General features: G+C 35.9%; 3 protein-coding genes and 1 pseudogene across 4 annotated transcripts; 3 read left to right on the top strand and 1 right to left on the bottom strand.

Annotated features, from left to right (window-relative positions):
* Positions 1–31982: 31982 nt before the first annotated feature.
* Positions 31983–83401, top strand: LOC143622609 (AP2-like ethylene-responsive transcription factor AIL5; annotated as a pseudogene). Its single transcript, XR_013151754.1, has 10 exons — positions 31983–31996; positions 32364–32446; positions 50787–50795; positions 51884–51972; positions 52132–52227; positions 52655–52706; positions 60180–60217; positions 60665–60690; positions 76389–76408; positions 82746–83401. The product of XR_013151754.1 is annotated as an AP2-like ethylene-responsive transcription factor AIL5 (transcript).
* Positions 83402–96442: 13041 nt separating this feature from the next.
* On the top strand, positions 96443–96871 carry LOC143622610 (uncharacterized). Its single transcript, XM_077093706.1, has one exon. It carries the CDS (start codon positions 96443–96445, stop codon positions 96869–96871), a length of 429 nt encoding a protein of 142 aa, XP_076949821.1.
* A 21682-nt stretch (positions 96872–118553) lies between these two features.
* On the top strand, positions 118554–123916 carry LOC143622631 (VIN3-like protein 2). Its single transcript, XM_077093721.1, has 4 exons — positions 118554–118717; positions 120325–120991; positions 121804–122099; positions 122894–123916. The coding sequence occupies exons 1-4, from the start codon at positions 118696–118698 to the stop codon at positions 123811–123813; spliced, it is 1905 nt and encodes a 634-aa protein (XP_076949836.1). The 5' UTR covers positions 118554–118695; the 3' UTR covers positions 123814–123916.
* Positions 123917–126031: 2115 nt separating this feature from the next.
* Positions 126032–129438, bottom strand: LOC143622585 (putative 3-hydroxyisobutyryl-CoA hydrolase 3). The gene is made up of 11 exons (XM_077093688.1): positions 129376–129438; positions 128919–128982; positions 128214–128293; positions 127490–127658; positions 127324–127409; positions 127108–127238; positions 126894–126954; positions 126701–126799; positions 126525–126626; positions 126383–126424; positions 126032–126235 (listed from the first exon to the last, which is right to left on the bottom strand). Exons 1-11 carry the CDS (start codon positions 129433–129435, stop codon positions 126098–126100), a joined length of 1032 nt encoding a protein of 343 aa, XP_076949803.1. The 5' UTR covers positions 129436–129438; the 3' UTR covers positions 126032–126097.
* Between the last annotated feature and the right edge of the window lie 14741 nt (positions 129439–144179).

The raw sequence follows: 144179 nt of genomic DNA on the forward strand, positions 1-144179 counted from the left end.
TTTTATACAACACCACGTTGGAGTTTATAATGTGCACGAACCACCACGACTTTTTCATGTTTTCGAATCAAATAACGATAATAACACATAATGAAACGGAAATACAACATCATGTCAAAACACTAGTCCACGAACCACCGTGGTTCTATTGTTTTAACACCGAAAATTAGGATGACGACCAGAACTCTCCCATTCGACTACTTAAAGTATTGACATATATAACACGATTTGTGGCCTAGAAAATGAGCACTATAATTCAACCATCCCATGTAAGTAAATCACCTTCGATTCTTGGAATCTTTTTTTCAAATGGTCGTTTTATAATGTCTTGTTTCCTATGATGGCTACAAACCCGATATAAACGCAACCTTTAAAGTATTTGAACAACGGGATTCAAGTTAATCTTGTAATCCATAAAACACAATAATAATCTAAATTTTGCGTTTTAAGGTAAGAATACCTTGAGTGTACTATGAAAGTGTGTGTATGTGAACATTTATGATATTGGTGAATTTTAAACAAGTTTATAAATAAACATACGAAATGAACAATTAAAGATTAAACACGTATAAGCACACATATAGGACCCTAAAGCATAACAATACTAGGTCATTACATCTAACCACCTATCCTATTGTCAAGGCTTTGATACCAATCTGTCACACCCCGACCAAAAGCGGTGGAACATGCCGGGCTGCGACGTATTGCCCATAAGCGCATGACACTAATTAAAGCGACAATATTTAACAACTCGTTTAATTTCACAAAATCATAACGTCACATAACTTACTTGTTCATACAATGATCATCACAAAATATAGCAAATAAATATATTGTTCATTTTGCTAATATCTTAAAGGTATTTGTAACGTTTTCTTCAAGCTCCCAATATCAACCTAAATGCAAACCTGTAATATGTCATAAAATAAAGTTTATCAACACAAAGGTTGGTGAGTAATTCACAAGTTTGAACATATTAGTATATAATAAGGAAAGCCACAAAACTCGTATATGAAACAATAAATAAAAGCAATAACTTGGATAAATAGATATCGTTAACACATTAGCGACACCTAGCTATAAGGGGATGCCGAATAGTCTAGGATTTTATAGTTATCGTTAGTTGCATTACGTTAACGACACCTTGCTATAAGGGGTTGCCAAATAGACTAGGATTTTATAGTTCCACCAACCAAAAGCGATAAACACAGAGGCATATAATCATAGAACACCAAATCGAGCAATTATTTAAGTAAAGTATACAATAACGTTTGTGGTTTAAGATTCAAGTATAAATCATTTAGTTGAGTAAGTATGAAATGTCACCCCCAAAACAAAAGATGGAAAACGGGGCATGAAGTACTCGCATTCAAGTATAAAACTTAGTCGTTAAAATACGGGAAAATCAGGAGGATGGAGTCTAACGAGCAAGGCCTAAATAAAAATAAAAGCCTTGTATTAGAAGGGTTGTTTTATGAAAACTTTAAAATAAAAGTTAAGACATGTAAACAATTAAAGTTTAAGGTTAAAGTGTAACTATTTAAGAAATTATAATAATAACCCTTTAAAAATGTAAGTTTGCTCGAAACCGGTTTAAAGTATCTAACCTTAATATTTACTCAACCAATGTTAAGTAATAATGTGGGTAAAAATGCAAGAATGCAAGTCCCATTATAATAAAGATACTAAAACGGGTTTTAACGAGTGTTCGGGTTGTTAGTTCAGGTCTTGATAATTGGTCAAACTTAAAGTCAACTTTTCGGAATATTAAATGTTATGAGATAAATCATAAAAATATATTAACACTTAACCAAATATGTAGTTCTATTGTTTTAGAACTAAAACCACACGTTAAGCGAGTGTTCGGTTTTGTCGGTCCAAACTTGTTATAAGATCAAGTTGGATTCAACATTCCAAGTACTTTAATAAAATATTTAAATTAGTTTTTAAAGTATTTTTAAATAAATATACAAGTCTTGATAGCTAAAAACACACTTGTGTGTCTTAAGCGAGTGAAAATCGGTTTAGTTCGGTTTCCATCTCACAATAAGTTCATAGATGGTTTCCACATGCCCAAATATCAAAGAACTTGTATAAATGATTTTAGAAGTTTAAATCTACATAAAACATGTATAAACAATTATTTAACAAAACTAGTAAACAAAGTTCGGTTTACGGTTTGGAGCTATTTACGGTTAAACCGAGGCATAGACTCTTTAAACCCATAACCATGAAACTTGATAAATAAGCAAGATAAGTATAAGTTAGCATGGTTAGTAAGCAATAATAAAGTTATATGGTTAGATGAGGAAAATATATAACAAAGATCATGAAAGTCCTCCATGTAGCCTTGCCTTACGAGGCCTGAAACTAAACCAACCGAGGTCGGATAAGTAACTACCAAAGGTAACAAGAGTTGTATTATATATATGTTGTGCCATATGATTCAAGTGCTAGTTAAGAGTTAGTAAACTAATAAAAAAATGAAGAACTAACTTAGTTTGACCTTGGAAGTCAAACTAGACATAAACATGAAAGACAACCTTGAATGATTCTTGAATTTGACTTAGGAAAGAGTTTATGAGCAATGATTTATGTTGGAAAGGGTTGGGTATTTATAGGACAAGCTTAAGTGGGTTAAACAAGAGGTTTGTTGGTTAAAAATCGGATTTAGTGGTCAATAAAACAACCAAGGGAACACAAGAAACATTTCTGTTTGCAGGTGGTCGCGGGGTGGCCGCTACCCGCGACCTGAAGGGGCTCCCACGTCGCGCGGCGCGGCGGGGTAGAGATGAAATATTTTTTTAACTTTCAAAAATGACAGTTTTGGCCCCGAAGTTCGTTTTAAGTGATTTTTACGCGTTTTAAAGCCCGAAAAGGATGTTTTCAAGACCCAACAAGTGTAAAACAATATTGTAACATAAAAACCATCATTTTGATTATATCATAAGTTTCGGTTTACAAAACGGGTCGGTTTACACGTCAAACCAATACAAAAACAAATACAATCGAGACCCGATTTTGAGGAATGTCACATAGAACAACAGTACTATTCTAACCATAAATGTTCAAACTTAAAATATTTTTGATCAAAACAGATATTTTCCGGACGTCCGTTTTGAAACAACGTAGGATTAGATGTTAGACGGTATGCATATAGCTGGCCGATAAACGAATAATCTTTAATCTAGCTAGCTATTGTAACTTTTACAGATGATGCACTTACCACCGGAACAACCAGCCATCATGGCCTGTCTATTCTCACCAACATCAACCCGAAACTCGAAGACTTTCTCAGCGGCTATGGCTCCGCGGCCTCTACTGTATGGTCCGTATCTTATGATTCCGAGTTAAAGACAATTGCTGCTAGCATGTTCTATGGGTTCTTCATCGCCAAAAACCAGTAGATACCGGAGGTGGGTCCTTCGCCGCCGCAGAAAGATAATGTTCCGGTGTTACAAGGTTAAATCTTTTATCAAATATTATTGTTTCAAATTAGTTGTTCATGGAAATATATTTTACTTTAATTTTTTTATAACTAATTAATTATAGTTAGTGTAACTACTATTTTCGCAATCGGTCATTTTCATCTATGTAAGCTTTAGAAACCTTAAGAGTAGCCGGGTGAAAAAAAGCCCTTAGGATGAAAATGAGGAAAATCATTAAAGCTATAAGGGGTATACACCCCTCATCACTATTCCTCTCATTCCTCACGTTTGCGCAACCTCCCTTCTATCATTCAATGTCACCTTTCAACCAAAGAAATACGCAATTCCCCATCATTCTCCATCGTTCTATTTAATAATAAACATAATTGAAAAATAAAATTAACAAAAAATTATGTTAATAATAAATTATTTTTTGAATGAGCATAAGGATGAGTGAATGAGCATACTGACCACCGTCAGTAGCCGTAAGAGGGGGGGGGGGGTTGCTCCAGTAAGACCCCTCACATTAGGGCTACCATGTGGTTGCTGTTAGGGCATGAATTTTACGCTGAGAATCCTTAATCCTTAATTATCTTAAGAATAGATTATCCTTGAGATATATAACAGGTTATAAAGGATCAATGATCCTCGGTGTTATTTGTTTACTAATGATTGCGTTTAGTATGACGATGTGTTAGACAGGTATAACAATTTTAGGACATGCTGACATCAATTATCCTCATGGAGTATTCTCTAGCTAGAGTATGGATACAGGATCCTTATTCAGTATAACTAGTAATGGGCAATTTCATATGAAGACTGATGTTTGAATATCAACTGTGGTTCCTAGACCTGGTCCACCACTTAATTCGTTACTGAACGGCTATTAGCACGTGGTCAAAGCACACAATGATGAAGAGTGGAAGACTAGCGGATTTATAGGATATAGTTGTTAGTTAGTTACTTATTATTTTCTTTATATAAACGAGTTGTGATCAACATTAGGCATACACACGCTCACATTTACACTCGTATTCTAGCTGCTAGCTCATCAGAAAAACACACACATAGCTTTCATTGTAACTGTTGATCAACAACTCCAACCCTTGTAATCACCTTTTACTATTAATAAACTTGACGGTGATAGTTTTCACCGTCCAGGGGTTTTTTGTGCCGGAGATTACTATAATCACGTACCATCCGACCAAAGATTACCTTGTTAATCCTTGACCGAAGCAATTCGACCAAAGATTACCTTGTTAGTTTTTGACCGAAGTAAAGATTATCGTAATTAAGGGTTTTTTCCCTCGTGATCAAATCCTTGTGTTCATCAAGACCTCATTTATACGATCATTATTATCGTGTTAGCACTATACCTCACTTGACAGATTTGGATACATTATCCTTAGTCGATTTTTATCCAACACAATTTGGCTCCCACCGTGGGGTGTAGGTTCCCAGCCGGATCTACACGGAAGTATCTCGTACTACGTAGGTGTGGAATCCCTATGTAAGACGATACGAGCGTAGGATGCGATATACGTTAAACCCAAGCACAAATACATGTTACAATACTCAAAAGACACGTTGTATTGTAACTCCTTTAACACGTGATATGCAAATCACAATTACACGTACCGACCAACTGTTACAAAATAACCCATAAACCAAACATATATAGTTATCGACAACTTCGCCTAACAGACTAGGCGAAGTTGTCAATAACTTCTCTTGTCCACAAGTTCGCTTATATTAGGCGAACTTGTGAGACAACCTTTACAAACCAAAACCAAAACAAATTAACACGATTACAGACACTAGATACTGAACTACTGACATCATGTACCAACAGACTCCCCCTTGGCAGTAGCTTCATATCTCTAACTTCAATCACGTGTCTTGTAATCCCAAAACTCTTGTCTCTCCCTTCTTCAAGCATAAACTCCCTGTCTTATACAGACAGAGACGACTCTCTGGTATTTCTTGGCTTCTTCTTTCCATGCCGGAATATAGAATATCTTTTTCTCGTTCAGCACTTGCAAGTCAGCTTGAGACAAATTCACCAAGTACATAGGATCATACACTCTCAGCACCTCTTGTTCATCTTCATCCTCCATGACCGCTTCAGCTGTTTCACTGTCGACATACCACCATTTCAGATTCTTTAGGACATCCTTGGGCATTAGTTTCATCGGTACTTCTTTCAGACACCGAATAGGCTTATACTTCATTATCATCCAAGGTTTGCCATCAGCTCTCATTCCTCTGTCTTTATCTTCAACGAGCTTTCCTTTCTGCGGTTTTAACAATTCGAACTTTTTATCTTTTATACTTTCTTTACAAACGATCTTCCCAATAATCCTAGCCATATTATCATCACTCCTGTTTATCAACCCCAACTTGGCTAAATCCTTCACCTCACACTCCGGCAAGGTATTCAACGATCTCAACAACCTCTTGAAATACTGAACTCCGTCAAAACGTTTGATCACAAACAGCCTCAACTGCTCATCATACAACCAGCAAATAATCCCCGTTTTCGATTCAGCATACCCTTTGATGTTGTAACTCTTCTTGAACATAGTGGGAACCGCCCGTTTCTTTGTCTTTACGAACCATTGAGCGTAGCCTTCTTTCCATCTCGGCTGCTCTTCCCATTCAGTCTCATCACTTCCCATATCTTGACCCATATCTGACTTATCAACTTCTGGAATTTCATGCTCAACGTTTTCCTCCACAATCTCTCCCTCTTCAATCTCACTATCAATTACAATGTCAGCTCCTATCTTCTCAATCTCTTCAACCGGTAACACATCGTCGTCACCTACAATATCATCATCCAAACTTTCCACATCATCCACTACCACCACATCATCACCCCCTGATTCACCAGTTGCACTAGTAGACTCCCCCTGAGATGTGGAAGTCCCAAGAATTTGTTCAGTTCTTGACAACTCACCACCTGCACCTTTCGATGCATTGGGATCATCGTCTCGATCATTCCTCTTCTTCGTCCTCAACTCATCGCCCTTGCAGCTCGTCTCCCCCCGAGATGCTAAGAACTGTTTTAAAGCTTCAAAAAGTTTACCGTGCTCAATCAGGAGGGACGACTGAATCTGATTTTCTGCAACAAGGCGCTGGATAGTGTTAGTCTAGATCAAGTTTATTCTCAACTGTTCTACCACGACCCTTTCAAGAGCTGCTATCCTGTCTGAGTCAGATAAGGTTGCATCAAAATCAAAACTCATAAGAGAGGTGTCTTGAGCATACGATGAAGGGATCCCCAAAGTAGCCGGAACATCGGAAACAGGCTGAAAAGTAACCGCAGGTGGTATTGTAACAGATAATTCTGCAGTGGCAACCAGTGTCGACTCAACGAATCTTGCAACAACCTCCGATGGAGTAAGTGTAGGAGGTGTCAAGGAAACAATTTCTGGAGCCGAAAACTGGAAAGTAGTGGGTGGAATGCCAAAGGAGGATGATGTAGATATAACAGGAACGTCCGAGGTGATTGGTCCTGTCACAGTCATGGATGTAGGGACCATAGTCATACCAGATAAAGCGGGTGGAGAGAAACGAACCACCCTCGAGCTTTCACCAGCTCCCGATCCTTCACCCGTTCTTGCCCTTTTAGATCGACGAATCAAACGACCCAACTCCTCCTCAAAATCAGACTCACTGTCATCTGTATCTTTCTTTCTTTTTCCATGAATTCTTTCTTGAGCGACCAGTATCTGTCTTGCTTCAGCAACATCATCAGCCGAGGAGTCAGAATCGGTTCTTTCAGAATCAGCTACAGACGTAGCTACCATCGACACATCAATACTAGAAACCTGTACAACTGAGACCTGAACCTCTTCCTCAGGATCAACTCGTTCCATGTCAAAAAATCCTTGGCCACCAAAAGCAGCTTCAAGGTCTACTTGTTCCTCCGGCGCCACAACAGGAGCAGCAGGTAATGCTTGTTGTACCACAGGTGGTGGTTGGGAACCAACAGCCTGTTGCGGTGTCGGATCCCGAAACTCGTCCCCACGAGGAGCAACATACACCGGGTTGATCAAATAACCAAAAAGCGGAGTATGTCGTGGACGAAGCTCTGGTTTACTTCGAGCACTCGACGCTCTGCACTGTGCGAATATCCTCTTGCTAACGCTCTCTACATATCGAATGGGACGGCGCTGAGGTAGCGTAGGTGCCACATGATTCAAGATCATTTGTAAGAATCTTGGATACATCAAGAATCTTTCAAGAGCTACCGCAAGTCTCTGACGGTCTATCTCATAAAACACCATCTGACTGAAGCTGTAACGCTTCTTGTAAGTCAGTGCTGTCATTGCCGACTGCATCGTTGCACCCATCCCGTCCATACCAGCCTTACGACCCGACATGCATACGATCATCACATGCATGAGAAAACACCATTGATCCAACAAAAATCCCTTACGTCTCTGAGTGTCACCCAATGGACCAGAATAGCCCATTCTTAAAAAGGCACCATCTCTGAATGGAGCAACAAAGTCTGTAGGATCATCCCTCGTTTCATTCCCAAACTGCAAGGCGACCCTTATCTATTCCGATGAGAACTGCACCTCCTGATTGTTGACTGTGGCGCACATGACTGGGGGCTCGACTCTGTAATCATACTCAACCGTCTGCCAGAAGTCTTCTATGTTCGGCAGAGAAATGGGCAGAGTTGTAGTAATTGCATGGAAGATACGCGAGCGAATAAGAAAAGTGATGATCTCGCGATAATCATCAACACCGCTAGCATCCGGGTCCAGTGTGATGTACAAATTGTGCCCCGGAAGGAACTGACGGTTGTTATCACCACTTTCGTCACCACCAGCACCACCGGCTCCTGCTACAGCTGCCATATCTGCACCACAAACGGTCTAAGTTAGGACAATGTCAAAGCGGATCATAACTTCGCCTATTACCAAGAGCGAAGTTATGATAACCTCTGGTGTGCAAGCAAAGTTAGGGAAAGGGCGAAGTTAAGTATAACTTCGCCTGAGAATAACATCGCCTAATCCTAACTTCGCCTGAGACTATCCAGACAACATAATTAATTTAAAATTGATTAGGCGAAGTTATGCCAACTTCGCCTAAACATAAGTTCGCCTGAATCTGAAACGGCGAATGGCCGACGTCCAAACAAGGTTTAACTGGTGAATTGTTGGTTGATCACATAAAAGTATGTTATAATGACGATCTAGACGATCAAATTAGGTACGAACACATTTGAAAGAGTTTGGTCAGCGGGTGTTTAAAGGTTAGCATGAACGAGGTCACAACCCGGACCAAAACGACATCAGATTAACGACATTGACACGAATTATATGTCAACCCGACTCTACACACCTTTAACACTGATAGAAACTGAGATTAATAACAAGGTTTGATTCGAGAGTTAACTTCGCCGAGGTTTATAAAGTTATAAGTTCGCTTAGTTTGAAAGAATATGCATAGTGTTTGACCAAAAATCTCTTTATATACGGTTTAAATTATACAGGCGAAGTTAGGGTTAACCTCGCTTACCCCTTAACTTCGCCTGTTATCAACTTCGCCTTTTATTCAACTTCGCTTAGTTTTAGAATTTACACAACAGTCCTTATAAATTTGAACATTATGCAATTGTCTTTTAATAACTTCCGTTAAAGATTTAAATGTTAAACTCAAAGAACCAAGTAACCAAGCTTTGAACTGTAAAATGAAATATGTAAAGTAAATTTTAGAAATAAAGTATACGGGATCAAATTTCAGTCTTGACAGGGACTAGCATGTTTTAGAAAAGATCCGAACAGGAATCATACTAGTTAAGTGACTGTCACATAGATCCATGTTCAGCGGTATTATGACTTAAAGAAACAGGTTGTAGGTAGGTAAACAACTTAGTATGGTTTTCATCGCTTCTGTGATACGGATTAGGTTCAATTTAGCTCAAAATTTAAATGGACAACACATCAGAGAAGAGATGTCTCCTATCTATTCTCAAAGCGTATTCGGCTTTCCCCAAGTCACCCCAAGTTGACCTCGACCCGTAGTGTCTGATTAAACAGTAAGTACATTTCGATCTTTCGATTCTTCCGTCTTTTTTCTTTCTTGCCTCTTGATTGATAAGTATAACATAATAGGCTTCAGAAGGCTTAACATAAGTATTTTTTTTAATAATAAAGATTTACATATCTTCAAACAGTAGACTACTGCAAGTCCCGAATCTGGATCACTGCAGGTACTTGACAAACTTTCTTCTCGGAAATCAGAACACTCACGGGCTCGTGTGTGACTGGGTAATCGCTTTTCTGCCTATCATTCGGAAAGATGTATATGGAGACATACACAAATCTTAATGAGTCTTCCCTTTAAATCGAGAAGATTTAGTTAGTATCACTTTAACTTTTACGCACCATAAAAAGCTACGATAACAAACAATGACTGTTCTAGAGTCTTTTAGGCCTAATAACTTCACTAGTTAAGCACACAGAAATAGTTTGTGTATCACTTTCCAAGGTTGGATCAATTTTCTTAGAAACATTGTATTGAAACTTCTTACGAAGTTGTAGACTTGAAAAATTATATTATCTCCCAAAAAAATTTAGATTCTATCTCCCCGATCAAGTCCAAGTCTTCAGGTAAACGGCTATCCTGAAGATCCAATGGATCAGCTGGACCGACCACATACAAGTATGTGTCCTTCTGACTAAGTATGAATGACTATTTTTCAGCGAAAGAACAAAACCTATCATAAACCGCCCCGGTCATTTTCAGTCATCTGGTCAATGGCTATCCTCATAATCTACTAGTAGAAGTAAGGACCAAACATATCCGAAGATGTATCCTTCAAACTGAAGCAACCGACATAATTCTAAGCGATAGTGATGTTTTTTTTAATAAATGAAAAGCACGGTTACTCGGGATTGATCATCCCATTTAGCTCAACAAGATTTTGAAAACGAGTTCGGTCAAACGCTTTAGTAAAAAGATCAGCGAAATTATCTAACGAATCAACCTTTTCGAGCACTATTAATTTCTTCTCAGCACAATCCCGTATAAAATGATGACGAATATCAATGTGTTTAGTTTTGCTATGTTTTACGGGATTGTTAGTTACTGAGATTGCAGCAGTGTTATCAATACAAATAGGAGTTTGAGTGAAATTCAGACCGTAATCGCGCAATTGCTGTTGTATCCAAAGAACCTGGGAGCAACAGTTTGATGCTGCCATGTACTCTGCTTCACAGGTAGAAATGGCTACAGAGGTCTGCTTCTTGCACTGCCATGACACCAATATTCCTCCCAGAAACTGACATCCACCGGTTGTCGACTTCCTGTTCTGATTGCAACCCCCATAGTCAGAATCTTTGTAAGCGATCAAATCCAAGTCTCCCCCTTTCGTGTACCACAGACCCAACTTAGGCTTTCCTTTGAGATACCGCAGTATTCTCTTCACTCCCTTCATGTGAGATTCCTTTGGGCTTGCCTGAAATCAAGCACAGAGACAAACTGCAAACATAATATCAGGTCTAGATGCAGTTAAATACATTAAAGAACCTATGATTGCTCGATATTGGGTGGGGTCCACGTCTTCATCACTGTCCGAATCAGCACCCAGTTTGTGATTGACGCAAACCGGAGTATCAAATGGAGTGCTATCCTCCATCTTGAATCGCTTAAGAACGTCTTGGACATACTTAGTTTGATGGATGAACATCCCATCTTTCTTCTGATCAACCTGCAATCCTAAAAAGAAAGTTAATTCACCCATTGCACTCATTTCAAACCTCTTTTTCATGACTTCTTCAAACTCCTGACACATGACGACTTTTGATGTAGCAAATATGATGTCGTCCACGTAGACTTGAACTAGTAGAAAATCTCGCCCTTTTCTCTTGACAAACAGCGTGCTGTCGATCTTTCCTCTTTCGAACCCATTTTCAAGCAAGTAATCAGATAAGGTGGCGTACCAGGCACGAGGGGCCTGATGTAGTCCATAGAGCGCTTTACTCAGCTTGTACACATGATCAGGAAAGTCAGGGTCAGGAAAACCCGGAGGCTGTTCAACGTATACTACCTCATCGACTTTACCATTAAGAAAAGCACTTTTCACATCTAATTGGAACACCTTCATCTCATTGTGTGCAGCAAATGCCAAAAATAGTCGAATTGCTTCCAATCTTGCCACAGGAGCAAACACTTCATTGTAGTCGATTCCTTCCTGCTGATTAAACCCTTTCACTACCAGTCTCGCCTTGTTCCTTATGATTATCACTTTCTCATCTCTCTTACATTTGAAAACCCATTTGGTGCCAATAGCATGCACATTCTTCGGTTTTGCAACTAATTTCCACACTTCCATCTTCTGGAACTGGGCTAGCTCTTCTTGCATGGCGTCGACCCACGAGCTGTCCTTTAGAGCCATTTGATAGTTCTTTGGTTCAATCTGGCTGATGAAGCAGGTGTACAAGCATTCATTAATGATACCCGTTTCTTTAATGCTTGCGTAAACACAAGTGTGCTGATTCAAACTTCTTCTTGTTTGAACACCGTCAGACAGATCACCTATCACGTTCTCCAAATGGTGATTTTTGTGAATAGAAGTAGTCTGAACCGGACTGATTTCCAGATTATTTTCCAAATTCGAAGAGAGCTCTTCAATGGGCGATTAATGTTGAGAGTGAAAAGGGTTGTAAAATTCTGCTTCAGTAGAGGCGGCAGGAGTATTAACGGCACTTGACGTGGAAGGTTGACTTTCATCGTATCGTAGACGTTGCACAATGTTTTCCTCCTCGTCATACATGATTTGTGAAGAAATTTTCTCATCAACTTCTGCAAAATCCAAGTAAGGCATATTAAAGGATTTGAACAGTTTATCATAGTCAAAAGCTTCAGCAGGTCCCGTGCTAGGCATTGGTGGCTTGTAACTCGTGATGTCGGTGTTACAAACCACTTCAACCTTGCTGTTCGATAAATTAAAGACTCTTCTGTTGGGTGTCCCAACAACATATCCGACTAAAATACCTTCGTCGGCTTTCTCACCAAATTTAGAGTTTGTCTTTAATATCATACATGGGGACCCGAATGGTTCGAGACCATTCAAGTTTGGCTTTCGACCATGCATAAGTTCATAACAAGTTTTATTTAGACTTTTAACAGTTAAAACACGATTAAGGATATAACAGGCTGTGGCAACTGCTTCAGTCCAGAACACCACGGGAAGTTTAGCATCAGCCAGCATGGTTTTGGCTCCTTCAATTAGCGTCTTGTTCTTCCTCTCAGCCACCCCATTTTGTTGCGGAGTATACGGGGAACTGTATTGATGGTCTATCCCTTTCTGTAAACAGAACAACTCCATCTGGTAGTTCTTGAACTCTGTCCCATTATCACTCCTTATGTACTTAACCTTTCTCCCCACAATATTTTCAACCTTGGTAATCAGGTTAATTACCAACTGAACCGTCTCATCTTTTGCCTTCAGAAAATATACCCAAGAGTATCGAGAGTAATCATCGGTTACTACCAAGCAGTATGAAGTTCCACCTAGACTCTTTACACTCACGGGCCCGAGGAGATCCATGTGAAGTAGGTCTAGTGTACTGACAATTGAGTTAACCATCTTGGAGTGATGAGGTTTCCTGTGCTGTTTTCCCTTCTTGCACGATAAGCATTAATCTTCAAAGTTGAAATTCTTCAAGGGAACACCAAGCACTAGCCCATTCTTGACAATGTAGTTCATTTTTCTAAGATGGATATGCCCCATTCTTCGATGCCATAACTCGGACTCTGATTCAGTTGCTTTTGACAGAAGACATGATTCTTCTGTTGCCATCTCAGTTGACCTCATATCCATTACATATGTGTTCTTTTCTCTTGGAGCTTTCATCACCACCCATGCCTCTGGTATCTTGAAACCAGGATACAGAACAATTGCTTCATTTTTAGTAAAGTGCACCGAGTACTCTTTGTCACAAATCTGAGACACACTCAATAGATTATGCTTCAACTCCTCAACAAAATTCACCTTTTCCAATTTCATTTTTCCATTTGTCACAGTCCCAATACCAGTAATTCAACCACCACTCTCTCCAGCAAAACTAACTCTTCCTCCTTGAACAGGTTTCCATTCGTGTAACAAATTCTTGTTACCAGTCATGTGCCGGGAACAGCCACTGTCCACAACCCACAAATTGTTTGCAGTCCTGTTCAACTGTTCCTGCACGATTAAAGAAAAGGATTAAAATCTGGGGACCCAAGACCTATTGAGAATGAGTTCTGTAAGTTCTATAAGGATACCTTCTTGAGAATTGACTATGAGGCCATCCAAACCTTAGTGGATTAACTGAATTATAATTGTTGGTTCGGTTGTTAACTGGGAAAAACTGAGATCGATTTCTTTGAAATCTTGGATTAGTCCAATGTCTGAATTTTGGAGAGTTAGCCTTCTTACCATTATAGTAATTACTGTTAGTTTTATTCTCAGTTTCCGGAGGCCTCATACCTCTGAATCTCTGATTTAGAGGACAATCAGCAATCAGGTGTCCTATTTGATTGCATCTGAAACAGCTCCTGTGTTCAACTTTCGTCTCAACAGTTGTTTCAGATGTTGAGGTTGCATTACTATTCGTTTGTCTAACATATGGTGGGACAAACGGGTTTAGGGGAGAGTTCTTTTCAGTTGGCTTATATTCCTTCCCACGTTTTAGCAACACTACCTCTTCTTTTATCTCACTAGATTCGGATGTCTTGTCCGAATTTGATGAGACAGAACTAGGAACAGAAATCGTAACATTTGAAATAGGCTTACATGTTTCGCTTTTACTAACTTCAGGTTCTTTAATCGAAACTTTGACAGGAACTGTCTGACTAATCTCAACATCAACAGATTTCCGATTACTAGGATCATATGTATAGTTATGGTTATATGGTGGTGGAACTTCAGAATATCCAATTCCCCCTTTGTTAACTGGGGAACGTTGAACACTTACGATGTGATCAAGCATTGCTGAGAAATTTCTAAACTGTTCAATTTTTCTGTTTAGTTCCACCACTTTTACCTGGTAATCAGCTATCTGTTTGTTCATTTCAGCAATTAGTTTGGTTTTCTCTTCTAACACTTCATAACTAAGATCAATTACTTGTATTTTTTCAGCTAGACTGGCTTTAAGACTTCTGATATCTTTTTCACTAGATTTTATTTTTTACAGAGTAACTGTTTTCTCTAGTTTTAGTGTAATGATGATCTTCTTTTAACGTTTTAAATTGAGCGTCCAAACTAATAAACTGATCAGTTACGGTTTTCAATTGTTCAGACAGATTTTCATATTGCATACAGGGGGAGTTTAGGATTTACCTCAGAAAGCTGATCGTTCACTTCTGCCATATAGGCTTGATCTTCTCCCGTCTCTCTGTCGCTTCCTCTAGTTTCGATGTTTACCTAGTTGGCCTGTTCGAACACTTCCTCAACTTGCAGATTCCAGTTGTATCCCCCATTCTGTCTAGATATCATCGCCCTATTCTCACTACCTCCCCCATTCTGTTGTGTAGGCCTGTTCTGACTACGTTCGATTCTTTCATTTGTGCATTCCTTAGCAAAGTGACCATTCTGTTGACAGTTATAACATCGAACCTTTGACTTATCAAACCCTGGTCTTTCACCAACGAACTTTCTACCCGTTTTCTTCATGAACCTTTTAACTCTTCTTACTATCATTGCCATCTGCCACTGCAGATCCATCTCTTCCAGATCATCAGCATCGATCTGATCATAGTCTTCATCTAAATTTGCAGGGTCGACAATTTTACCTTTGATGTAGTTTTCATAAGATGCAATGAAGGATGCATAAAGAGCGAACTGCTGTTCAGCTGATTTAACACTCATGGGCATCTGAGAGTAGTTGTTGGTCGGAACATTTGGGGTAAAACTACCAGTTGTGGCTTGAGGTTTTGAAGAATTACTTCCTCCAGCTACAAAACATACATCACCATCCATGTTGAGAGTCACATGACCATCATGAGTTGAGTTTGAGCTTGAGTCTCCCTTTGAGTAGTAAGCAGATGAGTCTGACCTTGAACTTGAACTTGAACTAACTTTTGCACCGTACATTCCCGGATCCTAAACCTGATCAGTTGGTGTCTCTTTCCGAACCATGTTTAGTTCAAAAGTTCGTAATTTATTGACTGCTGTTTCCAAATCAATATCGGTAAACTCTTTATCTTCTCTCATCAAAACCGTGTACATTTCCCATTTCGGTGGAAGAGCATCAAGAAGTTTCTCTACTATCTCCTCTTCTTTGTATACAATGTAGTAATTGCTGAGTTCGGTCATCAGGTGATAATATCTTGTGATGATATCATCAAGTGATTCATTTTTCAAATATTTGAACACCGAGAATTGGGTTTTTAGTAGCTTAATCTTGGATGCACGTATCCCCACATTACCTTCATATCGGTTTTCTAGAGCTTCTCAAAGCTCTCTAGCAGTTTTGTATTTCTTGAAGGTGTGTAGAATTTCTTGTGGAAGAGCCAAGGTGATTGCTGCATGCGCTTTACTCTCTGCCTCATACATCTTCTTTTCTTCCTCTTCCATCTTATTGTACTTCTTAATCTGATCACGACCCTCAAACAAGGCCGTTGGTGGAATGTATCCATCTTGAATGCACACCCACATCTTAGCATCTTGATATTTAACATACTGCTCAAACCGATCTTTCCAAGCCACGAAGTCGGTACCCTTTAGCATTTTGGGGCCTTAGTTGTTGAAACGGCCTCAACTTCCATTTTCACCAGTTCCGTAATGTTTATCGAAGTCATCGCTGAAAGAAACACAACTCAAAACACGAGGAAAGTATAAAATAATTTTTTATTATTTTGAACAGTGCCCAGTAGGCGAAGTTATGCTAAACTTCGCTTAAGCTTAACTTCGCTGATTTTCCACAACTTCGCTTACTCAGATGGCGAAGTTATACTCAACTTCGCTTGAGATTAACTTCGCTTCCTAACTTCGCTTCTTTCTTAACTTCGCCTGATGTTAACTTTGCTTAATTTAAGCGAACTTGTGAGACAAGCGAAGTTAATGATAACTTCGCTTAAACTAATATCTTCGCCTAAACCCTACGAACAGTGACGGCAACTTCGCCTGATGAACACAAGGTTTTTGCAGGTTTTAATTTGACGTATTGCGAGGTATGTGGATATGTAATGGGTTGTATTTGATAGTCGGAGATGGTTAGGACACAAAAAATCGGTATTTCAACGCAAACTCGTTCTGCGAATAGTCGAACGGAACGATTTCTACACTCGTGTGATAATCCTGAACCACACAATCACGAGCAAACGCTCTGATACCAATTGTAGGTTCCCAGCCGGATCTACACGGAAGTATCTCGTACTACGTAGGTGCGGTATCCCTACGTAAGACGATACGAGCGTTGGATGCGATATACGTTAAACCCAAGCACAAATACACGTTACAATACTCAAAAGACACGTTGTGTTGCAACTCCTTTAACCCGTGATATGCAAATCAAAATTACACGTATTGACCAACTGTTACAAAATAACCCGTAAACCAAACATATATAGTTATCGACAACTTCGCCTAACAGACTAGGCGAAGTTGTCAATAACTTCGCTTGTCCACAAGTTCGCTTATATTAGGCGAACTTGTGAGACAACCTTTACAAACCAAAACCAAAACAAACTAACACCATTACAGACACTAGATACTGAACTACTAACATCATGTACCAACATGGGGCAATTAGTGCCATAATCCATATTATTCCTATCATTTTCAACCTTTTCATACCCATATCACTATCAATGGCCTCTCAACCAACCTCTGCTTCATCAACTATGCCAGCTACGGTTCCTCTCTCATCAAGGACCTTGCCACCACTGCCTCCGCCAATTACGGGAACACAACGGCCTGCTGCTACTGGAAGCAAGACGCAACTACCAGTCTTCCAGAGCTTGAAGACCGCTGCTGCTGCGCCGGTGGTTAATACTAACAGTGATGTTTCATCTATGTTTTCGCAGGTTTAAGCATATATGGAGCAACAGAACAAGACCAACCAGAGGATCCTTCGTGAGATAGAAGATCTCAAGAAGACTAAGAGGCCAGCGGAGGATCACACCCCCCTGATAGCCAGGATGCTGGATTTCACCAGCCCAGGATCCATGGCTCGGTCTACTCAAGGATCATCTCTCCTTCAACAAGGATCCATGGGTCAACAGACTCAAGGATCCTCGCTGTTTCAGCCAGGATCATCTATCCTTCAACAAGGGTCCATGGGTCAGCACACTCAAGGATCCTCATACTTCCAGCAAGGATCATATATCCTTCAACCGGGATCCATGGGTCAACTAGCTCAAGGATCCTCAACTTTCCCACAAGGATCATCCATCCTTCAACCAGGATCGTTCGGATTGTATCACCAAGGATCCTATAGTCCCCAACCTCAAGGATCCTTCTTTCAGAATCAATGATCCTCAGGATTCCAACATCAACGGTCCTCTAAAGTCCATGAAGGAGATATAATCCCCATGCAGATCATAGCATCTGGAGGACCAACTCCTATCACAGATTCTTCTTATCACAACTATTCATCCGGGATGTCGACCTTCACCCAGCAAAGAGGTAACTTGTATGATCCTATATCCTTAGATACTAAACGTGGTCCCATGCAGGATACATGTATCAACCAGGCCATGGCCAAAGAACTACAGAAGCTTAAGGATATGATATCCAGTGTTCCCGGGGTGATACGACCAATCCCCGAGATACCTGAGGGAAGCCACAAGTTATCAAGATTTGCTCCACCTATATGTGATGCTGAGATTCCGAAGCGGTTCCAAACCCCCAACATGAAGACCTATGATGGGACCATGGATCCTGAGGAGCACGTCGCACAATATAGGGAAAGGATGGAAATCAACCCCATTCTAGTGAGACTCAAAGAAGCTTGCTTATGCAAAGGATTTGGATCCACACTCACAGGATCTGCATTAAAATGGCTGCTAAGTCTTCCTCCCTTTTCAGTTACTTCTTTTTCACATTTAGTTAACTTGTTCAACAGCCAATTTTCCTGTAGTAGGAAATTCGAGAAGTTAACTAGTGATTTATACCGAGTTATCCAACCTAGTGATGAATCCCTTAGGGATTTTGTTACGAGGTTTGGTAGGGAAGCTATAGAAATCCCTAATCTTGACATGGCTACTGCTGTTGAGGCCTTCAAGATGGGAGTTCAGAGGAGCTTCCCCTTTTATGATGATCTTGTGATGACTCCTTGCAGGTCTTTAGATGAAGTAAGGAACAGGGCGCTCAGATTCATACGGTTGGAGGATGACAAGAGGATCCATGATCGTCTGGGGAATCAAACGAAACAAGAATCCTCCGACAAGAAACAAGGATTCTCGTTCAAGAACAACAACACAAATCCATATAACAAGTTCAACAACCAAAACGTACGAGCAGTTGAAGAAGGAGAGGATGATGAAGATTATCCATGCATCTCTGAGTATTGTTTCTTCGTAGATGCCCATGGCTTGATTTGTGCCATGAAGAATCTAGGAGAGAAAGCAAGGTGGCCCCGAAAGAACGAGAAGACGACTGCCTTCAAAGACAAGTCTAAGTGGTGTGCCTTTCACGAAGACTTTGGCCACACAACAGACGAATGCATCGGCTTGAGGAGGGAAATTGGATACCTCCTGAGCAAGGGTAACTTTTTAAAGAACTCTTGGGAAGGAAAAAAATCCATGATCCAGGATCCTGAATATCTTCCACAAAAAGCGACGCCGCCACCACCGACGCTCATGTGATCAACCTTGTCTCCAGAGACTACGAAATGTTTCAAGATTCGCGTGCCATAGAAGAAAAGCCCACAAAATAATTCGAGTTGGACGATGAAAGAAGACCGCTTATCCCCATTACTCGAGTGACTGATCAAAGGGTCTTCTTCGACCCAAAGATCCAGGATCCTCAAAAGGATGATCTGGATGTCCGAATGGTGATTTTCATCTCTGGAGGATCAGACATTTGTGGAACTTCCTTCTCTGCAGCAAAAAGACTTGCCAAAAAAGTCAAGATGGATAACGGAGACCAACCGATAGTATCCACTACTTTAACTACAGACAAAAGGATCTTCTTCGACGAGGAAGACAAACTAAACATCCAAGATCCTCATCATGACAGTTTGATCATTACTTTATTTATCGCTAACCATTATGTACGCAGGATCCTAGTGGATGGAGGGAGCTCAGTCAACATTATCCAGCATGATGTCCTCAAAAAGACGAACATACCGGACTCCGAGATCATTCCTAGAACATCAGTGCTAGTCGGTTTCAGTGGTGAAACCAAGACGACATTGGGGGACATCAACCTCCCAATTTATATCGAAGGGTTAAATTCAAATCAGAAATTTTGTGTTATTTATAACCTTTCTTGTTGCAATGTTATTTTAGGTAGGCCCTGGTTGCATGGAATGAAGGCAGTAGCCTCAACGTATCACCAATGCATCAAACTGCCTACCCCTTGGGGAGTTGTGCAAATAGTTGGTGACCAAGTGGAGGCCAAGAACTATTATTCTTTATCAATGAAGCCAACAACCAAACAAACTATAGCATAGAAACTACATCAGCATCCTAGGGACGTACTGGAAGCTCGGGAGAAAGACCTTAAAGAAGTATCATTGGACCCTGAGGATCCAGAGATAAAGGTGTTCCTAGGATCCAGTATCCCCAGCAAAATCGAGGAGGATTTGGTATCCTTCTTGGGACAAAGAAAATCTAATTTCGCCTTCAAAAACTCAGACATGATAGGTATTTCAAAAGAGGTAATCACTCACAAACTAGGCCTTGATTTATCTGTTAAACCCGTCCATCAGAAGCGAAGAAAATTTGCTCCTGAGAGGAACAAGATCATACAAGAAGAGGTTGAAAAACTTCTTAAGGCCGGTATGATCAGAGAGGTTCAGTATCCTCGATGGTTGGCTAATGTGGTTGTAGTTTCAAAAAAGAATGGAAAGTGGAGGGTATGCGTTGATTTTACGGATTTAAACAAGGCATGTCCCAATGATCCTTTCCCGTTACCACATATAGACTCCATGGTGGATGCTGATATGTAGTGAAACACACTTACTTTCCGTATCATTTTTATCATGTTTTAATTGCTTTTTAGTGTAATTATTAAGTTTTATGGTTTGTTTATGCTTGATTTTACAAATATAATTGTTTACTTGTAGGTTGTGAAGTTTGGTGGAAAAAAGAGTTAAATTGAAGAGTTTAGGGGCCTAATTGTGCAACTTTAAAACTTATAAGTCAAGGCCTGACCCAAACCACTTCTTTAAAGCCTTTTATAATATTATATTTAATTAATAACAAGGATAATCAGCCATTATTAGCTAACAAACCCGAAATTAAAAACCCTAACCCCCTTTACCCTAAGTTCCGATCGGAACTTCTGCCGCCGGCAAGAAAGAAAGAAAAAAAGGAAGAAGCAAGGCGGCTGAGGCTGTTGGCGGCTGGAAATCAAAGAGGGACATCGGGGCAGCTGCTAGGAGCTTCAAACAAGCAAAGATCTCAGCCATAATACTTAGTAAAACATTCATAAACTTTATTTACTTTTCAAGAACCCTAACTCTATTGATTTGGTCTTTTGTTTTGAATTGTTTTGCAATTGATTGATTGTTTGTCTTGTGATTGATATTGTTTGGATCTTGAATGAGTTTTATAATGTTTATGATGATGTTTATGGTGTTTTTCTTGAGTATGCATGGCTGTCCAAAATTAATGAGTAGCTAAACTTGTTTGTTCTACCTAGGATAGATGATTGTTGAGTGGTTTTAACTTGTATAATGGATTGTTAATGTTCAAGACTTGAATTATTGATGTAAAGTTTAACTAAACCATAAATTAGATTGTGTGTGATGGCTGTGTTTTATGTGTTATTACTTATAATCCTCTTGCATTAGTTAATTGAATTGGTTTTGATTACTTGATTGTTTGTTAAACTCTTGACTTGGTGTTTCGGGTTTATTTGCGGGAAGTACAACCGTAGGGATAAGTGGGTAATATAATCATCTAAAATCAGTTAAAATACATTTTCTTTGAGACCGAGAGGTGATAAGAAGTAATATTGTCTCGTTGCTTTTACTTGTTAGAATTAAGACCGCGCGAGAGCGGGTTTTTGTCTTGTCAAGTTTGAGTGTTTATGTGCAATTAGTTGGTTTAATTTGGGTTAAGTTAAATTGTTCCTCTATCCTTGGTTGCGTAGTATTCGTTTCTATTAGGATAGTGTGTCGGTGAGACCGAGAGGTGAGTCGGTATTTGAACACGTTAATAATTGTTTTTCCGGTTTATTCTTTAAAATCAACTAAAATAAGTTAGAGTTTGTTAAAGAGACTGAGAGGTAATTTGACTTTCTTAAACAAGTTTTAGTTGTGTCATATTTTATAACCGGTGTCATGAATGTTTTCAATCCATTGTTTTGTTTTTGGTAGACTTTGATGCTTAAGCTTAGGTGGATAAACAATACCCTTGATCGTCTTAACTATTCATAAATATTGAGCAACAATGGATTGAAAACATTCACGACACCGGTTATAAAAGATGACACAACTAAAACTTGTTTAAGAAAGTCAAATTACCTCTCAGTCTCTCTAACAAACTCTAACTTATTTTAGTTGTGTCATCTTTTATAACCGGTGTCGTGAATGTTTTCAATCCATTGTTTTGTTATTTCTATCAACATGATTCATTCCTAGGTAGACGTTTTTATCACTGCAGTCAAAGTTTTCAAAGAGTTTTGTTAAAAGTTTTCGTTCAATTAAGTTAAGTAGTTTAATCAATTTTAAATATTAAAAATCATTTAAATATTATTTTGGTGAGTCTTAGTCAGAGTTTAGTAATTAAAAACGTTTTCAAGTGTCTTCGAGTTCGATATCCGGACTTTCCTTATCTGTGCTACACGCGATCGGTACACTTGCCGTTTGTGTGAACTAGGATAGATTGTTTGGTTTTTAAAGCTTAGTTGCGACTTGTGTTTAATATTTATATATATATTTTCGCACATCAGATGCAACGGCAGGACATGAAATGCTTACCTTTATGGTTGCTTCCTCTGGATTCCAACAAATTCAGATGGAACCATCTGATTAAGAGGATACAACATTTATGACTCCTACCGGCATATACTGTTATACTGCTATGCCGTTTGGACTAAGAAATGCAGGGGCAACATACCAAAGACTAGTCAACATGATGTTCAAGAATCAGTTAGGTAAGACTATGGAGGTCTACATAGATGATATGGTGGTGAAGTCAAAGAGAGCTAAGGATCACCTCAGAGACCTTGAAGAAGCATTCAATATCCTCGACCAATATAACATGAAATTGAATCCGGCAAAATGCCACTTTGGTGTTAAGGCTGGAAAATTTCTGGGATATATGGTGACTAAAAGAGGAATTGAAGCAAGCCCCGAGCAGATTGAAGCCATCCTCAATTTAAAGTCTCCCGCAAACGCAAAAGATGTCCAAAGGCTCACAGGAAGAATATCCGCTCTCAATAGGTTCATCTCAAGATCCTCCGAAAAGTTCAAGGACTTCTATGATATCCTTAGGAAGAATAAGAAGTTTGAGTGGACGAAAAAGCATGAGGCTGTGCTTAAGGCCTTTAAGGATTACTTATCCTCAGCTCCAGCTCTAATGAAGCCTGTGGATGGAGAATCCTTATATCTGTATTTAGCTGTCTCGGGAAATGCAGTGAGTGCTGTTCTCGTCAAGGACCATGAAGGTGAACAACACCCTTTATTATGTAAGTAAGAGTCTGTTAGATGCAGAAGCCAGGTACTCTCACATTGAAAAATTAATTCTTGCTTTAATCATGGCTTCTACTAAATTAAGACATTATTTTGAGACCCATACTATTATTTTGAAAACTAATTATCCTGTTAAGAATGTTCTTAGAAAGCCAGAATTGTCAGGTAGAATGGCTAAGTGGGCTGTGAAGCTGAGTGCATATGACATTCAGTATGAGCCTAGAACGGCTTTTAAATCGCAGGCACTCGCAGACTTTGTGGCTGATTTCAGCAGTGACATGCAGAAAGAAGCCGACCTAGAGGTTCAGCAACTAGATGTAACCAAGGATCCTTGGATCCTCTTCACAGATGGAGCGTCCAACGTAAGAGGAAAGGGATTGGGCATACTACTGAAATCGCCACAGGGGGACATAATACCCCAGTCCATTGCATGTGCATTTCAAGCTACCAACAATGAGGCAGAATACGAAGCACTCATAGCAGGTTTACTTTTAGCCAAAAGTATGAGGATCAGGTATCTTCAAGTTTATATGGATTCTTTACTCATTACTAACCACTTTAACGGTTCTTATACCGTAAAAGGTGAAAATATGATCAAATATTTAGAAATTGTGAAGGAATTAGCAAAATCATTCGAAGTGTTTATTATAGTACATGTACCAAGAGAGGAAAATGCTGGGGCAGACGCCTTAGCAAATTTAGCATCATCCTTGAAAATTCCAGAAGATACGAAGATCCCAATTATCCACATACTCTCGCTAGAAATAGGAGAGCAAGAAGTTGGGGAAATAACAAGTGATAAGCAGATTGTACTTTGGGATCCATTATCCTTAGCCAGTCAAGGATCCTGGACCCTCCCAATCAAAAAGTACATTCAAACTGGAGAAATCCCAGATACGGAGAATCTGAAATCCTTCAAACTCAAGGTATCACAATATATTTTATTAGATGATATGCTATACAGAAAATCTCTTGCAGGTCCATACTTGAGGTGCATCGAGAATCCTGAAATCCAAGAAGTACTTAAAGACTTTCACGAAGGAGATTGCAGCAACCACACAGGAGGAAGGACATTATTCTCCAGGATACTTAGAACGGGGTACTTCTAGCCAACAATGAAGAAGGATGCAGTAGAGTATTCGAAGAAGTGTGATGCCTGTCAAAGGCATGCAAATATCCTTCATCAACCAACAGAACCAATGTATCCTATATCCTCTTCATGGCCTTTCATGAAGTGGGGAATGGACATTGTTGGTAAACTACCAAAGGCACCAGGTAGAATGGTATTTATGCTTGACATGACGGACTACTTCTCTAAATGGATAGAAGCAGAGGCATTCGTACAAGTCTGAGAAAGGGAAGTTATATCCTTTATTAAACGAAATATTATAACTAGATTTGGCATTCACTCTGAGATTATTTGTGATAATGGTTCCCAATTTATTGGAAAAAGAACAACTAACTTTTGTGATAGCTGGGGTATAAAGATGATTACTTCAACACCAGTGCATCCTCAAGCTAATGGTCAAGCGGAGTCTAGCAACAAAATCATCATCAACAATTTAAAGAAGAAGCTAGGATCCAAGAAGGGAAAATGGGCCGAGGAACTACCATATGTTCTTTGGGCCGACATGACAACACCCAAGAATACAGCAGGCCAAACACCCTTTTCATTGGTATTTGGATCAGAAGCAGTAATTCCAACAGAGATGGTGGTTCCTACAGTAAGAACGAGCATCCGCGATCCTGAAGCCAATGAAGAAATCCTTCTTGAAGACTTGGATACTGTTGAAGAACTCAGAGACCTGGCCAAGATCAGAATGACAGCTTATCAACAAAGGGTAGCTGGAGCATACAACAAGAATATAAGAATCAAAAGATTTCAAAAAGGAGATCTAGTCTTGAGGAAAGCCTTCCAAAATACTACCAATCCGGCTGACGGAAAGTTAGCACCTAAATGGGAAGGACCTTATCAGATCGAGTCGGAAGCAGGAAAGGGGGCATACCATTTGCTCACAATGGAAGACAATAGATTACCAATAGCATGGAATGCTATCCACCTCAAGAAGTATTTTTCTAATAAGGGTCCAGTATCCTGAGAGAATATATCATCCTTACAGGATCAAGGATCCTCGTAATTGGTAATATCTGTCCGATCACTTATCCTTTTCATTTTATTATTTTTAATTTAAGGATAATATATTCTTAACATTTCATATTTTCCAAGTTTTAAATATCAATGCAGGGTATTATTGAGATGTGTAATACTCAAGAGGTTGGCCACCTCTCCTTTACATTCAAGGTACTATCTTGTTTCCCTTGGCTTAGCCCACGTTTGGGTATGACCCCCGATGGTCATATCATCTAAGGTTTAAAGGTTTTCACCTTTCTTATAAATAGAGTTTCTACACTCTCGCTTGGAGCGCACGCTATCCGACGTATAGTCCGGGGCAGCGGGACCAGTACACGCTTAGTGGCTGACAATTTCGTTGCTTTCGGCTATATGGAGGATGCTACGAATTATGGTAGACGTACCATACCACCGGTTTATAACGTTTTAACGTTATCTAAAGACAAAGGTTTCTAACATTTTCATGTTAGCTAAGGTTTATAACCTTTTCACGTTATCTTCATTTGGGCTAAATCCCGGGTTGGGCGAGTCCCCAGTTAACATCCGTGTTTGGGCGAGTCCCCAGTTTTGGGTTTGTCCCCAGTCACGGGCTTGTCCCTAGATTACACGGGCTTGTCCCCAGTTGCACCGGCTTGTCCCCAGTTTATTATTTGGGCTTGTTCCCAGCTTATTGGGCTTAATCCCAGTTACCACTATGAATTATTTGCAACAGATTTTCTAAGTTCTTTGTGAGGATAAAAATTCTAAGGATCCAGAATCCTAAAGTTATTCCTTCAAGGGTCACTGTGAGTTCAGTACTTATGGTAATGTAGGTCTACCTATACCTTCTGGTATGGTCCCTGTTAGTGAATTTATGTATTATCTTAGTTGCAATAATTTTGGATATTTCAAGTTAGAAAGTTACTTATTTGAAGATATTTTATTACTAAAATCTTTTACCTGTTTTTAAGGATACCTTATCCTACTGTTTGTTCTTTAAGGATATTCTATCTTAAGTTATTTTCATAAGGATCTTTTATCCTGAAATCTTTTACTTAAGATTATTTTTCAAAACTATCAATAATGCTAAAGTTATATCTAACAAACTTTTACAAATAAATGACAGGCAAATAATTAAAAGATTTATATTAATTAAAATAAGCCGCTAAGACTTATTCAAAATTCTTAACCCGGACTTCACCATGCAAAAGATGGACCATCCATCCGGGTTAAGTGAGTACTACTAACAGTTCATAAGTGGAGGATAATTAAAAGACAGGGGCAACAACGGCTTCATCCCACAAACAGAGGATCCCTCCACCTTTGTCACCCCCGGAAATTGTCTTAAGGATCATGGATCCTTTATCCTAGTTGCTACTATTTATTACAGACCATAGTAATTGTTCATAAAAACATCATAAAAGCAAAATAAAACGGGCTTGGGCCTTATCTTCTATATCCTCCATCGCCCGTTCATGCGTTTGCTTCCACCTCCACCGTTGCCTCATTTCCTCCTTTAGCTTCATCCTGACCCTTCACGCCGCTCGTCCCTGCTTCACCTGCATCAACCATCATACCTTCAGCCTCATCCTCTCTTCCACCTAATTTGATCAAGGCTTGCTTCCATTCTTTGATTTCCCATGAAGATTTGTCTAAGGATGGATCATTGGCTTCAGTCACCAGTTTGATCCTAGCCTCGAGGACCGACTTGGCTGCCCAGACCTTTGCCTCTTCGGTAGCCCGGTTGATTTCGTCTTGAATTTGGACTGCCAGTGCGGCAGCATGCTCCTCTATCTGTCTCTTCTCTTTGGTCATCGTTGAGAGGGCCTTATCCTTAGCAGCAACCATAGATCTCATCGCAGCAAGGGTCTCTTCATGCTCTGCAACAGTCTTCTCATAATAGCTTTGGGCAGAATTGATAAGCTTGGGAAGATACTTGGATAATAAAGATTGACAAGAATAAAGGATCCTTACAGTAGAAAGCATTTCCAGAATCTGCTTTTCGGCATCAAAGGGGTTCTCTGGATCTAAACTCTTCTTCCTCTTAGCTCCTGACTTGGCTCGGTGTCACACCTTCAATTTGGGGACTAGGCGTGTGACCACAAGTTGGTACCTGTTTTGTAAATAAATCAGAGTTGCGGGTTTTATTTCAGCGGAAGTCTTTAATAAAATATTATTACTTTGAAAACTTATTAAAAAGTCGGGTTTAAATACCCGTTTATTATTTACAATACATTTCTTTAGAAAACATAACTCTTTGGAATATTTTGGAATAAAATATCCGAGCCATCAGATAGCATCTAATGACTATAACTCCAATCTTCTATTCCTTCTTTGCTTGTATGTTCTAACCTTTCTTGTTTCCCTGTAACATGGGTGGGAAAATACGTCAGCACAAAGCTGGTGAATAACGTTGACTCTAAAATCTCTTTTCAATACCTTTGTGAAACCAACAATAATACCTTTGTGACTACTCATTAGGCACCCAACTAAATTGGGATCAAATTACCCTAAGTACCTTGTACAATTAATTATATACACAATATCATTTCTCTGAAACAGTCCCGCAGACCTTCAGAGGCATGTTGATGATATGCATGGCCTCGGGGAAATGCCGAGTCACCATGTATGTTTGGATCCAGACACATGTATACTCTTAATCAGAGTGTTCGTTTCTTATTATTGTACACAAAGTTTTTTTTTTTTAACATTCAGACTCATTATAAAAGGTTTGGGGCGTATTCACCTTTTCTGTTTACTGATTCCTGTTTTCTGTTCTCTTCTTCTTGTTTCGTTACCTCGGACCTATAGTACGAGAATAACATTTGTATAAATAACTAGATCATCGATCTAGCTTTAGACCTTTAGTCTATTTTGGTAAAACTTCACTTTGATAAAATCAGTTGTTTATATAAAACATTTGGACCTTTAGTCCTCTTCTTTATCAATTATTTGTTACATTTGGACTTTTAGTCCTCTTCTTTATCAATAAAACTAACCTTTGTATAAATAACTAGATAAACGATCTAGCTTTAGACCTTTAGTCTATTTCGTATAGCTTTTAACCTTGATAAAACCATTTGTTTCTTTAAAACATTTGGACCTTTAGTCCTTTGCTTCATTTACCAATTATATGCTACGTTTCTTCTTCAAGAAGAAACGTCTATACTGAGTTTCTTCTTCAAGAAGAAACATTAATTTCATAACTATAATATCTTGTATTATATTTCTTAGTCATAAAGAAATATCATTTTGACTATAAACTTTGCTCAAGAAAAGTTATATTATTCTTAATCGAAATCAAGGTTTTGCTATAACTTCGACTAGGGTCTAAGCCGTTTATAATAAAATAATAACTTAGGCAGAACCCCTTACCTCACACGGGTATTCGGAGTTAGATATTCCTAAGTTTATGCGGGCAACACTTCTACTCTATGCAAATCGACGCAACGTTCGGTAGCTGGGTCGTGCACGTACTTCGAGACGGAATGTCGGGTTTCTTGAGTGGCACGCACTTCGAGGAAAACACCGAGTATTTGGCACGGATTACGAGGTTATGATTGTCGGGGCGGTGGCACGCAAAACGATGTTCGGCACGCAAACCGAGGTAGAGAGAGAAAGTTGTTTTAGAGAGAGAGTGGGAGGTGTGCATGAGAAATGCCGTGACCTGCCCTATTTATAGCCCATTTTGGATCCTATCGCGATACGCGATGGGTTCCATTTTCAACGCTGTCGCGTATCGTGACGGGTACCTTTCTGCATGCCCGCCATGTGTTGACACGTGGCCTGACACGTGTCACGCCCTGCTGCCACGTGTCACCAGAGTGTGACACGTGTTGATGCGTCATCACGGCCCATCGCGATACGCGATGGCCGTCTCCTTGGACTCATCGCGTAGCGCGATGGGTTCCTGGATATTATTTTTCGCTTTTGGTCCTTCATCTTTTACAGCTTGCCACTTCAGGTCTAATTCTCGTTGTCCAAACGTGCGAAGTGCAAAGTGCGCCATCAAAGCGCCACATTGCACCCAAAGCCCTTCGTCGTCGCCCGCGTCCTCGCCCGAGCCCGAGCGCGTGCGCGTCAGGTGCTACGCACCCTCCGCTAGGACCACTTGGTGCATGATATTCATAAAGAATATAACTATGGAAATTCTATCTCTTATAAAGAGCTTCCATTTCTTTACCACTTCCAATGTGAGATGGATTCCATTTTCCTTATTTATACTTTAGTGGAATGCTTCCACTTTCTTACATCTTCCAATGTGGGATGGAGTTTCTTTCATGTAAGAATACTTAGCTTTAGGAAATATTTTTGTTTTCTTTATTTTTCTTATATTTCCTTATTTTAATATTTTCTCATTACTTATCTTGAGATTATTTTTGATCCTTCAACTTTCTTAAGTTGTCAAATTTGGATCAAAATTTTGGGGATGTTACACTCGGGTTGTGATCGGACGAGGTTCGGACGTAGGAGTTGATTTCGGGGTCTCTTTCTTGGTAAACATGCAGTCAATATCCTTAAGGGAGAACTTGGAAGCAGACTAGCCTGATTTTGGAGCACCTGTAAACAGCAAATGACAGATAAGTTTTCAACTCTAACACATTTTAATACTAAAAATTACTACTCTTACTTGACATGATTGACTCTGAGTTTGATCCTTGAAAAGCTTCAATAAACTTGGCTTGAAAGGTTCTGATTGCAGGATCCAGTGATAAGAACTTCTTGACTCTATCTTTGACTCCAGGAAGATCAGATAGCAAATCGAAATTTTCAACTACACAAGCAATGAAAATTATTAGCAGAAGAATAAAGTATCCTGCCTTGGTTACCTAAGGATCCTAGATCCTACCCTTTGGTATCCACTTTTTGGTAAGGTTAGTTCCACCTGGAATGGAATCCCTTCTTACGAAGAAAAATTGGTTTTTCTAGAGGGTACCATTAAGGGTGACTTTGAAAATAGGAATTTCTTGGTGAGGTTTCGATTTGAAGATGAAGCGTTTGGAACCATGGGTAACAAGATTGTACAGGTATGCTAACTCTGCTAAGCCGAACTCGACTCCTTCTTCTTCGGTAACCCTCTCTATGGTATGAAGGGTTCTCCACAACATCGGCATGGCCTGTATGTAACTGATTCCCGTTAAGGTGAAGAACCTTTGGGTGAAATTGGTAAAAGGATACTTGTAGCCTATCAAAAATGGTTGGGCCGGAAAGCAAACCCAGTTTTTCGAAATACTATCGCTACGGGTCGAAGGGTCGGAAAACTGTATCTGCTGGAAAGTGTGATCGGATTTCATTGATTTCTGGATCTGTGAACTTACAGGTCTCGGAAGAGGGGGCTTGGAAGATGCCTTGTGGATAAAGATCATCGGGGTTGGTATGATTGAAATATGAAGACGAAGAGGGTACAGAAGTAGTCGACATGTTGATAGAAAATAAACAAGAGGAAAGAAGGATACCTGAGAGACGCCTGGATCTGTGGTTATAAAAGAGTTATAATCATCGCATATATAGGCGGCGTATAATTATGGTTTGTAGATATTAAACCGCCTGACACACATCTAATCACCTTCTTTTTTGAAGGGATTTGAAATTCAAAATGACAGCTGTTTTACACAATCACCCGCCATTTTGGGGGCAATTGTTAGGGCATGAATTTTACACTGAGGATCCTTAATCCTTAATTATCTTATGGATAGATTATCCTTGAGATATATAACAGGTTATAAAGGATTAATGATCCTCGGTGTTATTTGTTTACTAATGATTGTGTTTAGTATGGTGATGTGTTAGACAGGTATAACAATATTAGGACATGCTGACATCAATTATCCTCATGGAGTATTCTCTAGCTGGAGTATGGATACAAGATTCTTATTCAGTATAGCTAAAATGGACAATTTCGTATGAAGACTGATGTTTGAATATCAACTATGGTTCCTAGACCTGGTCCACCACTTAATTCGTTACTGAACTGCTATTAGCACGTGGTCAAAGCACACAATGATAAAGAGTGGAAGACTAGCGGATTTATAGGATATAGTTGTTAGTTAGTTACTTATTATTTTCTTTATATAAACGAGTTGTGATCAACATTAGACATACACACGCTCACATTTACACTCGTATTCTAGCTGCTAGCTCATCAGAAAAACACACACATAGCTTTCATTGTAACTGTTGATCAACAACTCCAACCCTTGTAATCACCTTTTACTATTAATAAACTTGACGGTGATAGTTTTCACCGTCCGGGGTTTTTTTGTGCCGGAGATTACTATAATCACGTACCATCCGACCAAAGATTACCTTGTTAATCCTTGACCGAAGCAATTCGACCAAAGATTACCTTGTTAGTTTTTGACCGAAGTAAAGATTATCGTAATTAAGGGTTTTTTCCTTTGTGATCAAATCCTTGTGTTCATCAAGACCTCATTTATACAATCATTATTATCATGTTGGCACTATACCTCACTTGACAGATTTGGATACATTATCCTTAGTCGATTTTTATCCAAAATACACGTCAGACCAGTGAGGGATTGCCCACTGGTGTAGACCCGTTAGCCTAAATGAACATGCACGAAAATAACAGTTTAATTTATTGTTTACTAGTCATAGCAACAACGATATATGCACTGGCGAAGGTTAGTTACGGTAGAAAGTCAACCACCCCCACCCCAAAATTTTTTTTCTCACTAGCGTAAATTTTTGTGTTTTTGTCTGAAAAATTTTATACGCGGTGTAAATTTACCGGTTTCGTCATAAAATACGACTGTTATTCGTTTCTCCTGATATCTCAAAAGAAATATTAACAAATTCAATTATTTATGACCTAAATTAGTTAATGGTTTTTTATGTGTATATATTTTTTTACCGTAAAAATATATAAAAAAAATGTAACTATTGATAGATGATTTTGGTTTGTTATTTCTCATCACAATAATTTATTGTTGTGTAGTTCATCCTGTTATTATTATAATTTTTAATATGTTTTTCTTATAAATTTTGAAGACATAGATGGACAGGGAGATACGAAGCCCATTTGTGGGATAACAATTGTAGGAGAGAAGGTCAAAGTAGGAAAGGAAGACAAGGTAAATTTACACGTTTATGGTGCACCGCTTAACGTGCGCCATTACTATAGATTCGTGTCAAACGTGATCAAATTTATTTTATTTTAGACCGAATTACATATATTGTCTTTTATGTTTACATCAAATTTCAGTGGTTATTTATTTTCAAAAGTAACATAATATGTACTTTATGTTTTAAAATGTTACACCATTTGTCCTTTAACACTATCTCAGTTAGTTTTTATCGTTAAGTATGATCATGTGCCTTGCACATGAGGACAAATTAGTCATTTAATAATTTACTTAAAAAAACATTTTAAAACAATTAGAAACTATTAATTAAAATATTTATACATATATAATTATTAATTACCCCAACCCCCCTCCCGTCTCCTCTTCTTACTCCATTGCCACAGAGCTCCATCTCCGTCAAGCCACAACCACCGTCGTCTTCTTCGACGACAAAAGCCCTTTCCGTTCCCACCGGAAACCACCACCACCGCATCCGTCTCACACCCATATCTCCAACCTCCCGTATGTCACACCCCAACCTAAGGCGGAAATGCCGGGGCGTGAGCTGATTGCCACAGCTCTTAAGGTACTATCATGAAATTATAAAGCGACAATATCTAATTAATTTATTGATTATCGAGCAACATTTAAATACAACAAAAATGAAGAAAAATACAAATACAAAACCAACTATTCTTGTATATGTTTATTGTCCTAAAGTCATCTCTACGTGAGCAACAGTTCGATAAGCAATCCAAATCCATAACCTGCAAATGCGTACAAAATATATATTTGTCAACAACACATGTTGAGTGAGTAGATCACCAGTTTTGACACAAACAAAAGTGGTAATAATATATAATGATATAAGTGAATAAAAATAGGCAAAACTGTTATCTGTGAGTATAAACAATTAAACCATAGCACGTACATAAACAATCAACCATAAAGAAAGGGCTAAACCGTTGCCATGCGAATGGGCATTGGTTACCAAAAATGAGGTGTCGGTGAAACCATTGCCAATGCGATCGGGCTCCGGCCACTACGACGGTCGTATGATCATACTATAATGAGATTATGTTGGACCTCTCCGAATGCGATTCAAGTAAGCAAGTAAGCAAATAGCAAGTAACAGACAATCATTCAATTGATACACAGCACAAAGATCACAGTTTGCGTTTGAGAAATAATAAGATAAATAATCTGATAAATGGTACGCAAGTGTTCCCAAAACATTTGAAAACAAGTAAAATAGGGGAGTGATTACTCACCTGATGGGATGAACGAAATATAAGTGATGATGTGAGAGAGGTGAACCATTCAGGATATACCGTCAAGGATTCCTAGTTTAATAATGGTAATAAGATTAATTATGAGGATGTAACATGATTTTAATAAATTAATATTTGATGGGAATTGATTATGTTTGGGATTCGAAAGTTTATTAATTCTCGATGCCTTTCTAATATGACTGATATTGCGATAACATTATTATATTAGCTTAAATATAAATAAGTACGAGTTAGAATAATTATATGATTATTTAAATAATATTTAAATTAAATATAATACAATTATAATTGCGTACATATATAAATATAACTTGTAATATATTAATTAATTAAGACAACCGCTTAAAATATATATTTATCATTCTATTTAATGAAAATCTAATTTTTATAAATATGATTAATACGTTTAAAATACGATTGTTACAAATTTTTGTTTAAAGAATGGTGCATATATATTATGTATAATTTATATATATATATACGAAAACTAGTACGCGAGATTAATTGCTAAGACACGCTACCATAATGAGGTCGGTTTAGTAAAATAACGTTTATTTTATATTAAATATTATTTATAACAATTTATAATATCATTAACACATTTAAAACAAAAGAAACAAAAATAAAAGACCAAACCGCGTCCAGGGGCGCGAACCCGCGCCCCTGGCCGGTTCAAAGAGTTGAACTCACACACCCTAGCCATCCGCGCTAGGGTGTCAGTTGTTTATTATACCAGATATATAGTTTAAAAAGAACAGTAGACCAGATTAACCCCAAATATACATAAAACCTAGATTTTGCAATTCGATTAAACCAGTTGTTGTTTATCCAATTAGTGTTAGGGTTATTGAAACAAGGTTATAATCGATTAAAAAAAAGCAAACAATTACCAGAAACGCGAGTTAGACGATGGTGAACGGCGAACTAATCTGACGGCTCAATACTGCGTCTGTATAGTTCATAACAGACTGCATAAATGAAATTAGTGTTAGGTTTATGATTTGCGACGGTGGTGATGTGGTGTAAGAAAGATTAATTGCATTATATCGATTACTAGGCCCCAAAACCCAAATTGTTCTTACGCGGTTTAATTAAACGATCATTGCATACAATAAACGATATTGTTTCTTAATTCGCGCTGTCGGTTAGGCCGCGTATGGTATGTAGATCAAGAATCTTAAATAATTTCCAAGTTTGACGCGAGAATTGTGGTCCAAGAATGATATACGAGTCTCGGGTTTGGAAGATGGAAACGGGTTACGGGTTAAGGATCCGAGTTTAATGGATATTATCATATAGTTATAACATATTTACAAAGAGGTCCTTTAACTATGGAGTTGGATACGAAATGTGATTAAAGTATTGTTAAAGGTGAAATTTGTATATAATTGATAGTTGTATTTTGATAATAAAAAAAAATATAATAAACAAATAATAATAAAATAGTGATTACTCGATAAACGTGATAATTTATTGTTTTAAAAAAAAGAATTTACCCGAATACTAAAGCGGGTCGGGTTACAAATATAGTATACGGAAAAACCAAGTTGTTACAGTCTCCCCTACTTTAGGGAATTTCGTCCCGAAATTAAAGAATACTATAACAACACCACTAAATTTTTAAAAAAGGAAAATTTTAAATATAACTTTTAAAATTTATCATAACATAGAACTTTGAATAGTCAAAACAACACTCCAAATGAAAATCCGATAAGGACAGTTATATATAGGATGTACCAGCGGCGTATCCACCATGTCCTTATCATCTCTACATTCGTACCGTTATCCCAACTACTTTCGATTCTATATTATAACACACAATTGCACGTTTTATGATTTCCATGCAAGGACTTCGATAATTATGTAGGCCTCCATAATTACTTAGGTCGTCGGATGGTCCACATAACTCGTCACATCGTGTGGTTTATAAAATACTTGAAAGGCATGATTTGTGAGAAAAGTTATTAATTTATTATAAATATGATGAAAGTGTTAACATATTATAAGACCATTAGGAGTTGATTTATTGTAAGTGTAAAATCTCAAGATTTTATAAAATAATTCTATTAAAGCAATATAGGTGAACTTTCAAATTTGATTAATGAACTTAGTGAAAATTTTAAAGTAACTTAAAAGTTAAGAGAAACAGAAACATTGAAGTTGGGATATATGACGCGTCGACAAGATCGATTATGAAGAAAGATAGTGGGGATACGAGCCAACTAACAAATTTACGTGAACATACCAAAAATTCTATGATTGCAAGGATAACATCAACAAAAGTTTATGAAGGAATTAATTGATAATTGTAGGCGAATAATAACCTGTGAAATTTTTAAATATTGCAACATTCGAGGTAGAATTCATAAGAGCGTGAGTACAAATTTGAACAAGATTAAACGAAGACTTTGAGGGATTTAGTTTAGTTAAATGAGAAACTCATGAAATTTAAAGAGAACTTTATACAACATTGAAATATCGCAATTGTGTATTTAAGGTGAGGTAAATTATAATATTAAAATACTGGTAGTAGTAATTGAGAATGAAAAAATATTAATGCAAATATTTATGTATACAAACAAACTGTAAATAGATGAAATTGAGAAGCGGATATTCACGAATCACCGAGATAGTCCAATTCCAATTAAATCTTTAAAATAGGATATAGAATAAAGTGGGTCATTAGAATATCCCCAAATTACAAGGGATTTTCCTATCTCTATAACATCGTTAAAATTAAAATATATTCATAGTTTATCATGAAAGATTAAATAAATAATGAATATTAAAGTAATAATGGAAAACAGAGACTAGTTGAGAAATAATTTATTTAAATAGAAGAAAACTCGGAGTTGGAAATGCATGAACCATCATGACTATTCCAACAACTAAAGAAATCATCGAAATATTTTAAATTCCCAAGATGTATTAAAAATTGAAGGAGCTGAAATATCTACGAACCAACGCGTGATTCCAACTAAATAACGAAATCTAACAAGAATGAAAATGGATTGTTGAGGTACCCACGAACCACCGCAGGTTTTCGACAACAATCACGCAATGCCATTAGATAATAGTGAAAATAAAATTCCAATTAAATCACCATGGGAATTCAATAAAATTCATTTTTTTTATAGTGAAAATTAACTTAAAGAATGGAAAATAAAAATCTATAGTGGAAATAATTTTGTTTAAATAATGGCAAGTTCAATTAATAATATGACTATAACAATTCAATTTCAACGATAAAAATTTATAAGATGAAATGTAAATTGTAATGCATGAGATCAATAAATACATGACGTACAAAAATGTTAAAAATCAAAGTTGAGAGTAAAAATTGACACGTTGTCAATAATTTACTAAGAAAACAAGGTAAATGAGAAAATACAAATTGAATAGTATGGTCAACTAATAACTGACTGTCGAAATTGTGTCTTTTATAATTGAGAAAAAAAAAATTGTTTCGATTTATGAGGATCTAAATATTTTAATAGTTGACGAAATGTTAAGAACCAAATACTATAATTTTGATTAAGTAAAACTAAACGTATAGATAAGTACGGCAACCAACGATATTGATCTTTGGAAAGATAAGAAAAATTTTATTGTATGCGAAAAAGATACTTAAAATGATGAATTTTCCAAGTTGGGTTTGTTCCAAAATAACTAATTTAGATAAATAATCGTTTAAGGTATAATTGAATACAAAATACGTTTAGACGAAAATGATGAAGACGATAAAAATCTTCTTTGTGAAAACATAACTACGATTGGTTTAATTCAAAACACCTTTGTTAATTGAGCTTATAAAAACTTAAATAATTGAGATCGAATGATTTGGGGTATCTCGAATGGGTTTGTGAAAACGAGGTTTGACTAAGGTACGCTTGATGAAATTAAGTCTTGCGGGTCTAGAATCGAATAAGCGAAAACGGCCTTGTTACATGAAGAAAGCCTGAAAGGCATAAGGTTGATAGGTTTAAGCTAAATGAGCATGGGTAGTACGGTACGGTGCCAGTATAATTTGAACTCGGCGTGAATTAGTAAAGAACAATGCGTCGTTACGAGGGTGAGTAAGGGTAAATGAATAGAAATTTCTCTGAAAGAAATTAGTGACCAAGATTAAATTGACTGCATTAGCGTTTTGAGTTAGAATTTATACCCTAGAGATTTTAGGAGCTATCTCTTTGACAGTACTTGTGGTCATAAAGCGGGTGTAGAGAATATATGATCTATATTGTTTGATGTAAAAATCCTTCTATAATTATGTAAATTGAGATTACATGAGTATAAATAATAAGTTGTGTAAATTTCTTATTAAATATTAAGGAAATAGTGATATTTGGCATAAATTGTGCTAGCGTTAATCATGACTTAAGGATAAGTCAGAATTTAAATGTGATCATCTATACGACAATTTGTTAAGCAGATGATATAATCAACGAGATGATTTGATATGAGATGTTTGTTTGATGTTGAGAAAACAATATATGATTAATAAAGATGTGATTTAATGGAAAGATTGGATAGTAGTGTAGATTTCAGATGAGTTATTGCGTAAAACGAAACTTAAATGTGTTATGCTGATGTTTATTCATAACTTAAGGATAAGTTAGAATACAATTTGAAAATCAATGAGTTAATTGATGAGTGAATAAGTTTTATCAAAGTTTAATATGTTTTTAACAAATTAGAATTTGAGGTTGAATGTTTGAAATATGTTTAATAAGTTATACATGTGATACCATGAGTATAAGAAAGCCATTTGATTCTTAAATTGTGCGATAATATTTAAATTAATTGAGGTATTGATATTATAATAATGTGATAAGATGAATAGGTGAAACCGATTTCAATGAGTGTAAATTGTTTTGTTTGGCTCGTGATAACCGAATCCAGATAAACAAAGAATTTGTATCCGATCAGGGAATAAAAATGTGTTGAGTGTATGGGTAGATCGAATCAATAAAAATGATTTAGTAAATAAGGAATTGAATAATTTAATAATAGAATAATAGGATAATTGAATAGTTAAATCAAATCATAAATTGTTTCGTATAAAATTGAACAAATAAAACAATTAACGAATGTTCTTCGGGGTTTCCCATTAGCTTTCCATGGCATTTTATTTCCCCAACTTATTAGCATACCAAAACCAAAACAAATGAGTGAGTTGGCCTCCCATAAGCGTTACATGGCAATTTGAAAGAGCCAACTCAATTAACGCATTAACGAATCAATTAAGTTTGTCGGCCCATGAGCGTTACATGGCGATTTGACCGACCAAACTAAATAAAGAATAAACGAACTCAAGCATAAGTAGTTGAAACATCTAGTGTATCACCATGATAATGTTCCAACAAAATATCGCAAATAAAACAAATTGTGCAAATGTACAGTCGGCGTGTCCATGGCGTCCGATGGGTTTTACACCCTACTAGACATTTTAAAAATAATAAAACACAATAAAAGGGTGTAACCGTTTAGCCGGTTAGGTTAAACGCTTAAAGTGTCGGTCGCCTGACAATTCCCACAATGGCGGGGATTCTTGTCACACTCCCTAGTTCTAAACAAAGTAAAAAGAGCAAATACAAAGCTAAGAAATTCTCAAGAAAGTTTCCAACAATAAAAGTCAATTTAATAAATTTAAATAGAAAAATTCTGAGGTTGAGGAAGCCTAGAGTTATAAAATATATTTTGAGAATAAGACATAGTCTCGGAGCAATAAAATATTTTGAGAGTGAAGCATAGCTTCGGAGTTGTGTGTGCATGACAATAAAGTAAACAATTAACTAAGCAGTTAAATAAGTATTTAATCTAACAAGTAATTATGTAAGTTGTAAACAATCAAATAGAACACATCAGGTAAACAAACAAGCACGTATGGGGTTCCTAAGCATGTTAGTAAGGCACCACTAAAGACCTATCTTAAACCTTCGGCTCTGATACCAATCTGTCACACCCCAACCTAAGGCGGAAATGCCGGGGCGTGAGCTGATTGCCACAGCTCTTAAGGTACTATCATGAAATTATAAAGCGACAATATCTAATTAATTTATTGATTATCGAGCAACATTTAAATACAACAAAAATGAAGAAAAATACAAATACAAAACCAACTATTCTTGTATATGTTTATTGTCCTAAAGTCATCTTTACGTGAGCAACAGTTCGATAAGCAATCCAAATCCATAACCTGCAAATGCGTACAAAATATATATTTGTCAACAACACATGTTGAGTGAGTAGATCACCAGTTTTGACACAAACAAAAGTGGTAATAATATATAATGATATAAGTGAATAAAAATAGGCAAAACTGTTATCTGTGAGTATAAACAATTAAACCATAGCACATACATAAACAATCAACCATAAAGAAAGGGCTAAACCGTTGCCATGCGAATGGGCATTGGTTACCAAAAATGAGGTGTCGGTGAAACCATTGCCAATGCGATCGGGCTCCGGCCACTACGACGGTCGTATGATCATACTATAATGAGATTATGTTGGACCTCTCCGAATGCGATTCAAGTAAGCAAGTAAGCAAATAGCAAGTAACAGACAATCATTCAATTGATACACAGCACAAAGATCACAGTTTGCGTTTGAGAAATAATAAGATAAATAATCTGATAAATGGTACGCAAGTGTTCCCAAAACATTTGAAAACAAGTAAAATAGGGGAGTGATTACTCACCTGATCGGATGAACGAAATATAAGTGATGATGTGAGAGAGGTGAACCATTCAGGATATACCGTCAAGGATTCCTAGTTTAATAATGGTAATAAGATTAATTATGAGGATGTAACATGATTTTAATAAATTAATATTTGATGGGAATTGATTATGTTTGGGATTCGAAAGTTTATTAATTCTCTATGCCTTTCTAATATGACTGATATTGCGACAACATTATTATATTAGCTTAAATATAAATAAGTACGAGTTAGAATAATTATATGATTATTTAAATAATATTTAAATTAAATATAATACAATTATAATTGCGTACATATATAAATATAACTTGTAATATATTAATTAATTAAGACAACCGCTTAAAATATATATTTATCATTCTATTTAATGAAAATCTAATTTTTATAAATATGATTAATACGTTTAAAATACGATTGTTACAAATTTTTGTTTAAAGAATGGTGCATATATATTATGTATAATTTATATATATATATATACGAAAACTAGTACGCGAGATTAATTGCTAAGACACGCTACCATAATGAGGTCGGTTTAGTAAAATAACGTTTATTTTATATTAAATATTATTTATAACAATTTATAATATCATTAACACATTTAAAACAAAAGAAACAAAAATAAAAGACCAAACCGCGTCCAGGGGCGCGAACCCGCGCCCCTGGCCGGTTCAAAGAGTTGAACTCACACACCCTAGCCATCCGCGCTAGGGTGTCAGTTGTTTATTATACCAGATATATAGTTTAAAAAGAACAGTAGACCAGATTAACCCCAAATATACATAAAACCTAGATTTTGCAATTCGATTAAACCAGTTGTTGTTTATCCAATTAGTGTTAGGGTTATTGAAACAAGGTTATAATCGATTAAAAAAAAAGCAAACAATTACCAGAAACGCGAGTTAGACGATGGTGAACGGCGAACTAATCTGACGGCTCAATACTGCGTCTGTATAGTTCATAACAGACTGCATAAATGAAATTAGTGTTAGGTTTATGATTTGCGACGGTGGTGATGTGGTGTAAGAAAGATTAATTGCATTATATCGATTACTAGGCCCCAAAACCCAAATTGTTCTTACGCGGTTTAATTAAACGATCATTGCATACAATAAACGTATTGTTTCTTAATTCGCGCTGTCGGTTAGGCCGCGTATGGTATGTAGATCAAGAATCTTAAATAATTTCCAAGTTTGACGCGAGAATTGTGGTCCAAGAATGATATACGAGTCTCGGGTTTGGAAGATGGAAACGGGTTACGGGTTAAGGATCCGAGTTTAATGGATATTATCATATAGTTATAACATATTTACAAAGAGGTCCTTTAACTATGGAGTTGGATACGAAATGTGATTAAAGTATTGTTAAAGGTGAAATTTGTATATAATTGATAGTTGTATTTTGATAATAAAAAAAATATAATAAACAAATAATAATAAAATAGTGATTACTCGATAAACGTGATAATTTATTGTTTTAAAAAAAAGAATTTACCCGAATACTAAAGCGGGTCGGGTTACAAATATAGTATACGGAAAAACCAAGTTGTTACAGTCTCCCCTACTTTAGGGAATTTCGTCCCGAAATTAAAGAATACTATAACAACACCACTAAATTTTTAAAAAAGGAAAATTTTAAATATAACTTTTAAAATTTATCATAACATAGAACTTTGAATAGTCAAAACAACACTCCAAATGAAAATCCGATAAGGACAGTTATATATAGGATGTACCAGCGGCGTATCCACCATGTCCTTATCATCTCTACATTCGTACCGTTATCCCAACTACTTTCAATTCTATATTATAACACACAATTGCACGTTTTATGATTTCCATGCAAGGACTTCGATAATTATGTAGGCCTCCATAATTACTTAGGTCGTCGGATGGTCCACATAACTCGTCACATCGTGTGGTTTATAAAATACTTGAAAGGCATGATTTGTGAGAAAAGTTATTAATTTATTATAAATATGATGAAAGTGTTAACATATTATAAGACCATTAGGAGTTGATTTATTGTAAGTGTAAAATCTCAAGATTTTATAAAATAATTCTATTAAAGCAATATAGGTGAACTTTCAAATTTGATTAATGAACTTAGTGAAAATTTTAAAGTAACTTAAAAGTTAAGAGAAACAGAAACATTGAAGTTGGGATATATGACGCGTCGACAAGATCGATTATGAAGAAAGATAGTGGGGATACGAGCCAACTAACAAATTTACGTGAACATATCAAAAATTCTATGATTGCAAGGATAACATCAACAAAAGTTTATGAAGGAATTAATTGATAATTGTAGGCGAATAATAACCTGTGAAATTTTTAAATATTGCAACATTCGAGGTAGAATTCATAAGAGCGTGAGTACAAATTTGAACAAGATTAAACGAAGAATTTGAGGGATTTAGTTTAGTTAAATGAGAAACTCATGAAATTTAAAGAGAACTTTATACAACATTGAAATATCGCAATTGTGTATTTAAGGTGAGGTAAATTATAATATTAAAATACTGGTAGTAGTAATTGAGAATGAAAAAATATTAATGCAAATATTTATGTATACAAACAAACTGTAAATAGATGAAATTGAGAAGCGGATATTCACGAATCACCGAGATAGTCCTATTCCAATTAAATCTTTAAAATAGGATATAGAATAAAGTGGGTCATTAGAATATCCCCAAATTACAAGGGATTTTCCTATCTCTATAACATCGTTAAAATTAAAATAAAGAAGCTGTAGTATTCATAGTTTATCATGAAAGATTAAATAAATAATGAATATTAAAGTAATAATGGAAAACAGAGACTAGTTGAGAAATAATTTATTTAAATAGAAGAAAACTTGGAGTTGGAAATGCATGAACCATCATGACTATTCCCACAACAACTAAAGAAATCATCGAAATATTTTAAATTCCCAAGATGTATTAAAAATTGAAGGAGCTGAAATATCTACGAACCAACGCGTGATTCCAACTAAATAACGAAATCTAACAAGAATGAAAATGGATTGTTGAGGTACCCACGAACCACCGCAGGTTTTCGACAACAATCACGCAATGCCATTAGATAATAGTGAAAATAAAATTCCAATTAAATCACCATGGGAATTCAATAAAATTCATTTTTTTTATAGTGAAAATTAACTTAAAGAATGGAAAATAAAAATCTATAGTGGAAATAATTTTGTTTAAATAATGGCAAGTTCAATTAATAATATGACTATAACAATTCAATTTCAACGATAAAAATTTATAAGATGAAATGTAAATTGTAATGCATGAGATCAATAAATACACGACGTACAAAAATGTTAAAAATCAAAGTTGAGAGTAAAAATTGACACGTTGTCAATAATTTACTAAGAAAACAAGGTAAATGAGAAAATACAAATTGAATAGTATGGTCAACTAATAACTGACTGTCGAAATTGTGTCTTTTATAATTGAGAAAAAAAAATTGTTTCGATTTATGAGGATCTAAATATTTTGATAGTTGACGAAATGTTAAAGAACCAAATCCTATAATTTTGATTAAGTAAAACTAAACGTATAGATAAGTACGGCAACCAACGATATTGATCTTTGGAAAGATAAGAAAAATTTTATTGTATGCGAAAAATATACTTAAAATGATGAATTTTCCAAGTTGGGTTTGTTCCAAAATAACTAATTTAGATAAATAATCGTTTAAGGTATAATTGAATACAAAATACGTTTAGACGAAAATGATGAAGACGATAAAAATCTTCTTTGTGAAAACATAACTACGATTGGTTTAATTCAAAACACCTTTGTTAATTGAGCTTATAAAAACTTAAATAATTGAGATCGAATGATTTGGGGTATCTCAAATGGGTTTGTGAAAACGAGGTTTGACTAAGGTACGCTTGATGAAATTATGTCTTGCGGGTCTAGAATCGAATAAGCGAAAACGACCTTGTTACATGAAGAAAGCCTGAAAGGCATAAGGTTGATAGGTTTAAGCTAAATGAGCATGGGTAGTACGGTACGGTGCCAGTATAATTTGAACTCGGCGTGAATTAGTAAAGAACAATGCGTCGTTACGAGGGTGAGTAAGGGTAAATGAATAGAAATTTCTCTGAAAGAAATTAGTGACCAAGATTAAATTGACTGCATTAGCGTTTTGAGTTAGAATTTATACCCTAGAGATTTTAGGAGCTATCTCTTTGACAGTACTTGTGGTCATAAAGCGGGTGTAGAGAATATATGATCTATATTGTTTGATGTAAAAATCCTTCTATAATTATGTAAATTGAGATTACATGAGTATAAATAATAAGTTGTGTAAATTTCTTATTAAATATTAAGGAAATAGTGATATTTGGCATAAATTGTGCTAGCGTTAATCATGACTTAAGGATAAGTCAGAATTTAAATGTGATCATCTATATTACAATTTGTTAAGCAGATGATATAATCAACGAGATGATTTGATATGAGATGTTTGTTTGATGTTGAGAAAACAATATATGATTAATAAAGATGTGATTTAATGGAAAGATTGGATAGTAGTGTAGATTTCAGATGAGTTATTGCGTAAAACGAAACTTAAATGTGTTATGCTGATGTTTATTCATAACTTAAGGATAAGTTAGAATACAATTTGAAAATCAATGAGTTAATTGATGAGTGAATAAGTTTTATCAAAGTTTAATATGTTTTTAACAAATTAGAATTTGAGGTTGAATGTTTGAAATATGTTTAATAAGTTATACATGTGATACCATGAGTATAAGAAAGCCATTTGATTCTTAAATTGTGCGATAATATTTAAATTAATTGAAGTATTGATATTATAATAATGTGATAAGATGAATAGGTGAAACCGATTTCAATGAGTGTAAATTGTTTTGTTTGGCTCGTGATAACCGAATCCAGATAAACAAAGAATTTGTATCCGATCAGGGAATAAAAATGTGTTGAGTGTATGGGTAGATCGAATCAATAAAAATGATTTAGTAAATAAGGAATTGAATAATTTAATAATAGAATAATTGGATAATTGAATAGTTAAATCAAATCATAAATTGTTTCGTATAAAATTGAACAAATAAAACAATTAACGAATGTTCTTCGGGGTTTCCCATGAGCTTTCCATGGCATTTTATTTCCCCAACTTATTAGCATACAAAAAACAAAACAAATGAGTGAGTTGGCCTCCCATGAGCGTTACATGGCAATTTGAAAGACCCAACTCAATTAACGCATTAACGAATCAATTAAGTTTGTCGGCCCATGAGCGTTACATGGCGATTTGACCGACCAAACTAAATAACGAATAAACGAACTCAAGCATAAGTAGTTGAAACATCTAGTGTATCACCATGATAATGTTCCAACAAAATATCGCAAATAAAACAAATTGTGCAAATGTACAGTCGGCGTGTCCATGGCGTCCGATGGGTTTTACACCCTACTAGACATTTTAAAAATAATAAAACACAATAAAAGGGTGTAACCGTTTAGCCGGTTACGTTAAACACTTAAAGTGTCGGTCGCCTGACAATTCCCACAATGGCGGGGATTTTTGTCACACTCCCTAGTTCTAAACAAAAAAAAAGAGCAAATACAAATCTAAGAAATTCTCAAGAAAGTTTCCAACAATAAAAGTCAATTTAATAAATTTAAATAGAAAAATTCTGAGGTTGAGGCAGCCTAGAGTTATAAAATATATTTTGAGAATAAGACATAGTCTCGGAGCAATAAAATATTTTGAGAGTGAAGCATAGCTTCGGAGTTGTGTGTGCATGACAATAAAGTAAACAATTAACTAAGCAATTAAATAAGTATTTAATCTAACAAGTAATTATGTAAGTTGTAAACAATCAAATAGAACACATCAGGTAAACAAATAAGCACGTATGGGGTTCCTAAGCATGTTACTAAGGCACCACTAACGACCTATCTTAAACCTTCGGCTCTGATACCAATCTGTAACACCCCAACCTAAGGCGGAAATGCCGGGGCGTGAGCTGATTGCCACAGCTCTCAAGGTACTATCATGAAATTATAAAGCGACAATATCTAATTAATTTATTGATTATCGAGCAACATTTAAATACAACAAAAATGAAGAAAAATACAAATACAAAACCAACTATTCTTGTATATGTTTATTGTCCTAAAGTCATCTCTACGTGAGCAACAGTTCGATAAGCAATCCAAATCCATAACCTGCAAATGCGTACAAAATATATATTTGTCAACAACACATGTTGAGTGAGTAGATCACCAGTTTTGACACAAACAAAAGTGGTAATAATATATAATGATATAAGTGAATAAAAATAGGCAAAACTGTTATCTGTGAGTATAAACAATTAAACCATAGCACATACATAAACAATCAACCATAAAGAAAGGGCTAAACCGTTGCCATGCGAATGGGCATTGGTTACCAAAAATGAGGTGTCGGTGAAACCATTGCCAATGCGATCGGGCTCCGGCCACTACGACGGTCGTATGATCATACTATAATGAGATTATGTTGGACCTCTCCGAATGCGATTCAAGTAAGCAAGTAAGCAAATAGCAAGTAACAGACAATCATTCAATTGATACACAACACAAAGATCACAGTTTGCGTTTGAGAAATAATAAGATAAATAATCTGATAAATGGTACGCAAGTGTTCCCAAAACATTTGAAAACAAGTAAAATAGGGGAGTGATTACTCACCTGATCGGATGAACGAAATATAAGTGATGATGTGAGAGAGGTGAACCATTCAGGATATACCGTCAAGGATTCCTAGTTTAATAATGGTAATAAGATTAATTATGAGGATGTAACATGATTTTAATAAATTAATATTTGATGGGAATTGATTATGTTTGGGATTCGAAAGTTTATTAATTCTCGATGCCTTTCTAATATGACTGATATTGCGACAACATTATTATATTAGCTTAAATATAAATAAGTACGAGTTAGAATAATTATATGATTATTTAAATAATATTTAAATTAAATATAATACAATTATAATTGCGTACATATATAAATATAACTTGTAATATATTAATTAATTAAGACAACCGCTTAAAATATATATTTATCATTCTATTTAATGAAAATCTAATTTTTATAAATATGATTAATACGTTTAAAATACGATTGTTACAAATTTTTGTTTAAAGAATGGTGCATATATATTATGTATAATTTATATATATATATACGAAAACTAGTACGCGAGATTAATTGCTAAGACACGCTACCATAATGAGGTCGGTTTAGTAAAATAACGTTTATTTTATATTAAATATTATTTATAACAATTTATAATATCATTAACACATTTAAAACAAAAGAAACAAAATTAAAAGACCAAACCGCGTCCAGGGGCGCGAACCCGCGCCCCTGGCCGGTTCAAAGAGTTGAACTCACACACCCTAGCCATCCGCGCTAGGGTGTCAGTTGTTTATTATACCAGATATATAGTTTAAAAAGAACAGTAGACCAGATTAACCCCAAATATACATAAAACCTAGATTTTGCAATTCGATTAAACCAGTTGTTGTTTATCCAATTAGTGTTAGGGTTATTGAAACAAGGTTATAATCGATTAAAAAAAAAGCAAACAATTACCAGAAACGCGAGTTAAACGATGGTGAACGGCGAACTAATCTGACGGCTCAATACTGCGTCTGTATAGTTCATAACAGACTGCATAAATGAAATTAGTGTTAGGTTTATGAGTTGCGACGGTGGTGATGTGGTGTAAGAAAGATTAATTGCATTATATCGATTACTAGGCCCCAAAACCCAAATTGTTCTTACGCGGTTTAATTAAACGATCATTGCATACAATAAACGATATTGTTTCTTAATTCGCGCTGTCGGTTAGGCCGCGTATGGTATGTAGATCAAGAATCTTAAATAATTTCCAAGTTTGACGCGAGAATTGTGGTCCAAGAATGATATACGAGTCTCGGGTTTGGAAGATGGAAACGGGTTACGGGTTAAGGATCCGAGTTTAATGGATATTATCATATAGTTATAACATATTTACAAAGAGGTCCTTTAACTATGGAGTTGGATGCGAAATGTGATTAAAGTATTGTTAAAGGTGAAATTTGTATATAATTGATAGTTGTATTTTGATAATAAAAAAAATATAATAAACAAATAATAATAAAATAGTGATTACTCGATAAACGTGATAATTTATTGTTTTAAAAAAAGAATTTATCCGAATACTAAAGCTGGTCGGGTTACAAATATAGTATACGGAAAAACCAAGTTGTTACACCGTAGACACCGTCTTCCCTTTCCACCGATGACACTGTCTCCCACCTCCACAACAATCAAAAACTCTTCTCTCTCACTCATAAACCCTTTACAACCACTGCAACATCCGTATCCGCTGCCAGAAACCCACCGGCGCCGCTAGGGCCATAATTGAACCCTAAAAATCGTTGCCAAAAACCTAATCAGAGTGTATTTCTTTTATAACAGCAGCCCCGCCGTAACTTGCAGTTATATAATGGAGGACCAATTCGGGCTTACAATCAACGCCCCTTGCTGATAGCAACCGTAATTTTGGTTTCGAAGACAGATCTTATGAAGGACAAGATGTGGTGGTGGTTTCCGGTAATGGAGATGGGTGGAGGTGGAAGACGGTGGCGGAAATGCAGGGAGGATACGTGGATATGGAGGGTAAGACGGTGGCTACGAGTGAGAAACTGTTGTTTAGGCAAACATATAATTGGAAATGGCCATCAAAAGGTTGCAGGCGGTGGTAGTTAGGGTCTGTGTGTGTTAGATTGACGGCGGAGTGGTTAATGGTGGTGCAAGGGAAGAAGAGGGTAGTGTGGGCTGGTGGTGGCTGGAGGAATTGATGGTGGTGATTGAGTAGTGGTTAACGATGGTGAATGAGGAAAGAAGAAGGTGGGTTGGTGTCTGGTGGGTGAGGTAAAGAGAGACTTTTTTTTATCATTATTATTTTTTGTTTTATATCTATTAAAATTTTTTTGAGTGGATTTGTTAAAATATGTTTTATTTATTTTTTTCAAGTTAAAATACATTTGTAATTAGATAGGTAAAATTACGAATGTATCCTCATGTGCCTTGCACATGACATGACTTAACAGAAAAAACTAACTGAGTTAGGGTTAAAGGACAAACGGTGTAACATTTAGAAACGTAAAGGACAAATCATATCAATTTTGAAGATAAAGGATAACAAATGAAATTTGGTACAAACATAAAGGACAATATTTGTAATTCTGTCTTTTATTTTATTTTATTTTTTTGTAAAAGATTCTAATCCCTAGGAAAACAACGAACCCATCAACGGGTCAGATTTTCTGGTTTCATTAAACAACCGGCGTTCGCGGCCTACTTTAGATATACCGAGACATGTATACCGGTTTATGCTAACATGCGCATTTTCGTGGCAGATTTTCTAAGAACTATATATATATATATAAAGCAAATCCAAGAGATCTTTTAAAATTTAATTTAAAAGGTACAACTTTAATTGCTTTGGTACAATCTACATTACATAAAATATATTGATCTTAAGGGTAATGTGGTCATTTGGTTACACTATTTACGGTTAACATTAGTTGGTTAAAAGTATTTACATATATGGCCATTCACCTTAAATCAAGTTTTTGTTAATTTGATAAATAGTTACATATTAGGCCTTTATTTTAAATCAACTACCCCCACGATATTTAAACGACATAACTTTTTCATATGTTAATATTTTTTTAAAAACATTTTACCATAAAAACGAGTATTTTATTCTTTTTAATTTGAGTATGGTATTGCTATATTTCTTTAAATTTTGAAAAATAACATGTTTTATGATAGCTGGTTATGACCGAAAACGGGTCGGATCATGCAGGTTCGGGTCATGGTCATAACGGGTTATGGTCGAAATGGGTCGATAAAAAAAGGTTAATTTGATTCTATTCAGGTCCGGATGGTTCATATTGAAAGAGGTCAGGTTAGAATAGGTTTCGGGTAAGAATGGTGTCGAGTTGATTTCCAATATCTTCCACTCTGGACTTCTTAATCCATATCCTCAAAAACCTCCCCACACTCGTTATGGGGCGTACCGTTACCAAATTGCGCACGTACACGCATTATGTGACACGCTTACCAACACCGGTTAAGAGTCCAATGTTGTGTTACAAGCATACCATTGCAAGGAGGCTACGCGTTCGATGCAGTTTTTACGTGCATATCCCGCCACATTGCGTGGGCATTTTGCTAGTCTTGATAATCTTCTTTCTTTGTTTATTTTTGCATGTACCGCTTGAATGCTTGAATAATCTTCAGTATACTTGGGTGAGTTTTCTATCTTCTACTTTTATCTCTTTTAGTGCATGAATATGACAGATCATTTTATATTATTTAATCAATCAAGTTGTTTAATTATTAAATATTGATACTGAATTTATCTTGGTGTATTGTTCAAGGGTAAGGCTAAACGTACCCCCCTCCCTTGCTATCCATACACTCCCCCTGAACTTTCATTTCCCCTTAACAATTGTAATTGACATGTTTGTCCATCTTATTTTATTTTATAATTCTCTTAAAATTACAAATAAAAAACTATCAAATTTTTATTTTTGTTTTACAGTTTTTATATATTTTTGTTATTGATTTTATTATTTTATTTCTTTAAGATCTTATCAAAAGTTTGTTTCTTTTTTTTACATGTATTAAAAAGTATTGCATGTTTTCTCTAGCTAGTTTTTTATTTATTTTTTATTTTTTTAATTTTTTTTAAAATGTATTCAAAACAATTTGATTTTATTTTTTAGGTTTGGATACATGAAATTAATGTTACCTGAGAAAAGAGTTAACTTTTTTTTACCAAGTTGTATGTTATTTAACCTTTTTATTTATAAAATATAATATTATTTTTTATAAAAAAATGCAATCTATCTCTTAAATTAAAAAAAACGCCCTTCAAAAATATTAAAACAGGTATAGAAAAAAATATTTTTTAAAAAAGAAAAACAACGTTTTTCATATAAGAAAAAAAACATTTTTCTAAGTAAGAAAAAATATATTTTTATTAAAGGCTTTAAATACACATAAAATGGTAAATAGAAAAAAATTGTTAAATAAAAATAGAAAACAAATGCTTTTATAAAAATAATAATGATAATAAAAGATAACAAAATGACAAAAAAACAACAAAAAGGTATAAATTGTATTAATGTAAATTTGAAGGAGGGAGTATGTTTAGTAAAAATGGATGGGAGGGGTACGTTTAGCAACATCCATTGTTCAAATGGTCAAAAAGTGTCTCAAGATAACGTGCACCTAGATCTTCTGATTCCTTTTTCGAGTATTTTTTTCGCATTAAAATTAAATTTAATGTTTTTGTTGTTAGACATTAATTATTTAGGATGTTAAATTACCAGGTGGATATGATAAGGAAGACAAAGCAGCTCGAGCTTATGATCTTGCAGCTCTTAAGTACTGGGGTCCGATCACCACAACAAACTTTCCGGTAGGAGCGTTTGTGCTAATTATGTTTAGGGTGTAAATTAACAAGTTGAGTCTCTTATCAGTTACTCGAAATTGGCTCGCTAAAATTTCAAACCATCCTTGAGCACAGTCTTCATATACATAGTCGGATTAGATATTATATATATTTTGGTTAATTTAGGTTTGCAACTATGAGAAAGAGCTTCAAGTCATGAAGAATATGACTAGGCAAGAGTTTGTTGCTTCACTTAGAAGGTATAATTATGGGTTGTTTTGGGTTTTGACTTAGAGAAGTTAGTGGGATCACACACTAACGTTGTGTTCCCGAGTCTTATTTAAAGAGAAGAAGGGAAGGAAATGAGAAGAAAAGGTGAAGGAATCATGTTCCAGAGATTTTTTAAGGATGGGAGGGGAGGGGAAGGGAGAGAAAAGACTAGAAAATTTAAATGTATAATCATCTTTCCAAATTGAAGAGATTAAGAGAGAAAATGTGTTTGTATCATTAATTGTCTATTAACTCCTACATTTTCTTTCCCTTTCCTTCCATTTTCATTAAACTCGAGAACACGAAATAAAGTGACACATTTTCCTCCTCCTCTCTTTCTTTTCTCTTTTAATTATCCTCCTTTTCTGTTCTCTCCTTAAATGAAACTCGGGAGATCGAAGGCATCTATCTATCGCCATTAAATTCGTAGGAAAAGCAGTGGTTTTCTAGAGGAGCCTCGATTTATAGAGGTGTCACAAGGTAACATGTTGGTTATTGGTTATTATTATTAGGGATGTGTTGGTGCATTTTGTGACCGTCGCTATGCAATTCAGACCAGCGGAACGCCACAGGCGAAGTTAGCACAACTTCGCCTTAGGCGAAGTTAGAACAACTTCGCCAACGGCGAAGTTGTAACAACTTCTGCCTTAGGCGAAGTTATCACAACTTCGCCATAGGCGAAGTTATGTACAACTTCGCCTACTGAAGCCCAGGCCCGTGAATGTTTTGTCTATATATAGTTGTGTCTTGTTTAGTTTTAGATTAATCTAGAAATCAGTGTGTGTTTGAGCAGCTTGTTTATTGAGAGAGAGTAAGAGACTAGAGTCGTGTGAGACGACCCGAGGTAGAGCTCACCTCGGGTCAGTCGTGTTTTCTGTTTTTGTTACGGTATGTAACGTGATTATTTTATATATGAATCTGCAGATTTGTTTATCCCGTTATAGTATTTGTTTGTGTATTTGATCGTGTACGTGTTTGTGTTATTCGTCTGTACACCATAAACGAGTCTAGGAGGATTCCGCACTCCTAGACCTCGTGCGGATCTCGTATCGATCGGGGACGCCCCGGGGGGACTTACAAGTGGTATCAGAGCCTTAGGCTCTTACGCTATGGTTCGAGATCTGCGTTTTGGTGTTTTTGGCACGTTTCTGTGCGTTTCTGGCCGAACAGTTCTTCAGGCGAAGTTATTGTTCATCAGGCGAAGTTGCCGTCACTGTTCGTAGGGTTTCAGCGAAGATATAAGGTCAGGCGAAGTTATGAACAGGCGAAGTTGACTTCTCGGCGAAGTTATGGCCAGGCGAAGTTAGCAGCCAGGTGAAGTTAAAAAAAAAAAAAAAAAAAAAAATTGGAGTTTTCGTCTGTATGGCCGGGTGTACACGATTATTGTGAGACCGAAGATGTTGTTCCGTCAACGAGTTATCTTGTTATCTTTTGGTTTTACGTGTGAACAAATACGTGTCAACTCTGATTTGGAGTTGAGGTTGTGAATGGGATATTGTTTGAAACTGGATATTGACACATATTCGGGTGTTTGTGGGAAAGGAAATTGTTGTTGTTCGTGGTGACCAACCGAAGAAAGTCAAATTGAACTGAAGGTTTTTCGTCATTACTGGATTGCGGTCAGAGCATATTATTTATGTTATTTTCAAGGCGTTCGAGAATTGGATCCTGAAACGTGATGCATATTTATTAGAGTGAAGATTCTGGAACAAGTTGGATTTAACCGGGAATTAAAGTGTTTATGTTCCTGATCGTTATCCCTGGTGATTGAAGATGCTTCAGATTAATTAATGGTCATGTGTTAGATTCTGTCAAGGTGGTTTTGTGATGAAACTGATCACTTGATGTTGAGTAGTTGAAGATTAAACCTTATCGTATGCCGACGAGTTGGTGAAGTTGTGGAGGAAGCCCAACTTCATGTGTTGGTGAAGTCAGATGGACTCACGTGATTGGTTGAGATGATCTATTGGCACGAGGATGCATGCATTTCAAAGACCTCAATCGTTATAGTCGGAGATGCTTACACTGAAGGGGAGATCTGATATGGAAGACGCTGGGTGATTGGTAGATTTGTGAAGCTACAGGACAGTTTCAGACACGGCTGGTTGATGAGCAAACAGAAGATCATCAGTTAAGAGGGAGTCTGTTGGTGCATGTTTTGTAACAGATGATCTTTTGTGTTTGTTAGAATTGAGAGCAACGGTCAAAGGGGAGACTGTTGGTGCATTTTGTGACCGTCGCTATGCAATTCAGACCAGCGGAACGCCACAGGCGAAGTTAGCACAACTTCGCCTTAGGCGAAGTTAGAACAACTTCGCCAACGGCGAAGTTGTAACAACTTCTGCCTTAGGCGAAGTTATCACAACTTCGCCATAGGCGAAGTTATGTACAACTTCGCCTACTGAAGCCCAGGCCCGTGAATGTTTTGTCTATATATAGTTGTGTCTTGTTTAGTTTTAGATTAATCTAGAAATCAGTGTGTGTTTGAGCAGCTTGTTTATTGAGAGAGAGTAAGAGACTAGAGTCGTGTGAGACGACCCGAGGTAGAGCTCACCTCGGGTCAGTCGTGTTTTCTGTTTTTGTTACGGTATGTAACGTGATTATTTTATATATGAATCTGCAGATTTGTTTATCCCGTTCTAGTATTTGTTTGTGTATTTGATCGTGTACGTGTTTGTGTTATTCGTCTGTACACCATAAACGAGTCTAGGAGGATTCCGCACTCCTAGACCTCGTGCGGATCTCGTATCGATCGCCGACGCCCCGGGGGGACTTACAGGATGTCCATAATCTGATTCGATCGGCCATATTTTGAAAAACACTTTGGGCTGCATAGTTCACTATGTACGGTGCGGGTTGGTTGAATTGGCCAGATATGCTGCTCTTAACTATTGATTATTTGAAGATTTTCCGGAACGACGAGGTTAACGTATGAAGCCTAAATAAAAGAAAGTCTTGGATTTAGAAAGGTTGTCTTGAAGATCTTTAAATAAAATAATTGTTGCAAAAAGTAAACAATTAAAGTTCATGGTTTAAAATGTAACTATTTAAAAATTTATAATAATAACCCTTTAAAAATGTTAGTTTGCTCGAAACCGGGTTAAAGTATCTAACCTCAATATTTACCTAACCCAAGTTAGGTAATAAGGTGAGAAAAATGCTAAATGCAAGTTTCTTTGGGACAAAGATACTAAAAACGGGTCTTTAACGAGTGTTCGGGTTGTTGGTTCGGGTCTTGACGAATGGTCAAACCCAAAGTCAACTTTCCAAAATATTAATTATTATGAGATAACTCATTAAAACATGATAACACTTAACCAAGTATGTAGATCTATTGTTTTAGAACTAACAACGTACGTTAAGCGAGTGTTCGGTTTTGTCGGTCCAACTATGTTATGAGACCAGGTTGGATCCAACATTTCCGAGTACTTAAGAAAATGATTAAAATCAGTTTGTAAACTATTTTTAAAGAAATATACAAGTCTTGATAGCTAAAAACACACTTTTGTGTCTTAAGCGAGTAAAAATCGTATTGGTTCGGTTTCCATCTCACAACAAGTACATAGATGGATTCTACATACCCATATATCATAGATCTTGTATAAAAATGTACAAATGAAAATATTTAAGTTCTACAACTACAAAGTCAACATCAAGTCTTTTTAACATAAGTTCGGTTTGGTTCGGTTTCCATCTCACAATGAGTTCATAGATGGTCTCCACATACCCAAGACTTGTAAATGTGACTAACAAACTAAAATGAGCAGAAGTTAGGCATAAATAATATGTATAAATAAGTTATGTGTGTGTATATATATATATCAAGAACTCGAAGTCCTCCATTAAGCCTTGCCTTATGACATTTGAAACTTAACCAACCGGAGTCGGTGAAGTAACTAACATAGGTAACAAGGGGTGTGTATTATATATATGTTGTACCGCCATATTCAAGAGTTAGTAATGTAAGATGAACAAGTTAGAATTAAAGATAAAACTCAGTTTGACTTTTAGAAGTCAAACCTTCAAGAACACAATGAAAATAACCTTAAGATCTTTGAATTTGAGAGAGAAATTTGGAGTTGTAGCAGAGATTAATGGATGGAAAGGGTGGTGTATATATAGGGTAAGTTGAAATGGTCAAGCATAAAGGGTCTTGAATGAAAATGGGGTGTTTTAGTCACATGTATGCATAAAAATAACCAAAAAACCTGCAGCTGCAGACCTGCCTTCGCGCCCCGTGACCAGAATAGGGGTCCCCCTTCGCGCCCTGTGAAGGGGTTATTTCCTGATTTTTCAAAAATGGCAGTTTTGGTCCCCGTAGTTCGTTTTAAGTGATTTTTAAGCGTTTTAAAGACCAAATTGAATGTTTTCAAGATCCAACAAGTGTAAAACAATATCGTAACATAAAATTCATCATTTTGATTATTTCCAGAGTGTCGTTTTATGAAACGGGTCGGTTTACATAATAAAAGTTTACAAAACGAATACTATTCGGACCCGAAATTGAAGAATGTCACAGTATCTACTAATTTAGGAAATTTCGTCCCGAAATTAAGATGAAGACGACGATGCAAACAAATGTGGATACTTCTCTTTCATTGCATCTTCTCGTTCCCAAGTAAACTCTGCGCCACGCCGTGATTCCCATCGTACTTTTACTAACCAAATTCGACTACGCTTGGTTTGCTTCTCGTTGCGATCCATAATCTCGACGGGTCGTTCAACCATAATCATAGACTCATCCACATGAACTTCATCGAGAGTTATATGGAGATTACCCTCGGCCAAACACTTTTTGAGATTCGAAACATGAAATGTCGGATGAACACCGGCAAGTTCTTGCGGTAGTTCGAGTCGATACGCTACTTTCCCAACACGTTCAAGAATTTTAAAAGGACCAACGAAACGAGGAACTAGTTTACCCTTCTTTCCAAAACGGACTACCCCCTTTCAAGGAGATACTTTTAGAAGGACAAGATCGTCAACATTAAATTTGATCGGTTTTCGTCGTTTGTCGGCGTAACTCTTTTGACGATTTCTAGCGGCTAGGAGATTTTTACGGATTTGATTAATGACATCGGTGGCTTCTTGGACCATTTCGGGTCCCGTGATTTGAGCTTCACCAATTTTGTTCCAACAAATCAGGGAACGACATTTTCTACCGTAAAGAGCTTGAAAAGGAGCCACATCAACGCTAGAGTGGTAGCTATTGTTGTAGGAGAACTCGATGAACGGGAGATGAGAATCCCAATTTCCACCGAAATCAAGAACACATGCTCGTAGCATATCCTTGAGTGTTTGGATTGTACATTCGGACTGACCGTCCGTTTGAGGATGATAAGCGGTGCTAAGATCGAGACGTGTTCCCAAAGCTTCTTGAAGAGATGGCCAAAAATGAGAGGTAAAACGGACATCGCGATCGGAAATGATAGACAATGGCAAACCGTGTCGGCACACGATTTCCCAAACATAGATTTGAGCAAGCTGCTCGACAGAATACTTCTCGCGGATCGGAATGAAATGAGCAGATTTGGTCAAACGATCGATGATCACCCAAATGCTATCGTTGCCTTTTTGAGTGTTGGGTAATTTGGTGATAAAGTCCATAGCAATGTCTTCCCATTTCCAAACGGGAATCGGTGGTAGCTCGAGTAGACCAAAAGGTCTTTGATGTTCGGCTTTGACTTTTGAGCAAGTAAGACACTTAGATACAAACAATGCTACGTCCTTTTTCATACCCGGACACCATAATGTAGCACGAAGATTGAAGTACATCTTATCCGCACTGGGATGAACAGAATAATGCGAATTATGAGCTTCGTCGAGAATACAAGTACGAAGGTCATCGCGATCGGGAACCCACAAACGATTGAGAAAGTACAAAAGACCATCGGGTTTGGTTTCGAGTTAAAGTTCGGCTCCAAATGACATTTCGTCGTACATGTTACATTCTTCAACGGAGGTACGTTGAGCTTGAAAGATACGAATTTGAAGATCGGTTTGAACAACAACGCTTAGAAGCAAAACGGATTTAACATTAACCTTTCGGCTTAGGGCGTCGGCGACAACATTCGCTTTACCGGGGTGGTAGCGAATCTCGCAATCGTAATCACTAAGTAATTCGGCCCATCGTCGTTGTCTCATGTTGAGATCTTTTTGGTCAAAAATGTGTTGAATGCTTTTATGATCGGTAAAAACCACACATTTTGTTCCATAAAGGTAATGTCTCCATATTTTTAGAGCGAAAACGACGGCACCAAGTTCGAGATCGTGAGTCGTATAGTTCTTCTCGTTGACCTTAAGTTTCCTTGATGCGTATGCGATGACTTGACCTCGTTGCATGAGAACACAACCAAGGCCTTGATGGGAGGCATCGCAAAATACCACGAAATCGTCGTTTCCATCAGGAAGGGTTAGAACGGGAGCATTGCAAAGCATGTCCTTAAGAGTACAAAAGGCTTCCTCCTGCTTCGAACCCCATTCGAAGGGTTGTCCCTTATGGGTGAGAGAGGTAAGAGGCAAAGAGATCTTGGAAAAATTTCGAATGAAACGCCGATAATATCCGGCCAAACCGAGGAAAGATCGAATTTCCGTGGGAGTCGTTGGAGTTTTCCAATCTTTAACAGCCTCAATTTTAGCGGGATCAACATGAATACCTTGTCGTTTACAATATGTCCCAAAAATTGAACTTCCTCGAGCCAAAATTCACATTTGGAGAATTTGGCATAGAGTTGTTCGTTTTTAAGGAGCTCGAGAATGGAACGCAAATGATGTTCATGTTCGGATTTGGATTTAGAGAAGATAAGGATGTCATCAATAAAGACAATAACGAATTTATCAAGGAATGGTTTGCAAACGCGGTTCATGAGGTCCATAAATACCGCGGGTGCATTTGTTAACCCGAAGGGCATAACCAAAAATTTGAAATGCCATATCAAGTACGGAAAGCGGTTTTAGGAATGTATTCTTCGCGAACACGCAATTGATGATAACCCGATCGAAGATCAATTTTGGAGAAACAAGTTGCGCCTTGAAGTTGGTCGAATAAGTCGTCGATACGTGGCAATGGATAGCGATTTTTAATAGTAAGTTTGTTAAGTTCACGATAATCAATGCACATACGAAACGAACCATCCTTCTTTTTCACGAAGAGAACGGGAGCGCCCCAAGGAGAAGAGCTTGGACGAATGAAACCTTTGTCGGAAAGTTCTTCGAGTTGATTTGATAGTTCTTGCATTTCCGACGGGGCTAGACGATAAGGAGCCTTGGCCACGGGCATCGCGCCGGGCACAAGATCAATTTGGAATTCAATCGGACGAACGGGAGGAAGACCAGTAACATCATCGGGAAAGACATCAAGGAAATCACGAACAATAGGAATATCTTGGATCTTCCTTTCCTTTTTGTCTTTTGTCACCGAGAGAGCTAAAAACGGAACGTACTTTTGGCGTAAGTACTTTTGCGATTGGAAGCACGACATAAGATTTAGCCTTCGAGAAGTAGCGTTTCCAAAGACCTTGAGAATTTTACCATTGACGAGCGGAATGCGAATGAATTTATCTAAACAAACAACTTCGGCACGGTGCAAAGATAACCAATCCATGCCTACTTGACATCGAATCTTCCCATTTGCATCAGGATGAGATCGATGGAGAATTTATGGTTAGCAAGGGTAAGAGTACAATCGCGGACGACGGAGTTCATGGTAATAGAATTTCCATTGGCGACTTCAACAGAGAACGGTCGGGAAAGCTTAGTTCGAGGCATCGCAAGTTTCAACTCAAATTTCAAAGAAATAAAACTTCTATCAGCACCGGTATCAAATAAAATAGAAGCCAAATGATAGTTCACCAAAAACATACCGTTCACGCCATCGTTTGCCACTTGAGCTTGATTCGCGTTCATCATGAATGCTCGCCCTTGATTACCATGGTTGACTTGAGGTGCATGTTGTGGAGGTGGAGGTGGTGCTTGGATTGCTTGGATGGGTTGGATGAGTGGTGCATTGAGTTGGGGAATTTGGGGTTGGTAGGTTTGAACTTGGTAGGCTTGGTTTTGGTAGTAAGGTATGGTCACGGTTCGGGCTTGGTTAGCAAAGGTTAAACGTGGGCAATTGTTGCGGAAATGGTTTGGATCTCCACAATTGTAACAAGCTCGGGGTGGTTGGGGTTGGTTTGGTGGGTAGGGTGCATATCGGTTTTGGGAATTTTTGGGAAAAGTTCTTGGTTGATTTGGTTGGTTAGGTTGGTTGGGTTGTGTTCGTAGCGGGGATCGGCATGTGTTGGGGAAGTGACCAAATCGGTGACAAATTGTACAATGGCGACACGGCGAGTTTGTTGGGTGGTGAAGTTGGCAAGTGTTACATAGTGGGGAGTTACCAACATAAGGTTTTCGGTTTTGGGGAAGAGTTTGGGCTTGTTGTTGTGGTTGAGGTTGGGTGACGGCATAGTTTCGGTAATTATTCTTGGGTTTCTTGTTGTTGTTGTTGTTGTGTCGGGAAGAGTTGGAGTAGTTTATAGCTTGTGGTGCGGGTTCAACCTTGGCTTGGGGAGCGGGCTCGGATTTGGCTTTCTCGGTAGTTTTCTTAATGGTGAGGGTACCCGCTTTCACGTGATTTTCCGACAGCGCGCCGGCCAAAGTGATGGCATCCTCAAGTGTCACGAGTTTTCTACTCATGACAGAGTCCCGGATTTGCATTGGTAAACCCCCAATGTATTTATCAATTTCACGTTCGGTTGGGGTGACCTAATGAGGAACAAGGATGCTCAACTCATGGAAGCGAAGTGAGTAAGCGGCGTTATCACCACTTTCTTGCTTGAGGTTCCAAAATTCCTCCTCGAGCTTTTGAAGTTCATGCTTGGGGCAGAACTTCTTCATCATGAGTGCTTTGAGATCGGACCATGGGAGAGCCATAGCCGTTTCCGAATCTTGGAGGTGCATAACACTACTCCACCATGTTAGAGCGGTTTCTCTAAACATGCTTGACGCGAAATTTGTCTTTTTTTCGTCAAGGCATTCGCTGTGTCGGAACACACTCTCGGTCGATTCGAACCATTGCAATAAGGTAGTCGCACAATTGGTTCCAAGGAATTTGGACGGGTTGGTACTAGTAAATTGCTTGAGTAGGTAACATGCGGGTTTGGGTTCAACGGGTGCAACAACGGGTGTGGGTAGTGTGGCTTGGATTTGGGTTATAAGTTCGGGAGTCACAGCAGCCATTTGTTTGGCGATGAGAGCGGCCATGCGTCGGGTGGAGTTCTTGCGCGGTTGGCGTCTTAGCGGAGGCATGCTAAAAGATTATAAAGAAAAATGGGATAAGTTTTGGGTAAAAAGAAATGTATATGAAGGTGTAAAAAAAATAAAATAAAATAAGATGAAGTTTGGTTTATTGATTGTGAATCCTAAAGTTAGTAAGGATGAGATGTTAGTGTTAGATGAAAATATAAATCTTTGTACATAAACAACAAAACCGAAAACAATAGTAAATGGTTTTTGAGAAGTTAAAGTTTAAAATTTTGAGATTTTGAGATTTATAGAGTTGGAAAAATCGTGCATGAACCACCATAACTTGATATTCCAACACTAAAAAGTTTTATAAAACAACATATTGGAGTCTAAACATGTGTACGAACCACCGAAACTTTTTCATGCTTTCGACTCAAATAACGATAATAACACAATAAATCGAGATACAACGTCATGTCAAAACACTAGCCCACGAAATCACCATAGTTCTATTGTTTTAACACCGAAAATTTGGATGGGGACCGGAACGCTCGCATTCGACTACTTAAAGAATTGACATATATAACATGATTTGTGGCCTAGAAAACGAGCACTATAACTCAACCATCCCAGGTAAGAAATCACCTTCGTTTCTTGGAATCTTTTTGTCAAATGGTCATTTTATAATGTCTCGTTTCCTATGATGGCTACAAACCCGAAATAAACGCAACCTTTAAGGGATTTGAAATAACGAGATCCAAGTTAATCTTGTAATCCATAAACACAATGAAAATCTACTTTTTGCGTTTTAAGGTAAGGATACCTTGGAAATACTATGAAAGTGTGTGTATGTGAACATTTAGGATATTGGTGAATTTTAAACAAGTTTATAAATAAATAACATGCGATATGAAAAATCAATTATAGAGTAAACACGTATAAGCACACGTATAGGACCCTAAGCTTAACAATTCTAGGTCGTTACGTCTAACCACCTATCCTAATTGTCATGGCTCTGATACCAATCTGTCACACCCCGACCAAAGGCGGCGGAACATGCTGAGGTGTAACGATTGCCCATAAGCACATGACACTATTAAAGTGACAATATTTAATAAACTCATTTCATTTCACAACATCGAAAGTGTCACATAACAATATTCATAACAAGTCTCAACAAAATGTAGCAAATCAAATATTGTTCATTTTTGCTAATATCCTAATGGTATTCATGACATTTTCTTCAAGCATCCAAGATTAACCAAGATGTAAACCTGTAACATTTCATAAAATAAAGTTTGTCAACACAAAGGTTGGTGAGCAATTCATAAATTTGAGCAACAAAGTATATAGTAAGAAAAGCCACAAAACTAGTATACGAAACATTAAATAAGAGCTATAAACTTGGATAAAATAGTTATCGCTAACAAGTTAGCGACACCCAACTATAAGGGGATGCCAAATAGTTTAGGATTTTATAGTTATCGTTAATTGCATTACGTTAACGACACCTTGCCATGAGGGGTTGCCAAATGGTCTAGGATTTATAGTTCCACCATCCAAAAGCGATAAACACATAGGCGAATAAGCATAGAACACCAAATCGAGCAATTATTCAAGTAAAGTATACAACAACGTTTGTGGTTTAAGATCCAAGTATGAAATATTTAGTTTAGATAAGATGAAATGTCACCCTCAAAACAAAAGATAGAAAACGGGGTATGAAGTTACTCACGTTCAAGTAATAAACTTGAAAGATTTGATTATTTGGAGATTTTCCGGAACGACGAGGTTAACGTATGAAGCCTAAATAAAAGAAAGTCTTTGTTGGGTCAAGAGTTGGACCCAAATGAGGAGATTTGGCCTAAATGAAGAATATTGAAGATTGGAATCTTCTCAACCTCCTCAGAAACTGCTAAGTATTGAATCCGGGTACACCTTGGACCTTCGAGTAAGCTTTTACTTAGCCGAGTACGAGATTTTGTCTTCCGGGCATGGTTTACTTCAAATAATCTTCTTAAGTGGATATCCGAGCAAGGTATTCTTTTTAGTGATTTCCGAGTAAGGTTCATCTATTTGGCATATCCGAGTAAGGTTCACTTTGTCAAGCAGGATTGTTCTTTAAGACCAAGTATTTTACTCTTCCGAGTAAGGTTTGGTCAACCAAGTCCAAGAAGCCAAGTAATTGGAAGACCGGGCAAGGTATTCTTTAATAATTATGGTCCGAGTATACTTGATGAGTTGATGGAATATCTCTAAGTTATATCGAGTAAGGTTCTGCTCGAGTAAGGTATGTACTCCTGAGTACGCCTTATCAATAAGTTGTTTAACTAACAATGAGCCGAACAGGATCATAGAAGAACAAGGTTGCTCGTAAGGATTTGTCGAGCAAAGTTTGATAAGTCCAAGAAGATTGAAGTCTACTCGGTGAATATTTTACTTGGTAAAATATTCTTTAAGTAAAGTCTACCCGGAAACTGATTCCGAGCACACTTCTATGTTTACCAAGTCTGAAGGAAGGCCGAGTACACTGCGTACTCGGAGACTGAAGTTTAATGAAAAGCTTACCTGGAAGACTTGTTTTACACTTAGTATATTTTTGAATATGTAAATTGAATATGTACTATCGGATAGGGTTTCTAGAAGGAATGACAGCCTGTCCTAGGTTGGCAGGCCTATAAATAGAATAATTAGGACACGCCGCCAAAGAGACGGAAAACAGGCAATACGAGTGACAGAGTGGATAAGACCGACACATTAATTAAGAGAATATTTTGTGTGTGACGGCTGTCCTAGGATTCCTCCTAAACCCTAATCGATTATCCTTTTGTATGATTAACGTTATATAAATGGAAATCTTTTGAGTGAATCCTTCGTGTGTCCTCGTATTTTGAATATTCGTTGCAACCGTATGTTTGTTATTGATTCCGCATTTAACAAACGGTCATCTTTCTAAACATAGTAACCCGTCATTAACTCTCTTGTCAACACGATTAATTTTGTGTGAGTTATGACATGATTGATTAAGATCCGATCCGAAATGGTCCAGACAAGTGGTATCAAAGCTTGTTGCTGCTATTTTTTGAAAGATTGTTGCTGATTAAGTTTTGAAGAAGAATGACGTAAGCAGAGCACTGTTCAATTGATTTGTGACGTCAGAAGCTCTGTTCTTCATTTTTCTTCCAGATCCACAAGTTTTAGGTGTTTTCTTTTCCTTATTTCACTTAAAGCTTTGATTTTTATTGTTGAATCTTGTTCTATTCATATCAGACACCTCAGATCTAAGAATTTATTCTCAGATCTGATTATTTTACTCTATTTTCGATAAAAGCTTAACTTTTGTTTTAAGAAAATGTCTGGATATGAGGAACAAGAGGTGTCTACCAATAAGATACCTAGATTGTATGGTCAGGAGAATTTTACGAAGTGGAAAGTGCTTTTTGAGGCTGCTGTTTGTTATAATGATGTGGATATGTGGAATTCTATCAAGAATGGACCACAAGCTGCTGTTGAAGAAGGTGCTAATGCAAATGCTATTGCTGCTGTTAGAGAGAGAATGAGAAAGGTTGATGACAGGGCTTTGGCTATGCTCAAACTTGGTCTGTCTTGAGAAATCCTCACAAAGGTTGCACATCATCAAAGTGCTAAGGCAATGTATGATGCAATCCTTGAGATGTATGAAGGGAATACTGAATTGAAGAACATTAAGAAGCAAAGACTGAAGCAACAGTTAGAAAGATTCAAGTATAGAGATGGTGAAAGGTTGAAGTCAATACTAGAACGTTTTCTGAGTATTGTGAATGAGTTGAGAACAACTGACTATGTAATGACTGACTTTGATTTTAATACAAAGTTGCTCAACTCAATGCCAAAAGAATGGTATACTGCTTGCAAATTCATCCTTCAAAAGCAAAATTTCAATGAATTGAAATTGGATGATGTAGTATGTTTTCTTCAAGCTGCTGAACTTGAAATGATTGAGAATGTAATGATCAAGGAAGATAAACCAAGTTTCAATGTGTCAAATGCTTTAATTGCTCCAATGGGGAATCTTACAACAAAGAATCAACAACAAATTCCCATCATTAAAGAACCAAGTGATCACAACAATGAGACTGCTAGGTCTTTCATTGGAGGTGGTTCAAGCAATCAAAGTGTTCAACAGAGATTTAATGTTCAATTGATTGATGATGATTCAGTTTCTGTGGGAAATGGAAATGCTCAAAGTGCTGGTACAGGGCATGTTCAAGGGAATGATACACAAGTCCTAATGTCTGTGTTCACTGAGTCCTACAATGCATTTGTGGCCAAAAACATAATTCACACAAGTGTAGTGCAGGATGATTTGGAACAAATAGATGCTGATGACCTTGAAGACATGGATCTCAAATGGCAAGCTGCTATGTTGGCATTAAGAAGCAAGAGACTGTTCAACAGAACTGGTAGATCACTAGTTTCTGGACCAAATGAGAGAATAGGATTTGATAAATCCAAGGCTATCTGCTACAACTGTCAACAGCCTGGACACTTTGCAAGAGAGTGCAATTTGCCAAGGAACTTTCAAATCAATCAGTTCCAACAGCCTAGAAACCAACAACAATACCAGCAGAATGTACATAGAAACAACAACCAGCAGAACTTCAACAATAACCAAGGATTCAATCCCAACAACAACAACTTCCATCCAAACAACAATTTTAATAACCACTATCAACCTCAGATGAACAACCAGCAGGGTATGAATCAGAATCAAGTATATCAAATGAACAACAATCAGAATCAAGCTGTTCAAATCCCTGCAACTCAAAACATTCCAGCAAACCAAAATCAACCAAGAAATCAAGGCAATGTGGCAGTAACTACTCAGCATGAGGGAAGCTTTGACTGGAGTAACCATGAGGAAGATATAGCAGATGATATCAGAAGAGCTAATGTGGCATTCATGGCCATAGACTCTGCATCTTCATCTAAGGTACATTCTGATCCTAATGCTGATTTATCTAAACTTGTCAATGAATTAAAAGAAAAGATTGGTAAGTTGGAAAGTGAGTGTTTTAATAAGCAAAGCATTATCAATGCATATGAGGCTAGTGAGATTGTTAGTGAGGAAAGAATGAGAAGTTTGGAAGAGGATTGTATGAATAGCTATAGAGCTCAGACAAGATTCACAACAGAAATTAGTGGGTTGAAGAAAATGGTGATTGATGAAAAGGTGCTGAATACAAAACTGCAAACTGAAAATGAATTCCTAAAGAACTTAGTTTCAACTGGAAACATTTGTGGAATTTTGAACAAAGTAAATGAAGATGAAAAATACAAGGCTGTTCCACCACCATTCAACAACAACTTTATGCCTAAAGTTGACAAAGAGAAGAGAAGTGCTTATCTACAACAATTCAAAGATGTGTTTCAAGACAAAGAAGATATTGCAGATTTGTACAAGAATGTTGAGGTGAGTGAAGATGGTGAATTTGTTATGAAGAAAGAAATGAAAGAAGAAAAGTCAATTGGAGTTCAAGTCTCTGAAGATGACTTTGATTCAGATGAATTAGATCAAGATGATCTGAGTGATTTGAGTGATCAAATTACTGAAAAAGAAATTCAAGCTGCTGAAAAAGGAAGAAAATATAGAAAGCTTGAATCTGTTGATCAACTTCCAAAGTATCCTCCAATTACACATAAAATGAAAAGAATGAATGAGCAAATTAAGAGAGAACATGTTTCTTTTGACATTGGTGAAAAGAAGAATGTGAGTTACAATGCTGTCAGACCTCCAAGCAAAAAGTTTTTGGAGAAGTTAGAAAAGAACAAGAAAAAGAAGGTAAATAAGAAAGAAATGGATATAGAATATTTTACTCCTATTTATCCTATCTTTTCAAGTATTGAAGACTTTGATGTGGGAGAGGTAGAAACTGTTGAGGAATATGAAAGAAGGAAGTCAAGATATAGAGAAAATGAAGATGATCAACCACTGAACTTGAAAAAGGTTGTCTTTGTTAAAGGGAATGTGGAAAGAAGTGACATCAGAATGGCTGAGTTTGTACCTTTCTCAATTGATTTTGACAATCTGAAAAACAAAAAGACAATTGGTGTAAGAGAGCCCAAACCAAGTGAAAGATTCAGGAAACCACAAGAACATGAGATGTTCAAAAGAAAGGTGTGGTGTAGAAAGTGTGATGAATATGGACACCATACTGATTCATGTAATGAGAGACTCAAGTTTCAGCCATTTCATGTCCCAAATGGAACAAAGTTTGGTCAAGACTTTGTTTTGTACAAAGAGAAGTATGCAATGTATTTGGGAAAGGGAAATGTGAATAGAATAGAGACAAGAGTTGAAGTGAGGGCTGAGACAAAGAAGAAGATGCATATGACTGAAAATGTGAGAAGAAGCAAATCACCTCAGAAGCAAAAGCAGGTGATAAGGGAAAACCAGTCATTGAAATTTACCAAAAATACTCATTCAGTCAAGTCTGATGAGTCACAAGAATCATCAGGCAGTGAGAAATCAAAAAGAAAAACCGTATATCAAAGAAAGAAACAAGCTGTACTCACTGGTGATGAAAAGTTCTTGTTAAAACATGGGTATGAACCACAAGGTTTCACATGGAAACCTAGAACTGAAGCTAAAGTTGAAGCTGTGACTGATGTAAGAGACTTCTCAGAATCAAAGGACTATGTCTTACAAGAAAAAAGAACTGCCTCAGTTGAGCTTGACAATTCAGCTTCACTTGTCAAGACACAAAGAGAATGTGGGTATGAAACTGACCATTCAGACAACTTGGAGATCACTCATGAAGATCCTGAACCTACTACACTCACTTCCCAAGCTGCCACTAAAATTGACACTGATAAGTTGCAAGTTGAAGAAGCTTGCATCTCATCACTGAACTGATCAAATTTCTCTTTGTGCAGGAACAGGCCACTCCATTGAATGATATATGGTATATGGATAGTGGTTGTTCTAGGCACATGACTTGTGACAAGAGGTCACTTGTGAATTATGTAGAGAAGTAGGAGGGTCCAGTTGCCTTTGGGAGTGATGAAAATGGAGGAAAGATTGTGGGTAAAGGGATATTGACAAATGGGAAGGTGTCTTTTGACAATGTCTTTCATGTTGAGGGACTACAATACAATTTGTTGAGTATATCTCAAATGTGTGATAAGGGTTACAAAGTCAGTTTTGATGACTCTCATTGTTTCATCTTAAAACCTGAGTTTGTGATCCCACCTGAAATGATTATGATGATGGCACCAAGAAATGGCAACTTGTATGAGTTGAATATGAAAGATGCTATTTCAAGAGGTGGTGCATGTTTTGTTTCCAAAGCCACTGAAAATGAATCTAAATTGTGGCATAGGAAGTTGTGTCATGTGAACTTAAAGAATATGAATAGACTGGTCAAGGGTGAACATGTGATTGGTTTACCTACAAGAGAATTTAAGTCAGATGATCACTGTGACTCATGTCAGAAGGGAAAACAACACAAGTCTACCCATAAGACAAAGCTCATCAACTCAATTGATCAACCACTTGAGTTACTTCACATGGATCTTTTTGGTCCTGTGAGTGTACCAAGTATTGGAAAGAAAAGATACTGTTTGGTGATCATTGATGACTATTCAAGATATACTTGGGTTTATTTCCTAAGTACCAAAGATGAGACTGCTGAATTAATTAAAGGTTGTGTCACAATGATTGAAAACAAGCTGAATAAGAAAGTGAAGATGCTGAGAAGTGACAATGGTACTGAGTTCAAGAATGGAGTTATGGAAGAATTTTGTGCTATGAAAGGAATACTTCAACAATTTTCAGCTCCAAGAACTCCTGAACAAAATGGTGTTGCAGAAAGGAGAAACAGAACACTAATAGAAGCTGCAAGAACCATGTTGGCTGATGCTAACTTACCTGTCACATTCTGGGCTGAAGCAATCAACACTGCTTGTTATGTTCAGAACAGAGTGCTTGTGAACAAAAGGCATGATAAAACTCCATATGAGATTTTCAACAATAGAAAGCCTTACATCAAGTTCTTCAAGCCCTTTGGCTGCAAATGTTTCTTATTAAACACTAGAGACTATTTGAACAAGTTTCAAACTAAGTCACTAGACTGTTTCTTTGTTGGATATTCTACTCACTCAAAGGCTTACAGAGTTTATGTGAAAGATCACATGAGTGTAATAGAGTCATCTGACATTATTTTTAATGAGAATCAATTCAACACAGTCAGTGGTGCAACATGGCTATTTGATCATGAAAAATTGATAAAGTCATTCAAGATTTATTCTGAAGACTTTGATGAAACATTCTACAAGACCAGTGTACTTGAAGAAAATAAGAAGAAAGAACTGGACTTGGAAGAATTGCGGAAGAAAGTTACTAGAACAGAAAAAGAATACACTTTTGTGAATAGCTCCTCAAAGAATGACATTGAACAAGATCAGGAAATGACAAGTCAAGATAGTACTGGTGTACAAAATGATCATGTTCATAGTGGGAGTGACACAGGCAACAAAACAAATGATGAAGAAGCTGCAACAACAGCAAGATTTCAAGACTTATTTCAAAGTTTGAATCTGGGAAACAATAGTGCATCTACTTCAAGACAAACCAATGATGAAGCACCAGAGTTTCATGATGCAGAAGCTGATTTGATCATTGAAGAACCTGAAATCAATGAAACAAATCTTGACACAAATCTGTCTACAAATATGATAATACAAACTCCTACTGTTGAAAAGAATCATCCTGCTAGAAATATCATTGGTGACCTGCATGAAAGAGTAACAAGGAGTCATTCTGAGATAGCTAACATCTGTCTGTACTCTTGCTTTCTATCCAAATTAGAACCAAAGAACATTGCTCAAGCTTTAAAAGACAATAGTTGGGTAGAGGCAATGCAAGAGGAATTGGCCCAGTTTAGAGATTTACATGTATGGGATCTTGTAGACAAGCCACATGACAGATATGCAATAGGAACCAAATGGGTGTTCAGAAACAAAAGGGATGAAAGGGGTTTGGTGATTAAGAACAAAGCTAGACTTGTAGCACTGGGATGTCTTCAAAAGGAAGGGATAGACTTTGAGGAAGTGTTTGCACCAGTTGCAAGACTGTAAGCCATAAGGATTTTTCTTGCATATGCTGCCTCTAAGAACATTAAAGTATTCCAGCTTGATGTCAAATCTGTATTCCTTAATGGAAAGATTGATGAAGATGTGTATGTGACTCAACCACCAGGTTTTGAGGATCCCATGTATCCAAACAGGGTGTATAAGCTAAACAAAGCCCTTTATGGTTTACATCAGGCTCCTAGAGCATGGTATGATGAGTTATCAACTCATTTACTTGAAAATGGCTTCACAAGGGGAGCCATTGACAAGACACTCTTCTACAAAAGACAAGGGTCAGATTTGCTGCTTGTACAAGTCTATGTTGATGATATCATCTTTGGATCTACAAATGAAAATATGTGTTTGGAGTTTGAAGAGGTGATGAAGTCCAAGTACAGCATGAGTTCCATGGGTGAAATGAATTTCTTTTGGGACTACAAGTTCAACAAAAGGATGAAGGAATCTTCATTCACCAAGCTAAGTATGTGCAGGACATTCTTCATAAGTTCAACTGTCATGATTACAAGGCTGCCTCAACTCCAATAGACACCAAAGAAAAGATGATAGCTGATGAAAAGGGGGAGTCAGTTGATGAACATGAATACAGAGCCAAGATTGGATCACTGATGTATCTGACTGCAACAAGACCAGATATCATGTTTGCTGTGTGTGTATGTGCTAGGTTCCAATCAAATCCAAAAGTCTCCCACATGAATGTTGTGAAAAGAATATTCAGATATTTGAAGGGAAGACCAGACTTAGGGATTTGGTATCCAAAGAACCAATCCTTTGATCTGATTGCATATACAGACAGTGATTATGATGGATGTAATATGAGTAGAAAGTCAACATCAGGAGGATGCCAGTTTTTGGGTGAAAGGCTAGTGTCATGGCAATGCAAGAAACAGACCACAGTGTCAATCTCCACTGCAGAAGCTGAATATGTTGCTGCATCTGCCTGCTGTGCACAAGTCCTCTGGATTCAGAATCAGATGCTGGACTATGGTTTGAACTTTCTAAACACCCCTATTCTGATTGATAATACTGCTGCATATTTTACTGTTAAGAATCCTGTGCAACATTCTAAAACTAAGCATATTGAAATCAGACATCACTTCATCAAAGATTTTAGTGAAAAGGGCTTGATTGAAATGCAAAGAGTTGATACAAGTGATAATCTGGCTGACCTATTCACCAAACCACTTGATAGATCCAGGTTCAACTTTCTTTTGAAAGCCCTGGGGATGATCAACTCTGATGAAATCTGATTAAGGATGTGTGCTTAGTTGTGTACCTCTATGTGCTACTTGAATATTTTAGAAGAGGTTACACAAGTTGAATATGTTGCTGAATATGCTGCTAAATATGTTGTTTAATATGTTTTGATTATGTCACTGTTTTGATGTTAACTGATAGGTGCTTGAGTAACTATTTATGCAATTTGGTTGAATTTGATGATAATACTTGACTATCTTGTTAACTGATCTGATGTTATGATGAGTAATTTGATCTGTTTAGGTGAGATTAATTGCTTATATAATGTCATGAGTAATCACATGTTTATGGTTACTTGAATATGTTCTTAATCTGATCTTCTGAAGTTGTTAAGGTAGAATAGACATTGAATAATTACAGTCTGTTTTTCTTGATGATGATAGAAGATTAAGATTTGAGTATGTGATGCAACTGTTTGTGTCAAAATGTGTTTTATGTCAAAATTATGTGATTCAATGAAATTTATAATGAATTTTGCATAAATACTATATTTTGGTCAAAACATGAGCAAGTTGATTAATGGTGTAAGAGATATGATAAGATTATTCAGTTCAAGCTTTTAAGAAGCTTAAAAGAAGGATTTTAAAGGGAAAGATCTCAAACAGTTGTTTTTGCTGAAAATTATGTCATTTGCCCAGTTGGAAGGACATGCACTTGTGTATGTTTGGTCCTTAAATCTCTATAGATTCAAAGGATAGCCATTGACCTGAAAACTGAATGCATTTGGGGAAATTATGACTTGTTTCTTATTCCTTCACTTAAAACTATGTCAATAACTCTGACTTCGACAGGACATATATTCACATGTATGTTTGGTCCTGTTGACCACTTTTGGTCAAAACAGGATAGCCATTAACCTGATAAGAAAGAGATATTGGGGTGATTGAATATTAAACTGTATTTATGGGAAATGATAGTACATTGACTACTTAGCTGATCATATGGAATTAATAGGCTAAAAAGGCCTTAGTATAGTCATTAACATATATGGTTACTTTCCCATGATGATGTAAAATCTAAGGTGATATAAACATAATGAAAATGCTAATCTTTATGTGGAGATGCATAGTTGTTTTGCATGTCTCAAGATAGATCTCTCCAAATGATATGGCAGAAAAGTGATTACCCAGTCATACACAAGCCTGTTGTTATTTGGTCAACCAAAATGAAACATTTTTTTTATATGACAAAGAACATGCTTTAAGAAAATTTGAGAAAATATCAAAAACAATGGGAAGAATGAATAAATCAACCAAAAGTTGATAAATGTTTTAGATATTTTATCAAACAAGAGGGTTACAACAAGAACTACAAAGATGTTGATAAAAACTGTCTCATCTTGAATAAAAGGCATGTTGCTAACTGTAAGTCCAACGTTCAACCTCTATACATGTTTGAATATCAAAATTGCAAAAATACAATAAGTTCTGTCATACAAAAACTATTTTTGACCAAATACAGGAGGTTGGAGTCAAATTGGGGTGATCTGGGGAAAGCCAAATAAGCTTTGAGAAGAGATATGAGACATCCTAGCACAGTGTTGACCATTATTGCATTATGCTTAAATTGAATCTTAATCATATCACCAAAGAGATGAAAATCATTCTAAGTTTATACCTGCTGTTAACCTATCTAAGTTGTCATAATAATGCTGAGAGTGAAGTAATGAGATAGCTACCTAGTCAATATGATCCCATTCCTGAGATCTTTTCAGTTTATAAAAGAAATTATTTTGAAGTGAAGTATAACTGAAATTTGATCTCTTAATGCACCATTTGCTCCTAAACCATGTTCTGAAATGATACATAACTAAGAAATGTCTTTGAAAAGTGGTTTAAGTCAAAAAGTGTTGCATTTTGCCTAAAATAGGCTGAATATGTAAGTTCGAGTAAGGTTTGATGATTTCTAACCTTCTCGAGCACAAACTGTTTGAATATGTATTTTCGGGTAAGGTTATTGAACTATAACCTTTCCGAGTACAGAACAGTTGATTATGTGTGAATATGTTGTTTCGGGTAAGGTTTGACAACTTTCAACCTTTCCGAGTAAGCTTAGTCATTTTTGACTAACATTATGATTTTCGGGCATGCTTTGAAGTGTTTACACTGTTGCACTCACTTTTCGAGCAAGCTTGAAGTCTTGAGATGATTATGTGTTGAAATAGCTAACTGTTAACTAGAAAATCTTGTTTCGAGTAAGCTATGCATATTTTATGTTAGCTTCGAATAAGCTATGCATGTAATATGCTGATTGTGTTTTCAAGCAAACTTTGTGCACTTAAGTGAGTGTACCGAGTAAGCTTTGAGTGAATATGTTGTTAGGAAAGACTTGTTAATCTTTCCGGGCACGCTTAGATGTTACTGTTTAAGTTTGTCACTTTTCGGGTATGGTTTGATATGATAAGTTCCCTCGAACAAGGGCATACCTGATGATTAAATGTGTTTATCCTAGCAAGCTTTGTGATAACTTAGGATTTTCGAGCAAGCTTCATAAAATTTTCGACTATAGCACACTTAAATGTTTATGTATTTAATTTCACTCCGAGCATGCTCTGTGATATATGTGTTTATGATTTCTATGAAATTACTAGTGTTTTCGAGCAAACTTTGTTTTCCGAGCACACTTTATATTTCGGGTACACTTGTGTTCCTTTAATATACATGGTAATTTTCAAAACCCAACTTTCCGAGTACACTGTCTGCTAGAATTTGGTTTCGAGCACACTTTGTATTATATGAAAGTTATTCGAGTATACTTGGCACAAGATTGTTGTCCGAGCACACTTTACATTTGAAAGAGTGCTCGAGCACAATCTTCATACAAGCATACTTGAATGAATGCGTTGATTGATTATGTAAGTTGGTATGATGAAATTGTTTAAGTGATTCATACTTGAATGAACACGTTGTTTGAATATGTTAGTGATTATGATTTTTAGGGTTCATGCTAGATAAGTTTTAATTTGAATTTGAGAAATTTTTGGAGGATCTTAATTGATTCTTAGTAAGAATGTTTATTTGATAACTATATTTGATTATTTGTCTTGCGATTTATTTCTCAAGAAATCAAGTATTTCGGATAAACTTTCTTCATTATATCTTAACTTTAAATTAATTTACTTGATCGAGCAAGGTTTAGAAGAATTCGGGCAAACTTCACATTCAAAATGAAAAGTTTTCGAGTAAAGTTTGACCGAGTAAGGTTGTTAGTGGAAGAAGATCGAGTAGACTTTGGTTAAATTAAATTTTCGAGTAAGGTCTTATGATTTTAAATGAGATTAAATGTTTTTAATATATCAAGTGGATAACTTTACTGGTTGACCTAGTAATTCACAAGAAGACAAAAAGCATTTAAAACCCACTTTCAAAATATATAAAAGAGGGACTTAGGCAAATTTCTTCTACATTATTTCCCTCTATCTCTCTCCTTCCACTGCAACTCTCTCTTACTAAGAAAAATAACCGACTTATCGAATTCAAGATTAATCCAAACCCTAATTTTTATCAACCACTAATTTCCGACTCGGTAAGCATGAAATTTTATGTTTTCCGATCACGATTAGATTGTTATTGTGACTTGATTATGTATTCGTGTACTAACACTCTGTTTATGTGTTTAGGTTATTAATTTGTCGAAGAACAGGTTCTTGAAGATTTCTATCTTTCTTCTTCATTTTTATAACTTGAAATTGTCTAAAGTTTTAAACTTTATGTCTAATTTCACTTTGAATATGTTTGTTTATGTTTTACAGATATGGCAGATATCGAGCCGAAGTATGTGTTTGAGCCAAAGCACAATATGTGCGCACTACTACAAGTAACACCAGAGAATGAACCGATGGCTCGAATGATCTTATGGATGGCACGGTCAAACATTAGCTTTTTTCTCACTGAAAGCCCGATTATCTACAGAAATCACTCTTTGGATTTCTGGAGATCAGCAGAGCTTGTTGAAGAAGGTAATGAAAGACGAATCGAGGCAACCGTGGCCAGACAGGAAATACAGATCACTGAAAGATTAATCAGAAGATGTTTAAGACTGAATGACGATGATCACAATCACATCAGCTTCGATACAAAGCATTTGTTGAAGATTTTCAGAGAAACTATGGGGTATCAAGGAAATGTCCATGAGGGACAGTTTCAGAAGGGATTATTTCCAATGTTGTACAGATTTCTGATTCATCACATCATACATGGATTTGCTCCGAGAAAGGGATCGTGGACTCTGATGAGTCTGGATCTAGCAAATGCCACCGTTGGAACAATCTATGATCTGCCATTTAATTTTTCCAAGATGATCTTTGATGGGCTGGTGGGGAATCTAAAGAAACCGGAAAGAAAAAGATTTTTACAGTACCCGAGATTCCTGCAGATCATATTCAATAGCACACTACAAGATTTACCAACAATTGGAACCACCCACAAACAGCAAGATCCCGATGCCTACAAGAGAATAAAGAATCCTGGTGTTTCTAACAATTTTGACGCAAGTATCCCATTGGAAATTCTGCCATGGTTATTAAACCATGATTTGGCTGTTATGCCTGTGCCTGAGCTGAGCTCAGAGGAGGAGGAAGGGAGTGATGATGAGAGTGCTGGAGGAGACTCTGATGATGATGTTGATGGAAATGATGGGGGAGATGGTCTGGAGATGGAGATTATGGCACCAGTACAGGGAGAGCAACATGAAGAACTTGAACAACCTATCCCTACACTACCACAATCACCACCACCTACCTCACCACATCAAACACCACCTCAATCTTTCAACTTAGACCAACCAGAAACCTCCACACAACACACACAATCCCCATCCATCATTGAACAACCCACTTATGAACCATTCCCTACAACCCCACCCTCAAGCCAACAAGAAAACACACTTCAAAGAAATATTGAACTAATGTTGGAGAATGATGAGTTGAAGAGGAGAGTTGAGGAGGTTAGGGATGAAAATGTTGAGTTGAGTAGAAAGAATGAAGAGTTAACAAATGAAAATGAAATGTTGTTAAAAAGGTTAGCTGAAGCTGAACTGATGATTCAAACCCTGATGCAGGAGGTTGAGAAGACCTCAGCTGCCCCAAAACAGGGGGAGAATATAAATGATGACGTTGTGGGTATGACTAATGCAGAGAGTATTGATGATATTGATGGTTTGAAAATGATTATGAATGATTATGATGTTAGTGATGAGAATGAAGAAGAGGTGTGTGAAGAGGAAACAAATGATGATGAGAATGTGATTACAGAAGAGTTGACTGATATTGTGGATGAGGAGATGACTGTAGAGAATGTGAATGAGAATGCTACTACTGAGGAACTGATAAACACTGAACCTGAAGATGATCAAGAAGTTAGTTCCAAGAGGGCAGAGCATGATTCGGAATTAGATCAACTGTTCAAAGAAATTGATGAATATGAAACTAGTGATGAGCAAGAGAATGAAGAGCAGTTGAGAAAAAGAAAAGAAAAAGGCAAAGGGATAGCAACAGAGGATGAGCCTGCTGTATATGTTGAGAAAGATGTATCCTTTGTAGATACTGCTGCTGCTCTTGCTGAGAAAGAAAGACTTATTAAAGAATCAATGGAAAGGGAAGCAATTACCCATTCCTTGACTGAAGAAGAGTTGGCACAGCAGGACCTATTGATCAATGAAGCCAATGTAGCAAAAGAAATATTTCAAGATGTGGCATATCAAGAGGTTATTGAAATTCTGGTGAATATGAACAAAACTCAAGAGTTTGATGACTCTTTGAGAATGGTGGTTAATAAGTTTCAGGAGCAACAAGAGCAGACTGTTGAACCATCAACCAATCTTAACACTGACATGATTATACCTGAAGAGATTGGGGAGTCAATTGCATCTGCAGCTGCCAAGAAATGGGCAGAACAGGTTAAGGAGGATATGAAAAAGAACCCTGCTAGTAAATGGGGAGAAAGAAGATATGAAAAGACATATCAAAGAAGAAAGAAATCTGCTGAACAGACTGATGATGAACCAATCAGGGCAATCCCCTTAAAAACACTGAAACCAGGAGAAAAATTACCAGGGGTCCCTGATGTTGATGTCCCTGAGGTTGAGGTTCATGATGTTGATGTTACTGAACCAGAGCATCCTGCCTCTGATGAACCAAGGATAGATGCCATGAATGATCTACCAGATGATGGGGAGGATGACTCTGAGGAGTCTGATGGAAAGGGTGATGATCACCCTGATCAAGGAGGTAAGAAAGTTGACACAAGCTCTAATGCTGAGACCCCTCAAGCTGAAATGACTTATATTCAAAGGGGCATAATTGAAATAAATGCAGAGGAAGTCCTAAAGAAGGTTGAGAAAAGAAAGAAAAATACTGAGCACTATAAAACTTTTTTGAAGGTTAGAGGCTATCCTGAAGCTGCTTTAGAAAAATACACTGCTGAACAAATTCAATATCTTTATAACAGTGAGAAAGAGATAGTTGCAGAAAAGTTTGTGAAACAAGATGATAAGATTGAATTGGAAGAATTAAAGAAAAAGTATGATGGAATGTGTGGTTATCTGATTGAGAAAGGGATAAAGCCTGAGGTTGTGAGAAACTTGAGCAAAGAGGCAGTATTTGACCAATATTCCAAAATGAAAAAGAAAGAGATGAAAAGGGTCCAAACTGAGAGCTCAATTATGAAAGAAACTGATGGTGAGCCACCTGTGAAGAGAAGAAAGATCAAGACTGTGAGGGAGATAGAGAAGGAACTAGAGAAAATTGATAAAGCTCCTATCCCTCAGCCAGAACAGCCTGAGCCTGAGCCTGAGTCTGATGAAGAGAAGTTCTTGCCATGGGAGAATGAGGAAATGATAAACATCCTCAGGAACATAATGATACATCAAAGAGGCATGACTGAAGCTGATTTCAATGCCCTGGAAAAGGTTGATCTGAAAGACTTATTTTATATCCAAAAGGCAGAATGGGAAAAGGCCTTAAGGGAGGGTGAAAACCCTAGGTATTATGCAGATGGAAGGTTTGTACCAGCCAGATCAGCAAATACAGTGGGAATGGCAAAGATGTTGAATGAGCTTCACAAGCATGGGGTGAATGTGAGAGAGCTTGAAAATTTACCAACTGAAATGGTGGAGGCCACATACAGAAAATTCTTTAATTTGGGTCCTGAAAAGCCAAGAAAGTCCATTCCTATTAGACCTCCATTTCATCAGATATTCCCTAGAGGAAGAGGTCATGGTGGAAGAGGTGAATCAAGCAGCTCAGTGCAACAAAGAACAAGACCACAGTCTGATGTGGATCTACCCAGAGAGCTGTACTATGATTCAGTTACTGATTCTATGAAAGTGATTATGGAGAGCAGAATGCAAAGGGAGATTGTGGTCAGAAGTGACTTCCGTGAGTATAATGAAGATCAATTAAGAAGGATGGCCACACTTCACTTATATGATTACAGGAACAGGGACAGATCAGCAAGAAGACAGATGAATGACTTATCTAAGTATCTGCAAGAACAGGCTGCTGATGGGTTCAAATTTTTGAAAGAAAAGAGAAGTTGGAGACTGATCCAACTTCACAAGTCAAAGAGGTCAGAAAAACTGAAGAAAATGGACAGGGCTGAACTGAACTACCAGATAAGAGTCCGAGATCAGAATCCTCTGTCCAACATGGAGACTTGTATAAGCTTGGGAAGAAGGATGAGAAGGCCAAATTACACAATGCAGAAGAACGGTGTCATTACAGAAGTTGAATACAAAGAAGACACTGGCCACTATGTGCTGAGGAATTCAGATGGGAAGGCCTTGGCAACAATCAAGAAGGATGCAGATCTGACATGCCTACATAATGATGATCTTGCTGATATAAGAGACTTGGTGATACAAGAAGGACACAATCACTACCAAGTGCTCAATATATTCAGAGAAAGGGCAGCATCTGTGATCCAGCTGAGAAGACAAGCATCCTATAATGAGAGGAAAAGACAAATGAGATAGAATAGGCTTTGCTTTGTAATGTCTTCGGAAAAACCTTTGATTATGTAATTTTTACTTATGTAATTCAATTATGAAATTTGATGTGTATTTTGCTAAGTGTAAGTAACCATAGAGTGTTTTGGGTCAGCTGAGGTGTTCCAATCTAGGGGGAGATTGTTGGGTCAAGAGTTTGACCCAAATGAGGAGATTTGGCCTAAATGAAGAATATTGAAGATTGGAATCTTCTCAACCTCCTCAGAAACTGTTAAGTATTGAATCCGGGTACACCTTGGACCTTCGAGTAAGCTTTTACTTAGCCGAGTACGAGATTTTGCCTTCCGGGCACGGTTTACTTCAAATAATCTTCTTAAGTGGATATCCGAGCAAGGTATGCTTTTTAGTGATTTCTGAGTAAGGTTCATCTATTTGGCATATCAGAGTAAGGTTCACTTTGTCAAGCAGGATTGTTCTTCAAGACCAAGTATTTTACTCTTCCAAGTAAGGTTTGGTTAACCAAGTCCAAGAAGCCAAGTAATTGGAAGACCGGGCAAGGTATTCTTTAATAATTATGGTCCGAGTATACTTGATGAGTTGATGGAATATCTCTAAGTTATATCGAGTAAGGTTCTGCTCGAGTAAGGTATGTACTCCCGAGTACGCCTTATCAATAAGTTGTTTAACTAACAATGAGCCGAACATGATCATAGAAGAACAAGGTTGCTCGTAAGGATTTGTCGAGCAAAGTTTGATAAGTCCAAGAAGATTAAAGTCTACTCGGTGAATATTTTACTTGGTAAAATATTCTTTAAGTAAAGTCTACCCGGAAACTGATTCCGAGCACACTTCTATGTTTACCAAGTCTGAAGGAAGGCCGAGTACACTGCGTACTCGGAGACTGAAGTTTAATGAAAAGCTTACCTGGAAGACTTGTTTTACACTTAGTATATTTTTGAATATGTAAATTGAATATGTACTATCGGATAGGGTTTCTAGAAGGAATGACAGCCTGTCCTAGGTTGGCAGGCCTATAAATAGAATAATTAGGGCACGCCGCCAAAGAGACGGAAAAAACGCAATACGAGTGACAGAGTGGATAAGACCGACACATTAATTAAGAGAATATTTTGTGTGTGACGGCTGTCCTAGGATTCCTTCTAAACCCTAATCGATTATCCTTTTGTATGATTAACGTTATATAAATGGAAATCTTTTGAGTGAATCCTTCGTGTGTCCTCGTATTTTGAATATTCATTGCAACCGTATGTTTGTTATTGATTCCGCCTTTAACAAACGTTCATCTTTCTAAACATAGTAACCCGTCATTAACTCTCTTGTCAACACGATTAATTTTGTGTGAGTTATGACATGATTGATTAAGATCCGATCCGAAACGGTCCAGACAGTCTTGGATTTAGAAAGGTTGTCTTGAAGATCTTTAAATAAAATAATTGTTGCAAAAAGTAAACAATTAAAGTTCAAGGTTTAAAATGTAACTATTTAAAAATTTATAATAATAACCCTTTAAAAATGTTAGTTTGCTCGAAACCGGGTTAAAGTATCTAACCTCAATATTTACCTAACCCAAGTTAGGTAATAAGGTGAGAAAAATGCTAAATGCAAGTTCCTTTGGGACAAAGATACTAAAAACGGGTCTTTAACGAGTGTTCGGGTTGTTGGTTCGGGTCTTGACGAATGGTCAAACCCAAAGTCAACTTTCCAAAATATTAATTATTATGAGATAACTCATTAAAACATGATAACACTTAACCAAGTATGTAGATCTGTTGTTTTAGACTAACAACGTACGTTAAGCGAGTGTTCGGTTTTGTCGGTCCAACTATGTTATGAGACCAGGTTGGATCCAACATTTCCGAGTACTTAAGAAAATTATTAAAATCAGTTTGTAAACTATTTTTAAAGAAATATACAAGTCTTGATAGCTAAAAACACACTTATGTGTCTTAAGCGAGTAAAAATCGTATCGGTTCGGTTTCCATCCCACAACAAGTACATAGATGGATTCTACATACCCATATATCATAGATCTTGTATAAAAATGTATAAATGAAAATATTTAAGTTCTACAACTACAAAGTCAACAAGTCTTTTTAACATAAGTTCGGTTTGGTTCGGTTTCCATCTCACAATGAGTTCATAGATGGTCTCCACATATCCAAGACTTGTAAATGTGACTAACAAACTAAAATGAGCAGAAGTTAGGCATAAATAATATGTATAAATAAGTTATGTGTGTGTGTATATATATATATATATCAAGAACTCGAAGTCCTCCATGAAGTCTTGCCTTATGACATTCGAAACTTAACCAAACGGATTCGGTGAAGTAACTAACAAAGGTAACAAGGGGTGTGTATTGTATATATGTTTTACCACCATATTCAAGAGTTAGTAATGTTAGATGAACAAGTTAGAATTAAAGATAAAACTCAGTTTGACTTTTAGAAGTCAAACCTTCAAGAACACAATGAAAATAACCTTAAGATCTTTGAATTTGAGAGAGAAATTTGGAGTTGTAGCAGAGATTAATGGATGGAAAGGGTGGTGTATATATAGGGTAAGTTGAAATGGTCAAGCATAAAGGGTCTTGCATGAAATGGGGTGTTTTGGTCACATGTACGCATAAAAATAACCAAAAAACGTGCAGCTGCAAACCTGCCTTCGCGCCCCGCGACCAGAGTAGGGGTCCCCCTTCGCGCCCCGCGAAGGGGTCATTTCCTGATTTTTCAAAATGGCAGTTTTGGTCCCCGTAGTTCGTTTTAAGTGATTTTTAAGCGTTTTAAAGACCAAATTGAATGTTTTCAAGACCCAACAAGTGTAAAACAATATCGTAACATAAAATTCATCATTTTGATTATTTCCAAAGTGTCGGTTTACAAAACGGGTCGGTTTACATAATAAAATTTTACAAAACAAATACTATTCGGACCCGAAATTGACGAATGTCACAGCCGAGGCATATGACATTGCAGCTATCAAATTTCGAGGGCTATGCACAGTGACCAATTTCGACATGAGTCGATATGACATGAACATCATTGCCAACAAAAACCTCCCGCTTGGCGGCATGTTTAGCAAATCCAAGATCTCAACCGACCCATCGCCTCCAAACGGTCAACATCTCACCTCAACTTCCAAACAACTAACACCACCGACACACACAAACAACGTACTTAGCTTCGGGTTGTCGAAGAAACATAAACCGTCAACTGATTACTGGGATTCGGTCTCAGGGTACAACCAAAACTACCAATGTACAACTCCATACAACATGGAATTCCCTTCAAGTATTACAAACAACAATGGGTACAATATTGGAGGGTTAACTCAATAGGAGAACAGTAATGGTGGTACTATTGCTTTAAGTACTGATTTAACAATTCCTATGGGTACCCCTATAGCTTTGAATGAATCTAGTTATGGGAACTGGGTAGAACAGTCTTTTTATTCATATCAACCTGCCAAACAAAATCTATTAGTTATTCAGACACCCATTTTTGGAATGGAATGATTTGAGTATAGGGGGTAAAAGTTGGGGTGAGACTAGTAGGCAGAAGAAGGTACAAAACCACAAGTGCTTTGTGTCATTTATTTAGGGCTATGTTATTATGCTGCCTTTATCTGTAAGTAATATTTTCTTTTGACAAAATGGCAAAACTCGTCCTTTATGTATGCACGTTTTTTCAATTGTTGTCATTTAGCAAACTTAATGACAAAGAATATCCTTTAAGTTTCAAATCTCTATCACATTACGTCCTTTGTCACTAACGAAGTTAATTTTTTTCGTTAAATCTCATCATTTGCAAGACACATGAGGGTAGTTTAGTAATTTTATAATTTATTTAATCATTAAAACTAAAATAACATAAATATATGTTGGTACATAGATGTCAGTAGTTCATATGTATAAAGTCTGTAATCGAGTCTGTAATATTGTTTATGTAATTGTTTGTGTAACAGCGAAGTTGTTGACAAGTTCGCTTAGGCGAACTTGTTAACCGAGCGAAGTTGTTGACAAGTTCGCTTAGGCGAACTTGTTCAACGAGCGAAGTTATTGACAACTTCGCCTGAGGCGAAGTTGTCGTGTATATAAGTAACCTACGGGTTACTGTTTATGGTCGGTTTTTCTGTTGGTCAATTTAGGTTTTGGTTGATCGAGTTCAGTTAAGTGTGAGTCTATTGACGTGAGTCTGTAAGCATCTCGGTTTGAGTTATCAATATAACGTGTGGTTGTTCGTATTATGTGTACGTGTGTTCGTGAGCTAACATTCTACGTCCGTAACGATCTACACAGGGATTCCGCACCTGTGTATATCGGGATATCTCGTGTACGATCCGTCCTGGAACCTACAATTGGTATCAGAGCTTTTGCTCGATTGTGTGGTTCGGGATATTCACGCGGGGGTAGAATTCGTTTCATTTCGGGTGTTACCGGGACGAGTTTGTGGTGTTTTTGCTCATTCTAGCTTCCTACCAGTGTGTTTAAGCCTTCAAATCGTCAAAATCGTCGTTAAAATCCGTTTTTCAGATCTGCAGAAAGTTCAAGTTCGTCAGGCGAAGTTGCTGTTCATCAGGCGAAGTTGCCGTCAGGATTCGTAGGGTTTCAGCGAAGATATAAGGAGAAGCGAAGTTATTCATAACTTCGCCTACCTCCTCAACTTCGCCTAACTCAGCGAAGTTCTTCTCAAGTTCGCCTCGTTCAGCGAAGTTCTCTTCAAGTTCGCTTACTTTCTAAGTTCGCTCATCCTAAGCGAAGTTATTCTCAACTTCGCCCATTTACGCGAATTTACAAAGGATCCAGCGAAGTTTTTACTTAAGCGAAGTTATACTTAACTTCGCCTACAGTACTGTTTCGAAGAAATTTTTCTAACTTCGCCCATTTCAGAATTTTTCGGGTTTCTTAGTCTTCAAGAAGGATGTCGTCAATCAACATTTCAGAGCTTGTCAAGATGGAGGTTGAAGCGGGGTCAGCCACAAAGGCACCAAGATTGCTAAAAGGAACCGACTTTGTTGCGTGGAAGGATCGGTTCATACAGTATGTTAAGTACCACGATGCAAAAATGTGGGTATGCATCCAAGATGGATATATTCCACCAATCATGCAGTATGAGGGTCGAGACCAAATAAAGAAATACAGTAAAATGGAAGAGGATGAGAAGAAAATGTACGAAGCCGAAAGCAAGGCTCATGCGGCAATCACAATGGCTCTTCCGCAGGAGATCCTCCATACTTTCAGAAAGTATACATCGGCTAGAGAGCTTTGGGAAGCTCTTGAGAGCAGATTCGAAGGAAATGTAGGCATTCGGGCCTCAAAGATAAAGCTGCTTAAAACTCAATTTTCAGTCTTTAAGTACTTAAAGAACGAATCTCTTGATGATATTATCACTCGATATTATCATCTCATGACTGAATTGAGTAACTACTCCATTTCCTACAGAGAAGAAGAGATTGTAGAAAAACTTCTCGATGCTCTCCCACCAAAATGGGAGATGTATACTGTATTAATGAGGGAAGACAAGGACTTCTCTACTTATGATCTTGAAACCGCTGTCAACAAGCTCAGAACTTTTGAGCTTAATATGGTAAGGAAAGAAACATCTATGGATCAGGTTCAAGATCCAAGCATGTATGGTGCAAAAGTGAACTCCAATACAAGTTCAAAAACTGACTCTGCCGCCTACTACTCGAAAGGTGAGTCGGGTGCCAATTCTTCTCAGGAGGGGCATGTGTCAGTAAATTCAAATGGGGATGTTTGCTTTGTTGCGAGTGGATCAAGTGGTACTCAACAGACAGCGAGCCAGAGTGGTGGATCTTCAAGTTCCTCAAGCAATAATTACTCAAAGATGCCAATGAGCGTCAAATCTGCTGAAGAGCAGTTTGGCCTCTATGCTTCATTTATTGCTTCATACGAAAACTATATTCAAGGAAAGGTAGTTGATCCGGCAATGCTAGATGAAGACTATGACCAGATCGATGCTGATGATCTGGAGGAGATGGATTTGCAATGGCAGATGGCCATGATAGTGAGGCGAGTGAAGAAGTTCATGAGGAAGACGGGGAGAAAGTTTGTTGGTGGCAGACCAGGGTTCGACAAGTCCAAGGTAAGGTGCTATAACTGTCAACAAAACGGGCACTTTGCCAAAGATTGCAGAAACGAGAGAGTTGAGCGTGGTCAGGGCCGGTCCCCACAGCACACTGGAAGTACTAAAGAAGTCAATGCCATGCTGTCCAGAGAAGCAGGTGAATACAACTGGAACCTGCATTTGAATGAAAATAATGAACAGGCAAATATGGCTAAGGTTGAGAATGAAGAACGTGAGAAGACTACCGGAGAAGAAGCTACTGGTAAGGAAAAAGCTTTCATGGCAGATAACAATGATCAAATCTCCGAGGTAAGTTCTAAATCTTGTTGTACTAATTGTGAGAATTTGTCTGAGCAACTTGCTACCATGACTGATCAGTATGTACGTTTAGATGCTGAATTTAAAACTCTTAAAGAAGATCATCACTACACAAAAGCAAGAGAAAACAATTACAAAGTTAAAATTAAAGCATGTGAAAAAGATATTCAAAGCTTAAAAACTAAACTTGCTGAGAAAATTGAAGTTATTGATCTTAGTTATGAGGTTTTAGAAGAAAAGACTAAACTGATTGCTGAACGTGAAAAGCAGATTGCTGACCACCAGGTGAAAGTGGTGGAACTGAACCGAAAACTGGAGCAGTTCCGAAATTCCTCAGCTATTCTTGATCACCTTGTTAGTGATCAAGGTACCTCTACAAAGAGAGGAGGAATTGGTTATCACGAGGTTCCACCACCGTATAACCATAATTACACTTTTAACCCTAGTGTACAGAAATCTGCTGATTTTGAAGTTCCTCAGACAGTTCCTATCAAGGTTACAAGTAAAGGTTCAAGTGTTAGCAGTGGCGAAACGAGTTCGCCTGTCTCAAGTGTAAATATTTCTGTTACGAGTCCAGTCTCATCGGATTCGGATAAGTTGTCCGAATCGGGTAAGACAAAAGAGAAGGTAGGGTTACCCACTGGTGGAGATAAAGATAAAACTTCTAAAAAGAGTACTCCACTCAACCCGTACGTCCCACCTTATGTGAGACGAACGGCTGGTAACACTGCCTCTACATCCAAAACAACATTTGAAAAGAAAATGGAATATAGGTGTTGTTTTCGGTGTAATAAGGTAGGACATCTTGTTGCAGATTGTCCTCTGACGCCGAAATTCAGAGGTGGGAGGCCTATTAAAACTGAGCATAAGTCTACTGGTAATTCTAATACTGTTAAAAATGAAAACCCTTTAAATTTTCAAAATATAACTAACTCAGGTTTTCACAGAAACAAACCTCAGTTTTACAATGCTAATCACCAAACCGTAAGATATAATACGTTCAATTCACATAGGTTTGGAAGGCCTCACATTCAATCTCCAATGAGATTTCCTACTAGGACTGACAGGAATTATTCAAACGCTAACCTCGGAAAGCAGAAGTACGGGATGTATAGATCCAAGACCAATTGGTCTTGGGTCCCTAGATTCTAATCATTTGCTTTATTGTGCAGGAACAGTTGAACAGGGCTGCCCACAGTCTTTGGATTGTAGATAGCGGCTGTTCCCGGCACATGACGGGCAACAAATATTTGTTGCACGACTTAAAACCTGTTCAGGGAGCCAGAGTTAGTTTTGCTGGTGAAAGTGGAGGAAGAATTACTGGGAAAGGAACAGTGTCCAATGGGAAGATGACACTTGAGAATGTAAATTTTGTGGAAGAGCTGAAGCACAATCTGCTGAGTGTGTCGCAGATTTGTGATAAGGAGTATACTGTTCACTTCACGAAGAATGAGGCGATCGTGTTGAAGCCTGGTTTTCAGATACCAGAAGAGTGGATAGTGATGACAGCTCCACGTGATACAAATACGTATGTGATGGATATGAGGTCTACTGAAATGGCCTTGGGAGAATCATGTTTGTTGACAAAAGCAAGCGAATCAGAATCCGAACTATGGCACAGGAGAATGGGGCACATTCATCTTCGGAAGATGAACCACATTGTCAAAAATGGGCTTGTGATGGGCGTTCCCCTGAAAAGTTTTAACTTTGAAGACAAATGTATTGCATGCAAGAAGGGAAAGCAACACAAGAAATCCCATTTCACCAAGAAGGTCAACTCAATTGCCAGTACTCTAGAACTGCTTCACATGGATCTCTTCGGTCCAGTGAATGTAAAAAGTCTAGGAGGTACTTCTTACTGCTTGGTGATCACTGATGACTACTCGCGATACTCGTGGGTATATTTTCTGAAATCGAAAGATGAGACGGCTCAAATGGTGAAGAGTTTGATTACTAAAGTTGAGAACGTCATGAGTAAAACAGTTAAGTTCATCAGAAGTGACAATGGGACAGAGTTCAAGAATTTTGAAATGGAGATCTTCTGTCTTCAGAAAGGAATTGAACATCAATACAGCGCTCCGTATACTCCGCAACAGAATGGAGTGGCTGAAAGGAAGAACCGAACTTTAATTGAAGGAGCCAGGACTATGCTGGCAGATTCGAAGCTTCCTGTGATGTTCTGGGCTGAAGCAGTCGCTACAGCCTGCTATGTTCTGAATAGAGTGTTAACCGTTAAGAGACTTGGTAAAACTTGCTACGAGCTTATGCATGGAAGGAAGCCCAACTTGAGTGGACTTGAACCATTCGGGTCTCCTTGTTCGATCTTGAAGACAAATTCGAAATTTGGAGAAGTAGCCGATGAAGGAATCTTAGTCGGTTATGTTGTTGGGACTCCCAACAGGCGTGTCTTCAATACTTCGACTTGCAAGGTGGAGGTGGTATGTAACACTGACATCACAAGTTACCAACCGCCAAAACCAAGCAATGGACCTGCTGAGCTTTTCGACTATGTTAAGCTTTTTAAGTCGTTTAACGTACCGGATTTGGAGATTTCTGAAGAAGAAGAAAGAGCTGCGACGAAGATGATGCTCGATGAGGAAGAAAATCTATTGCAAAGACAGCTGATTGAAAAATGTCAACCTTCCTCATCAAACACTATTGATATCCCTGCTGCCTCAACTGAAGAAGAATTTATCAATCCTTTTCACTCTCAGCATGAAACAACCATTGATGAGATCTCTTCTAATTTGGAAGATAATTTGCATGTCGGTTCTGTTCCGACCACGAGAATTCATAAAAATCACCCTTTGGATAATGTGATTGGTGATGTGTCCTCAGGTGTGCAAACGAGAAGCAGCTTGAATGAACACACCTGTGTTTATACAAGCATTAAGGAGACATAAATAATCGATGAATGCCTGTATACCTGCTTTATAAGCCAGATTGAACCGAAAAATTATCAAATGGCTTTAAAGGACAGCTCGTGGGTCGAGGCCATGCAAGAAGAGTTGGCTCGATTCGAGAAGATGGAAGTTTGGACTTTGGTTGAAAAACCAAGGAATGTGCATGCAATTGGCACAAAATGGGTGTTCAAGTGCAAGAGAGATGAAAAGGGGATCATTATAAGAAACAAGGCGAGGCTGGTCGTTAAAGGTTTTAATCAGCAAGAGGGGATAGACTATAATGAGGTGTTCGCTCCGGTGGCCAGGTTGGAAGCGATACGATTGTTTTTGGCGTTTGCTGCATTCAAGAAAATGAAAGTGTTTCAGTTGGACGTGAAAAGTGCGTTCCTCAATGGGAAAGTGGATGAGGTTGTGTATGTTGAGCAACCTCCGGGTTTTCCTGACCCAGACTTTCCTGATCACGTATACAAGTTGAGCAAGGCGCTGTATGGATTACATCAGGCACCTCGTGCCTGGTATTCAACGTTATCGGACTACTTGCTAGAGAATGGTTTTGAAAGGGGTTTGATCGACAGTACTTTGTTTGTGAAGAGAGATGGAAGTGACTTCCTGCTAGTTCAAGTCTACGTGGATGACATCATATTTGCTGCATCAAGAGTCTCCATGTGTCAGGAATTTGAGGCCGTTATGAAGAAAAGATTCGAGATGAGTGCTATGGGTGAACTAACGTTCTTTTTAGGATTGCAGGTTGATCAAAGGAAGGACGGGATGTTCATTCATCAAACGAAGTATGTTCATGATGTCCTCAAGCGTTTCAAGATGGAGGACTCTTCTCCATTTGACACTCCAATTTGCGTCAACCACAAGTTGGGAGCTGAAGTAGACGGTGACGCAGATGTGGACCCAACTCTGTATCGGGCTATAATAGGTTCTTTGATGTATTTAACTGCTTCTAGGCCTGATATAATGTTTTCTGTTTGTCTTTGTGCTCGTTTTCAGGCAAACCCAAAGGAATCTCACATGAAGGGTGTGAAGAGGATTTTGAGGTATCTCAAAGGCAAGCCGAAGCTAGGGTTGTGGTACCCGAAGGATTCTGATTATGGAGGATGCAATTAGAGTCGGAAGTCGACTACAGGAGGATGTCAGTTTCTCGGTGGAAGATTAGTTTCATGGCAGTGCAAGAAACAGACGTCAGTCGCAATCTCAACGTGCGAAGCTGAATATATGGCAGCATCCAACTGCTGCTCTCAGGTTTTGTGGATTCAGCAACAATTGCGCGACTATGGTCTGAATTTCTTACTCACTCCTATTTTAATTGATAACACTGCTGCCATCTCAATAATTAACAATCCCGTGAAGCATAGTAAAACTAAACATATTGACATTCGTCATCACTTCATACGGGATTGTGCTGAGAAGAAACTGATCAAGGTCGAAAAGGTCGATACGCTGGAAAATTTCGCTGATTTATTTACAAAAGCGTTTGATAAATCCAGATTTCAAAACCTAATTGAGCTGAACGGGATGATCAATCCCGAGTAACCATGTTTTTATTGCGTTCGAAAAAAAAAAAAAAAAAACGTCACTATTGCTTAAAATTAGTCGGTTACCTCAGTTTGATGGACATATCCTAGGATATGTTTTGGTCCTCGTTTCCACTTGTAGAGAATGAGGGTCGCCATTAACCAGACGACTGAAAGTGACCGGGGCAGTTATGATGTGTTTTCTTTCTGTCGCTGAAAATTAGTCGGTCATGCATAGTTAGAAGGACACATACTTGTATGTGGTCGGTCCAGTTGATCCATTGGATCATCAGGATTGCCGTTTACCTAAAGACTTTGACGTGATCGGGGTGACTGAAGTCAAAATTTTTTTTAAGGGAAATGAAATTACTTTTCAAGTCTGTTACTTCGTAAGAAGTTCTTTGCTATGTTTAACAGAAAATTGATCCAACCTTGGAAAATGATATATATGCTAACTTTGTGTGCTTAACTGGTGAAGTTATTAGGTTTAAAAGGCTTTAGGACAATCATTGTATGTCATGGTAACTTTTTATGGTGCGTAAAAGTAGATGTGATACAAACTAATTTTACTTGATTTTACGTGGAAACTCCTTAAGAGTTTTGCATGTCTCCATATATATCTTTTCGAATGATAGGCAGAAAAGCGATTACCCAGTCACACACGAGCCCATGTGTGTTCTGATTCCCGTGAAGAAAGCGTTTCAAGACACTGCAGTGATCCAGATTCGGGACTTGCAGTTAATTTCTACTTTGAAGTCTATGTTGTTTAAAAAAAAAATTATTATGAAGTTACTGTAACATATTAGTGATCATAAAATCAAGACTTCTCTATCTTAGAGCAAGAAGAAGAACGGGAAACAGAAGAAGAATACATACAAGTTAATCAGACACTATGGGTCAAAGTCAATTCGGGGTGACTTGGGGAAAGCCAAATACGCTTTGAGGATAGATAGGAGGCATCAATATTTCTGAGTTGTTGCCCACTTAAATTTTAAGGATTAATTGAACCTAACTCGTATCACAGAAACGATGAAAACCATCTTAAGTATATTACCTGCTTACAACCTGTCTCTATATGTCATAATACAGCTAAACACGGATCTATGTGACAGTCACGTAGTTAGTATGATTCCTGCTAGGATCTTTTCTAAAACGTGGTGTCCCTGACTAGACTGAAATTTGATCCCTTATTCGTTAAATTTTTATAAGTTTTTCCTATTTTTGTAGTTGTATTATTTTATAACTGGTTACTTAGACATGATCATTTTTGTTTATCTCTTTTTGGAAGTTTAAAATGTTTATTGCAAAATGTTCAAACATAAAGGGTTTGATTTTGAAATTATAGGCGAAGTAGTTGAATCAGGCGAACTTGTGCTTAACTTCGCCTACGCGAAGTTATCCGTAACTTCGCCTGAACTACACTGACCCTATATAAGGATTTTTCAAACAGTAAAAATCATTATTTTCAAAGAATCAGCGAACTTAAGCTCCGTATTTTCCGGCGAACTTAAGAATACGATTTGACGAAAAGTTCCCCAGGCTGTATCAGCTGCGCCTGCTGTATCTACTGCTGCATCTGCTGCTGTGCCAGCTTCTGAGATTGATCTTGACGCTATGTTCGGCGGGCAAGGGTTGTTTGATATGGACCGATTTGATCCACATGAGAATATTCCAGTCTCGGGTCCACAAGCAGATTTTGATGATGTGATGGAAGAGGCCAGACAAATGATGGTGAGACATGAGAGAACAGTGGGTAAGCAGAAGAGAATTGTCGATGACGACGATGAGGAAGAAGATGAAGAGGAAGTTGTGAGGCTGGTGCGAAAGCGCTCAAGAAGGGAAACGACAGGTATGGGTGTTGGAGCCGGAGAGACTTCAAGGTTTGCACGTTTTGCTCCACCTGCCTTGTCTGGTATGTCCCTTGTTCCTACCTCTGTGCAGGTATCGACTACAAGCGCTACGGTTGTTCCCGTAGTGGCTACATCGTCGGCTGACACTCCATCGGTCACGGCAATCCAGACGTCGGCTCCGGAAATTGTGTCACTACCACCTCAATCGCGTACTCCACTGGTGGTAGTAGCACGATTTGTTGAGTCTACGGTCACCACTTCTGCAGGAGTATCGGGTACGGTACCACCTGCGGACACGCCCAGTTCTGACTCGGAACGGATAGCTTCACTAGAGCGGATTGTAGCTGAGCAGTCAAAGACCATTCAAAGCCTAGTGGAAGCAAATCAACTGCAGGCATCCCTCCTGGCTGAGCACGAGAAAGTCATAGATGCCTTGAAAGCGTTCTTGGCATCTCAGGGGGAGATGAGCTGTAGAGGAGATGAGTTGAGGACCAAGCGAAGAGAAGACCGAGACGATGATCCCAATGCACCGGAAGGTGCAGGTGGTGAGCTGCCAAGAACCTCTCAAGTTCTTGGGGCTTCCACAGCTGAGGGGGAGTCTACCGAAGCGGCTGGTGGTGATGATGACGTGATCGATGCGCTGAAGGAACTTGATGATGACATGTTCAGCGACGACGTATTATTTGATGAAGATGTTCTGCCAATCAGTGAGATTGAAAAGATTGGTGCAGAAATTATTGTTGAGGATGTGATAGAGGAAGGAGAGATTGTGGAAGAGAATGTCGAGCACGAGATCCCTGAGGTTGAGAAAGCCGATGTGAGGGCTGAGATGGATGAGACTACTGAGTGGGAGGAGCAGCCTAGGTGGAAGGAAGGCTGTGCTCATTGGTTTGTCTAGACCAAGAAGCCTTCTGTTCCAGCCATGTTCAAGAAGAGCTATAACATTAAAGGCTATGCTGAGGCGAAGAAGGGGATAATCTGTTGGATTTATGATGAACAGATCAAGTTATTTGTGGTAAAACGTTATGATGGCATTCAATACTTCAGGAGAATGTTGAGATCTCTCAACACGTTGCCAGAATGCGAGGTGAAAGATTTGGGCAGATTAGGCCTGATAAACAGAAGTGACAATAATATGGCGAGAATGATTGAGAAGATTGTGTGGAAAGAAGGCGTAAAAGATAAAAAGTTTGAGCTTCTGAAGCCTCAAAAAGGGAAGTTAGTGGAAGATAAAGAGAGGGGATTGAGAGCAGATGGCAAGCCATGGATGGTGATGAAGTACAAGCCGATCCGATGCATCAAGGAGGTTCCAATGAAGAACATGCCTCAAGATGTGTTGACGAATCTAAAATGGTGGTACGTTGATTGCCAGACTGCTGAAGCCGTGATGGAAGACGAAGATGAACAAGAAGTGCTGAGGGTGTACGACCCGATGCATCTTGTAAACTTATCGAAAGCTGATCTGAAGATGCTCAACGAGAAGAAGATATTCTATATTCCTGCTTGGAAGGATGAAGCAAGGAAATATCAGCGAGTAGTCACGGTGTGTGTTAGAGAAGGAGTGCACGCATGAAGATACAGGATTACAAGACAAGAGCTGAAAGATCAAGATATGAAGCTACTGCCAAGGGGGAGTCTGTTGGTACATAGATGTCAGTAGTTCATATGTATAAAGTCTGTAATCGAGTCTGTAATATTGTTTATGTAATTGTTTGTGTAACAGCGAAGTTGTTGACAAGTTCGCTTAGGCGAACTTGTTAACCGAGCGAAGTTGTTGACAAGTTCGCTTAGGCAAACTTGTTCAACGAGCGAAGTTATTGACAACTTCGCCTGAGGCGAAGTTGTCGTGTATATAAGTAACCTACGGGTTACTGTTTATGGTCGGTTTTTCTGTTGGTCAATTTAGGTTTTGGTTGATCAAGTTCAGTTAAGTGTGAGTCTATTGACGTGAGTCTGTAAGCATCTCGGTTTGAGTTATCAATATAACGTGTGGTTGTTCGTATTGTGTGTACGTGTGTTCGTGAGCTAACATTCTACGTCCGTAACGATCTACACAGGGATTCCGCACCTGTGTATATCGGGATATCTCGTGTACGATCCGTCCTGGAACCTACAATATATAAAGTTCTACCTTTCTCTCTCTTTCTCTTCTTTCGATATGCTACTTTCTACCTACAATTACATCTTCGAAATGAGCAAATCCCCAAAATCAAACCACACAATTCATGTATTAATCCAAAATCCCCCCCCCCCCCAAATCAAAAAAACCTTAAACCAAAATCAACTCATTCGTTCTCTTACTCTATGTCTTTATAGAGTCAAGAAACCATCACCGGCCATCGCCACATACCACCACCGGCCACCAACAAGTCTGCGTAGGTAAGGGTTTGGGGATCATCTTCAACCCCTTTTGTTTTCCCTATTTCATGTCTTCTTCCAAAATTATCAATTTTCAGAAACCCTATAACCCAAAACTCGATTGAGACTTGCACAAGCATTCCCCTCTGACCAAGTACCATTTCGAGAATTCTCCTTAAACCGTTACCTGCCACCGCCACCGTCACCGTCACCGACATCGTCGCTGCATTGAAGAAGTCCGGCGACGTCAATGTAAGTGTGTGGAGCTGTAATCATTCCGGTTCTTGGTCTGGTATGGTGTGGTGACGGAGGTTTTGGAGGTGGCGTCGGTTGTTTAGTTGATGATCGGATGGTGGTGGTTTTGTGGAGTAGAGAGAGAAAGAAGAGAGGGGTGGGCGGTGGTGGTTTGGAGAGGGAGGAAAGAGATGTCTTTTTATTTTTATATTTCTAGTTATTAAATAAAAATGTAAAATTACTAAACTACCCTCATGTCCTTGCACATGATCAGATCTAACAATAAAAATTAACTATGTTAGTGACAAAGGATGTAACATGATACGGATTTGAAACTTAAAGGATGTTCTTTGTCATTAAGTTTACTAAAGGACAACCATTGAAAAAACGTGCAAACATAAAGGACGGGTTTTGCTATTTTGTCTTTTCTTTTTTATTAGCTTTGGCTGGTTTTGCCTTTTTCTACTTACTGACTACCCTTGTAAGTATATGAAAATGTTTTCATATGTATGTGTGCTCATTATTTTCTTTTTGCAGTTCTTTAAAACCCAACTATATTTTCTTAAAAAATTTAGGCTAGGTGGTTTTGTTAAAACCTTTGGATTGACATTTCTGTAAGTCATGTTGTATTCATCTTAAGGATGCACTCAAGTATAAATTATAAGAATGATCAAATATTAATATTGATAACTTTATATGAAGTTATAAGTATGATCAAATATTAATATTGATAACTTTATATGAAGTTAAATGTTTAATTAACACTATTACCTAGTGAAATTATCAAGTTTACAGATGTTTTAAAATACTTGAAGTAAGTCGGTTGTTTATTTGTTTTCAAGAGAAGTTCTAAATTTGTTCCTAAGATGACTTCAAAAATTTAAACTTCCATTCGTGTCATGTTTTTAAACCATTTTTTACAAAAATTGGGACATCTTTTTTTACTAGAAATTATATTAAAAAGTGATCCAATCTCAAAGTGCATGTGCATAATAATAAAAGAAGAAGTCTACTACACGTTGGAGTCTTTCATATTTATCGCTTTGTTATTTTAAATAATTCAGTTTGTTTATCTAATTCCTATTCTTCAGTTATAGACGTTAGGGTTTATCTATTTAAGAAGTCGATTACTTCTCTATTATGTAATTGAATTCCAATTAATAAAATTTCTTCTTCAAGAGTATTTTATCCTCTTTGTTCCTCATTAATTCAAAAGTGCTAATTCTCTAATACCCATTAGTGGTATTAGAGACCTGTAAACGATTATTCAAAACTATCCCTCAAAGTATTCCTATGGTCGATCAAACTAGCACCTTCCCACAGCACCTACCCCAATTCCAGTCTTCAAAGGGGAAGGTTATGATTTTTGGAGCATCAGAATGAAGACTATTTTGAGGTCCCGTGATCTATGGGAACTCGTTGAAGAAGGTGTTAATGAGAAAGAGACAGATCAGGGAAAACTCAATGCTGCTATAAAGAGGGATGCTCATGCCACGGCCTTCATTCAACGGGCTGTGTATGATCAACTTTTTTCTAGAATTGCTGCTACAAACTCTGCAAAAGAAAGCTGGGAAATCCTGAAGATGGAATTTCAAGGTGACAATCAAGTGAAGGCTGTGAAACTGCAAGGATTACGAAGGGATTTTGAGAATATCTCTATGCGTGAAGGTGAACTCATAGGTGCATATTTCTCACGTGTGATGGCAATTGTGAGTCAAAAGCGCTCCTATGGTGAAGAAGGTTTAGACCAGAATTCAAGTGGAGTTTTGTTTTCAGTAACAGAATTTGGTGAACAATTGATGATATAGACGAAAGTTGCAACTGCTTCAGCCCCACAAAAAATTAGGGAGTTCTTTATCTTTCAACATGCTCCTTGCCATCCCCATAATGGTCCTATTTTTTCATTCCACAACACCGTTGTGTTCTGGTGTGTATGGAAGGGTCAAGTCTATCTAATACCACTTTGTTCACAGAAGGCGTTGAATTCATTTTATAAGAATTCTCCACCCATGTCAGTAGGCAACACTTTTATAGAATGTTCACTTTGCTTTTCAACCATACTCTTGAACACTTTGAGTGACATTCGCCAATTTCGGGTCTTACTTGTATTCATTTTGTATTCGTTTATTATGTAAACCGACCCGTTTTGTAAACCAAAACCTTCGATATAATCAAAATGATGGATTTTATGTTACATTATTGTTTTATACTTGTCGGATCTCAAAAACACCTTTTTCGGTCCCTAAAATGGCCTTAAAACGCTTAAAAACAACTCCGCGGGCCAAAACTGCCAATTTTGAAAGTTCAATTTTTTCCCTTTGTGACCTTAGCGTCACGCTAAGATCAAGGGGCAGAGACCTTAGTGACGCGCTAAGGGAGGTCTGCACAGAAATCGTTTTTTTGTTTTTATGCAAACATGTGACCAAAACACCCCATTTTCATGCAAAACACTTTATACTTGACCCTTTCAACTTATCCTATATATACACCACCATTTTCATCCATTATTCCCTGCTACAACTCTCAATTCTCTCTCAAATTCAAAGATCTTAAGGTTATTTTCTTAGTGTTCTTGAATGTTTGACTTCTAAAAGTCAAACTGGGTTTAATCTTTCATCCTAACTTGTTTATATAGTCTTATTAATACTTGAATATGGTGGAACAACATATATATAATATACACCCCTTGTTACCTTTGGTAGTTACTTCTCCAATTCCGGTCGGTGAGGTTTCGGACCTCGCAAGGCAAGGCTTCATGGAGGACTTCGTGTCCTTGATATATATATATATATATATATACTTATATAACTTGTTTATACATATTAATATTGCTTAACTTCTGCTCATTTAAGTTTGTTTGTCACATTTACAATTCTTGGGTTTGTGGAGACCATTTATGAACTCGTTGTGAGATGGAAACCGAACCAAACCGAACTTTTATTAAAAAGACTTGTTGTTAACTTTTTAGTTGTAGAACTTAAATATTTTCATTTGTACATTATTATATAAGATCTATAATATATGGGTATGTGGAAACAATTTATAAACTTATTGTGAGATGGAAATCGAACCAATCCGATTTTTACTCGCTTAAAACACACAAGTGTGTTTCTAGCTATCAAGACTTGTATATCTCTTTAAAAATAGTTTACAAACTGATTTTAATTATTTTCTTAAGTACTTGGAAATGTTGGATCCAACTTGATCTCATAACAAGGTTTGGACCGACAAAACCGAACACTCGCTTAACGTGCGTTGTTAGTTCTAAAACAATGGATCTACATACTTGGTTAAGTATTAGTGGATTTTGTGAGTTATCTAATAACATTTAATATTTTGGAAAGTTGACTTTGGGTTTGACCAATTATCAAGACCCGAACCAACAACCCAAACACTCGTAAAAGACCCGTTTTAGTATCTTTATCCCAAAGGAACTTGTATTCTTACATTTTTCCCACCTTTTTACTTAACATAGGTTGAGTAAATATTAAGGTTAGATACTTTAACCCGGTTTCGAGCAAACTTACATTTTAAAAGGGTTATTATTATAAATTCTTAAATAGTTACATTTTTAAACCTTGAACTTTAAATGTTTACATTTCTCAACATTTATTTTACTTAAAGACCTTCAAGACAACCCTTTAAATTCAAGACTCCCTTTCACCTATACTTTGCCCGTTAAACCTCATCCTTCCGGTTACGGTTACTCGCCATTTTTACCAAATCAAGTTTATAGCTTGAAGGTGAGTACTTTCATACCCCGTTTTCCATCTTTCGTTTTGGGGTGACATTTCATACTTATTCAAACTAAATGCTTTATACTTGAATCTTAAACCACAAACGTTATTGTATACTTTACTTAAATAAATGCTCGATTTAGTGTTCTATGATTATATGCCTATGTGTTTATCGTTTTTGGTTGGTTGATCTATAAAATCCTAGACTATTTGGCATCCCCTTATAGCAAGGTGTCGTTAATGTAATGCAATTAACGATAACTATAAAATCCTAGACTATTTGGCATTCCCTTATAGCTAGGTGTCGCTAACGTAAATCTATTAGCGATATCTATTTATCCAAGTTATTGCTTTTATTTATTATTTCGTATACAAGTTTGTGGCTTTTTATTACTATATACTTATATACTCAAACTTATGAATTGCTCACCAACCTTTGTGTTGACAAACTTTATTTTATGAAATGTTACAAGTTTGACTTTTGTTGACTTGAGGACTTGACGAAAAACGTTACCAAGACTATTAGGATATTAGTAAAACGAACAATATAATTGTTTACTTGTATTCAATTTGTTTGTATGAACAAGATGTGTTGTTTATTGATTTATGAAATAAAATGAGTTGATTAAATATTGTCACTTTAAATAGTGTCTTGTGTATTTGTCCAATCACGTTGCACCTCGGTATGTTTCGCCGCCTTTGGTCAAGGTTTGACACTTTGGATTTTTCAAATGCATTTGACTTATTTGGAATGAAATAAACCCAACATACACGGCTATAATCATCTATAAGCAAGAAATAATAAAGACTTTGCCCCAAGACTTGGTACTTGCATGGGACCACATAGATCTACATTTACCAATTTAAGACTCTTTGTGACTCTCCAAGAGCTGGATACAAATGGACGACATGTCTATTTACCCATAACACAACCCTCACACACATCTGTACCCATACTTTTATCATAAAGAAATCTTAAACTTCCAAAGTTTAAATGAGCATACCGTTTGTGCCATAACTGCGAGATAGTGTTTGAAGTGTGGGAGTAGGCTTCAGCCTTGGTGGCATCTAATAAGAACATTTTGTAGTTGGATACTAGGATCTCATGAGGTCTACACCATTACTCCTTATAACACACTTTTCATCTTAAAAAATTGAGGAGTAACCTTTCTTTATAAGTTGACCCACACTTTGAAGATTGTACTCTAACATGGGTGCATAATACACATCATCCAAAAGCTTGTAACTGTTGTGAGCGGTGCTGATTTTAACAGTTCCTTTTCCTTCCACTGTTAATTTCTTTTTATTGCCCAATTAACTTCAAGTTTGAAAGTATCATCAAGTTGGGTAAATATGTTTTTGGAACGGGTCATGTGATTTGAACATCCAGAGTCTAGAAACCAAAGATTGTTTCTACCTTTCTCTGAAGTGGCGTTGGCCATAAGCATGAATGCCTCATCATTATGGCTGATGTAGGTCATGAATAGTCGTTATTTTTTTTTGGATGTTGATCAGCCTCTTCTTCAGCAACATATACTTGAGGATCATCATTATACCAACAATCTTTTATCACATGCCCATATTTTTTTACAGAGGGTAAATTGAGGAATGCGGCTACGATCCATTCCTATTCCTCTTCCTTGGCCTCTAAAGGAACCACGACCACACCCTATAAAATTACTTGAACCAGAAGACCAATTGTTTTCTTGAACAACTTGTAGAGCGTGTTCATCTGTCTTCTCTATCTTTTCTGGCTTTTCATTGAATCTGCTCATCATTCTTTCTTCTTGTGATTGGAGAGAACCCATTAGCATCACTGGTGTGAGTTTTGATAGGTCAAAGGACACTTTAATTGATGAGACCACATAATCAAGCTTGGGTGTAAGGCTTCGTAGTATCTTTTCTACGATAGCCTGATCTAAAACTTCTTCATAAGATAGAGATAAAGAACTCCCTAATTTTATGTGGGTTGAAGCAGTTGCAACTTCCACTATATCATCAATTTTTCACAAACTTCTGCCATTGAAAACAAAACTCCACTTGAATTCTGGTCTCACCGAAAATCAAATATCTCTCACTTAAGAGTATTTGGGTGCATTGCTTATGGGTTGGTTCCTGCACATGGTAGAAGAAAACTTGATAACAAGTCTTAAAAGTTGGTGTTTATTAGATACTCAACTCAAAGTAAAGGATATCGCCTATACAATCCAGAGGACAAGAAATTCCATACTAGAAGGGATGTGGTGTTCATTGAAGAAGCAAAATGGAATTTGAAAAAGAGCTACTGTAACATCCTAAAATTTATAATGTTGAATAAAGAAAGTTACGTTTAGTGATTTCGCGTTATTAATTAATTAATATCGAGAAAAGAACGGATCATGGACTTAGATTAATTGAGATGGGTTAAATGAGAATGGGCCTTAGGTCCATGGGCTTTAAGGGATATAAATATCCCCTAAACCAAGCTAAAACCCTAAACCCTCATTTCATTTCCATCATAATCTCTACACACTCCAAACACACACACACACACACACCATAAACGAGCAAGACCCGAGAGAGAGTAAATTTTAGTTGGTATTAGATCTTATTACACGAGATCTAGAGTGCATAAACAAGCTAACCAAGATCGAACGAGCGCTAAAGGTATGTTCTTGACCTTTAAAGTTTACGTAGTATTGAACGTTTTTACTTAAAGGTCCAAGCTTTATAGTATATACGGGATATATATACGACCGAAAACGATTAGGGAACGTAGTGGGTGATGTCGAACCATAACAAGGGTATTAAAACCGCCAAAATGCTTGATAAAAACTAAACCCGTAGCTGAACTGGGCAATTTCGCCTGCAAAACCATAACTTCGCCTGCAAAGCCACAACTTCGCCTGCAAAAGCTTAACTTCGCCTTCAAAGCTTAACTTCGCCTACGGCCAAGTTCGCCTAACTGGTAACTTCGCCTAAGGCCAAGTTCGCCTAACTGATAACTTCGCCTAAAGCTAAGTTCGCTTAAGGTTTAACTTCGCCTAAAGTTAAGTTCGCTTAGAAAATAAATTAAAAACCTAATGGAAAATGTGTTAAGACAGTTAATGTAAATAAAATTTTTCCAAGCTGACCTGGCAGCTCGACCCCAGCCAGGGGCTCTGCCCCTTGGACCCTGCTAGGGGCTGCCGCCCCTAGACCCCGCTGCCAGGGGCGCTGCCCCCGGACCCCCGTTCGTTGTGGGTCATATAAAGATAGAAATACAACATGAGTAGTAGTAGTTAATTGATACGTGTAAATATTATACAGTTAGCCGTGCACAGCTCAAGAAGGGGATAACTATTAACGGAGAGCGTAACAGGATTCAGGTGAGTTTCTAGCCCCATTTATGTGTTATGTTTTCGGGGCTGTGTGCATACTCAATATGTTTGTTAATACGCTTATCCTAAGAGATAAGTGTATGCCTTATGTGGATAATGTGAAATGTATGAATGATTGCTTGATGGTACGTGAACGATCTTCGGATATTGCACGTACTGTCAAGTTGTAACGCTATGTATAAGGTAAGTATGATATGTATGCTTATGTGTATGAACGTGATAAAGTTAATAAAAGAAGGAAATGATGGTTGTATGGTTGTATGGTTACGAAAAGGGTACCGAGCCCTAATAATACTCGAGGTATGATGTATGGTTGTATGGTAACGAAGAGGGAATCGAACCCTACTAATATTCGAGAACTAGGGAACCGAACCCTACTAATATTAGAGGAAAGAGGGTACCGAGCCCTAATAATACTCGAGGAAAGAGGGTACCGAGCCCTAATAATACTCGAGGAAGGAGGGTACCGAGCCCTAATAATACTCGAGGAATGTAGGGCGTAATGCTCTTTATAACGTAAGATATGAAAGCAAGTTAATACAAAAAAAGAAAGTAAGAAAGTATGAAATTATGAATGAAACAATATAAGTTTATGTGTATTGTATAATGTATGATTAACTAGAACTCACTCAGCGTAGCTGACTTTTAGTATGCACGCAGGTGAGTAGGATGAGGCAGCTCGCTTGAGGAGACACGTGGCACTGAATAAGAGGCTGGCATCCGAAGACTCAAGACGTTTAAGTCTAATGTTTGTTTATTTTGAAAGACAAAATGATGTTTTAAGACAAGATGTGTTTTGTTATGAAATGTTTTATGAAAGCTTTTATATTCCGCGAATGTTTTAATTAACTCTGATATTTAGAACTGCGTTTATGAGTAAATCCAACACGAAAGTAGGGCTACCGGTAACGGGGCCTTACAGCTACAAGGCTGACCAGCAAGCATATGAAAGGCTATATGTGGACCCGTTTCCTATTAAAACTGGTGAGTCCTCTTCAATGGTTAATGATTTGTTGAACATCGGTACTCACCTGACCACTTCTTCCACAAATGGTGGTCAGCCAAGTGCTAATGCTGAATCACATACTCATATGTCCACTGAGTCATGTGTTCAGTCACCTGCTCCCTCCAGTTCAAGTATGCAATATGATAAAGGGACTTTCTCAAGATCCACCAATACTCTAAGACTTAAAACATTGGAAGATTTGTATGATAACACTGAGGAAATCAGAGATCTGCCTGAAGAGTATGAAACTTTTCAGTTTGCTCTAAGTGTGACTGATTCATGCACATATCAAGAGGCAGCCAAGAAAATTGAATAGAAACAAGCCATGGCATATGAACTAACAGCCACTGAGAAGAATAATACATGGAAACTTATTACTTTACCACATGGAAAGAACCTTATTGGGCTCAAATGGTTTTTCAAAACTAAGTTGGGTCCAATGGTGAATTCATACGCTACAAGGCTAGGCTTGTAGCCAAAGGTTACTCTCAACAAAAGGGAATTGATTTTGAAGAGACGTTTGCACCAGTTGCACAGTTTGAAACTATAAGAATGATCTTGGCAGTGGCAACTCAAAAGGGTTGGTTAATACATCAACTAGATGTAAAATCAACCTTCTTGAATGGAGAACTAACAAATGAAATCTATGTGGAGCAGCCAAAGGGTTATGTGATTCAAGAACACCATGACAAAGTGTATAAACTGGATAAGGCCCTATATGGACTCAAGCAGGCTCCTCGAGCCTAGTATGCTAAGATTAATGGCTACTTTACGAGTCACGGGTATGTTTGAAGTCAAAACGAGCCTACTTTGTATGTGAAGAAATTTGGAACTAATGATATAATCTACATATGCCCATATGTAGATGGTATCATATGTGTCAGCTCATGTAGTAAGCTGATAGCTGAATTCAAACAAGGCATGGAAAGTGTTTTTGAGATGACTGATATGGGTTTGCTAAAATTCTTTTTGGGATTAGAGGTCAAGCAAACTACAAAAGGAATGTTTGTGTTTTAAGAGAAATATACCCTCAATCTTCTTAAAAATTCGGTATGGAAGACTGCAAACTTGAAGAAGTTCCTATAAGTCCTTATGAGAAACTACAAAGTGAAGATGGTGAGCCTAAAACTGATGAAACAGCATATAGAAGCCTAGTTGGAGGTTTAATCTACTTGACTCATACCAGGCCAGACTTGTGGGATTCACGGATAGTTGAACTTATGGTATAAAAAGACAAAAATAGTTGAACATATGGGATTCACAGATAGTGACTGGGCTGCAAGTGAATATGATCATAAAAGCATTTCAGCAAATGTTTTCTTCGTACGAAATGGCGCAATAACATGGTGCTCAAAGAAACAAAAATCCGCCGCGTTATCTAGCACAGAGGCTGAGTATATATCAGCCACTGGTGTTACTTGCCAGGCCATTTGGTTAAGAAGGATGATGGAAGGTCTTGGTATAACTCAGAATAAAGCTACAACTATCTTTTGTGATAGCAAGTCTGCAATCAATTTGTCAAAGAATCCAATCATGCATAGCAGGTCGAAGCACATTGAGCTCAAATATCACTTCATTAGAGAGATGGTTGGAGAGCAACAGGTAAACTTGGAGTGTTGTCACACAAGTGATCAACTTGCTGATGTCCTAACTAAAGCTCTTGCTAAAGAAAAATTTGTTTATTTCCGCTACAAACTTAGAGTGCAGGAACTTGAATGAAGGGGTGGTAATTAAAAGTGATCAAATCTCAAAGTGCACGATAATGATAAAAGAAGAAGAAGTCTACTGCATGCTGGAGTCTTTCATATGTATCGCTTTATTATTTTGAATAATTCAATTTGTTTATCTAATTACTATTCTTCAGTTATAGATGTTAGGTTTATATATTTAAGAAGTCGATTGCTTCTCTATTATGTACTTGAATTCCAATTAATAAAATTTCTTCTTCAAGTCATTTATCCTCTTTGTTCCTCATTTATTTAAAAGTGTTAATTCTCTAATACTCATCAGATTTAGGGGCATTTTATTATAAGTTAGGGCCCAGTTTGCAGATATTCACTATAAAAGCGAGGCGAAGTTTTACTTTGTAGATATTCATGGTAATAATCACCACGGTTGTCTGTTAATGAATTGTTTGCTGAAAAACTCTAAGTGCGTTTAGTAAGGTTGGACGGGTCGAGTACTAGGCCCAAACGAGTACCACCACTGAGCATTCAGGTAGATGGGGGACACCACCCTGGCATAATTGAGTATATGACCGAGTAGTTGAGAGCTGTTCTAGTACTCGGGCTGATAGTGGGATTGTATTTGGGATGGTTTTGGTTGGTTTGAGATGACATTATCATATTAGTTAATTGTTGAGTGAGTACTTGGGTAAACCAACCTTTACACGAAAGTTTGAATTAAAACTATCTAGTATTTCCATTAGGCTGCCCGTTGTGGAGCCTTTTATCAAGCGCCATAGGCCAAGTCAACAACCAAAAAAAGAATCCAAGCCACACTATCGCTTAGTTATTTCCAGCTCCATCCATTTTTAACCTTCATGCACCATTCCTATGGCAGCACCATCCCTTCTTAGCAGGGCTGTTCAAACGGTAAGACCCGACCCTTTTACCTAAGACCCCATCCAGACCCTTTACCCTTTTAGAAAGAAACATGAACCCGAGATCCTACCTTCTAAAAAAATAAAAGGGTCGGGTATGAATAAGCGTTTGAATGGTCCAGCCATTTACCCTTTAAGGCAATAATCACATTTTCTTTTCAGCATACTAATTGCATATCTTATATGTGACTTTAATATATGAATCATAAAACAACTATACTTTCATTTAATAACATAGTAAAGTCTAACTTTGAAAGTTTATAAATCATTTAAACTTATGCAAATAATTATTATTCACATTCATAAATTACATGTAGAGAAAAATTAGGTGTTTCCTATGCCGTCAATAGTATCAGTTGTGTGGACCTTTATTTTTATTTTTCTTAGTAGGTGGGAAAGTTCTGATGAATCATATATGAAATACAAATGTCTCATAAATTTTAGATGAATCACGAATTTGATATATATATCTAGAAACTAGTAAACGGGTCAGGGTTTTGAATAAGTGTCAGACCCTTACCTTTTTACCCTTTAAGGTGAAATTTAAAACCCCTTACCCGACCCATATTATATACTCGGGTCTAATTAAAGGTTTTGTGAGTCGGGTAATCAGGTTTTGAGGGTCCCACCCTTATCTTACTCACCCTTACTTCTTGGTGAGTGGGTTCCACTTCAAACTCACCAATCATGTGGAAACAAATACACATTTATTTACTTTTTTATTACCTTCTCTTTTATTTTAAATATTAGATAACCAAGTTAACCCACAACACTTAAATTAACGTGTGACAAGTTATTGCCCCGGTGTCTATATGGCAGTGAATTGGCGCGGCCACTACTAGAAAATTAGACATTTTTCTACGACAGATTTCGTAGGAAATCTGTTGGAAAACCTACTTTTCAACAATTTTCCAACAAAATGTGGTGTTAGAAAAACATATGTTTGAAAATATTTTTCAACCATTTTCCAACAACTTTTCTTATAAAATTGCTACAAATATACACCGTTGCAAACTTCTTACAATTTTCCTATAAAAGTTATTTTTTGTTTTATATTTCATTTAGGGTTAGTTTATACAAGCATAAAAAAAGAAAGAAATAGTTGATAAAAAAATTTTGTTGGAAAGTTAGCAACAATTTTCCAACGAAAGTCTTATTGTTACTATTTTGTTGCAAAATTGTAGGAAAATTAGAGCTTATTATTATTACTAGTTTTAGAGCCCGTGTAACACACGGGATGATATAAATAATTAAGTTACAAATAAAGCAACACATAATCTATATAAAATAATGTATTACATCTATGCTTGTATCATTATACATAAATTGATTTTATTCATATCACAAAATAATTTTTTCAAAAGAAAATGAACTTAATAAAAAAATAATGCATGTACGAAAACATACCCAAGAACACTCTATCTATTGTAAAAATATTCTCATATTATATATTTATAATTCAAAGAAATTTGGTTTGAACCAATTTCAAAGAATACTTCTCATATAATAATAGTTTTGAGCTACACATAAAAAAGATTTTGATAAGTATGTGGGGCTTCTCGACTTTTCCAATTGACAAAAAAATAGCAGGTTAACCCATTCAATTTTGTGAATATTTTGTTTCACTTGAGCATAATTTGTACGACATGCTTCACATACAACATTTTTATATTATTCAAGGAAAAGTCAATCCTGACACAAATGTTTCTAATTTGATTAAAGTTAGAAGCATTGATAGCCCTGAAACTCTGGAGGTGGCATGCCGAAAGTGTTTATCATTTTTTCTTAAATTTTAATAGTCATGGAAAAAATACTCGATGTGCAAAATCCCGAATCTTTTAACTATTTCCAAAATGTCCTTAAAATAAATTTGAAACCAATCACATTAAAAATTCTAACTTTCATTTTTTTTTACATTTTCAAATTAAAACTTTGAACCCGTAACAGGTTTGACGATAAATCTATTTTCATTCTCAGCTTTTTTAAAATATTCAGATTACCCTTTTTTTACCCATAACAAATTTGAGCCAAATGTATTTAATATGTACCAAACGATCTATTTAACAACTTTTAACCCGTAACAATAAAATTTAAGTTTACAGTATTCAATAATATACATAGTATAATATGTTAATCATAACATTAAAATTATTTTATTTTCAATATTTAACAAACACGGTTTGTTGTTGATTTTTGGATTTCACCAAGTTTGTTGTGAAATATACTTTAACAATGTATAGTAGTACAATATGTAAATATTGATTTTTTATAAAAGTGCATAGTTATAATATAAATAGAATTTAAAAAAGTGAATAATTTAATCATATTATAGATATAATATAATTAGAGTGTAAAAGGAAAGTGAATATTTATTGATCTATGACATATATTAGTTTTGGAGGGAAAAAGTTGTAAGAATTAACCACAAACTGACACGTGTCTACAATTATTTTACTTTATTAGAATATGTAGATTATTATTATTTTGAAAATTTTTTGAAATTTATTAGAATTATTTGCCATAGGAAAAGGACATGTTTTCTAGTAGTGAATAACTAACCCTTGATAGTTATTTCACACCGCCTTAGAAAATGGATAATGGGTTCGTAGAAATTGAATTCAAAATAAAACATATGCATATGAATTTCAATCTCAAATAAGACCCAACAAAATCATTTTTAAAAATTCAAAAATCAAGAACTTATAGTTAGAGGTGGACAAATCGGGTTTTTTAAATACCTGGGTTTAGGTATAGAACCGGGTTCGGGTATGATAGGGCATTGGAAAATCGGGTATTGGCAATACCCGGGTAGGGTTTGGGTACGGGTATTACCTCTAAAAACCATACACTATGTATTGGGTTTAGGTCTGGGTATTATCTCAAAAAACCATATCTTATGTACTGGGTTTCGGTCGGGTATAGATGCGGGTATTTTAAAACCTGGGTATTTTAATACCCTACTCCGGGTATTGAAAAAACCCTATTTTGGGGGTTTTCGGGTTTTTTCCAGGTTTTTTATGGTATAAATCGGATTTTTTTTAAAGGATTGCACCTTTTAGAGGTATTTTTTCGGGTATATTTTAGGTATTTTTTTTGGTAATTTCGGGTGTAGATCGGGTATTTAAAATACCCGGTTTCGGGTATTGGAAAAAACCGATTCCGGGTATGGGACCGGTTCCGGTTTTTGGGTATTACCGGGTATAAATCAGCCCGGTTCGGGTACGGGTTTTGGTACTGAAATGCATACCATATCCGTACCCTATGGGTAGGGTTGGGTACAAGTTCAGGTATTAAAAACCCGGGTATAAAAACCGGTTCCGGTGATACGGGTATTTTGTGCACCTCTACTTATAGTAATTAACGGGCGATACTTAAGAAAATTGCAAAATGTTGGGCCTAACATGGTGAGCTTGTTTAAAATTGCACAATGTTTGTCCTTCCTTGTCTTGGGGTGTCAAAAGCTTTGCTGACCAAAGAGACCGTGTAAAATATATATTGGCCCAACGGGGAACATTATGGGCCATGTTAGACGTGCACAAAAAAACCGGTTCCGGAACCTAACTGGTGGAACCGAACCGGAACCGGTTCCAGTTCCAACCCGGTTGGTACAATACCCGGTTTGGGTATTTTTGTACCCGAAAATCGTTCCCGGTTCTCCTATTTGTATGTCAGTATCAGTTCCAACCCGGTTCCTACCCGGTTCTTAATTGGAACCGGTTCGGTTCGTACCTGGAAAAACCGGTTCCGACGGGTTTTTTTTGAAGGGTCAAACAAAAGTCAAACTACCGGTTCCAACGGTAATATAGCCGTTGGAACCGGTTTTTTAGACACCAATTAGCCGTTGGAACCGGTTCCAACGGTAATATAGCCGTTGGAACCGGTTTTTGAGACAATAGATCCGTTGGAACTGGTTCCAACGGTAATATAGCCGTTGGAACCGGTTTTTGATGCCCAAACCTATATATAACTTGTTTCCACCACTTGTTTCACCACCAAACTCAAAAACAAACTAAAATACTACTCCTTTAGCAAACCCGTTCCTTTACCCGACCATCAAACTAAATATTATTATGGCACCCATCAAAAAAACTAACAAGAAGGCTAAGAAGAGTGTTTTTGTTGCCCCCGTTCATGTTACGGAGGACCCAAGGGTTGTTACGGTAGTCAACCATAACCGCAACCAAGACATATGGAAGAATTGGGATTTGATTGTGGATGACGAAGGTTATCAAAAGGCTCGTTGCAAACTATGTGGTTCAATATTAAAGCCGGATTCCAACTCTACTTTGAGAAAGCACATCGAGAAGCCATATTGCAAGGCGTTGAAAGGGATTGGCGCGACCGATCAAATGGACTTGGGTAAAGATGGTACACTATTTCGTTACAACACGACTCAAGTTCAAGATAGAATGGCAAAGTTCGTTATTCAACGAGGTTTGCCGTTTAACCACTTTGATAACCCGGAGTTGACGTCGTTGATTCGCGAAACTCTACAACCGAGATACACACATGTAAGTCGTACTACCTTAAGACGTCATTGTATCAGGTTGTGGGAGTGTGCTAAAAAAGAGTTAATCGAGTCTTTTCATTCTTTAGAAGAGGGTACAATGCAGGTGTGCTATACCTCAACAAGCACCCTAATAAGAATAAAATAAATTCGACGTCTTTTCTTTTTTCGTCCTTTTGGGCCCAAAAATAACAACCATAAGTTAGTGTGCGTGTGCACTTTATCTTCCCAAATTATTTGTACTATATATTTTCAGGGTCACTATCAATAGGTATTAAAATTGGGACAACATATCATAAAGGCATTTAATTTTAAAAGTTTTAAAACCATAAACTTTAAAAACTATTTAAATTTTAGGTGTAGTTTTTACTGGTAGTGTAAACTACTTGAATTTCTAGTAAGTTACTTAAGTTGGTTTACTGAAATTCTAGGACATAGTTCTTAAACAAGAGAATTTCATTAAAATGTAAGTACGGAAAAATACATAAGTCATAAAACATTTAAAACATAACGTTGTCTTTCAAAACATAACAAATCAAACATAAGTCCTAAAATGATGCCAGCCTTATTCTGGATAGTCGCCATGCTCCCATGTCACTCAATAACTATAAACATGTACCTGCAATCAACCTGATGTGCATATTAAAGGTCAACCACGCTAAGTGAGTTCTCGTTTTAAATGTTATAACAAACATAACTTATAATAATCATATCCTAATGCATCACTGCATCAGGTTGTAACACAATAACATTAGTTAATTCACATCATCATATAGCATACACGTTCATCATATCATGCACCATACATATCTAAATAAGGTAAACACATACAATGCTCTTAGGCATTCTCTATGTTTACTACCAATAGTGGCACGTGTAAGGCTCACAAACCTTTCCTATGTTCACACATCCATTCCATCTGTCTCTTAAGACCATACATCCCTGTTGCGCGATGATCATCGTCCATCGCCACCATCAACCCACATGTCCCATAGAGCCAATTATAGATAATGTTAACATGTACAAAAATCACAAACTTTCCCTATGTTTACAATATTATAACCTACATAACAATTTACAATATAAACACGTACAAGGGTCGCAGGCCTTCTTGACGCTTAAATTGTACACCATACTTACTCATCCCGTAACCATTAAAAATTTTGCATACAAATAGTTAATTTATTGCGTTCATTTCATAAAACCATACCATCCGTTAACATCATACTTAATCATTCTTTATAACATAGCTTATAAGCCAAAACATTTATCTCAAATTATTAATATCGTGAGTATTCACCTTATCTTAATAAATTGCTTACCTATAGGCAACGCTTCCTAATCAAACTTTTCAACAATTTGTAACTATCTGTTAGGAACAAAGCGACGCAGCGGAACAATACACGATTATACACGCAATAAACTGAAAAATAATAACGATAAAAGATAAACATGACACATGAATTTTACGTGGTTCGGTCCCAGTAGGGGGCCTACATCCACGGGTTGCAACTAGGTTATTTCATTATTGAGGTGCAAAGATTACAATTACATAGTCGGGTTATTTATAAGATATGAATTAGGATTTAAGGCTTTAACAAGAAACAATAACAGCCAAGTCATTGTTCTCCTTGTCCCCAATTTGAGCCCAAGCCCAAAACTAGATCAAAGTCTTCACAAATCCTAACACTATCAACTTACATACTTGGGAGAACTTGGGAGAACTTAAAATAGTTGCTTACAAAAGTTGTCGCGCACTATAGATATCACTAAATTTAAAGTACTTGCCTACTCGAGTGTTCACATAACTAAGTTATCGTATACTTGAGCATATGCATTCCATAGTATTCACATGGCCAAGTTGTCGTACCAATCAATGTAATCGCATAACTAATGCGAGTACTTTTTCTTAGGCGAGAACTAAGTTATGCGTGAACTAAGTAGTGCGAAAACTAACTTTATGTGAGAATTAATATCATGTGAGTACTATACTATGTTATAACTTATAATTTAAGCAATGAATAATGCATGCGACGACTTAGAGCTTATGCGATAACTAATATATGCGGCAACTATCATATGATGCGAGAACTTACTCAACTGTGAAGAACCCTAGATTCAAGCGCATATGGCTTTCCCAAGCTTAGTGTTTGCCATACATTTGCTAGGTGTGATTACATGAATACTACTTTTATAAAGATAGTTCTATAAATGATGGTATAACCATGAACTGTAAAGCTAAAACTAACTATTTATGACTTGAGATTGAATTGCTATGTTAACATGCGTCTTACTAGCATTAGCGATGCATGTGTTTCACCGATAAATACTAAATATAGGATAAATTATGTCATTCTTACATTCATTTAGGTTGCCCGTTGTGGAGCCTTTTATCAAGCGCCATAGGCGAAGTCACCAACAAAAATGGCACCAAGCCACACCACCACCAGTAATTGCCAGCGCCATTCCTATGGCGGTGTCATCCTTCTTGGTGAGCGAGGTCTACTTCAAACTCGCCAATCATGTGGAAATACACACATATTTATTTACTATTTATTACCTTTTCTTTTATTTTAAATATAAGTTAACCCATAATGCTTATATTAACGACCTAAAGAGTGACAAGTTATTACCCCGGTAACATGACACGATAACTAGCTATTACTAGTTATTCCACAACAATGAAATTGATGCTTAATCAATATGCTTTTGGCTATATATAGTTGGTCAAACAGCCCCATTTTTCAAAGTGTCTTCGCTCCAATAACCATTCATCCAAAATCCATATCTAGAATTGAAATAGGAAATTCAAATCTTCTTTGTTCATTTTATTCAAATTCAGGCTATTCGAATTAGATTCTTATCGAAACAATTTTTTTTATTTAAATTCAGTTTTAAAAATTTAAAATTCAAACAAGCCTATTCAACCTAAAACAGGGGCATAACTTAAAATTATCTTTTAAGTTTCGCCACTGAAAAAAAAATCAATATGATGAATATCTCTAGATTTTAAAAGATTGAAAAAGAAAGGTAAAACTTGCACGACCAAGCAACCAGAAATTAAAAAACTTGGGGTGCAACATAATAATTATTTTGTAGACATTGGTTGCCCAATGAGCACTCTACCATTGTAGTCATTGATTGGCATCCCATCTTTATTTATTATTATACAAATGTATTATTGATCCGTTTCTTTATTACTCGTATGCCACACCCACTACTATCCTAAAATTTATGAAAAGATATTAAAAAAGTAGGCCACGTTTAGCCCACATCAAATTTTGTAGCTAGTTGTGGGTTGTGGTCCTTCTGTAGCCATATACCAATAGTATAATTTCAACTTTGTTTTGTTGCATATTTAGCTTTGTGAATTTTCTTTTGTAGTACGTTTGGCCTGGCTCCGAAAACGCGTAAAATTTTTTGGACTGAAGGTGAAATTTTTTTTTGGACCTTATTAAAAAAAGGTATATTGTTGGGTTTAAACAATTTAATTTTTAAATAATCTTTAATTTTTTGGGCCTTATGATTTGGTTGTGTCCAAATAGAATAAAATGTCTTAAGTGAGGTTAGAACCCAAACTTCTTGGTTGAAAGTCACACATATTTGCCACTAAACCAAACTAGTGGTTGTGTAATTAAGCTTAAACATTATATATACATATTGTTTTTCATAAATATATATACATTCATTTTTTTTAAAAAAATCCGGGCCTATCGGGGTGTCGGGCCGGGGTCCGTCGACCACCCGGCCCTCCCTTATAGCCGGCCTGTAGTATGTGTTCTTAGCTTTTGTTAAAACTGTTAGTTTATGATATGGACATATTAACATGATATGATACGACACATGTTTTAATAGGTTTTGGTTTGAGATTAACATGTTTGGCGTCTTAAACATGTTAACTTGTTTCAGACATGTGTAAATTTGTATCCTAACAAGTAAAAGAGTTGTTAACCTGTTGGTAACATGTGTAGATTATTAATTTTAAAAAAATAAATATATATACACCAACATTTCACTTGTCAGATTCTAAAGTCCTAAATTTAAAGTCATACATCCAAAATTTAAAGTCATACTTATCTACAACATTTCACTTGTCAGATTCTAAAGTCCTAAATTTAAAGTCATACATCCTAAATTTAAAGTCATACTTATCTACAACATTTCACTTGTCAGAACCCGATGTTATGTTTTTAATGGTTGTTATGATTTGCTTCCATGTTTTTTTGTTTCAAGTATGTTATGAATTTATGGGTTTTGTTTAAAATATTTTATAGATTGTATATTAATTAAGACTTTTATGTTTCTTTTGAATATCTTTGTTTCATTACACATGTATTAGTAAATATGTTCTTGTTTGGACAAAAATGACACGATTAGTTATCGTGTTTTGTTTGTGTTTAGTAATACTTGCCATCGTGTCTTATTGATGTCGTGACAGACATGTTATGATAACCCTAACTTTTGTTTCCATTGCTTTTCTTTTATTTGTTTATTTGGGCTTCTTGCCGTTAGCACGGTCGCCCCGAAGGGTGTGTAATTTCAAACATTGTTAAAAATAATCTACAACCACCTTTGAGGTGAGTTGCTTTTTGAATGCCAAGATTACCTTTAAATGCATTATTTTACTAGTTATCATAATTTATCTTGAACTAATTACTAATTTGTCATTATAATAAAACATCTCGTGTTGAATAGTAATAATCAATAACCATTTAAACTATGTTTCGTTGCACGTGTTTTGAGTGAAAATTTAAATCTATCTATTCTAGTAAAGTAAAATAACTGTAGACACGTGTCAGTTTATAGTTAATGTTCACATTTTTTTTTCTTCCAAAACTAATATATGTCATAGATCAATAATTATTCACTTTTCTTTTATACTCAATTTATATTATATCTATAGTATAATTAAATTATTCACTTTTCTTTCAACTAAATTTATATTATATCTACACTTTTGTAAAAATAAATATTTACATATTATACAACTATACATTGTTAGAATATATTTCATAGCATACTTGGTGAAATTCAAAATTAACAACAAACTGTGTTTGTTCAATGCTGAAAAGAAGATAATTTTAAATGTTATTATTAACATATTATAATACGTAAATAAAAAAAATAAAATATTTACGAAGTAATTTTTTAAAACATTAAATTCTAAACATATGTTTTAAAAGTTTATCTATTTTTAAAAATAAATCCATTTATCTATTGGTTTTTTTGTACATTGTTATATAAATTTATAAATTACAAATATATAATTTAAATCTATGTATTTATTTTTTCGGTTAATTTAGTAAACTATACATATATGTGCTAAATTGTAAGGATAGTATATACCAATCACTTTCAAATATAATAAAGTTTATCACATTTAGTTTCTTGTGTTTTTTTATCAATGATTGCGTCAGGGTTTTTTGGAATTTAAATTTGATTGTTACAAGTTAAAAGCTGGCAAATATATCGTTTGGTACAAATTAACTATATTTGACTCAAATTTGTTACGGGTAAAAAAAGGGTAATATGAATATTTTTAAAAATTTGAGAATGCAAATAGATTTATTGTCAAACGTGTTACGAGTTCAAAGTTTTCACTTAAAAATGTAAAACAAATGAAAGTTAGAATTTTAAATGTGATTGGGTTTCGAATTTATTGTAAGGGCATTTTTGAAAATAGTCAAAAGATTCGGGATTTTGCACATTGAGTATTTTTCCAATGACTACTAAAATTTAAGAAAAAATGATAAACACTTCTTACATGGTACTTCCAGGCTATCAACGCTTCTAACTTTTATCTAATTAGAACCATTTGTGTCAATATTGACTCTTCCTTGAATAGTGGTCATAATGTTGTATGTTAAGTATGTCGTACAAAATTATGCTCAAGTGAAGCAAAACATTCAAAAAATTGAACGGATTAACCTGTTATTTTTGTTTCAGTTAGCAAAGTCGATAAACCCCTCAAACTTATCAAAATCTTTTTCATGGTGCAACTCAAAACTATTATTATATGAGAAGTATTATCCGAAATTAGTTCATAACCTAATTTCTTTCAATTATAAATATATGATACTGAGAATAAATTTTCAACAGATGAAGTGTCCTTGAGTATGTTTTTGCACGTGCATTATTTTTTTTTATTAAGTTCATTTTTTTTTGGAAAAATCATTTTTTGATGTAAATAAAATCAATTTATGTATGATGATACAAGCATAGATGTAATATATTTTTCTATATACATTATGTATTACTTTATTTGTAACTTAATTATTTAGATCATTCCGTATATTATACGAGCTCTAAAACTAGTTGTCATATAAACAAAAAAAGTAAAAAATAAAAGGAGGGGGATACAAAATGAGTTGTTCATAAGGGAACATCCTGATAATAAATGAAATACTTTTAACTAAATAGCGTCGGTTTAAATCTTTTGGAGGGCATGTATGGTAATTTTACAAGAAGAGTAAAGTGTATGCATTTGCAAGTATACAAACTTCTAACATAAGTTTTCACTCGTTTACTTAATTTGCCCCAATTGATCAAATACAAAGATTGTTGACTTGTTGTAACTAGTAAACAAATGTATGATACCATTTGTAACATCTCGCATCTCATATCAACCAATATACTAGTAGCCCATAAATAATTTTCGATTACCTGGGTAGAGACTTCCTAGTAGATATACTACTTCCATTCGAGCACACTTACATATAAAGTACTCTCAACTACAATTATTGCACCCAAAATATGTTGATAGTTGAGGTCTGACATTTCTTATACAGATCAGGACCATGTTGAATTTACATGGGGTGTTACATAAAGGATCGCACATAAAGTGAGTTCACATCAAACACATATTATATATGAGTTAATATGATCAATCTACCTTATACAACATACATTAAAAGATGCAAACATGAAATCATGATTTGATGTTATCGGAATGGTACGAATAGGGCAATCACACATAATACGGTTTTAGTCAAAAGAACATGAATCATTTCCTATCCAAATTAAGAACATGAATCATTCCCTGAGAAAGGGTATGATCACACACTACATGTCTCCAACATAATCTATTTATCTATGAAATCTTTGCTTAAGGATTTATCCAATGTGAAGTTATAATGATGCCAATAGAAGGTGGCTAGTGTCTGCTTACTAAAGACTTGGGTTTATTTGGTGTGACATTATAATGATGCCAATAGAAGGTGGCTGGTTTTTGCTTGCTAAATACTTGTTAGAAATCATTTTGACAAGTAAATATCATACAAACAACACTCTTGACATCGTGATAGGTTAAGAGAGAAGTTTAAAAAGGCTAAAGACATTCGTATAAACTCATGAGATTGACGGTAGACTAACAATACAATTTGTAGGAGGTCACAATAAAATAAGTTAGAAGGAGATTGAGGACGGGCAAGAACATCTAGGTGAACCATACACTTGGATTTGAAAAGTTTCATGTGGAAAGCCTTTTTGAACCGCATCCCAACGAGGTTAGCTTTGGCATCAAGGATATTTTGGTTGCTTTAAACAGTTGTGTGTTGTCTGGCGTGGAGGCAGATGCTGCTAGCCATTTGTCTGGTCTTGCAGCTCAGCCTAGTGGGACTGGTGAATTATACTCGACTAGATGAAGGTCTCCCACCACAACCAATGCCGGGCACTAAAGTAGTTCGCAGAGCTATTCGATAAGATAGAGATACCAAAGGACAAAAAAAGACACGTGGTCCAAACAGTCATTGCAACCACATGTCGCGTGGGTTGGAGAGCGAGAATAATAACATTTTCAACAACAAACCGATCTCAAAAACAGGTTTGGTGGGTAACACTAAGTCAATCTCATTCTTTTGGGTCAAACATACAACAAACTTCGCTAATTTAGATTTAAAGAAGTTGCACGATTTCAGTTTTACGAATTTCCCATTGTAAATGGTTTCCTTTCTCACATGTTTGTAACCGATTCGGCAATTTTTAAAGATGTAACATATTTAACACGATTCGTCACAACACGCAAGTACAAATACTTGCTTATAATTATACATCTACTTTTCTTTAACTACGTTTATTCATACCGGTATTAGTTGACACCGGTAATTATAAGAATATAGTCCATCTTAAAACCGAACCAGCCGTTTAACATTTAATATTCCTTTATTATTCTTTTTATCATATGTTTTTTTTTCTTGTAAATGCTTTTATCCCTCACCCCAACCAATACTCTCCCTCAAATATATTTGGATTTCTTTTCTTTCTCATCGAATATCTCTCTCTCTTCTCTCTCTCACACACACACAAAAGCATACACTTTATTTCAGCTTGAATCAGGTACTAAATAACATGCCATAAACACCCCAATTCATGGATCCTTTATTACTATAATGTGATGATGGGTTCTTGTTCTTGACAAACATCATGGGTTCTTGCTCTTTTGAAGGTAATTCAATCACTAAATCAGTAAATTATATATTTTCCTTGATGGGTTTTTTGATTCATTCAATTATCCATCTGGGTTTGTATTTTCTTGATGTAAAGATTTGATCTTTATGAAAAAAGATTGGTTTTTGTTGATGGGTTTGTGGCCTTTTTAATCGGATCTGAGTTTGATTGATATATATGTATATGTATATGTTGTTTGTTAATAAATAATAACTGCATGTTTGTTTTTTATGTCCTCGAGATTCTCATCATCTGCCAGCTAATAATAATTCACAGAAATTATTGGTCCTGTTCTGATTATTATTAGTTTCTGTCTCTGTCCACTTTTTTAACTTCTGTACGGAACTTATATTTTGCAACAACAGATTCAAGATTCACAATAAAAACATGAGTTATCCAGGTTTTGTTAGTACTTGTAGGATATATAGATATAGATATAGATACACATTAACAGTACTTTGGGTAGAACATTATTCTTTTTGCTATTTTCATTTTAAAAAAAATTAATTTTTCATTTTTTTAGTCTTGAAATATTTTTAAATGTAAACTTGATGGTTAAAATGCAATTTTTATAATATTTAAAAGGTATAAACAAAATCGGTTTATATGTGTAAACTATACATTTGCAAATCATGTGTAGGTTATATTTCTAAACATGTGTATGTAAACGTTTAAAATAGATAAAATAAATATGAATAAATTAGTTTAATGGTTATTTTTTATATAAAATAACATAAACATTTGTTTATTAGAAATAAAATGTTTAATAAAAGTATGGGCCACTGATAGAAGAAAATTACAAGATTTAGATTTGTTTCTTTTGTTCTTGCAATAATTTAGTGTTCTGAAGTTATATAATGTTAAATTCATGTTTAGTATATATATTTGTATTGTAAACTTGCAGTTGGTATTATTAGTGGTTGATAAGGAATAAGGGTAAGGGTCATTAGTTGATCAGTTTTTTCTTTTTATATTATAATCTGATTTAAAGAAACATGTAAAAAGTTGTTTCCTTTTATATTACAGATGTAGATTTTCCTGTGTTTTCGTAGATTTAATCTACTCGTTATCTGATTTTGTTTTTTTGAAATTGCAAGAATCGGCTTCCAAACATCGCCTATGTTGACTTCTGGTTTGATATTAGAGATGTTTGAGTTCATATGCCTTTAGAACATGACTTTTCTGAAGCTTATTGACCTATTTTGTGTATTTAAAGTAGGAAAAAAAACATTATTTTGGATAAAAATGGTTAAACACAACCCTGTAAATGGTTAGGCTGTCTTTATCAGCTTTAAGTCAACTATTTTGGTTTATGCTTTGCTGCAGCATTTCTTTATTTTATCTTTGAAAATATATATAATCATAGAGTATATGAACTTTTACAATTCATATAGATCACAACTGGCATAAACATAATAATTAATATTATTATCATTACTTAAAAACAATAAAGTTTGATTCATTGTGGTTTCCTGTGGCTATGACATAAGCATAACAAAATGATTACATTTCTTTAATAAGAAAGCTTTCATATTTGGTCAACTTTACAACATTGTTAAATTAAATCTCCATTTTTTATAATACTTTTTGAAATTTTTTATTCAGGGTTTGTTCTTGATCCATCAAGATGCAGTAAATTAAGCATGGAAGAAAAACGAGAAATCGTGTACGAGGTATCCGAATGGTCACACGGTGCACCCGAGCTCCTACAATCTTGGAGCCGACAAGAAATTCTCCAAATCCTCTGTGCAGAAATGGGAAAGGAACGAAAATACACCGGATTAACAAAATTAAAAATAATCGAACATCTTTTGAAAATTGTATCCGAAAAAAGATCACAAGAAGATGATAATATTATGACAAATCTTGAATCATCAGAAAGTGATCATCAAAGATATGCCAAAAGACCTAGGAAATCCGAGCACTCGAATCGTTTAAACATTGCATCGGATCATAATTTTGTGGATTTGGATGAGAATAATGTCGAGTTTTGCAAGAATTCGGCCTGCAGAGCCAAGTTAAGTGAAGCTTGGGAGTTTTGTAAAAGGTGTTCTTGTTGTATTTGTCAAAAGTTTGATGATAATAAGGATCCGAGTTTATGGTTGATTTGCGGTTCGGATCCACCATTTGTTGGGGAGTCGTGTGGGATGACGTGTCATCTTGAATGTGCGCTAAAACATGAGAAATCGGGGATTCTGAGAGATGGGAAGAATCGAGGACTTGATGGGAGCTTTTATTGTGTATCGTGTGGTAAAGTGAATGATTTACTCGGGTAATAATCTTTTCGTGTTAGGTAACTTAGTTAACGGGTTAGAATTGAAACGGGCCATCTTTTAGTTTTTTACTTGTTCTTTTAAGTTTTTTACTTGTTCTTTTAAACGGGCCATCGAATACAACGGTTTTATAAATTAAAAATTGTATTTGGTTGACTTTCAACTCGTTTGACTTGCTCCCTTTTAGCTGTACTTTTAGATTTGATACACTTACCGTTTAGTAGGTAAAATTATTTGATACGGTTAGCTAAAATTATTCGTAGGTTGACTTTCAGCCCGTTTGACTTGTTCCCTTGTAGCTGAAATATTTGACCATTTTGACTTTTAGTACGGGTTGAATACAACGTTTTTATGAGCCAAAAATAGTATTTGGTTGACTTTAACCTGTTTGACTGTTTCCTTTTAGCTGAACTTTTCGATTTGATATATTTGGCATTTTGTCTTATAGTAACAGGTTGAATACAACGGTTTTATGAGCTAACAAACAGTCTTTGGTTGACTTTTAATCTGTTTGACTTGTTCCCTTTTAGCTGAACTTTTAGATTTGATCCATTTGACCCGTTTGAGTTTAAATACGGGTTGAATACAACGGGTTTATAAGCTAAAAGTAGTCATCGGTTGACTTCAATCCGTTTGACTTGTTAAGATGAAACTTTTAAGATTTTATCCATTTGACCCATTTGACTTGTCATACATGTTTATATATTTCGTATTTAATAACTATTTTAGTGAGTTATCTTCATGCATATAGATTTAGTGTTGGCTTAAGCAATTGGGCTCATTGTGATCTAAAACTCTTAAGCATATGCAGATGCTTGAGAAAACAATTGATAATAGCAAGGGACACTAGACGAGTTGACATCTTGTGTTATCGCGTTTCTTTAAGCCAAAAGCTCTTAGCCGGGACCCACAAGTACCAAAACCTTCATGAAATTGTGAACGAAGCAATGGAGAAACTCGAAGCGGATGTGGGCCCGTTGACTGGTTTGCCGGTCAAACGGGCTAGAGGTATAGTCAACCGGCTCTCTTCTGGACAAGAGGTTCAAAAGCTTTGTGATTCTGCAGTCGAGTCACTCGATTCAGTTCTCTCTAACATGGCATTTAGTGGTATGTTTTTCTCTCCCATTTATTTATTTATTTTTTTTGGATATTTTCCCAAACCGAATTGCTCATTGTCAAACTTGATATGGATTTGTCTTCACATTCAACTCAACTTTTCATGTTTATGGTGTTTCAACAAACAAAAATAAAAAAAGTTGACTTTGAACTTATGAGTTAGATGGTTTGATCTTAAAAGCAGTTTAAATATAAAAGGGTCAAACAGGTCAAAGGATCGTATGACGATTAAATTATCTAAATTTTTTGTGATCATATTTGACATGCTAATTAGTTTTTGGAAGTTTAACTTGGTGACAAAAAGATTTTAAGGTTATCTCGACCCGACCTGTTAGGCATGTGCTGAAATTGACTCATTTTGACCCGTTACTCGATCCATTGATTTTTCTACCTAATTTATATTGTGTTTTAGATATTTTTGCTTATTTGGTTATTCCCTTAACTCCATTCCAAAGGAAACAAAGTTTGGCTTTAGAGTCAAACCGACCGCATCATGTTTATGGTTTTTGTTATTAATCTAATATCTTGAGTTTTCAACAACAAAAATTACAATATGCTTTTAAAATGTTATTTTCTTTTAAGAAAATACTTTTAAATGGAGACGGGTATAATCGGTCCAGACTACCGAAACGATGAGTAAATAATAAAATTTATCGTGTTTATATTCGGCACACGAATTATTAGTTAGAAATTTAACTTATTTGATAGTTTGTATGGTCAACTCAACCCAACCCGTGTAACCCATTTTGACCCGTTACCAAATCTATTGATGTTCTTATTTACAGATGCAGCAGATCCCAAAATTTTGATACCGATTGTCAAATTTGAAAACATTTATCCCACATCAATTTCTATAATTATGGACTCCAGAGATCAACCCGTCACAGAGAATGGCACAACACATAGATACATATTATGGCACCGAAAAGCCAAAGAAACAGAATACCCTACAAAACCAACTTGTACATTATTCGCACCAAGTTGTACCAAGTTCTTGCTCTCGGGATTAACTCCATCAACACAATATGTTCTAAAAGTTGTTCACTTTGAAAACACACGCGAACTTGGAATAAACGAAATGTCGTTTCAAACGACAAACGATGATGAAAAAAGCCCGCCAACGAATTCTAGCAGCCTTTCGAATCCGTCATCAGTCGAAGATGAAAACAATAATATTGTTAATAATGATAATAATAATAATAAACGGAAGGACAAAGAGGTGGTTGTTACCACTGATGTTGTAAACATCAAGAAAAGTATTAAAGATTCAATAAATGATGAAAATAATGAAAAAGATTATGACCCTTTTGCCCCCACTACTTCTGCTAAGTTACCGATCACCCCCTGCAAGACGGAAAGCGTTAAAGATTCGATCTTGGCAAGAAAAGCGCGAGGAAAGTCATCAAAAAAGAATCTTGATGAGGATGAACCGGACGAGTCGGATGACCGGGATTTCGGGTATTATGTGAAAATAATCAGATGGTTGGAATGTGAAGGACACGTGGACACTGGTTTTAGGAAAAAGTTTCTAACTTGGTACAGTTTGAGGGCAAGTCAACAGGAGGTTAAAATAGTCAAAGTGTTTGTGGATACTTTAATGGAGGATCCAGCTTCACTTGCAGGGCAGCTTGTGGATACTTTCTATGATGTGATTACAAACAAGACATGTTCTTCATCAGGGCTCTGTCTCAAGCTTTTCCATTGAATTGAAATTGAAATCAAGGTTAGGAAAGTCTAATCTTGATTATTTATCACTATTTATATTCTTGATTTAAACTGTGATCATTTACATTTGATGATATTATTATTGGCTAGCCTAGCTTGCGGTGCGCACATATGATGTATATATGTGTGAACCCTCGGGTGGGCAAAAGTGAAATTGCACTAATTTTGACGTTATTTTACTAATCTCGTGAAAATAACGTTAAAAGTGACGGACGGTTAATCAGGCATCATGTAGTGGCGTTGATAGCTGAAAGATAAGGGTACATGCACCGATCAGCTGGTGTCCCGATGATTGAGTGCTATGTGCCTTATGTCCAAGGCTTGATGCAAAACTACTATCGAGCCGGGGGTCTCACCGGAAACAGCCTCTCTATCCCTATGGGGTAGAGGTAAGGCTGCCTACATCTTACCCTCCTCAGACCCTACCATAGCTTTGCTATTGGTGGGATATACTGAGTACGATGATGATGATGATGATGATGATGATGATGATGATGATGATATTATTATTGGCTAATTTTATTGCTATTAATTGATTTTATGAAAATCGAGTATGTAAATATCTGATGGACAAATGTGCATGAATCTGTGTAATTCGAGAGTCGGATGCATACATTAAGTACAAAAAAAGTGTTGAAATTTATATAACATGTTTATTTCCGTGTAATGTTACACTAGGCACTTTATGTGTATATGTATATGTCTATCGATTATAGCCATATTATTATTTTTTTTCCGAACGGCAACTTTCATATAGCCATATTTGAGAATGTGATCTAGTTGCGCTTTCAAACTAGTTTTTCAAGTTCAAATATTTATGAAAATATTTAGATAAAAAGTTCAGATCGTTAAAAAGTATTAAGTGGTCAAAATTTTTGAAAAGTTTATACATAAACTAAAATGCTTGCTACAAAATTAATAAAACCTACATAAATGGTTGGCGTTAAACTAAACTTAAATGATAAGTTCGTAAAACTTCTAAACTAAAACCTTTTATAAATGTTTAAAAGTTAGTACAAAATGGTTGCCCCTACGGCACCATTTTTTTTCTCTCATTCTGTGTCTATCACCTTGCCGGCTTGCTCATTTTCACTCTCATTTATTTTGTTTATCGGGATTTTTATTTTTTAAATTCATATGAGCAATTTGTACAATTAGTGTTCCATCCATATTCACATGACCTAATTACGCATGTATAATGGTTCGTCTAATCTATTAAAACGGTGCCTCCAATTTCCAAGTTTTGAATATCAAACTAAAACTACTCCATAAATTGATGCAAACTATTTCCTAACAAATAACACCATACAATTACAAATAACATGTGTAGTTTAGTGGGAACGAGTGTTTTCTCAAGTGGCTAAGGGTTATGTTATCAAGGTGTACAAATGTTAATAATCATATGTAACAGGTGTTACCATGCTATGAATTGTTCAACTATAATCCATTTACTGTTAAACGAATGCAAAAGTGCTTCTATTGTAACTCGAGGTTAGTAACCTGTGGTTGTCTTTTAAGTGGTGATTTCACAATCTTGTATGGATGGGCCTGATCATGCATATATATTGGGTTTGAAACAGAAACTGATAATGGGCCTCACATAAACAAAATCAGGGATAATGAAGGGATAATTCGGTTGTGTGATTATGTTTTTCAAGAAAAAACCAAAAGTATTAAGCAATATTGAAGAGTAAAATCATTAAATAAAAATTGAGTTTTAAAACTGCTCAATATAATTAGCTTAAAAAAAACAAATATTTAAAAAAAACTAGATTCCATATATATTTGGTTAAAGTCACATAATAATTTTTATAAAAGAAATTAACATTTACATTTCTTTTTCACAATAATAGAGCAATAAATGAAGCTTGTGTGGTTTTGAGTGACTTTACTGAAACAATATTATTATTTAATTATAGTTTGTTTCTTTTCTTTTTATATATTAGTTATTACATATAATATTCTTTAGAATCGAGGACCCAATCTATGACTTGATATAACTTCATGTTTAGAGAAGTTATTAGATTACAGTCTATCATTAAAAGGTCTCAATGACTAGAATTTGGTCTTTCTATATTCAGTATTTCAACTTTTTTTACATTGTTTTTTTTATTTGATTCTTTGCAACCCATTGATACTGAACTTAGTTGGTTAATTTAGTTATTTAGAATATAGTGCCATTACATTAGCAATATAACCATGAAACATATTCGTGGACATTTGTAGATAAACACGATATGAAATAATGCCACACAATTAAGTTGCTAGATCATTGACAGCGCAACGTGGCTCGGGTTTGGTCTTGCAAACAGTCTCAATGGCTGCCAATCTTCATCATCAATTGCGGAGAAACATCTGTTCACCATTTCCCCATTCACTTGCTCTAGTTTTGAAGGTGACCACTGTTAAAATCAGAAAGAATCGCTAAAGATACTCGGTCGTTAAATGATCAACTTTTAAACTAACTATTTCACTAATACAAATTTTTGTTCATTTTAATCAAATAATTATAATTTGCAAACATAGAAACCAAAGTTGTGAGATCTTACCTGTGGTTTTTTATCTTTGTCAATTAGCATTGCTCTTGGACCCTGCAATTAGTGAAGTTCTCATTACTTCTATTTTCAAACAACAATACTTACATTATAAACACACAAATGAACATGGGAAATTAATCTGCGATTAACAAACCTCGTAAAAATCACCATTCACAGTTCTTCGAAGAAGATGACTAACAACAAGATGTTCACGAGCAAGACAATGTTCAAGTTTCTGTGATCGACCTTCTCTAATCTACCAAAACATAAAAATAACTTCAGCATATTTCATTATATTGATTTTGTTTAATTTGAACTCATTTTGGTTACCAATTTCAATGCAAGTTTTATGCATAGAGGTGAAGTCGATTTCATCGATTTTATTGCATCAAAGATCCATTTTTCGTTGCTTTCTACAGCTGCATTCTCCTGAATGAATGCAAATATAAATCATAATCAATATTTAGAAGTTTTTTTTCCATGAAATAGTAAATAATTAGGTTTAATTTATAACTGAACTTACCAATGCTGATAATATATCTTCTACGGTCTCTCTTGAGAAGCATTTGTTGATAATTTCAAGCCTAGCATCGAATACACATTGGTATAGCATGATAATGTATATGTAAGTATGTGGATACATATATAAATAAGTACATGTATGTATACATATGCATATATGTTTCTACACGTGAAGCGATATGCATACGAAAATGGAAGAATAAAAAGTTAGCTACCTTGAATTTGCGTTCTCTAACTTAGTGTCTCTTTTATTTGCATACTTGTTAATAATTTCAGAGATTTTTGTTATGTTCTTTGCATCTGATGAAGCCATCATGCTAAGTTCATCCTCCAGTGAAGCTAAATGCTATTATAATTCAAAGAAATCAAACCATTAATTAGTATTGTGACAAAATGAGACAACTTTAACTATCATATGCTAAGCAAATTACCTTCGAATGCACATAGTGAGTCGCGAGACCATATTCAACCATTTCAAGTCCATTCAATCGCACCCCAGTGAGTGCCACATATTCGCCTATAGATTGGACATTAACGGTTAAAATAGAGACCAAAAGTGTGTGCATATATAAAATTCTAGTTTAGGAATAAGTTTACCAAAAAACCCTTGAAGTCGTGACAGGAAATAAGAGGAACCAACATCTGGAACTGATCCTATTGATGTTTCTGGCATTGCGAATAACGTATTCTCTGTCACAATTCTAAATGCCGCATTCATAGACAATCCAGCTCCTCCTCCCATTACTATTCCATTTATAAGAGCGATCTATGGTTTATCGGCCAATCAATAACACATACAATGAATTACTGATATACACACATATGAGATAAAAAGTAGTTTTTTGGTTAAATTGTACAAAATCAATCTAGACTATTGATGAGGATGAATAAAAGTTTAAAATAAAGACAATGATAATTTCGTAATTAATTATATATAAAAAAATACTAAAAAGGAATATAATTGTTCATTCTTTGTTTAAATCCACCATTTTATTAATTAAATGCAACATCTTTTGTATATAAACATTGCATTTAAGGCATTAATGCTTATGTTTAATCTGTATAGTATTGTTGAATTTTTAAAAAAATATGAGAATTCTTGTAACTATGCATAGTTATATAAATATTTGCGTAATATTAGTTATATAAGTTGCGTAATTGTGTACACAATCTCGTACTTCTGTTTGCATTTTGTTGTACAATCCCTTTAATCACTATCATGTATGTATATATATATGATAAAATGCATCGATCAAAGGTAAATACATATATATGGATACAAGATTTTATGGAAAATACAGTAAAAGTGTGATTAACTTACAAGTGGTTTCTTATAGGTTCCAAGTAAGTAGTCTAGACTGTATTGTTTCCGGAAAAAGTTTGCACCGAAGCTCCAATTTCCTTGATAATATAAGAAAACAAAATAGCATATAGGTAAGTTTAAGATAAATTCTTATTAATTTATTATGCATCTCTTATTAATTAACTTAGGTATCTATAGTTAATTTAAAGAAAAAATGGGTAGTATTGGTCGATTAAGAAAATATATATACTTCAAAATGAAACTCTTCATTTACTAGATGTCATCTCTCACTTTCATTTCATATTTTATTATTTTGAATTAACATTTAAAAATATTTCTAATTCAAACTGTGTTTTTAAACAAATAATTGACGTTTTAAAAAAACCCGGATCCATTCCATATTTCTTCAACAAGAAACATTAATAGTGTTCGCCAAACATCAACGAGTACATCACATTTGATGTAAAATAAAGTTTCATTGGAATAATTGTTGTATATGCAATCTACGTTTCTAGCTCTTATCAAATACCTTATGATCTAGCTTCTTGCTAGCTTATGAGTTATGTCTATAATTATAGAAATTAGTTTTATACATGCATAAAGTTTTACATGTGTAATTTAGGTATCACAAATATATCCAGTTTGTTTATTTATATACATGTAAACTTGTGATTAAATATATGTAATCACAAATCTTATATAATAATTGATAAAACTATGTACCTGTGCTCGTAAGCGTTATTAGAGATGTAACATCCCCACCCGCACAAAATGCTTTTCCATTTCCCTGTTAAGTACGAAGTTTAACCACATGAATTAGAGGTTTTAAAGTAAAAAAAATTAAAAAGAAAAAAAAAATAATAACTAAGGAGTGTTTGAGTGAGCTTTTAAAATTTGTTTATTTGCTATTTGTTTGTTGAAAAGTAAAATGTGTTTAGTAAAACAATTCTAAAAGCTTCAAAATGAAGCTTTTCAAAAGTTGCATTTGTTTTTCAAAAAGTATATAAGCAAAAAAAAACAATTTTAAAAGCTCAACAAACACCCCCTAAAATAATTAGTAGAGCAACTCATATTAAAAGAATAAGAGCTTAACATTGATTATTCGCAGTTAGATATATTTAATGGGACATATCTAGGATTATATAATAATGGTTGTAGATAGTTAGTCGTTAGTTGTTACCTTTAAAATGATAAATTTGATAGTGGGATCGTTCTCATGCAATTCAAACATCCTTAACATTTGAACAATCTGCAAAACGATAATCGTTTTATACGTAACATATAAGGAAGAAATTAACAAGAAAAGTAAACATACGAGTTCGTAATTTAAGGCGTTTAGCTTTCTTGGTCTGTTTAATATCACTTTCATCCCACCAGATATTCTTTCCATTGTTACCTAAAAAATGAAAACCAACCGTTATGAACATATTTTACACTTTCATATGGTAATTCTACAAGAGATGCGTACGGTTTCTTAAATTCCTCGACCCGAAAATTAAAGATTTAACATACAATAATTTATATATGCCTGTTATGTATATGCACCCTGTATGATCGATAAACCTTTTGAACCTTATTTACCAAATATGACTTTCCACTCAGGTTGAACCCGAACCCACCGAGGTTATAATAAGAACATAAATCCTAGTTGCACAAATTTATTACTAGAAAACTGGGTATTCTGAAAATAAATTTAAATGGACTGATGTGTTATTGATTTTTGTTTTATTTTTATTTGTTTTTCATAGGTTGCGACAGCTTTGCGATCGATATTTAAATTTTGTGACCGGATTGGTGTGGGTTGTTAATTTTGCAAATCTTATGATTTGTAGTCACAACCGGTGGCCAACCCTTTTTTCATCACACAAATGCACATTTTGTAGTGTTATCTAGTTGCGATACAGTTTAGTTATCGGGTTCTTTTCGATACAAAATAAAACGTTTAAGAACAATAGTAGGAGCTAGAAAGATTTGAAACCAGCGTACCATCTTTACCTCTTTGTTAAAGACAGATGAAGCCATGAGTGAGTATTCGCCGGAAAAGTTTATTAAAGAATAATAACATGAAAATGGTGAGATAGATTTTCAAATGAATCAAAAGGGATGTATTTATAGGACAAGTTGAAGTTTCAAGTCGAATGTGGTGTCTAAGAAAATAATAAATATATCAAATCAAATGAGTTTTGATTTAACGAATTCCACATTGGATGACAATAATCCCATAACATTTAAAATATAATATAAAAGGATAACATTTAAAATAATAAAAGCGGTTCATTAATAATTATCTCTAATTAGCTCATAACTCAGGTTAAGCTTAATGAAAATAATCACTAAATAAATATTATAATACTAGTTTTTATCCCCCGTATTACGGGGGTTGTTTTATATTGTTTGTTTTAATATTTATTTATTTTTTGAATTTATATTTTTTTATTGTATCAAAGTTAATAATATACTTATGGTTTGATGATAAATTGTTTCACATGAGATGTTATAACCCGGTTTAAAATCTATATGCTTTTGATGAGACCCAATACCCTTTTATTTTTTTACTATAAAATTGTTTTTTTTAATTATAAATAATATTTATGAAAGTTAATAATATACCTATGGTTTGATGAGACCCAAGACCCGTTTATTTTTTTACTATAAAATTTGTTTTTTAATTTAAATAATATATATCTTTTTTAAAATAAATAAGATAATAATTTTTAGTATATCCTATTTTATAGGATTTTTACATTATTAATTTGGTGAGAATAATTTTTTATTTAATGAGATGTTATAACCTGTTTAAGGAATATCTGGGTTTGGTAAGATCCATATCTATGAATTCGGGTCAAATGCATGAGAAGTCTCCATTTAAAAATCAAGCAAATCTGGTGACTCCAAAAAAGAGGGAAGCGACCACATCGCGACACCTAGAATTTTTGGATCTTCGTTTATATATATATTATAGATTATAATTACACTAAAGTTTATAAACGTTTCAATATGTTTTCTTAATTTAAGGAAATTATCATGTGTAAATTTTGTATAGCAAAGGAAAAAAACACTACATTACTATTATGTAAATATTCCCTAACATCTAAAATACCTTTTTTTTGTTTGAATCAAAGTTAGTAATTCTCACTTTGTAAGTGGGGTGTCCGAAGTTCACATTAAAGTTTCTTCAATTTAACGATATGGGTTCGAATTCCACTAATGTGTTATATTTTCCGGGATTATGTCTTGGTGAAACATCATTAAATGGATTAGGCCTCTCAACATTATAGCCACCTGAGAGTTTTTCATGAGTTTAGCCAAGTGTCTGCTTTTATAGAAAATTGCTTATAAGTTAATTTGATAATCTAACTATCTAACTATTCTATTAAATTAATTGAGTTTGTGTCCATTTAGTTTCTTTCTATTGGTTATATCCTATTATTTCCATATATATCAACTACTTCTATGAATTTCTTTACAATTAAATAATTCAAAAATAAATTAAGTTAATCAAAATGAGAAAATAAAGAAATTATTATAGTTCATCAAGTCAAACATTACATTTAGTTTCCAATATATATATATTTTCTTTCCATTAAATTTTTAATTTAAATTAACAAACTTTATTAAACCAAACAAGTTTGTCTCAAAATTAGCCGAATATTATGCTTTTATTATTACAAATAGATTTGTTAATTAAATTAAAAATTATAATATTTCTCTTTCAATTACTAAATTGGAGGCTTATATTTTGGGTAATTATTTATCTTCCTATTATAAATCTAATTCTCATAAAAACCCTCATAAGTTTTCCGTTTTTTGAAACATTGTGTGGATTTGTATTAACAAACATAATTCCGTTTTTATAAAATTCAAACAACGTTTAGTAAACATCTACATCTGTCTATACTGTTAATTTTTTTTTTTTGAATATTTGGCATATTTCTATTGCTCCATTGTTAGACTTTCCATATATATACTAAGCCATATTATAATTTTTTGGTGATTAAATTATTCAAAACTAAATAATTATATGTTCTTGACGACTCGTATCTCTTTTTAATAACCCGGATCGCCGATTCAATTTAATCGGGTCTGCCTTTTAAATTTATAAAAACGTTTGACTATTAATAACAATATTAATTGCATATATTATAGGTTTCAACTTTCCTATTTTTGTTATATCTTTATGAAATCATTTTTACATTAAAAACCATTTGACTATTAATAACAATATTAATTAAATAAATTATAGGTTTCAACTTTACTATTTTTTTGCATCTTTTAAAATTCAAATTCATGTGTCAACTAATTACCTTGAATGAAATTGAGAATAACATTTATTTGTTAATTAACTAACCAAAAATATTTTATGTTATACCTCCTTGTATATACTTTCAGTTTCACACAATAAATTTCACACCGCATCTTTTCATCTATTAAATTTTGCAATTTCACATTTCTTTTTAAGGTTAATTAAATCATTTGTAGTACTCAAATTATTTCATTAATTCATATTATTGATATTGTTTATACATTTTAATTATTATCAATTTAATACTTTGTATAGTTATTATTTTACAAACAACATAATGGAGCTAAAAAAACATAACCATGTTTAATGAGTTGGATGTGCTTAAGAATGATTGCATTCTCAAGGTTCGTATATTGGAGTTATGGCGTCTAAAGGACAATAACAAACCCGGTGAATTCATGTTCTTATTTTCAAGGGAACCTAAACAAATTGTCGATTATACAGTCTTTTTAATTGTGTTGACTGGAATTCAAATTTGATGGTTATAATACATACATAATTAATTTATATTTTTGAAAGTTATTTGACACATTTCTATGCCTTCTATATATATATTTTGAGATGAAAATTAATAATTGTCAACATGTCATTTTATTGTTCATAGTTGTTTCCCCTTGTATTGGCACTAATGAAGAAACATTTATTTTCTTATTAATATGTTATACGTATATATATGTTCCAAAGTTAAGGTTTTACACTCAATAGCATGCCTTACCGACTCTGTTTTTTTTATTACCTTTTAAGAATGACTAAAAACGAATTGGCATGATGGTGTTGTATCAAAAGATCTGCATAAGGTACGAAAGCCAACCGTTTATTGATTCTTTATTTTTCTGCATTGGATAAGAATTTTGATATCATGTTATATCGATAACTGATTATAAGTTTATACGATTGATCAATGATGCAAGTTACGAATTAATAAATTGAAAGTTACAAGTTCATATGATATGTTACATGTTATAAGCTTATAAGTTATCATGTATATGCTTTCGTTATCCGTCATCTAAGCATATTGTTCATTTTTTTTGTTGTTTTCATGCATGTTAGGTTTTCAAGGTTATCCATGAAGAATTGATCAAGTGTTTTATAAATGAATAAAATGAAATGATTTTGTATCGTATTATTTGTTTTATTGTAAAATGTTTTGTTTTTGTCGATCTTCAAATGTAAAGATGCATTGAATTTTGCAAAAGCAATACGTCATTCCTAGCGCACGCGGGGGCTTAATACACATAATCGTTTCATATTCGGTGACATATGGTTCATGTTAAGTTTTATTTTTTTAATGCCTTAAATACTTATGAAGTTGTGTTAATTGTACTATTTTTGAATTAACTATAAAAAATGGGTCAAATAGTTATGAACTCGTCTCAATTGTATTAAAATACATGAAAAAGTATTAAATATTCAGTAAACAAATGAGATTGTTTTTATGGAAAATTATTAATATTTGTTGCGAGTAAAAGTAGACACTGACTTAGATTATTAAATATTTGTTGCGATTAAAGTAGACACTGACTTAGATTATTAATCTTGAATAAATACGATAAAATCACAAATACGTCTACAAACATTGGGTATAAGAAATATATTTAGAGAATTATAATGTGTATATGTTTATATATCATTTTATAACTATGTGCGTCGTTTGAATCCAGAAAGTATGTAATTTTTTATATCATCAAACTTAATTTTTGTTATTGTTTCCTATTTTTATTATTTATTGTTGGATATTTATTTATATTATAATTTTGTATAAATAGTTTACAATGATATAACTTCTCTATATTAAAATAAATCAAAAATAAAAAAAATCACTTTAAACAAAAACAAATTTCGTTGTTTCATTTTCATCAAAAAAACCCTACGAAATTTCTTCTTCTCTCTCAAGCGTCGCTCTAACAAAATCATATGAATTTGATTACTAAATTAAAATTTTATTGAATGGTTTGAATGTGCACGTTAAGTGCTCGATGAAGTGCTTTAACAAAAAAAGGTTGATTAAACTTGTAATTAAAGGTAAACTCAGTCGTTTATTAAAAAAAATAGGGTTTTTTCATATGGTTTTGAATATGAGATGTTAAAACATATGATAATTTTGTTTCCTTTAAGTTTGGTCTTAGTTTTTTCAGGTTGGCTTTAGTTTTTAATTTATTTCCAGTCTATTTTTTTGGTTTTTTATTTCATTTTTATTGGTATTTAATTTCATTTTGGTTATAATTTTGTGGTTGTTGGTTTCATTTCAGTTTATTTACTTTTTTAAGTTTTGTTTCAATTCTTTTTGGTTTCAAATATTGGATTTTAATAATCCTAACTTCATCATTTTGGTCGACAATAATCTCGACTTAAGAAATTCCATATGTTATCCAAACTTTCACCATATTGGGCTCCACCAGACTTTTTTTTAACAGAGACTAACCCAGATTTAAATACAAAAACATAATACATACGTCAAATCATATGTTCACATAAATACATACTTTTATATTTATTCAAATATATATACACACACACACACGCCCGCGTACATACGTACATATACGTTTACTTCACGAATTTACTAAACTCCGCCACGTGTGAGACACTGGTCACTAATCTATAGTCAATATTGCAAACAATTTGTTTTTGTGTACTAGACTTTTATATGGTCATTTCGTCTTTTTGTAGTAATGCTGACTTTTATAGGCATAAAGATTATGCATATGTTTTTGTTTATCTATTACAAAATTGCATTAAAATTTTGTAATGCAACTCTTTATTGGTACACATGTAGGGATTTCAACCATTTTTATAATTACACTTCATATCACGACACATAGTCAAATGTATGTAGCTTTATTAAGTGTAAAGACTTGAAGAGTGGAGACGGCGCTAAAATACTTATTTTAGATAGAAAAGTTAACTTTGCAAAAAAAAAAAACAAATATGATTTATAAGAAAATATGTAGTAGCTTATGAAAGATTATGCTTGAAACTTTTAAATTTGGTTGTAAATATTCTAATATGTAAATTCATGTTTTGTAACATTTTGTCTGTTACTACTTTTTTCTGTATTAATATGAATTGAATTTATAAATCATGTTGTCGTATCAAATAAAAGATAGAAAAAAATTCTTGTCGTTTGAAAATGTATATCAGTTACTTGACGATTTTTATATTTCCACCCGTATCATACGTGGGTCAATATCCTAGTAGACATTAAAAAAAGAGTGATGATGGCAAGTTAAGTGAATATTATATTTAGGTTATATTATATTTAAAGTTAAGGCAATTGGTGGCTGTAGCGAAAGTGGGTGTTAGCTTTTACCAGTCATGTATGTGCAGAAACAAAACTAAAACAAACTAAAGTTAGTTTTAGAACTCCATTATAGATAGATCAAAACGAAAAAAATAACTTGTCTGCTTTATACCTTAGCCGGTCGTTTTGGGTCAATGTCGACGGCGTTAACACCCTCCACATCGGCCACTCTTTATAACACCGCTCCCATCCAACCCTTCCACCGTTAACTCATTGCAACCCACCATAATGCCGCTCCGGCACAGTGATTAACTTTGGAAAATGCCCTACTTCTGCAAAAGCGATGTCACATCAACGAACATGTGGGTTAAACGTCGGGGGTATACCACCCCCACAACAAACCAGCCTTAGAAACTTTTCTTTAATGGACATAATTCCATGTCATATATTCTTTTATTGAATAAATATAATAACAAAAGATAACCAAATGACAAAAAGAAAAAAAAAAGGTTTAAATCGTATTAGTGTAAACTTGAGACTGGGGGTACGTTTAGTAAAAAAAAAAGAGGAAAATGAGACACGTTTAGCAACACCCTAAAACAAGTTGATTTTATTTATTTATTTTTAAAATTTATATATATTAACATACTGCGTTACTTTTATGACCAATCTTATAAACGTGAAACTGACATCGAAAAAAAAGATGTATATAATGTTTCAATGAAACAAAACGTGAACCTGAAAAATAAAGTACTTTTTAGTTAGAGGTGCACAAACCGGTTTAAAACTCAAAACCGGTTTGGATTGAAACCAGTTCGGTTTGGTCAACAAAATTCAAGACCAGTTTATAATCGGTTTTGGTTGGAACCGGTTTCTTATCATATTACGATCGGTTTCGGCTCGGGTTCTGATCGATTTCGGTTCGGGTTTTGGCCGGTTTTTGCCCGGTTTCGGTTCAGTTAACCAGTTTTGGTGAAGAAAATTATTCCGAACCTATGGTTTCAATCGGTTTCAAACCGGTTTCTACATAATCGGTTTCAAACCAGTTTGGTTTCGGTTTGATTTTTGGATTGGTTCGGTTAACCGGTTTATTTGCCCACCTCTACTTTTAGTGTCCCCTCAAATTTGTTTATTTTATCTATTCTTTATTAAAGTCCGACCATATATTCATATAATATTAGATTTTAATATTCCTAACATAATTTAATATATTGGCTATTGCCAAACCCAACTTAAAATATATCATAATAGTTTGAACTTTCAACCGATTTTTCTTCACCGAGCTTTTTTTCCTAATGTAGTCTAACATAGTTAGTTTGATCTGGCTGCTTATGCGACGCAAAAACTTACCTACTTATGTAGCAACAATTACCACCTCCATCCCCATCTCCGTCTCCACCACTGCCACCACCAACCATCACCCACCTTCACCACCAATACCACCACCACCACCACCACTATCATCATCATCATCATCATCATCATCATCATCATCATCATCATCCCCAATCACCATTGATTACCTCACTCACCAGAACCACCTATGTTCCTCCATTTCTGCACTTCATGATCATCATAGCTCACCATTAGAACACCCCTTAACCACTGTCACACCCCGACCAAAGGCGGCGGAACATGTCGGGATGCAACAGATTGCCCAAGAACACAAGACACTATTAAATTGACAATATTTAATCAACTCAATAATTTCATTCAATCACCAAAGTAACACATATTGTTCATACAAATAAACACCAAAATACGAGAAATAAATATTGTTCATTCTTCTAATAACCTAGCGGTATCAAAATAGAATGATATCTTCAAACTCCAACTCAAGTAATAATCAAACCTGTAATAATGCATAAAATAATATTTGTCAACACGTATGTTGGTGAGCAGTTTCATAGTTTTGAGTATATATATTATGAGCGAAATCTACAAACGTATATGAGACCATAAATAAAAGCATCAATCGTGGCATATAAAACATATGTAAATGAGGATCCTTTCTAATCGGTAACAACCGACATACTTGGATAATGAGACCCTATTCTACTAGCATAAGGCTAAGTAGTTAGGGGAGCGTATGATCATACTTAATGAGGCTAAAAAACAACATAAAATAAACACTCGTGCACGTAAAGCATATGAGACATATAACACACAAAAGAGCAAGTATTCTAAGTATCATACACCCTAAAGTTTGTGGTTTGAGAAATGTGTATAATAAATCATTCTTGTTTTGAATAAGTATGCATGTTACCCCCAAAATATAAAAGTGAAAACGGGGGATGAAATGTACTCACGTTAACTAAGTAACTTGAAAGATTGATTCGTGAATAATCGGAGATCGGGTTAACGATCAAGACCTAGATTAAACGGGTCTTAAGTTAGTAGGTAGTCTTGGAAGGGTTTAAAGTAAAATATGACAAGTAAAGTAAATAAATGAAGTTTATGGTTTAAAAATGTAAGTATTTGGGAAATTAAAGACATGTTCTAAAAAGTAAGTTTACTCGAAACCAGGTCTTGGTATTTCATTCATAAAAATTACTCAACCTATGTTAAGTAACTTATGTGGGTTATAATGCACTAATGCAAGACCCTTGGTTATATAAATACCAAAACAAGGTTTTAATCGAGTGTTCGGATTTGTTAATTTGGATCTAGGTAATTAACTAAACTCAAAGTTAACTGTCCAAAATGTTTTGAGAAAACTAAATAAAATCAAAAGACTTAACCAAGTATATAGTTTTATTGTGAAGAACCTTAACGTCCGTTAAGTGAGTATTTGGTTTCACCGGTCCAAACTTGTTATAAGATCAAGTTGGATTCTGACACACCAAGTAAGTTGATAAAATACTTAAAATTAGTTTAAAATACATTCTTGAAAAAAAGATGAGTTTCGGTGGCCAAAAACACACTTGTGTGTCTTATGCAAGTGAACTCGGTTTAGTTTGGTTTTGGTTCGGTCCTTGACTCAGATTGATACCAAGGATGGTTGCCACATACCCAAATACCATAGAACTATAAAAATGATTTTAGAAGTTATAATATTCAAATCTTACATAAACATGTTATTTAACTATTTCAAACAAAACTAGTAAGCAAAACTATTTAAAACAAAACTAGTAAACAAGAGTTTGGTCTTGGTTCGGTCTTGATTCGGGTCTAATCTCGGGATAAAACCGAGACTAGTGACTTCATACCCAATACCATGAAACTCTTTAAACATGAATTAGAAACTAAACTACTTACAATATAAACAAGGCTAGTAAAGTGTAACATAATAAATTTCGTTTATTTGATAGTGGGTCGTTATCGGTTTAGATTATTAGAATATGAGTTGGGCTAGTGTTGGGTGAATGGATATGGGTTATGGACTTGGGTTATGAATAGAAAGAAGGAAAGACCATGGGCTTAAGCCCATGATCCCTAAATATATAAACCGTAAACACAACTAAATTCCTCATTTACACATATTCCATACACCATTCAAAACACACACTTAAGCTCTCTCTCTCTCTCTCTAGTCTCTCTCTAGCCGAAACCAAGAAAGAATCCGAGCACCGACCCGAGGTAATGATAGTTTATTATTGTATGAGCTTAAACCCGTTAGATATAGTCACGAAACGACGAGTCGACACCGTTAAACCGTTTAAGTCACGAGATTCGGGTGGAATCGGGTATAATCTGAACCTATGATGAGCTTAGGGGTCACCCTAGCTCAGATATGGATCGAACGGGACGAAAAACGGTGAAAAATGAGTTAAAACTCGTTTTTCCGACGAGTTCCCGGTTTTCCGGCGGCTTTCCGGCGGCGGCGCCGGAAAAGTTAATACGAGGATGTCAGGGAATGTTCTGACATTCCCTGACCTAACCCTAGTTCGCTACGGGGATTTAACGAATTAAAGGTGATTCGCTAGCTGGTTCGTCTATGGGAACCTAACGAACTAGCTACAGTCCGTGTTCAATTCGTTAAGTTGATTCGCTGAGGATAGAATAATGAACTGGCCTTAGTTCGCGTCCAGATTTGTTAAGGAGAAGATAACGAATTAACCCCCAATTCGTTATAGTCATTCGTTAAGGAAACAACGAATTAGAAGGTCCAATTCGTTACCTGGACTGATTCGCTATGTGGACTGGTTCGCTATGGACTGATTCGTTATAGGATCCAGTTCTCTTAATAACTAGTTCGTTAATGGGTTCAATTCGCTGCATGGATCAGTTCGTTAAGATAACACAATTCGTTAAGAACCAAGTAACAAACCAGAAGTTTGATAGAATGATAGAACAGTCCCTGGACTTAGAAAAGAATGATTTAATTACAAAGAAGCCCTTGGATTTTAAGTAGCAAATTATTTAATGATTCAAAATCCTAATGAAAAATGTGTTAAGACAGCTTAACCCCAGCCAGGGGCTCTGCCCCTTGGACCCCGCTAGGGGCTGCCGCCCCTAGAACCCCGCTGCCAGGGGCGCTACCCCTGGACCCCTGTTCGTTGAGGGTAATAATTAAACTAGAAAGGCGATATGTGTAGTGATAGTTTACTGAAATGTATAATTATTATACATTTAGTCGTGCACAGCTCAAGAAGGGAATAACTGTAAACGGTGAACGCAACCGCATTGAGGTGAGTTTCTAGCCCCACTTCCTTGTTATGTTTTCGGGGCTGTGTGCATACTCGATGTGATAGTTAATACACTTACCTTAAGTGGTAAGTGTATGCCTTGTACGATTTATGTATGATGATTGCTTGACAATGCGTGAACGATCCTCGGATATTGCATGTACCGTTAGGTGGTAGCTAAAAACGTGATTGCTATGTATGATGTAAGATAAGATGCATGTATGAATATTTATGATGTATGCATAATGTATGTATGATATGTTAATGGTACGTGAACGCTCTTCGGAGATTGCACGTATTGTCATGAAAAGTATTTAAGGACAGGTATAGTATGAAGCTATAGAAGAAAGGGTACCGGACCCTAATAATATCTGAGGATGAATGGTGACCGGACCCTAATAATATCCGAGGATGAAGGTTGACCGGACCCTAATAATATCCGAGGATGAAGGGTGACCGGACCCTAATAATATCCGAGGATGGAGGGTACCGGACCCTAATAATATCCTAGGTATGTAGGGTGAAACACCCTTTATAATGTATGGTTAGATATGAATGTGTATGGACGAATGCTGATCTTGATATGTATGTAATGCGTACCATCGGGCACGTATATGTGTATGAAAAGTAAGTTATGTGATTAACTAGAACTCACTCATCGTAGCTGACTTTTAGTATGCACGTAGACAAATAGGTTGAGGCAGTTCGCGTGACTGAAGACACATGGCATGGAATCGAAGATACTGGCATCTCGGAGAAATGTTGTGATGTTTTAAAGACTATGTCTTGTTTTAATTGACTACGAATGTTTTATAAGACATGATTTGATGGTTATGTAAAATGTTATAGTTGAAGTTTTATTATTCCGCGAAAGTTTTTATTAACTCTGATATTTAGAACTGCGTTCATGAGTAAATCCAACGTACAAAGTAGGGCTACCGGTAACGGGGTCTTACATAAAGCACTAAAGGAAAATAGTATAATCAAGAACTACAAAGAGTCCTCCATGAAGCCTTGCTTTGTATAATATCACCTCCTGGAGAAGATGAAAGCCGAAGGAAACAAGTTGTGCATATTATATATATGTTGTACCACAAGATATGAATTAGTAAGTAACAAAACAAAAATTAAAGAAGGTTGTTGCTTGATTATTATGAACCTTGAAGGTTAGAGATATGAACTTTGTTTGGGAGAGAAAGAAGGTGAAATGAGCAAGGATAAATGAAGATGAAAGGCTTGTTTATATAGGGAAGTAGTCAAAGTTGTTTTCTATGTTTTATATCAAGGCTTTCATGAGTTTAAAAAGGTTTAAACAAGTCAATAATACAAACAAGAAGTCAAAAATCCGAAATATATGTGCAGAAGGGGCTAGGCGCCGCTCGACCGGCCTCCCTCCCTTGGCCGCGCGGCGCGGCGTGGTCAGGGGTGGGGTGGCCTGGTCCGGTTTGCTTCGCGAGTCGTTTCGGGTCGTTTTCGAGGCGTTTTAAGTGTTTTAAAGACCGTTAAAAAGTGTTTTCGAAAACCGAAAAGTGTGAGATGATTATGAAACATAAAAGTCCATTATTTTATATTATCGAAAGATTCGGTTTACAAATAGGGTCGGGTTTTGATACAACAACAAATACAAAAAGAACCGAAAATGGTGAATGTTACAACCACCATCTTGAATCATCATGGAGTTCTCTATTGTCGGAAACATCATTAGTGCCGGTCTCCACTGTAGCGACTATAACCACCGTATCAACTTGCCAGATTACTTGTGACACCCCACATTTTCACGTTAACTATGTTAACACATACTACGTTATCTTACACATTCATTCATTATAATTACACGAGTCAGTAATGAGTCACACACACGAGTCTATCCTAACACGTTGCCGATTAATGTCGATTCAGACATGTTGAAATAACTGGAATAACTTAGTTTTTATGTGCTATGTGATTATATGTTTGCATGCCCAATTCTTATAAGTATTTGTTATTTTATTAATTTAAAAAATTATATATTTGAAACCCGTTGCGCTACACGACGGGGGAAGGGGATTTTGCTTTGTGATACGTGACTGGGTGCTGTCCACGCAAAAATTGTTTAAAACCATTTTTGAAACTCCAAATGCCTCATAATCACTCTCACCCATTTTTTTAACAAAAATCTTGAGTTCTTTGGGCGATTTTGGGGTCTTGGAGAGTATTAGAGGTTCTAGAGTTCTTCCATATCATCAATCAATCGTTCTTGTGAGTACTTAATTGTTTAATTATTGTTTAATCGCTTATCTCTTGATTTCTTGATGATAATCCCTAATATGATATGAAAGTTTTATGTATGATGGTTGATATATGATGTATATGATGACATGTATTCGTTATTGATGGATTATAACCCTAGGTATGTTGTAAATATGATTTTTGCATGAGTTTTGGTGACATTAGACTTGTAACAGATTCGTTCTTGTTTATTTTTGTGGCTGTAACATGATGATAACTGCCTGTTTTTGATCTATTCTTGGTTCTAGGATGTAGTCCTTCGAATCGAGTTTTTGGAAAGATAGAGTTTGTAATTTTTGGACGAGTGTTTGCTAGTTTTTGTGAATTTACAAAATTGTATGTCAATGTTGTTTCGGGGGTGGTTTCACTGACCTTGATTCCCGACACCATTACTTCCTAGTGCAACTCCAAATTGATTAGTTTCACTTCTGGAACTTCATACTTTGAGTTAAAAATCTAACCAATTGGCCTTGCTTGATTTGATTGAGTATTGTTGTTTAACCAAATCAAAACTTAATGTCGTTCATTGATTAGTAGCAAGTACCTTGTTGTGATAGTTGAATTTTCATGATCTTCGTGTATATAGGAAAAAATATAACAAAAATATTTTGAGAAACCTAAGTCAACTAGATTACTCTAGTAAAATGTTGATAATTTAACTTTAGTATTTGCTTATAATTAATAAAATACATCTTTACATGTTAAAATATGTCTTGTGAATTACATGTTATGAGATGAGATGATTGATTATTTGGCCGATACTTGATGTATGAATCACATTAGAACATCATTTCACTTATGACATTAATGTAGTCACCAAAAGGTCGTCAGGTCAAACTTGTGTGCATGTGTGAGTCTTTACGTGAACCTTAGGATCATGTGTTGCTGAACACTTGAGTTTTTCTAGTTACATGAACACACACTCATAGCTTAAAACTTGTACTAGGTAATGATTAGTCAGGCACACCCTTTTTTTTTAGCTTTTAAGGGAAAATATTACACACATCATAAGGTGAGTTCATTACTTTCATATACTTGTTTTCGGGGAGAAAACACAAACACTTTTCATATACTTGTTTTCAGGGAGAAAAAGACAAACACTTTACTTTTAGATTGTAATAGTTTCATATATATCGCACGTTTACTAGACACTTTACATCATGAAAGTCCTTACATTTTGAATTGATAAGATGGGATCGTGAGGTAATATTGAATATTACTACTGGGTTTGACAAGCCCTATCCGGGCTAGCCGCGCTATCTTAACTGGGATTTAATCGAGTGTAACATTAACCTAACTTTTACACCAGTGTTTATGATAGACATGGTGGAAGACAAGCAACAATTCAATAGTAAGCTTCGATTCAACTGTTTAGTAACTTGTATATAGGCTAGCTACCATGATATATTAGAAAGGTGCTAGATCTAAATACATTGTGTTTACTTATAACTTATGAACACAACAACCTCGTGTTGGCATTTTAGTATATATACTCGCCCAGGTCTCTAAGTATGCATGGAGCACGTTACACACATTGTTTGGAG

Source organism: Bidens hawaiensis, unplaced genomic scaffold, assembly GCF_021521415.1.
Source record: "Bidens hawaiensis isolate Kalapana, Puna unplaced genomic scaffold, B.hawaiensis_p1.1 tig00003237_1, whole genome shotgun sequence".
Classification (NCBI taxonomy): Eukaryota; Viridiplantae; Streptophyta; class Magnoliopsida; order Asterales; family Asteraceae; genus Bidens; species Bidens hawaiensis.

Coding starts and splice junctions, on each gene's coding strand:
- LOC143622610 (XM_077093706.1), top strand. CDS start 96,443: ATGAAGACTATTTTGAGGTCCCGTGATCTATGGGAACTCGTTGAAGAA.
- LOC143622585 (XM_077093688.1), bottom strand. CDS start 129,435: ATGTTAAGGATGTTTGAATTGCATGAGAACGATCCCACTATCAAATTT. Junction 128,983..129,375: donor TCAAATTTATCATTTTAAAG/GTAACAACTAAC, acceptor CGTACTTAACAG/GGAAATGGAAAAGCATTTTG. Junction 126,236..126,382: donor ACAAAGATAAAAAACCACAG/GTAAGATCTCAC, acceptor TGATTTTAACAG/TGGTCACCTTCAAAACTAGA.
- LOC143622631 (XM_077093721.1), top strand. CDS start 118,696: ATGGGTTCTTGCTCTTTTGAAG. Junction 120,992..121,803: donor AAAGTGAATGATTTACTCGG/GTAATAATCTTT, acceptor AAGCATATGCAG/ATGCTTGAGAAAACAATTGA. Junction 122,100..122,893: donor CTCTAACATGGCATTTAGTG/GTATGTTTTTCT, acceptor TCTTATTTACAG/ATGCAGCAGATCCCAAAATT.